Here is a 144,179-nt window from a genome sequence, read left to right as displayed (position 1 = left end):
GACGCGTGGGACCAAGATCCTTGCAGATAGGTTTTATAGAGCTGTTCATGAGGATTTAAACTAATTTGGCAAGGGGTTAGGGCAGAGGATGGGGTATTTGGTTTACAAACAGAGGCAGTGTGTAGTGAGACTGCTAGCAAGGAGAGGATGATGATAGAGCAGAAACTGCAGAGCACCGGATGTTGCAATATAGAATGGGGACAAAATCAAAAAGAGTAATGAATGCAGGACTGAAGCTGTTATATTTGAATGCATACAGTACATGGAATAAGGTAGAAGAATTTGTAGCACTGTTACAGATTGGCATGTATGACATTGTGGACATCACTGAATCATGGCTGAAAGAAGATTATAGCTGGGTGCTTAACATTCAAAGATAAACATTGTATTGAAAGGACAGGTGGGTAGGTAGAGGGGTGACTGTTGATAAAAAATAAAATAAAATCATTAGAAAGAGGTGACATAGGATTGGAAGGTGTAGAAACATTGTGGATATAGCTAAGACACTGAAAGGATAAATAGACCCTAATGGGAGTTATATACAGGTCTCCAAACAGTAGCAAAGATGTGTCCTATGAACTAAAACGGAAAATAGAATAGGTCAACGTTATGATAGTTATGAGTGATTTCAATATGCAAGTAAATTGGGAAAATCAGGTTGGTGCTGAATCCCAAGTGTGGGATTTTGTAGAATGCCTACAGGATGTGTTTTTAGAGCAGCTGATGGTTGAACCCACTATGGGATCATTTATTCTGGATTGTGTGTTGTGCAATAAACCGGAATTGATTAGAGAGTTTAAGGTAAAGGAACCCTTCATGGACAGTTATCATAATATGATAGAATTCACCCTATGATTTGAGAAGGAGAAGCTAAAGTCAGATGTATCATTATTATGGTGGAGTAAAGTAATTACAGAGGCATAAGAGAGATGCTGGCCAAAATTGAATAGAAAGGAATACTAGCAGTGATGATGGCAGAGCAGCAATTGCTGGAGTTTCTGGGATTAATTTTGAAGGAACAGGATACATCCCAAAGAAGAAGTATTCTAAAGGCAGGATGACACAATCATGACTGACAAGCAAAATCACAAATTCAACTGTCGGCACACACTTAACAATTCTGGAACAGCTTCTTCCCCTCTGCCATCTGATTTCTGAATGGATATTAAACCCATGAATACTACCTTACTATTGCTTTTTTTAAATTTTTGCACTACTTATTTAACTATTTTATATATATATATATATAAAATTACTGTAATTTATGATTTTCTCTGTTATTGTGTATTGCATTGGATTGCTGTCACAAAGACAACAAATTTCACAACATACATGGAACACTACAGTGCAGGAAGTCTATTTGGCCCACAATGTTGTGCTGATCTATGATAATATTAAGGGCCCTGCAAAAGCAGCACTCCTGATAATGTACCTAATGGATGGTAGGGAGACCCCTATAATCCTCTCAGCTGTTCTTTGTGGGGACTTATGGTCCAATGCTCAACTGCTCCCATATCAGATGGAAATGCAACTTGTCTGGGCACTCTCAATGGTTCTTCTGTAAAATGTTGTTAAGATGGGGGTGGGAGCCTTGCTTGCCTCAGTCTTTGAGGGAAGTGCAGATGCTGTTGTATCTTCTTGTTCAGGGAGGTGATGTTAAGGGGCAAAAAGATACCGGTCAAGGATCCAGTAACCTTGTCTCTTGCCTCCTTCAATAACCTAGGGTAAATCCCATCAGGCATTGAGGACTTATCCACCCTAATACTCATTAGGCAGCCCACCACTTTGTCCTCCTAGACCTCTAAATGTCCTAAAGTTTTTATACACTCAGCACTGATATCCTGCTGCTCCATATCCTTTTCCTTGGTAAAACGGTCAAAGTACTGATTCAGTACCACTCACATTCCACATGTTCTTCCCCCCTTTATCCTTGAGTGGTTCATTCTCTCCGTAGTTATCCTCTTGCTCTTGATGTATGTATTGAATTCCTTGGGATTCACCTTAATTCTATTTGCCAAGAACTTTTCGTGACCCCTCCTGGCCTTCCTAATTCTCTTCTTTAATTCTTTCCTGGCTTCCTTTACACTCTTCATGTGCTCCATTTGATCCTAACTTCTGAAGGAGTTTTTGATGTCTCTGGGCTTATACTAACTGGAATTCAGAAGAATCAGGAGGGATCTCATTGAAACCCAACGAATGTTGAAAGTCCTCAATAGAGTGGCTGTGGAGAGGATGCGTCCAGTGGTGGGAGAGTCTAAGTCCAGAGGGCACAGCCTCAGAACACAGGGATTTTCGTTTGGAACAAAGGTGAGGAGGAATTTCTATAGCCAGTGAGTGGTGATTCAATGAAATTCTTTGCCACAAGCAGCTGTGGAGGTCAAGTCACTGGGTATATTTAAGGCAGAGATTGATAGGTTCTTGATCAGTCGGGGCATGAAGGGTTATAGGGAGAAGGCAGGAAATTGGGACTGTGAGGGAAATGATGAAATGGCAGAGCAGACTCGATGGGTGAAATGGTCAAATTCTACTCCTTTATATCTTAAGGTCTTATAGTCCTAATTCGGGATACCTGATATGTCAGCTCTGTGGAAATGTATCTTCACCAAGAAGAAGTACACTGCTTTCAAAGCATGTCATCTCACTTTCACAGGGATGATAGCACCTAGTCTTGTCATGTATGCTCTGGTACTACATGAAGGAAAAAATAGTTCTGTTGAATAATCTTGGGAAATATTGCTCACTCTGAAGACTGAAGGCAGCAGAAGTCCATGTCTGTGCCTGGCCACAACTATTGTCCAACATCACTTACCATCAGTTTGTTTTTCCGCCCAGGTGTTGATCTCCTGTCTGACTTTTTCTGCTGCAGTAAGAAAATCAACTGGAGCCAGTTCTGCCTGATAGTATTTCAGTGTATCAGCAAGGTACGTCTGGAGGGTCACAACAGATCAAAATAAACCTCACTTTCATGATTTGTACCAATTGATTATTTATTTCTTACCAAAATGCACAACAATATTGAACTTGAGGGGCAAGGGTTAAATTTTTTCAACTTTGCCGTTCAAATCTTAGTTGAGTGATGTAAAAGCCAGGTGTTAATATTATAATACATGTTCAGCCTAGTTATAGTCTGTAACAACAATTCAATGCTATCTAAAGCCAGGGCATTTAGACCTTACTTTATGGGCCAGAAAATGATAAGATTTAAATACAGAATTCAGCCGATAAAAATCTGCAGAAAGAAAAGATCATGAACTGTTGCAAAATATTTGTAAAGCACAAAGATAGACATTTATAGTACATATTACTTACAATTAAACAAAAGCATGAATTCAATTAATCACTCAAACAATACAGAAATTATATTTTCAAAATAAATTCAGGCTACAACTGATATCCAAATACAAAAGTTTCATATGGTACAAGCTTACATATATAAAAAAAATCACATTACCAAATGTACACCATATTTCAGAACTTGAAAAACTAAACTGATGATGTAATCATGAGTAGTTGCAAAATAATCTTATACAGCAACTGGAATGAGCAGGAAGCAGCAGACTTGTCCATATCTATCACAGGGACATCCCTCTCCACCTTCAGAAGTAGGCACCATCCATCAAAGATTGCCACCATCCAGGCCATGCCATCTTCTCACATTTGCCATTGGGCATGAGAAGCAGAAGCTTGAAGTCTGACACAACCAGATTCAGGAACAGCTACTTCCCTTCAACCAACCAACAGAACCCTGATCATTACAACTTAGCAACACTAAGACCATTTTGAGAACTGCGTACTAAAATGGACTTTGTTTTTCGTTCCAATTGTGTTCCTTCGTGTAAAATATGCATAATTTGTTTAATTTATGTTTTATCTTATCAATTCCTGTTTATTGCATTTGATGCTCTCGGCCTGTGTTGCTGCTGGAAACATGTTTTTCATCACACCTGGACATTTGGCAACAAACTTAACTGAGACTTCCTATGCCCAGTTCAGTAAATATTCCTGTATTAATTTCCCTTACAAACCGCCCTTTAGTTTACAGCTCAACAGTTAATACTTTTTGCTACCAGGATATTGTGATTCCTTTCTGTCTATAATACATCTCTCATGTGGCATCCTTTAGAAGAACACAATTGAAATCCAAATTAAATTCCAAGCTCATTCTCGTTAAGGAAATAATCCACTTTTCCTTCCAAATTCAAAAACCTCTTTCTTACTCATCTCATTTGTCTTTGATCAGTTTATCAAAACCATTTTGGCAATTTAGCCTCTAACATTTAAGCCAGAGAAAATCTTACTGCAAGGAAGTTGTAGGTCTTCTCTCCAAAAGCACGGTTGGCTGTTTTCAGCACGTACTTTGCTTGAGGGTTGTTCAATTCAAGTTGAAGTTTCTGAAACTCAGAGTGGACGTCCTTGACTTCATCAAAAGCAAGCACCTAAGAGATGAGGTTAACATTCATTATTAGAATCCAAGTGCACTTTGTAACCCAGTTCAAAATGAAGGAAACTGTATCAGTGTTTGATGGAACTATAAACCAAATTTCCATTAGTTGTGTTCCTATTTAATCTACTGCAGAACATCAGCAGCATTGTCGATAGTCAACAAACTCATGAATGTTAACAATCAGCTGATGCCTTGAGGTAGATTGGAGCATATTAAAGATGATGACATTATTCTTTTTACAGGAAAATATTGTATCATAAGATCAGCTCAAGAACAAACGATAAGGAGTTTACTTCTGATAAAGATAATAGACAGAGAGATGGAATCAATAATTGGAGAATTTTGCAACAAATTCTACAGAGCATCAGCTTTTGTTTTCAGTTAAATTGCCACAATAGATAAGTATTCCTTCTTCAACAGATCACCACACAAAGTTTACTGTTAAGACAACTCTTGACTTTCAGACTGTTCTTTTGGCATATTGGTCCAGGGTTAGTGGTGTGTTCTTCATGTGAGATGTGGGAACTCTGGGCGACCTCTCTCCCTGATAAATAAATCTCTACAAGGTGTATGCAGCTGCAGCTCCTTTGGACGCTGTTGGGGAGGGTGGAACCTACCAAAGGGAACTCTAGGTCTTTGGCTCTGAGTCTCCCTCAGTGGCTCAGAAGGGAAGTGGGAGGCTGGGAGGAGAGGAGTGCAATAGTTCCAGGATTTTCCAGAGTTAGAGGAGCGGACAAGAGATACTGTGAACATGAAAAAAGTACTTGGATTGTAAAATGCCATATTTTCACCACTTACTGACTAATGGAATTCCTCTTCATCTCCATTCTAAATGAACATCGTTCAGTTCTGAGGCTGTGCCCTCTGCTCCTAGACTCCTCTATTACAGGAAGCATCCTTGCCACATCCATTCTATAAAGGCCTTTCAACATTCAATAGGTTTCAATGTTAAACCCCCTCATTCTTCAGAATTCCAGGGAGTACAGGTCCAAACCATCAATGGATCCTCATATGGAAACTTTTTCATTCCCGGAATCATGCTCGTGAATTTCCTCTGAATCCTCTACAATATCAATATGTCCTTTCTTAGATATGGGGATCAAAACTGCTCACACTTTTCCAAGTGTGGTCTAACCAGTGCCTTATAAAGCCTCAATATTATACCTTTGCTTTTATATTTTAATCCTACTGAAATGAATGCTAACATTGCATTTGTGTTCCTCACCACTGAATCAACCTGCAAATTATCCTTCAGGGAATCTTGCACGAGGACTGCCAAGTCCTTTCGCACCTCAGAGTTTTCAATTTTCTCTCCATTTTGAAAATTGTCTCGGCTTTTATTTCTTCTCACCATTCACTTCTGTCACTTCTTTGCTCATTCTCCTAATCTGTCTAAGTCCTTCTGCAGCCCCTGCCCCCAATTCCTCAACACTACATGTCCCTCCAACTATCTTCATTTTGTCACAGACTTGGCCACAAAACCATCAATTCTGTCCTCCAAATCACTGAGGTATAATATGAAAAGAAGTGGTCCCAGCACAGACCTAGTGGAACACCATGAGACACCGGAAGACAACCAGAGGAGGCTCCATTTATTCACACCTTTTTCCTCCTGTCAATCATCCAATGCTCTATCCATGCCAGTATCTTTCATTTAAAAGCTTGGGCTCTTGACATGATAAGCAGCCTCATGTGCGGCATCCTCTCAAAGGGCTTCTGAAAATGCAGGTACATAACATCCATCGATTCTCCTTTGTTTATCCTGCTTGATATTTCTTCAAAGAATCCCAACAGATTAGACAGGCAAGATTTTCCCTTGAGGAAGACATGCTAACTTCAGCCTTTTTAATCATGTGCCTTCAAGTGCCCTGAAATCACATCCTTAAAAATTGACTCCAACATCATCCCAACTACTGAAATCGGACTAACTGGCCTATAATTTCCTTTCTTCTGCCTCTCTAACTTCTTGAAGGGTGGAGTGACACTTGTAATCTTCCAGTGCTCCAGAACCATTTCAGAATCCAGTGACTCTTGAAATATCATTACTCTTGCCTCCACAATAGCTTCAGCCACCTCTTCCAGAACCCTGGGGTGTAGACCATCTGGTCCAGGGGGTGTATTTACCTTCAGATCTTTCAGTTGCCCAAGCACCTTCTCCCCAGTAATTGTAACTTTTCTCACTTCCGCTCCCTGACCATCTCAAACTTCTGGCATTCTGCTAGTGTCTTCCTTAGTGAAGACTGATGCAAAATACTTATTCAGTAAGTTCACCATTTCCATGTCCCCTATTCCTACCTCTCCAGCAGCACTTTTGTATTGATCCAGTATGTACTCTTGATTCTCTTTGATGCTTTATAGATCCAACTTTTGGTATTCTCTTTAATATTATTGGCTAGCCTACCTTCACATTCCATCTTTTCCCTCTTTATGTATTCTTTAGCTGCCCTCTGTTGGTTTTCAAAAGCTTGCCAATCCTTTAATTCCCACTTTAATTCTAATATATATACCCTCTCCTTGACTTTTATATTGGCTTTGACTTCCCTTGTCAGCTACAGTTCCATCTACCTGCCTTCAAAATACTTCACCTTTGGGACGCACCTATCCTACATCTTACAAATTGCTCCTAGCAATTCAAGTCATAGCTCTCTGTCATTATCCCTGCTAGTGACCTCTTCCAATCAACTTTGGCCAGATCCTCTCTCATGCCTCTGTAATTACCCTTACTCCACCGTAATACTGATACATCTGACTTTAGCTTTTCCTCGTCAAATTGCAGGGTGAATTCTATCATTGCCTCCTAAGGGTTCCTTTACTCCAATTCCCTAACCAATTCCAGTTCATTGCGCAACACCCAATCCAGAACAGCTGATCCCCCAGTGGGCTCAATCACGAGCCGCTCCAACATGTCATCTTGCAGGCATTCTGCAAATTCATCGTCTTGAGATCCAGCACCTACATGATTTTCCCAATCTACCCATCTTTGCCCTTTTGACATGCCTTTTCATGCCCACACCTTTGGTACAGTTCAGAGGCCTGTACGCAAGGGTCTATTTACCCTTGCAGTTTCTTAACTCTACCCACAAGGGCTCTACACCTTCCAGTCCTATATCAACTCTTTTTAAGGATTTGACTTCAGATTTTTACCAACAGAGCCATGCCACACCCTCTGCCTACCTGCCTGTTCTTTCAATACAATGTGTATCCTTGGATGTTAAGCTCCCAGCTATCATCTTCTTTCTGCCATGATTCAATGAAGCCCACAATGTCATACATGCCAATCTCTTTTCTACAAGTTTATCTACATTATTCGAATACTGTGTGCACTCAAGTATAGTACTGTCAGTCATGTATTTATCACTTCTTTCTGATTTTATCCCCTTTTTCCTTTGACTGCAATTTTGTCCTATCATCAGCCTGTCCTTGCTAGCAGTCACACTACACACTGCCTCTGGTTGCAAACCAACTACCCACCCTCAGCCCTATCTCTCTGGTTCCTATCCCCCTGCCAAATTAGCTTCAACCCTCCCGAACAACTCTAGCGATCCTGCCCCCAAAGATATTGGGCGGCTTGTTTACAGGTGTAACCCTTTGCTTTTGGACAGATTTTACATTCCCCTGAAGAGATCCCAATGATCCAGAAATCTGGACCCTTGCCCCTTGCACCAGTTCCTCAACCACATACCTAATGCTCCTGTTCTTACCCTCAATGGCACAGATCACAGGCAGAAACCCAGAGATTACTACCTGGTGGTCCTGTTTTACAGCTTTCTACGTAGCATGCTAAAATCTCTCTTCAGGACCTCCTTGGCATTCCTACCTATGTCATTGATGCCCATATGTACCAAGAGTTCTGGCTGCTCACCCTCTCCTTTGGAATGCCATGGACCTGATCTGAGACATCCCTGACCCTGGCATCTGGGTGTCAGTATGCCATCTGGGTGTTTCTCTCATGCTCACACAATCTTGTCTCTATCTTTAGAACCTCCAATTGCTAGTGCAGTCCTGTTAAACTCTCTTCCCTTCTGAGACACAGTGCTAAAGACCCAACCCCTGCATCTCCCCCTTGTTAGGCCATCCCACTCAACAGTTTCCAAAGTTGTAAACTTATTATTGAGGGGAACAGACATAGGGGTACTCTGCACTGTCTGCTCATTTCACTTCCTTATCCTGACAGTCACCCAATTATCTGCAACCAGCAACCTCGGGGCGACTATCTCCTGTAGTTCCTATCTATCATTCCCCCCAGTCTCCCATTTGAGCTGAATGCCATCGAGGCTCAGCTCCAGTTCCTTAGCACATGCTCTACAGAAATGTAGCACGTGTGGTTATCTGGGAGGCTGTAGGTCTCCCAAAAGTCCCACACCTTATAGAAAGAACATAACACTGTCCCTGGAGACACACCCTAACAGGTGGCGAGTAATGGACAGAGAAGAAGAGGTAGAAGAAACTTACCAAATACTTGCTTTGCCCAAGTCTGATCTTGCATAAGCCTAATAAACTAAAGCCAAAACCTCCCCACTGGCCTACTCACACAATGGCTCCTCTGTTTTCCCCTGCTTCATTTTGATTCACCCTTGCCACCCAATCCCATTTACAGATTGGCCACATTCCCAACTCTGAGAACTGCCTCAAAGCACAATCCCTCGTGCAGGGTTCACTGAAGGCTAGCTTGCATACTGAGCTGGTGGTAAGGAAGGCAAATGCAATGTTAGCATTCACTTTGAGAGGGCTAGAATATAAAAGTGAGGATTGGTTAACTGCACTTGGACTATTATGAGCAGATTTATCTAAAGGAGGACATGCTGGGTTGAGAAGGATCCTGGGAATGTAAGGATTAGTGTCTAAGGAGCGTTTGATGGTTCTGGGTCTGTACTTGCTAGTGTAAGGGAGGGTCTCATTGCACCCTATCAAATATTGAAAGGCATCAATAGAGCATATGTGGAGAGGATGTTGCCTTTAGTGAGGAAGTCTATAACTAGAGAGCCCAGCCTCAGAATAGGACATGCCTTTAGAACAGAGATGAGGAGGAATTTCTTTAGCCAGAGATTGGTGAATGTGCAGAGTTCGATGCTACAGACACCTGTGGAGGCCAAATCACTGGGTACACTTAAAGCAGAGATTAAAAAGTTCTTGATTTGTAAGAGCATCGCAGGTTACATGGAGATGGTAGGAGAATGGGGTTGAGGGGGACAATAAACAGTTATGATGGGTTGGGGGTGCAGACTCGAAGGGCTAAATAGTTTAAATCTGCTCTTCTGTCATATGTACTTATAGAAATGTGTTAAGATGGACTGACTTGTGTAATTTCATGTACATGACCAAATTCTTTCTAACTTATTTGTATTTGTCAGGGGAGTTATCACCAAAATTCCTCAAACTGACTGGTATCTGGGCGTTTTGTTAAGTCGCAGCAAAGTAACAGCAGTTTGTGGAAATTCTCCAAACGCTGTCGGCCTGAATATCAGAGGTCCATTGTTCTGTGGGTGAAAATCAGATCACTCACTGGCACATCAATGAGTCAGAAACAACAAGCGCTGCTGACAATGTGGCATTTTGATTGTGATCGGGATGCATACCATCCAGACAGATCATTCCATAAACAAGCACAATGAGCTGGTACGAAAGGAGAAAGAAGAGAATGCAGAATATGGTGCCACAGTTCCAGAGAAAGTTAAGTGTAGGAAGACAAATTAAGTGTGAAGCCCTAGCAATGTGGATTGAGAGAATGAGAGTTCATCTTTTATCCACTAGAGGTCCATTCCAGAGTCTTACAACAGCAGGATAGAAGCTTTCCTTGAGCTTGGTGGTACGTGTACTCACGTTTAAAGCCTCAGCTTGACATCCACAGCAATGTCCAGCACAAGAGGAGGCCCACCACTCCACACGATGCTTGCTGTTGTACCTCAACATTGACCCACATTCGGTCTGTAACCTTCTCTGCCTTGCTGAATCAGGTGCTTCTCAAATGTCATGAATGTTATCTGCCTCCTTCATCTCTTCATGTAACACATTGCAGTTACCAACCTGCCTCCAAAATAACTCCCATCCCTCTTGTCTCAGACACACCCAACATGGGATTGTTGTCTTTTTAAACTATCGATCCTTCCTGTTTCTTGTAATTATGTCCACATCACTCAAGTCACATAGATCACACCACAGAAACAGGACTAGTCCAGAATCTCAGCTTCTCTGATCTAGGGAAAGTAAATTCAACTTTTTCATTCTCTTCTTACCCCTGAAATTTTAAAATACAGGTAAATTTTCTACGTATACATCCAATATTGTGCGACTGGAATGGCAAACAATACTCCAGGTGTGGCCCAAAAATGATAAAATATTCAACTGTCCCAACTGTATAGGTCCCACCGTCCCTGAAAGAGAACCCAATGATCCAAAAATCTGATTCCCTCCCTCCTGCACTTTCTCCTTATCTACATGCTAAACTCTTTCTGGCCTCGCTAGCACATGGCATGGATAGCAATTCTGAGATCAGAACGCTGAATGTCGTATAAATTAACTTAGCACCTAAGTCCCTGAACTCACGTTGAGGGACCTCACCAACCACCCTATCGATGTCGTTGGTATTGATGTGGACCATGATCTCTGGCTGCTCAGCACTCCTGATCTCACAACCTATTTCATTTTGATCTTGCCCTTTTTGTTCACCTGCACTGCACTTCTGGTTGCTGTTACACTTTATTCTGCATTGTTATTCTTTTAACTTGTTCTGCCTCAAAACACTGTGTGACAATCTGATCTGAATGAACAGTATGCAAGGCAAGCTTTTCAATGTGTTTCAGTGAACCAGTTCCAAACTGCTGGATATATTTTAAAAGCCACACGTCCTAACATTCAAGCCATACCTACCTTTGCCATCTGTGTTGCTGTATTTCCACTGGCACCAAGATACACCATAGCCAGAGCGCTTGATATACTAAATGGGGATACAAAGATGTTGACAATTCTGTCATCTTTATCCAAGTGCTTGAAGAGGTCAACCAGAAACTTGACATTTGCAGCAGTCAGATGATCCATCGTTAATGTCTCTGAAAGAGGAAAGCGGGGAAAATGTTTAATTGAAACCTTAATATTTTATTGTCTTTAATGAACAGTTTCCAAGTCCCATTTCTTGCCAGGTGATCTTTTCCTTTTTTTGAATACTAGGATTGACAAAGGTATTTACATTCAGGCACTGGTATTTAACAGTGCTTTTTGATCCTGTTGTGTTATAATACCTGGATAAATCCAACTACAGAGTATTCTGCATCAGAGAACAGATGTAGGTCTTGTTCATCCTAAGCCTGCCATACAACAGCTCTGCTAGGGACTTCTCCCAAATTGTCCCACAGATCTCCACTTACAGCATCAACCAAGATTTTTGTACCCACGTTTTCAAAATCAAATCTGTTCTTATATTTCAGATTCTAAGATCTTGACCAGTGAATCACAACTGACAGGGGCTTCTGCACTGCTGCCAGTAAAATTTTTGTCCACAGCAGAATTATACTGATCACTCATCCAAAAATATGTTTGTCTATTCTTATTAAAACAACTAACTTTCATTGAAAAATATAGCAATCAAACATCAGATTAACCAGAACTAACATTTCCAAAGTATCAGAAAATTAAACACAGCACAACTAAAGGAAGGAATGCTCCAACATGCCACCATTGTCACTGTGGGAAAATCAAATCCACTTTCTGGTAGCAGCATAACTGCAAGACTTCATCTCCAACATCAACATTGTACAGCGTATGTACAATTTCTACCCCACCCACGACAATTTATCTAAACACTCACCTACATTTCCCATTGTGCTTGCATTCTGAAAAGGGATCTAAATTAATCAGGTTTGAAATTTTGTATGCATTGGGTTTCTAGCCAGTCTATTAACTTTTTGTTTCTGGGCTTAATAGTGGCATGGCAAAACTAAGTACATGAACGGATGTATTGGTTACTTACGGACAATGCAAGAAACCACTGATTCTCATGCAGACTATGCAATTATAGTAAAGGCGAGGGATCAATGCAATAAAACTGTGATCACATCACAGGAAACTTTTTTAAAAAGACACAATTCTTTTAAACACTTAAGCCAGTACTAGGATCAAAGCAGTCAGCGCTAAAGGGATAGAACTCTTTGAATGGGGGAATTCATTTTCTTCCAAAAGCTTAATTTAGAAGATGGTTGTCAAGGCTTTTACTCCCAAACAATACTAGAGAAAAATATGGGGTAATATTGAAAATGAGATGGAGATCAAAACTCATGGTCTTAAAATTTTAAGTTTGATGAAACAGGGAAACTCAATATCTAGTGGCTAACAATAATCTCTCAGATTAAATTACTTTAATTGTTTTAAATTTAATAACATGCAATAACACACTATGCAAGTGCATCCATTAGTTTTACAGCCACCCAGAAGCTGCACACCCTCTGCTCCCCACAGCCCCCCAGACTCCGTGCACTCGCAGTAGATTACTGTAGTTAGCGTGAGTACGCAGGCAGCGAAGTAACAGCTGAGCCTCAGGCAAGCGACAGGCATACTCACTGTGAGAGTGATGGACAACAATAACCGGGAAGCCCGTAGCCGGGTGCTCGCCTTTATTGGGCCCAATTATCTGACAGGGTGAGGCTGCAGGAAGTTTCTGACCAACTAATTGATTACTCCAGAGGAAGTGGTTCGCATTGCAACATCAATATGGCCCATGTTGGGGAGTGGTTTATGTTGATGGACAGATCTAAATTTAATTTGTGTTTACAGTCATAGATCAATACAGCACAGATACAGGCCTTTCCAGCTAACACCTACCAACTTCCTAGTTCCAATTTCCTGCATTTAAACCATATCCTTCAAAACCCGGTCCCTCCGTGTATCCATCCAAAAGCCTCTTAACTGACAGTGTTTCACCTGCCTTAGCTTCTTCTTCTGTGAACATGTTGTCTCTAAAATCCCTTTTAAATCTTTCTCTTCTCATGCTATATCCATGCTCCTTGGTTTGGGTCTGCCCTTATCCTGAGGAAAAGACAGTTATTATCCACCTTATTTATGTTTCTGTAAGTTCATCCCTCATTCCTCGACATTTCAAGGAATAAAAACAAAGCCTGGCCAAAGTCTCACTATAACTCAGGCCCACTTGTTCTGGCAACAGCCTTGTAAATCATTTCTGCACTCCCTCCAGCTTAACAACATCCTTCCTATAACAGGATGAGTCAATCTATATGCATCGTTCCCAAGTGCAGCCTCACCAACGACCTAAATAACTCCAGCATAATGTCCCAACTACTATACCCAATGCCCTTGCTGATGAAGACCCACATGCTAAATGCCTTTTTCACCCCCCTGGCACCTGTGACACCACTTTCAATGAACTATGTTTCCATTCCTTGGGCCTTCTGTACTTGAGGCTCCCTAGTGCCGTACCATTCATAGTATAAGCCCTACACCAGTTTCATGTTCCAAATCGCGTCACATCTAGATGGCACATTTAAGTAGTGGCTGTATGTTTGCAGATCCCATGGGGGTCATCAAATGTTCCTGTTTGGGACTATGACAGATGAAATCCACACAGTCACAGCCAAAGGTACTTCGGTGAGCGGTATCGGTTTAAGGCATTTAAAAAATCTTTTGATATCCAAAATCAAAAACCTCTGATTGGCAGACTTGGGTCGCAGGTGCAGTTAACCATTTCGAAAGCAGAGGCAGGGATGGCGCACCATTCTACAAAGGAGCAAATATGATGGGCAGAAGGGTACAGAATCACCAATGCCCGCCCCCCCCTTTTGAGAATCGCAAGATCACTATTATTTCGGGTCTGATACCCAGGAAATGAGAGAGATACACATCATGTCAGTGATGAGAGACAACGCAGAATACACAAGGTGGAATGTCTCCTATTGACAAAGGGAGAGATTACTGCTATTGTCTCTTGGAGAAGGAATTGTGTATTGAGTACTGTACTATTCATTGAAACCCCTCAGGGGTCAGCCAGAGTGGTCAGGTTGAGGGATTGCATCATCCCAACCTGATTGACATCTGAGACTCTGTGAGGGAGGATAAAAGACGGGTCTGGGGAACACCCCTCAGACACACCAGGAGAAATGTATGAGACCGGTGGGGGGCTTGTGTGTGTGTCCATCCTTGCCTTGGTGGCGAGTCCTCCACGGAACAGTCTCGCTAAAGGACGGACACGGATCAAGATCGTAACAAGGAAGGTCGGCAAGTTACTAGCTGTTCGTTCTCGTTCTCTCTCTCTCTCTCTCTCTCTCTCTCTCTCTCTCTCTCTCTCTCTCTCTCTCTCTCTCTCTCTCTCTCCCCCTCCCCCTCCCCCTCCCCCTCCCCCCCTCCCTCCCTCCCTCCCTCCAGCAATTGCAACACAGCGACAAACAAACAACAAACACTGGAGCCTGTGTGAACTGAAACAAACTTTTTATTTCCATCGGACAATTCATTATCCCCTAGACAATGATAGAGCTTATTTCTGATTGATTATTATTATACCCGCACTTTTAGGTTTAGTATTGTTGATGTATATTATCTGTATATTTGCATTGATATTATTTTTGTGTATTTTTACTAATAAATACTGTTAAAAATAGTATCATCAGACTCCAACGGCTACTCTATCTTTGCTGGTAAGACACCCAGTTACGGGGTTCATAACAACTTGGGGCCTCGTCTCAAGATTTGATACCAAACTGGAGGGCCAGTAAATCGGGCTTTTAAGTCCAAACTTGGATCTAGTTGTGTGGATAGCCAGATGGGAAACCAGCAAAGATGGACGTAGACGAATTTATAAAAAACCCAACTCTGGAGGTGCTGAAGGCTGCCACAAAGACAGAAAGACGGACTTGGTAAATATTGCGAAAGGACTAAATCTCGCAGATATGAGGTCATCAATGAAAAAGTGGGAGGGCTGTAACTCAGCATTATATTGAGAAGAATGTGTTTTCAGCTGAGGTAGTGGAACAGATCCCTGAAAAGGTACCAGCTATTGGGACGGCTCAGTTAGAGTTGGAAAAATTAAGGTTGGAACATGAAATTAAGTTAAAACAGCTGGAAGCAGCTGAAAAGGAGAAGGAAAGAGCTGAAAAGCAGAGGGAGCATGAAATTAGGTTAAAAGAGCTGGAAGCAGCTGAAAAGGAGAAGGAAAGAGATGAAAATCAGAGGGAGAAGGAGAAACAGAGGCAGCATGAGCTGGACATGGAGAAGTTAAGGCAAGAGAAAAGGGTCCAAGGGGCGGACCGAGAGGAGAGGTTTAATGTTAGTCGGGAGTTTAGGTTAGTACCTCCGTTCGAGGAGACGGATGTTGATAGTTATTTCTTGCATTTTGAAAAGGTGGCAGTGAGTCAGAAGTGGTCCAGAGATCAGTGGGTGGCGTTGTTACAAAGTGTGTTAAAAGGGAAGGCACAACAGACATATGCGGCATTGTCTGTGGAGGAGGAGGAGTATAAGGATTATGAGGAAGTAAAGCAGGCCATTCTTTGGGCCTACAAATTGGTACCTGAGGCCTATAGACAAAAGTTCAGAAATTTAAAGCAAGTGTGGAGTTAGACGTATGCAGAGTTTGCCTATGAGAATGGTGTGCTCTTGGATCGTTGGTATGCGGCAGAAAGCGTAGAAGAGGATTTTCGGCATTTAAGGGAGTTAATTCTGATTGAGGAATTTAAAGGTTGCATTTTGGATGATATCTGGATGTATTTGAACGAGAAGCCAAATAAGTCCATATCCGAATTTGCCAGGTTTGCAGATGAATATGCCCTAACCCACAAGACAAAGTTTTCCCCAAATAAGAGTTACCAGAAAGACCGGGGGAACGGTAGAGAAAGCCCGCCGGCTGAGGCAGAGATTCAGCCGGGAGCTAGTGGTAAAAATAAGGAGGAAAGGCAAGATGGCAGGAGGGTTCCTGGCTTGACCTGTTGTAATTGTGGAAAGGTTGGTCATATTGCATCTAAGTGCTTTGCTCCGAGGAAGGAGACAGGAAAAGGGAACGCAGCAGTCCCTACAGGATGTATTGTGTTGATCAGTAAATCGACGAGAAAGCCCCAGGCAGACAGAATACGAGAGGGGCGTGAGAAATTTATTTCAGAAGGGACCGTGTCTGTGAAAGAGGGAGAAACACCAGTTCCAGTGAGGATCTGGAGAGATACTGGGGCTGATCAGTCATTGATTCTCAATAAGGTACTAAATTTTGGTCCTGAGACTGGAGAGGTAGCTTTGAGAGACATAGGAAAAGGGACAGAAGCTGTACCTTTGCATAGGATCATTATAAATTGTGATCTGGTATCTGGACCAGTTGAAATAGGGGTGAGATTAGAATTCCTGAAAGAAGGCATGATTTAGCAGGTGGTGATGTTTGGTCAGCAATGAAGCTGACAAGCAAGCCTGTAAGTGTTGAGGACCCGCCTCTAGGTTCCAATACCTATCCCGCATGCGCGGTCACTCGCAGCATGTCGAGAAAGGCAGCTGAGAAAGGGACCTGTTTAAATGAGTCCCGTGTGGATTTGGCTGAGATGTTTTTACCGACCCTGTACCAAGCGGGGTTAGAGGGTGGTAAAACGGAGAATAGGGAGGTGAAAGAGAGTAAAGGAGAGGAGGTAGACTTGCCCTTAGTCAGGAGGAAATTTATAGAGGCACGGAGTAAAAATGAGAAACAGATAAGGCTGTTAGAAGGTCCAGGGTTGGACATGGATGATCTGTCTGGCTTGACAGAACGACTTGAAGAAGTTGAAGAATTTAAATGTGTTCCCGATAGTGAAATAAGGGCAGTCCTAGATGAAAAGGATGCCATTACCTTGAAGAAGTCTGCTGGGTTGGCAGGTGAGGTTGTTTCAGCCCGCGGGGTTGAGTTTACTCCGGAAGGGAGTTGCCCAGAGAGTAACTGGGAGGATCAGAGGAATTTAGAATTTGAAAAGGGGATGGGTATTGAAAGCCTGGAAGAGGCAGAAGTCCCGTTTGAGTGTGTTCAAGATGTGGATGCACGTGGTACTGAACCTAGTAATGAAACTCGGGAAAAGTCTGAGGTATCTGATTCAGTTAAAAAGGAATGCAGTCCTTGTGGGTCAGATGGACTTGGTTCAGTGAAGAAAGGGTTAACCTTGGTACTAGTGGGAAGTGAGACTTCCCAGTTGTTTGTGTTCGAAGGTGTGTTAAAAGTTAGTGAGGAAATAAAAGATGGTGATGTGGATATTATTATTGAAGGGAAAGGGAAAAGTGTAGCTCCTAAATTGACTGAAGAAAATTTAAAGTCTGGATTGGTGTCAGAAGCAGTAATCAGGCTGAAAGAACAGTGGCTTGTTACCAAGGTGCTTGCAAATCAATTACAGGTTGATTTGGAATGTAAAGGTGCCCCACTCACTAATGTTATTCAAGGGTGTGCTGTGAAGAGGCAGAATTTGAAATGCTGTTTGGACAAAGAGGGATCGCTTGCAGATATTAAACTGAAAACTAATAGAATGAAGCCTGAAGATAAAACTAACAACTTGCTTAAAAATAAAGAATTGTGTGGAAGTTCAGAAGATGGGCTAAGTTTGGAAAACATTGTTGATAAAATAACTCCTATGAAAGGAGTATGCGAAAGCCTATTCCACACTGGCGAGCAAGCTAACCACGTGAGAGTTAAGTGGATAAGGGGCGAAGGTTGACGAAATGCCACTTTAAGTAACAGGATCTGGTTTTAAGGGATTTCGACAAAGCATGAAAATAATAAAGACAACACCATGGAAGATTGACTGTTAAGTTTAAAAAGTAAAATAAAGATTAGTATTTGCATAAACTTTTGTAATGTACTACAGAATAATCACACATGTATTGGTTCACATTTTGTATTATATACTTAAGATCACAACCCTTTTGTTTTGTTTTGCTGAAGAAAAGGAATAAAAAGTGAGTGTTTATTGAATTGGCGTCTGATGCTACAGGAATTTATTAAGGTACAAAATATTAAGATATTAAAGGAAGTGACAATGTAATCGCTAACTGTTTAGATGCTGAATTGAATGTATAACTGTATTACTCTGTAGTGGAAAAAAAACTCTTTTGTATTGTGTTAGATTCTGAAATTCTGGAAGAGTCTGTAGTAGTTAATTTTTCCATGTGGTACAAATCCTTAGAAGGATGGGGGTGTTACAAATGAGGAGCAAATCTGATGGGTAGAAGGGTACAGAATCACCAATGCCGCCCCCCCCCCCACTTTTTGAGAATCACAAGATCACTATTATTTCGGGTCTGATACCCAGGAAATGAGAGAGATACACATCATGTCAGTGATGATAGAGACAACGCAGAATACACAAGGTGGAATGTCTCCTATTGACAAAGAGAGAGATTACTGCTATTGTCTCTTGAAGGAGGAATTGTGTATTGAGTACTGTACTATTCATTGAAACCCCTCAGGGGTCAGCCAGAGTGGTCTGGTTGAGGGATTGCATCATCCCAACCTGATTGACATCTGAGACCCCGTGAGTGAGGATAAAAAAGGGTCTGGGGAAACACCCCTCAGACGCACCAGGAGAAATGCTACGAGATTGGTGAGGGGGCTTGTGTGTGTGTCCACCCTTGCCTGGGTGACAAGTCCTCCAAGGAACGGTCTCGCTAAAGGACGGATACGGATCAAGATCGTAACAAGGAAAATCGGCAAGTTACTAGCTGTTACTGCTTTCTCTCTCTCTCTCTCTCCAGCAATTGCAACACAGTGACATACAAACACTGGAGCCTGTGTGAACTGAAACGAACTTTCTATTTCTATCGGACAATTCATTATCCCCTAGACAATGATAGAGCTTATTTCTTATTGATTATTATTATTATACCCGCACTTTTAGGTTTAGTATTGTTGATGTATATTATCTGTATATTTGCATTGATATTATTTTTGTGTACTTTTACTAATAAATACTGTTAAAATAGTATCATCAGACTCCAATGGCTACTCCTATCTTTGCTGGTAAGACACCCAGTTACGGGGTTCGTAACACAGGTGCAGTTAACCATTTAGAAAGCAGAGGCAGGGATGGCGCACCATTCTACAAGTTCAATTCAAATGCAGGGGCTTCAGATTTCCAATCCAGCCTATCCTTCTGGTGAATGAATAGTCTCTGGAATATAAAGACGAAGAGCCAGGTTGCTGTACCAGAGGGTCATCAGGGACTGCTGTCTACTTTGCCTCACAGAATCATGGCTCACACCTGCCATTTCAGATGCAGCACTGCAGCTCTATTCTCTGCAAAGACAGGACAGTTAAGTATTTTAAAGGCAGAGAATGTAGGGAAGGCCTTATGATTAACTCATCATGGTGCAGTAACATGGCAGTTCTGTCACAGTCTTGCCCACCCAGACTGGAACATGTAGCAGTCAAGTATCGTCCATTTTATCTGCTGAATGTGCTTTCCGCCATCATCCTGGTAGCCGTGTGCACTCCACCTCAGGCTAACGTCAGGCAAGCTCCCGAGAGGATAAACAACATAATCATCAGGCACAAACTGACATCTTCCCTGTCATTACAGGATACTTCAATGAGGCCAGCTTGAAGAAGCCTCTGAACAACTACAACCAACATATCACCTGTGGAACCAGAGGAGCCGACACATTTGATGACTTACCATGCACACACTTGGAAAGTCTGGTCACCTGGCTGTCCTCCTACTCTCAACGTATAGGCAAACATGAAAGACAGCAGCATCAGTGGTGAGGATCAGGTAGTACGGTTAAGGGAGGCAGACGAGCACTTACAGGACTGCTTTGAGTCAGTGGACTGGACAATATTCACGGATTCATCTTCAAGTCGGAATGAATAGACCACAATTGTCACTGATTTCATCAAAGTGTCTGTATGTTAGTGTATGTCTTTGAGAATATGCCAGACATACCCAAATCAAAAACTATGGATGATCCAGGAGATTCATAGCCCACTGAGGGTTAGGTCTGTTGCATTCAAGACCAGTGATCCAGAACTATACACGGTCCAGTTACGACCTACGCGAGACTAATTTAAGGGTGAGAAAACAATTCCAATTGAGGTTAGAGATGGAATGCAGTGCATGCCTGCTCTGCATCTACAAAATGAAACCAAACTTCATGAGTGGCTGTGAAGCTTCACTCCCAGGTGAGCTCAACGCCTTTTCCACATGCTTTGAAAGGGAGAATAAAACTACATCTAGGCGAAGCCCTGCTGCAACTGGCCCTGTCTCAGAAACCGACATCAGAACACCTTTCAAGAGATTGAACTCTGCAGAGCATCAGGTCCCAATGGTGCACAAGGTAGGGCTCTGAAAACCTTTTCTAACCGACTGGTTGGGGCGTTAAAGAGCAACTTCAATCTCTTACTGCTGCATTTTGAGATTCCCACCTATTTTAAAAGCACGACAATCATACCAGTGCCCAAAAAGAGCGCAGTCAGCTACCTCAATGACTATTGCCCAGTGGCACTTGCATCTACTGTGATGAAGTGCATTGAGAGGTTGGTCATGACTAGAATCAACTCCTGCCTAAGCATTTTGCATTTTGCCTATAGGCCCACAGTGAATACAATCTCAATGGCTCTCCACTCACCCTTGGTCATATAGACAATGGTAATACTTAGGTTAGGGTGCTGTTTATTGACTACAGGCCAGCATCCAATACAATCATATCCTCAGTTCTAATCAAAATGGTTCAAAACCTGGGCCTTCATTCCTCCTTCTGTAGATGGATCCTTGACTTTCTCACCAGAAGGTCACAGTCTGTGTGGATCAGAAATAATATCTCCTCCTTGCTGCCCATCAAAACTGGCACACCTCGAGAATGTGCGTTTAGCCCACAGCTCTAGTCTCGCTTCACCTAAGTTTGTCTGCTTAGGCACAGTTCAAATGCCATATATAAACCTGCTGATGAGACAACTATTGTTCGCAGAATGATAATAAAGTTAAATGTTTTTCTTCCTACTAATATCAGTGGCACCTCAGATACCCTCGGTCTCTCTTTGAATATTTCTTATTCATTGGTCCTAACAGGTTTATCTTCCTCATGGATGTACAATCTCTTTACATCTCTGTCCCATACCAGTCTGATCTGTTGGTCTTCCACAATGAGCTCTGTTCTACATTGAGCAGCCAAGAACTTATTGGGGGAAATCACTTTACAGAACATGGGTTCAGTCTGCAGGAAAGGTGAAATACGCCAGTCAAATATTACAAAAATCCCAGAATTTGCATGTTTATTGTAATTAATCTGGGATTTCAGTTCTGTTATGTACCACAGTAAAAAATATTTTTTTCTCTAGTTTTAAAAGTGCGGCTAGCAGAAAGCTGTAAACTAAATATACACACGTGGGTTGATAGATTATCTTAATTTCCTGAATTTTATGGGAAAATTAATATTCTTCATATCCATAATCATTTAGAGATCTGCATTAAATGCAGTCGGTGTTAGTTTCAACAATGCAACAGAAAGCCCCAAAAATTCCACTCACACATTCACAATCATTCATGATGGTCAATGAAAGCATTTTTACTTCAGTAATAGATAATAAATACGAAAAGCATTAGTCACAGTTCCCCTTACAGTCTTGATTGCAACTTATTTTGGCTATTAACTTTAAGCCTTTCCACTGAATAGTGGAAATTTTTTGCAATGAAATCTCACTGACTCTATGCCACTGAACTTCAAAGTATTTCAATGAGACACATGGCAACATTAGGAAATTTGTCCAGAAATAAAGCATCTAATCTGAGAATGGTATGTTAACCCAGAACAATAATATAAATTCAGAATTTAACAACAACCAGGCAAAAAGAAGAAATTAAATCAAAATTAGGAAATTACTGTAACTGTCAAAATTTGATGTGAGTTTTTGATACCAGTGAAAATGGAACATTTAATCTTCCTACAAATGATCTTGTGCTGATACAAGGGAGTGGAGGGGAAGTGTTGTCACTGCTACAAAGAATGTTTCAAACAGATAAAAGATATTTCATTTAACAAAAACATGAGCAGTAAGAGGGTAATTATTTATTTTTGAAAATTCAACATTTGAAAAATCCATAGATACTCCATGTCATGACGATCAGAAAAAAATTATAAGGAGATACTTTTCAAACACATTTTTACTCATTTCCAGCTTTCTAAAAGTCAGTTGGTTACAATAAGGAAAAGTTATATTGTACTTTATTCCATTTCATTTCCTAAGATCATGAAAATCTGGTATAGAGTGGCCACTGCACGGCAAAGAAACAGAAGAAGTTGCCAGCTCAGCCATCTCCATCATGGGCTCACATCTCCCCAACATTGAGGACACCTTCAAAATGTGATTTCTCAAAAAGGCTGCATCCATCATTAATGAACCCCATGACCCAGGATGTGCCCTCTTCTCATTACTACAATCAAGGATGAGGTATAGGTGTGCCTGAACACACACACAGACTCAGCAATCCAGGAACACCTTCCACTCTGCCATCAGATTTCAGAACGGATAATGAACCCATGTTCACTACCTCACTATTTTTTTCTTTTTTTGTTCATGTTTCCACTACTTACATAATTTATATATATTTCTCATTGTAATCTATAGTTTTCCTTATTCCATATTGCGATGCACTGCGGTGGCAAAATAAATTTCACTTAATATACCTGAGATATTAAACCTGATTCTGATTCTGATGCAACCCCTCAACTTGTCGAAATGCTACGTTGCTCCGTTCATTTTGAATCTCAATGGAGTAGACCTTGGGCATCCTGCCTGTGTGGCACTGTGGTGTCAGGTGGGGCAAAGGCAACGGTTGGAAGGAAAGTGAATGATTGAAAAAGCTGCAGCCAAGTGGCACCATGTCTAAGGAGAGGAGAGCCTCCGAAGAATAAAATGCCATGTGATTTGTTGTGCCAGATGAAGAACAAGACTGGATGCTCAGTCACAAGGTCGCATGTTTTCAGCCTGCACTGCAATTCCACAATTACTGCTGTTCAAGCAGCTGCTTTTGTCATTAGTTTCCACAAATGATTTCTGCACTACTTTGGTCAAAACAAGATCATTTCTACTAGTCATCCCAGAGAAGTAAGCATCCACCATTCCCATTTTGGTGAGGACAAACTCAAGATCACGTTCTTCGGAGATGCAACCTGAGTATATAGAAGCGAGGCAAAGCAGCAGCGAGATCACGGACCCTAAAGAGATTACAGAGAAAGAGGCGTTTGCTGTGCTGAGGCAAAGTAGTGTGGATAAATCGCTGTTCCCTCAGTGCCTGTGGGAGACAAATGCAGAAACTGTAGGGTCCTTATCTGAGATATTGATATCATCCTTAGTGACAGGTATTGACAGGTGACAGATGATTGGAGGATAGCTATTATTGATTCGCTGTGTAAGAAAGTCCCTACAGATGAATCAGGAAATTATAGGCTGGTGAGTGTGACACCAGCAATATCAGAGGGTATTCTAAAGGACCAGATATATGAGCAAATGACATATGAACTTAGAAGGAAAGTTGATGCAAGCAAGGCAGTGAGTGTTGTGTACATGGACTTTAGCAAGGCAATTGACAAGTGTGGATAAATCTCCAAGGACCCACGTGAGAGGTTGGTCAAGAAGGTGCAGTCTCTAGGCTTCAAGGTAAAGTAGTAAATCGGATTTGACATTGGCTTTGCGGGAGAAGCCAGAGAGTGATATTAGATGGCTGTCTCTCTGATTGGAGGCCTTGACTAGTTGAGTGCTGCAGGGATCGGTGCTGTGTGTGTTGTTGTTTGTCATCTATATCAATAATCTGGATGATAAAGTCATTAGTAGGATCAGAAAATTTGTGGATGATATAACATTGGGGGTGTAGAGGACAGCAAGGAAGACTATCAGAGCTTGCAGCAGGATCTGGACCAGCTGGAAAAGTGGGCTGAAAAATGGCAGATGGAATTGCGGTTGTGGAGCATTCGGATCCCTTCTTTGTAGAAGTCGGCATCTTGGACCTCCAGAAAGTGGCCCACAGCAGGGGTGATTGATAAGTTTGTGCCACAGGGTAGAAGGAGACGGGTTATACAGCTCTTGTTACATGCACGCGCAGTTCAATTATTTGAGTGATTATGCAGAAAGTTTTAAGTTAATTACTTCTGTGGTATTTCTGTTTCAGATAATTGAAAATTACAAGTAAAGCGCTGTCTGGGAAAATGGCCAACATTGGCCTTTGTGCAGTCATCCACTACCTCGGTCCCAATGACTCATCACCTAAGGAGATGATGGCAACACTAGGGTGAGGGTGAAAATAAATGTGCTAGGATTTCTAAAATCGACTCCTTCTATCTTAGGCCACGAACTTATCAATCACCCCGTATGGTTGAATCACAACAAATTCAAACTTAAATTTGAGCTTTTTTTCCTCCTCCTAATATCTCTGACACCTCAGATGCCCTCTCTTTCTAGGAATACTTCAGGGTCTTGGTCATAACTGGTTTATCTTTTCCATGGATGTACAATCCCTTTACATCTCCATCCCATACCTGGTTGGTCTGTGGGCCATCCAAAATGAGGTCTTCTCTATACTGAAAAAGCCAAGGAGAAATCTGCTTTACAGAACACATGGCCAGTCGGCAGGGAGGAGCAAAAACTCCAGAGAAATATTACAAATATTGAGAAATTGCAGCTTTATTGTAATTAATATGGGATTTCAACTTTGATATGTTTCACAGTAAAAAAGTCTTATTTAGAAAGTACAGCTAGTGGAAACCTGTAAACTAAATGCATACCCATGGGATGATAGATTATTGTATGTTCTTGAACTTTAAGGGATAAATAATGCTCATATATAGGATATGCATTAAATGCTGCCAGTGTTAATTTCAACAATGCAAAGTGGAAAGACCCAAGAATGCCACTCGGACATTCACAATCATTCATGAAGGACCATGAAAGCATTTTTATTTCAGTAATAGACCATTAAAATGAAAAACAATAACCACAGTACACCTCACAGTTTTGATTGCACCTTATTTTGGATATTGACTTTAAGTTTGTCCAATGAATAGTGGATTTTTTTTGCAATGAAACCTCACTGACTCTATGCCACTACACTTCAAAGAATTTCATTGCAACACATGGCAACCTTGGGAAATTCACGCAGAAATAAAGCGTCTAATCTATTAACCCAGAAAAGTTAGAATAAATTCAGAATGTATCAACAACCAGGCAAAAAGAAGAAATTTAAGTCAAAATCAGGAAATTACTGTAACTGTTAAAATTTGACGTGAGTTTTATGGAAGTTGTAAGCATCCTACAAATAATCAAGTGTTGATAAGAGGGATTGGAAGGGGGTGAATTGTCATTGTCACAAAGAATGTTTCAAGCAGATACAAGGTGTCTCATTTAACAAAAATCTGAGCAATAGGAAGGCACAAACTTAGTTTTGAAAATTCAGCATTTGAGAATTGTCCACTTTAACCATGGACTCTTCATCTCATGACAGTTAGAAACAAGTTATAAGGAGAAACGTTTCCAATACATGTTTACTCATTTACAGCTTTCTAAAACTCAATTGGTTACAATAAGGAAAATTTATATTATACGTTATTCCACTTCATCTCTTAATGTTATGAAACTCTGGTTTAGAGGGACCACTACAAGGCACAGGAATGGAAAAAGCTGCAGAAGGTTATCAACTCAGCCAGCTCCATCATGGGCTCTCACCTCCCCCTTCAACCCCTTCAACCTTCTACATTCTAGGGAATAAAGTTCTAACCTGTTCAAATCATTCCATACAACTAAGCTCCTCCAGACCTGGGAAATATTCCTCTGTATTCTTCCAATTTCATTTACATCTTTCCTGTAGCTAGGTGACCAAAACTACAAACAATACTCCAAATTAGGATTCACCAATGTCTTACACAACTTCAACATAACATCCCAACTCCAGTACTCAACACTTTCATTTCTAATGGCCAATATGCAGAAGCTTTTTTTACAACCTTATCTGCTTGTGATACCACTTTCATGAAATATGGACATGTTTTCTCAGATCCCTGTCCTGTTCAGATCTCCCAAAGTGGAACACCTCAAACTGTCTGCATTAAATTTCATCTGCCACTTTCCAGCCCATTTTTCTCGCTGGCCCAGATCCAACTGCAAGTTTGATAGTTTTTCTCGCTGTCCACTACACCTCCAATCTTGGTGCCATCCGCAAATTTGCTAATCCAGTTAACCACGTTATCATCCAGATCATTAATGTAGATGACAAACAATAACAGACCCAGCACTGATCCCTGCGGCACTCCACTAGTCACAGGCTTCCAGTCAGAGAGACAACCATCAATTGCTAATCTCTGGCTTCTCCCAAAAAGCCGATATCTAACTCATTGACGATGGTATCTTGAAAGCCAAATGACTGAATTCACTTTTGAAGGCCCCCAATTTACCAGACACACCTTTCCCAGTAAACAGCCAGTCCCAATCCACACTTACCAGATCCTTTCTGATACCATCAAAACTGGCCTTTCCAGACCTGTCCTTTCCATAATTACCTTGAAACTAATGGCATTGTGAGCACACATCTCCTGATGATTCTTTGGTCTCAGTACCTGAAGATGACATGTGGGCTGCCCTCAAGAGACTGAATCCAAGGAAAACATCCAGTCCAGAGGGAGTACCTGGCTGAGAGCTGAAGATCTGTGTTGATCAGCTGGCTAGTGTATTCATGGATATGTTCATCCTCTCACTCCAGCAATGTGTGATACTCGCCTGTTTCAAGCAGGCTTCAATCATGCTGCTGCCCGAGAAGAGTGTGGTAATCTGTGATACCTGTGTAACCTGTCTAAATGACTATCGCCCAGTGGCACTTACACCCACAGTGATGAAGTGTTTTGAGAGGCTGGTGTTGAAGCATATCAGCTCCTGTGTGAATGGCTTCTCTTCCAATTCTCCTACTGAAGCAGCAGGTCTACAGCAGATGCCATCTCATTGGCTCCTCACACAATCCTGGCCATCTGGACAGTAAAGGGGCATACATCAGTATTGTAGCGGTGTGCTACATGCAGCGCTAAAATTACGACACGGAGTCGGTAACTGCAGTCGAAGGAAAAACTTCATTCGAAATCCTCAGCCTCACTTTTAAGCCTCCCTCAACCTGCCCCCCGTGGCGCAGAGGCTCCAAAGCTCTGTGCTCGCAAACCCCCGTAGGCTATCTCCCTTAGCCGGAAAGCTGGCTAATTGTGAGCCGGTTCAGATGTGCCAGGAAATGGGTCGCCACAGTATGTTCTTTATCGATTAAAGCTCAGCAATTAACACAATCATCCCCTCAAAGCTGATCAGTAAACTCCAAGACCTGGGCCCCAATACCCCCTTGTGCAATTGGATCTTAAAGTTCCTTGCTTGCAGACCCTAGCTAGTTCAGATTGGCAAAAACATCTCCACAATCTCCATCAGCACAGGAGCACCGCAGGGCTGTGTGCTTAGCCTCCTGCTCTACTCACTTTACACTTATGACTGTGTGGCTAAGCACAGCTCCAATGCCATATACGGGTTTGCTGATGACACCACTGTTGAGATGAATCAGCATACGGGAGGGAGACTGAAAACTTGGCTGAGTTTTGATAACAACTTGGTTGATAACAACAACCTCTCACTGATTGTCAATAAGACCAAGGAACTGATGGTAGACTTCAGGAGTGGGAGGTCGGGAATCCAGGAGCCAGTACTCTTTGGAAACACCTATAGATATGTGGTGGAGAATGTTCTGACTGGCTGCATTACAGCCTGGAATGGGTACACCAATGCCTTCCAACAAAAAATCCTACAAAAGGTAATGAATTTGGCCCAGTACATCACGGGTAAAACTCTCCCAACCATCGAGCGCATCTACATGAAACATGCCTACAGAAAAGCAGCTTATTATCAAAGTGTCATGCTCTTGTTATTTATTGCTATTTATTTACATGTGCTCTTGCACTTTGCTTCTCGATCCTGTTTGCATTTCCTGTTCTATAGATTTTAAAATTTTTTTGCATGCAGTGTTCCCCTGGGATCCCCAGGGGATCTGTGTTCCCCAGTGTTCCCACAAACTTCTGCCACCTGCGATCTAATTCCCCAATAGGGGTATCGCACTCCCTCATTGGGACGTCCATAAACTGATTAAGGAAACTTCCCTGAATGCATCTGACAAACTCTACCCCATCTAGTCTTTTATTGTATGGAAATCCCAGACAATATTTGAAAAGTTAAAATCACCCACTATCACAACCTTATCTTTCTTGCAACAGTCTGTGATCTCTCTACAAATCTGTTCCTCTAAATCCCCCGGACTGTTGGGTGGACTATAAAATAGCCCCACTAAAGTGCTCATATCTTTCGTATTCCTCAGTTCCACCCACAGAGTCTCACTGGAAGGGTTCCCCAGTCTATCCTGACTGAGCACTGCTGTGTCTATGTCCATGATCATATAGGAATATTCATTAAAAGCGGCTGATGCTAGATTCAAACAATGTAAAGTGCCTCAAAAAGGCCCAAGAATTCCATTCAGACATTTACAATCATTCACGAAGATCAATCAAAACATTATTTCAGTAATAGATCATAAGCATGAAAAGCATTAACCATAATTCATCTCAGTCTTGATTGTCTCTTATTTTGGATATTATTTTTAAAGCCATTCCATTGAACAGTGGACATTATTGCAAGGAAACCTCAGATTCCATGCCACTGTACTTCAATGTATTTCATTCCATGACATGACAACCTTGCAAAATTTGTCCAGAAATAAATCATGTAATCCAAGGTTTGGATGTTAACCCAGAACATTAACATATTGTATGTGGCCTATCAGTGGAGTCAACAGACCTCTACAAACTAAGTAAAAGTTGAGAAGAGATAAGCAGAGTGGCCCTTGTCAGGAGTAGGCCAGTGGCGAGAGTAGAGGTGACAGGCTTTGGCACAAACCAGGATTCAGCTCCGAAGAGGCATTGGCTCTGTGTAAAGTGTCTGTTAATGTTTCCTTTTTATCTTTTGTTTTCTCTTTTACTGCACCATTTAAACGGCTGTGGTGTGTTCTTCGTGCCGGATGTTGGAGTATTGGAATACCCAGAGTCTCCCGGGGAACAACATCTGGCTGAAATGCCTCAGGCTACAGCTCCTTGAAGACCATGTTGGGGATCTGGAGAAGTAACTGGATGACCTTCAGTTTGTATGGAGAGCAAGTATATCACTGATCAAAGTTAGAAGGAAGCGGTCACCCCGAAGTTGCAGGAGGCGAGTAGCTGGTTAAATGGAAATGGGCAGTTAGAGCAGATCACCCCTGTGGCCATTCCCCTCAAAAACAAGTATACCACTTTGGATACTTCTGTGGGGGATGACCACCTGGGAGAACGCCATGGCGACCAGGTTACAGGCACCAAGCATGGGTCTGTGGTGCAGAAGGGAAAGAGAGAGACCAAGGGAGTGGTAGTGATAGGGGACTCGATAGTGAGAGGAGCAGACAGGTGATTCTGGGGACATGAACGGGACACCTGGATGGTATGTGGACTCCCAGGTGCCAGGGTCAGGGATGTCTGTCCACAGCCAGATGTCTTGGCACATATTGGTACCAATGACATAGGAAGGAAAAGGAACGAGGTCCTGAAGAGAATTTATAGAGAGCTAGGTGGAAAGCTGAGAAGCAGGACCTCCTGGGTAGGAATTTCTGGATTGCTACCCATGCCATGCACCAGTCAGGGTAGAAACAGGATGATTTGGCAGATAAATGCGTGGCTGAGAAGCTGGTGCAGGGGGCAGGGCTTCAGGTTCTTGGATAATTGGGATCTCTTCTGAGGAAGGCATGACCTGTTCAAAAGTGACGGGTTGACTCGACAGCGCAGTAGATAAGGCAATTGTGCTTGTCAATTTGCACGTCAGTTAATCATTTAATCGTGATAGTATTTAACTCCATACTTGTCATCGTAGTGCTTGTCGAGACTTGGACAGAGTACAGCAACGCTTCGCTTTTGTTTTGCAGCAGCCTTGCCTGAGAAATTGGACTGTGGAGTCAACTGACTGAAAACTCATGGTATTCGTTTAATAATTAGATGTTCTTCTCAGCCTCAGTGTAGGCTTTGTTTCCCGTTTCAGTTTTAGTTAACAGCCCTGTTTAGCATAGCGTTTATTGTTTTATTTTACCTTGAACACTGTTCACACTGAAGTTTTGTGAACTATCGACCCACTTCGGTGTCGCTCACTCTGCACTAGGACCATATCAAACCGCGGTGGTAGGGGAGGGTTTAAACTAACTTGGTGGGGGGTGGGAACCGGAGTGAAGGGACTCGGGATAGGACAGATGGTTAAAAAAGTAAAGATAGCGTGCAGTCAGATTGTCAGGAAGGGCAGGGAGGTGATGGGACTTAGTTGCAGCCAACAGGCCGAGTATCAAATCATTAGGGATGCCGAATCAGAAAGGTCAGCAAATACAGTATCCAATGTGTTGTATCTAAATGTGCTAGTATAAGAAATAAGATGGATGATCTCATTGCAATATTACAGATTGCCAGGTATGATGTTGTGACCATCGCTGAATCATGGCTGAAGGATGGTTTTAGTTGGGAGTTGGATGTCCCAGGTTACATGTTATATCGGAGGGATAGGAAGGTAGGCAGAGGGGTTGGTGTGGCTCTGTTGGTAAAGAATGGCATCAAATCAGTAGAAAGATGTGACATAGGATCAGAAGATGTTGAATCCTTGTGGGTTGAATTAATAAACTGCAAAGATAAAAGTATGTTGATGGCAGTTATGTACAGGCCTCCCAATAGTGGCTGGGAGATGAACCACAGGTTACAACAGGAAATAGAAAAGGCAAGTCAGAAGGGCAATATTAAGACCATAAGAGTATAAGATATTCGAGCAGAAATATGCCATTCAGCCTGTCAATTCTGCTCCACCATTCAATCACGGGCTTATCCAATTCTTCCAGTTATCCCCACTCCCCTGCCTTCAGCCCATACCCTTTGATGCCCTGGCTAATCAAGAAGCTATCCATCTCTACCTTAAATACACCCAATGACTTGGCCTCCACAGCCACTTATGGCAACAAATTCCACAGATTTACCACCCTCTGACTAAAGTAATTTCTCCACATTTCAGTTCTAAAAGGATGTCCTTCAATCCTGAAGTCATGCCCTCTTGTCCTAGACCCCCCTACCATGGGAAATAACTTTGCCATATCTAATCTGTTCAGGCCTTTTAACATTCGGAATGCTTCGGTGAGATACCTCCTCCCCCCACCCACCCCCGCCATTCTCCTGAACTTCAGGGAATACAGCCCAAGAGCTGCCAGACATTCCTCATACGGTAACTCTTTCATTTTAGGAGTCATTCTTGTGAATCTTCTCTGAATCCTCTCCAAAGTCAGTATATCTTTTCTAAAATAAGGAGCCCAAAACTGCACACAATACTCCAAGTGTGGTCTCATAAGTGCCTTATAAAGCCTCAACATCACATTCCTGCTCTTGTATTCTATACCTCTAGAAATGAATGCCATCATTACATTTGCCTTCTTCACAACTGACTCAACCTGGAGGTTACTCTTTAGGGTATCTTGCACAAGGACTCCCAAGTCCCTTTGCATCTCTGTATTTCGAATTCTCTCCCCATCTAAGTAATAGTTTCCCATTTATTTCTTCCACCAAGGTGCATGACCACACACCTTCCAACATTCAATTTCATTTGCCACTTCTTTGCCCATTCCCCTAAACTATCTAAGTCTCTCTGCTTCCTCAACACTACCTACTCCTCCACCTATCTTTGTATCATTGGTAAATTTAGCCACAAAACATTAACACCATAGTCCAAATCATCGGCATACATTGTAAAAAGCAGCGGTCCCAACACTGACCCCTCTGGAGCTCCACGGGTAACTGGCAACCAGCCAGAATAGGATCCCTTTATTCCCACTCTCTATTTTCTGCCGACCAGCCAATGTTCCACCTATGCCAGTAACTTCTCTGTAATTCCATGGGCTCTTATCTTGCAAAGCAGCCTCATGTGTGGCACCTTATCAAAGGCCTTCTAAAAATCCAAGAATATGATGTCTACTGCATCTCCTTTGTCTATCCTGCATGTAATTTCCTCAAAGAATTACAGGTTTATCAGGCAGGATTTTCCTTTCAGGAAACCATGCTGGCTCTGGCCTACCTTATCATGTGCCTCTGGATATTCTGTAATCCCATCCCTAACAATCAATTCCAACAACTTCCCAACCACTGATGTCAGGCTAACAATTCTATAGTTTCCTTTCTGCTGCCTCCCACCCTTCTTAAATAGCAGAGTAACATATCCAATTTTTCAGTCATCCAGTACAATGTCAGAGTCTATAGATTATTGAAAGATCATTGTTAATGCCTCCGCAATCTCTCCAGCTACTTCCTTCAGGACCCAAGGGTGCATTCCACCAGGTCCAGGAGATTTATCCACCCTCAGACCATTAAGCTTCCTGAGCACCTTCTCAGTCATAATTTTCAATGCACAGACTTCACTTCCCTGACACTCTTGAATGTCCGGTATACTGCAGATATCTTCCACTGTGAAGACTGATGCAAAATACACATTTCGTTCCTCTGACATTTCTTCACCTCTCATTACAATATCTCCAGTGTCATTTCCTATTGGTCCCATATCTCTCTTTTACCCTTTGTATACTTAAAAAAGCTTTTATTGTCTTCTTTGATATGTCACCAGCTTCCTTTCATAATTCATCTTTTCCTTCCTAATGACCTTCTGCAATTTTTAAAAAACTTCCCAATCCTCTATCTTCCCACTAGCTCTGGCTTCCTTGTATGCCCTCTCTTTTGCTTTTACTTTGGCTCTGACTTCACTAGTCAGCCACGGTAGTGTCCTTCTTCCCTTTGAAAATTTCCATTTGGAATATATCTGTCTTGCACTTCCATCATTTTTCACAGAAACAGCAGCCATTTTTGCTCTGCTGTTCTTCCTGCAAATATCCCTTGCTGGTCAACTTCAGCCAGATCCCCTCTCATTCCATTGTAATTTCCTTTATTCCACTGAAATACCGGCACATTGGATTTTAGTTTTCCCCTCTCGAATTTCAGTCATACTGTGATCACTGTTCCCTAAGGGTTCCTTAACCTAAAGCTCTTTTATCACCCCCAGATCATTGCACAACACCCAATCTAGCACAGTCCATCCCCTAGTGGGCTCAACAACAAGCGCGAGTTCTAAAAAAAAATCCCTTAGCCATTCTACAAATTCTCTCTTGAGATCCATTATTGACCTGGTTTTCCTAATCCACTTTCAAGTTAAAATCCCCAATGATTATCATGAATTTGACCTTCTGACAAGCCTTTTCTCTCTCCTGCTGTAATTTGTAATCCACGTGCTGGCTGCTGCTTGGAGGCCTGTGCACAACTACCATTAGGGTCCTTCTACCCTTGCCATTTCTTAACTGAACCCATAGAGACCCTACACCTTCCAATCCTATGTCACCTCTTTCTAATTTAATGTTATTTCTTATACAGAGCCACACCACCCCCTCTGCCTACTAACCTATCTTTCCAATACACCGTATATCGCTGGACATTCAACTCCAATGGCACCCATTCTTTAGCCAAGTTTCAGAGATGGCCACCATGTCATATTGGCTAATCTGTGGCTGAATTTCAAGATCAACCATTTTATTCCTTATGCTGCGTGCATTCAATTATAACACTTTCAGTCCAGTATTTGTTGCTTTCTGTTTTAACTTCACCACACCTCTATTTCCCTGTAACTCATCCCACTGGCTGTGATTATGCCTCATCTTCTGCCTGTTCTTTTTATAATCTCTGTTGCATGCTATTTTTGACTTTTTTTTCTGCTTTCCCCTTCCTCAACCCTATCACTCTGGTTCCCAACTCCCTGCCAAATTAATTTAAATCCTCCCCAAAAGCTCTATTAAATGTGCCTGCTAGGATAGTGGACCCCTTTGGGTTCAGGTGTAACCCGTCCTGTTTTTTACAGGTCATACCTCCCCCTAGAAGAGGCCCAAATGATCCAGGAATCAGAAGCCCTGTCCCCTACACTAGTCTCTCAGCCACACATTAATATGCCTGGTTATGCTATTCTTGCACTCAGTAGCATGTGATACAGGCAGCAATCCCATGATTACTACCCTAGAAGTCCAGCGTTACAGCTTCCTACCCAACTCCCTGAATTTTATGGAAGTCAAGGATATTTTAACATTCAGGTTGATTGGGAAAATCAGGTTGGTAATGGATCTCAAGAGAGTGAGTTTGTTGAATGCCTAAGAGATAGCTTTTTAGGGCAGTTTGTTGTTGGGCCTACTAGGGGATCAGCTAAACTGGATTGGGTGTTATGTAATGAACTGGAGCCGATTAGGGAGCTTACGGTAAAAGAAACCCTAGGAACTTATGATCACAATATGATTGTGTTCAACTTTAAATTTGATAGGGAGAAAGTCAAATCTGATGTAACAGTATTTCAGTGCAGTAAGGGAAATTACAGTGGTCTGAGAGAGGAGTTGGCCAAAGTAAATTGGAGGGAGCTGCTGGCAGGGATGTCAGCAGAGCAGCAATGGTGTGAGTTTCTGGGGAAAATGAGGAAGGTGCAGGACATATGTATTCCAAAGAAGAAATACTCAAATGGTAAAATAATACAACCATGGCTGACAAGGGAAGTCAAAGCTATTGTAAAAGCAGAAGAAAGGGCATACAAAGGAAACATTAGTAGGAAGATAGAGGATTGTGAAGTTTTTAAAAATCTACAGAGCAACTAAAAATCATTAGAAAGGATGAAATATGAAAGCAAGCTAGTAAATAATATCAAAGTGGATTGTAAAGAAGTTTTTTTCAAGTATGTTAAAGAGAAATGAGAGTGAATCGCTAGAAAGTAAGGCAGAAGAAATAGTAACAGGGGACAAAGAAATGGCTAGTGAACTGAACGAATATTTTGCGTCAGTCTTCACTGTGGAAGACACTAGCAGGGTGCCTGATGTGGTAGTGTGTGAAGGAAGAGAAGTGGGGGCAGTTACTGTTACAAGAGAGAAGGCGCTCAAAAAGCTGAAAGACCTAAAGGTACCTAAGTCACCCGGACCAGAGGAATTGCATCCTAGAGTTCTGAAAGAGGTAGTGTTAGACTGTGCTGTCATTAGAAATGATCTTTCAAAAACCATTGGACTCTCACATAGAGCCAGAGAACTGGAAAAGTGCAACTGTTACTTCACTCTAAGAAAGAGGAAGGCAGCAGAAAGGAAATTAGAGACCAGTTAGCCTGGCCTCAGTCGTTGGGAAGATGATAGTCAATTGTTAAGGATGAGGTGATGGAGTACTTGGTGACAGAGGCCAAGATAGAAAAGTCAACATGGTTTCCTTCAGGGAACAATCCTGCCTGATGAATCATCATGTTAGTATTCTGAGGAGATTACAAGTAGGATAGATAGCAGTAGATGTTGTATATTTGGACTTTCAGAAGGCTTTTGACAAGGTGCCACTCATGAGGCTGCTTACCAAGTTAAGAGCCCATGGTATTACAGCAAAGTTATTAACATGGTTAGAGCATTGGCTGATCGGTAGGGAGCAGCGAGTGGAAATAAAAGGATCCTTTTCTGGTTGGTTGCCAGACAAGTGGTGTTACACAGGACTGGTGTTGGGACAACTTCTTTTTATGTCGTATATAAGTGATTTAGACGTTGGAAGAGATGACTTTGTTGCCAAGTTTGCAGATGATACAAAGATTGGTGGGGGTGGGCAGGTAGTTTTGAGGAAACAGGTAGGATGCAGAAGGACTCAGACAGATTAGAACAATGGGCAAGAAAGTGGTAAATGAAATACAATGCTGGAAAATGCATGGTCATGCACTTTGATAGTAGAAATAAATGTGCAGAGTATTTTCTAAATGGGGGAAAAGATATCCAGGAATCTGAGATGCAGAAGGACATGAGAGTCCTTGTGAAGAACACCCTGAAGGTTAACCTGCAGGTTGAGTTGGTGGTGAGGAAGGCAACTGCCATGTTAGCATTCATTTCAAGAGGTCTAGAATACAAGAGCAAAGAGGTAATGCTGAGACTTTATAAGGCACTGGTGAGGCCTCACCTTGAGTTTTGTGAGCTGTTCTGGGCCCCTCATCTTAAGAGAAACGTTTCGAACATTGAAAGGCCTAGTCAGAGTAGATGTGGAAAGGATGTTTCACATGGTGGGAGAGTCTAAGACAAGACGACACAGCCTCAGGATAGAGGGGCACCTTTTCAAAACAGACATGGACAGCCAAAGGGTGGTGAATTTGTTGCTACATACAGCTGTAGAGGCCAGTTCGTTGGGTGTACTTAAAGCAGAGATTGATAGGTTCTTGATTAGACATGGCATCAAAGGTTACCGGGAGAAGGCTGGGAACAGGGATTGAGGAGATTTTAAGGTATCAGCCATGATTGAATGATAAAGCAGATTCAATGGGCCAGATGGCCTAATCCTGCTCCAATGTCTTATGATCTCATATTCAGAATGTAACTGCAAACAGACCAAATTAGTGATGGGGGCAAACAGGTTAATTGAAGAATTTAAGTGAAAATTAGGAAGTTACTGCAACTGTGAAAAATTGATGTGAGTTTTAGATACCAGTGAACAGCAAACACAGAATCATCTTAGAAATAATCTTGTTTTGACAAGAGGGAATGGAGTGGGAAGTGGCCACTGTAGTAATTTATCAATTGTATGAAAGGCATCTCATTTAACAAAAAGCACGTGTTTATTTTTGAAAGTTCAGCATTTTAGAACTATCCATTCCAATCACAGGCTCTTCATGTCATGATAATTAGCAGCAAAGTATAAGCATTTACTTCTCTAAGGAAAGCTTACATGTTTATAGCATACCAAAGCTCAGTTGGTTAGAGTAAAGAACATTAATACTATACTTCATTCCACGCCTTCGCTTAACTTCATGAAAATCTACCCAACACAGAAATGTTAGGTGAAAAAAAAAGGAATGGATTGAAAACTGCTGCAAGCTAATGGCACCAGGTCTAAGGAGATGAGAATCTTCCAAAGAATAAAATGTTGCGTGTTTTGTTATGCCGGATGAAGAACAGGAACGGATGGTCAGCCACAAAGTCGAATCTTATCGGACTACATCGCAACATCATGATCGCTGCTGTTGCAGCAGCTGCTTCGGTGCCCTCTTCATTAACTTCCACAAAGGATTTATGCACTACTTTGGTCAAAACAAGATCATTTCTACTAGACATTGCGGAGTAGTTAGCTTGCACGGTGTTGAAAGCATCCACCATCCCCATCTGTGTGAGGATAGACTCAAGATCATATTTTTCTTCCAGTTTGAACTTGGGCAGAACCACATTAATCTCTATCTCGTTCATCATATCTGGGTTGGTCCAATTCATCAGATGATCAAACGTGAGCTGACTCTGAAGCTTAAAACAAACAAAAAGAATTCACTCTTAATCCATCCAATATAATAACTTGAATGCAAGAAATGTAAACCACTATTTTAATTTCCAACCAAAACCAAATCAGATGTTTTATTCACATTTCCTTTCTTTCCAATTACCCATGAACTCATGGATCATTAACTACACTAAGGGTCAATTGCACAGTAAAGTTAAAGAAGTGTTGATGGGCTTACAGGAGATTTTTGCAGAGATATATTTGCAGAGATAAAGGGGAACAAGAGGGATAGAGGGTTTCATGAGATCTGCTTCACCCCAGCTCCCAGAAAACCGATGTACCAAAAGGTCAGCTGTTTTTACATTTAAATCCACGACAATTTTAAACGCCAGAGCTAAATGAAGGCATTTGGTGGCCACCTCCTGTTTCCAATCTGCACATCTACCCACCACATTATAACAATGTCAAAAATTAACAAAAGCATTTGAAACAACACATTTCAGCTTTATCAGAGGTCATTCCTATTAGCCAGTGTGACAGTCTCATATTCAAGATACTTTAATGTCATTCACTGTACACCAGAATAAAGGAAAACAAAATAATTGTTACTCCAGATCTGATGCAGCAGACAAAAAAAAACAGAAAAAAGAACACAGTATTAATATAAGACAATAAATATAAATACACTGGATGTCTTATATGCATTGATTGTACATCCAAAAGGTGACGCTATTACAACACACAAGTTGTTCGTTTTCCTTCCTCTTTCTGCCTTTCAGGGTAACGGCTACCCTATCAATTTTCTAGCAGCTTGTGGACACCATGCTGAGCAGCATTGACAGTGTTACTGCTCACCTCGACAACGTCACTGTGACGGGCACAGATCAGATAGACAGATACTGAGAAGGGTCCCAGCCCAAATGTTTACTCTTTTTCATAGATGTCTGACCTGCTAAGTTCCTCCAGCATTTTGTGTGTGTTGGTTTGGATTTCCAGAACTTGCAGGCTGTTTTGTGTTTGAGAACAATACCAATGCCCGGACCATGCTTTGAACAAACTGTAAGACTCTAGATTGTGACTTCAGGGAGTAAAATGCAGTCTCCTGATGTCTTCATCCAAGGGTCTGGAATTCATCATAGATCAGTATGGCTGTCATTCAGACCCTGAAAACGTTACTGCTATCTTAAAAATGTCCCACCATCAGATGTTAGCAATTTACAATCATTTTGGAGCATATTCAGTCACAATTCAGCATTTCTCCCAGGAATGCACCTGAAGGAGCCACAATGCCAGGCTTAACAAGGGTACCACGTGGAAATAGTCTAAACAACAGCACTCAGAGGTTTTAGATCAGACGAAGAATATACTGTCATCCAACCTTCTCTTGACCCACTTCAACCCAAGCAGCCCATCATCTTTGCAACAGATATGCCTATCTACAGGAAGGGAGCTGTCATATCCCACATCTTTTCTGCTGACTCCGAAGAAGCTGTTATACATGCAACCAGATCACTGACCGCAGCAGAAAGGAACCATGGACAAAAGTTGGTCACCTGACAACAAATGCTGACTTTCATTGATTGCGCGTTATTCCTATCAAAGTCTCAAATGTTCTTGATTAAACCCTTTAAACAGTCAGACTTTGGGAAGTACCAATGAATTTTGAGATTATTGTCATTGCATGGTTTTAGTGAATAAAGTATTATTTCGATTCCAGCTTTCTTCTATCTCCTGGCTTCAGGTCTCACCAGTAGTTATAGGCGAGCGAACATGCCAGACTGTCAGTGTTTAAGGGGAGTGACAGGAAATGATAAAATAATGATGGCTGGAGTTGTGGAGGGATAGATTAGTATGTGATGATCAGCCTTACTACTTGGGTAAAGTAACTGTTTTGAGTCTGGTGATCCTGGTGTTGGTGCCAAGTCGTCACCTCCCTGACGGGAGTGGGACAAACAGACCTTGGGCAGGTTCTGTGGAATCCTTCATGATGTTGTTACTACCCGTTGTAGAGCCTTCCTGTTCAATGCAATGTAGTTTCCATTCCATGCTGCCATAGGGTGCCCTCTGCTGTGCATCTGCAGAATGACAGGAGTGTAGAGGTACTTACTCCAGCTCTCTTTAGCCATCTCAGAAAGCAGTGGTGTTGGTGAGCTTTCCTGATTGCGTAGAATCTGTTCTGGGACCATGAGTTTGTGTGAGATGTACACTCCCAGTAGTCAAAAACTGCTCGTAGCGTCCACTGCTGTAAAGAGGGGTGCAAGTGGTCCAAATTCTCCTGAAGTTGACAACCAAGTCCTTTGTCTTGACAGTGATAAAGTGGTTATTTGCCCAACATCTGGCCTTGAGTTCTTCCACCTCCTCTCTGTAGGCTATATCACTGTTGTTGGTGATGAGCCCCACCACTGTCATGCCACTGGCGAACTTGACAATGTGATTAATCGGGTGTTTGACTGTGCAGTCAATGGGCTCAGCACACAGCCCTGGGGAACACCTGTGTAAAGGATGCTGGAGAGGTTATGCATCCTCACTATCTGAGGTCTGTTGGTTAGGAAGTCCAACAAGCAATTGTACACTGGTGTATTAAGACCCAGGAGTAAGAATTTGCATTCATGGCCAGCATTGTGTTTCATGCCTGAAAACATGCATTAAAGTCGTTTACGTCAGGGCGAGATGAGCCTCTGGTACAGGCCACACTGCTTTTCCTTGTGTAAACAGTTTGCCCTTGATGCCCAGCGATCAGTATCGGACAGGGGATCCCTGAATTTTTTTGCATACAGGTGGGTTTAGCCTTCTTGATGTCCAAAATGAGTTTTACCTTGGCCACTCTGAGAGATGTTCTGTCACCAGAATTGAAGGCAGCACCCTAGGGTAGCAGAGTGCACCTCATCATTCGGTAAGTGTCTTCTCCATTTGTTGTGGTCTCCTTGACCGTCTGCCAGTTAGTCTGTTCAACAGAGTGCTGAAGCATAAAGATTGCCTCATTAGGCCATCCTCTTGACTGGTTCCTCCATTTTCAGCAGCGGCCGATGTGCTGGGATTGATATTTTACATCACAAATGAGGAAATTAAGAGGGAATTTCTTTTTTTAATGCTTTTAAAAATCCAATTTCCTGTTTTTCCCCCTGAAAAACAATTCAAATTAATTAGTTATACTAAAGCTGCAGACTTACCTTTTCCATCCCAGTGAAGTCATCATTTACATCTGGCAATAGGATGACCATACTAAGCTCACCATCATCATAGGGGAGCTCAAGTATCTTGGTTGAAACTTCTGCAATATAAGTGAAGGCAAACCTGCTTTTTAGCTTCATCATTTGCACAGGTTTTGTTTCATGCTGCATGCAAAAGAAAAAGGGAATTAGCAAATTTAGACCACCTATTTAGCCTAAAAAAAAACAGAAATTAATGAAAATTTCAAAATTGAAGTTTTCTTCATCCCACAATGACTGGACACTTTTTGTGTGAGCTTAACTATTACTACAGGAAAGATACTGGCATGGCTAGAGCATTGGCTGAGTGGCAGGAGGTAAAGACTGGGCTAAAGGGGAGCTTTTCCTGGTTGGCTGCCAGTGACTAGTGGTGTCTATATTGAGACCATTTCCTTTTCGGTTATATGTTAATGACTTGGCTGGCAGAACTGATGGCTTTGTGGCCAAGTTTGCAGACGATATGAAACTAGGGGGAGGGTTGGTAGTATGAGGAAGCAGAGAGGTTATAGTAGGACTTTGACAGATTAGAAGAATGGGTGAAGAAGCATCAGTCAGAAGACAGGGTTGAGAAGTGTATGGTAATGCACTTTGGTAGAAGAAATAAAACTGTGGAGTATTTTTTTTTAAAATGGAGGGTCTGAGGTGCATAGGGACATGGGTGTCCTCATACAGGATTCCCTAATTAACTTGCAGGTTAAGTGAGTGGCGAGGAAGGCAAATGCAATATTAGCATTCGTTTCGAGAGATCTAGAATATAAAAGCAGGGATGTAAAGTAGAAGGTGCTGAGGCCCCACTTGGAGTATCGTGAGCAGTTTTGCGCCCCTTATCCAAGAAAGGATGTGCTGACATTGTAGAGTTCACAACATTGATACTGGGATTGAAAGGCTTATCATATTAGGAGTGTTTGTGGCTCTGGGCCTGTACTCACTGGATTCAGAAGAATAAGGGGGATCTCATCGAAACCTATCAGATATTAAAAGGCCTCGATACAGTGAATGTGCAGAGGATGTTTCCAATGGTGGGGGAGTGCAAGACCAGAGGTCATCAGCCTCAAATAGAGGGACATCTAATTAGAATGAAGATGAGGAGGAATTTCTTGAGCCAGAGAGATTTGAATCTGTGGAACTGCCACAGGTAGCTGTGGAGGTCAAGTCACTGAGTATAGTCAGGGCATGAACTGCTACAGGGAGAAAGCAGGGGACTGGGGCTGAGAGGGAAAGGATCAGCCATGATGAAATAGCTGAACAGACTAGATGGACCAAATCGCCTTATTTCTGCTCCTGTATCTTAAGGTCTTATTTTTTTTTCTTTATGGCACTGTTGAGATGGCAGATAAGATACAGGTACGGACAGAACTGGGCACAAACCACGCTTCATCAAATGTGTTTAACTAAATTTACGTGGGGGTATTCAGAGGTGTGGCACAAAGGGAGGGCACTGTACCCCTGCATAACGGGATAAAGGATAGGAGCACTACAGAGAGGTGTAGACCCTGATTTGATTTACTGTTAAGTTCTTTAATAGTAGCTACCAAGGTCTAGGTCTCCTTCATGGAATATCTTGTGCATACTGTATAGACAGCATCTTAAACCCCATTTTGCATAAACATCAAACTTCTCTTGGCTACGTTCTCAGGAGTATTAGTTTGGAATGGGGAAGATGTTACATGTATATCTAACATGAGAGGTTGAAAACTTTTGCAAATATTAAGAAAAAAAATTATTTCCAACAGTAATGAACCTCCAATGATACCAAGTTGCACCAGACCTATCCCTAAATCAAGCTGCAAAGCTCGTTCCTTCCAAAGTAAAACAAAACACGTTTGTTGCTGTCATCTTAGTTGTTACCCTCTCATGTGCAAAATCTATTGAAATGGACAGAGGCCAAACCTGTAACCTTTCATTTCATTCGAGTAAACAAGCACACGGTAAGTAGATATGGTGACCAATCTATGAGAGTCAGAGCACCACAGCACAGATACAGGCCCTTTGGTCCATCTAGTCTGTGCCTATTCCATTCAACCTGCCCCTGGACCATACCCCTGCATACCGTTCCAATCCATGTACTTATCCAAACGTCTCTTAAAATATATAAATAGAACCTGCATCCATCACTTCCACTGGTAATTTGTTTCATACCCTCGCCACCCCGTGTGAAGTAGCTCCCCATTAGCATTTCACCTTTAACCTAACAAATATCCAGAGGTGTGGTATAAGTAAAGGAGGGCCAGTGGGTTAAGGGATAGAAAACCCTAGGATGAGGTTTAGGGCAGCATGCTAGTTTAGTGGTTAGAATAAAGCCTTATGGAGCCAGCGATCAGCATTCCAATCCTCCCTCCATCGAAGGAGTTTGCACATTTTCCCTGTGACCACGTGGGTTTCCATCAGGTGTTCTGGTATCTCCCTTCGCTCTGCCTCATCTTGCTGGCTCTCCCCCTCCACTGTCTATTCACATTTCACCCCACTCTCTTTGCTTCACACCGCGTCCAATCACAGTTGTACAATCCTGGATTTGTTCCCCCTCCCCCCCTTACTCGGTACAACCTGGTTCACCCAACATGATCTACTGGGCTGCCAACCTGTCAGTTCCCCTCCATCGCCACCCTGACATCACCCTTTCAAAGGAAGCATTTTGCCAAGGGCAACAGATTCCCAAATTATTATTACAAACACCAAGATTTTGTTTCCCAAGTACACCACACCTTTATTGATTAACTGTAACATAGAGATCAATATTTGTTAATACCTTGATTTCTCCCACTCACACATTACCTGCTTTATTCTGAATTCCCCATCATGTGTCAATTCTTTATTAAATTTTTTCCGCCAGTTTCCCTTAAAATAAATGGCATTTACAAGAACAAGCCTTGTCAGTTCATCAACAGATCCTTCAGCCAGTAGGTTTGTGATCTTGCCTAAAGAGTGGGTTCAGTGAGAGGGAGGGAGGAAAAGACACAATTCTATCAATTAAGTCAAGAAAACAAACAACATGACATACACTGCAAATGTGAAAGACAATATTTAGCACGTTTGCAAGATGTAAAGATTCATGGCTTGCACATATTGTTGAGTCTCCCAAGCCCTGACTTCTAACACTAGACAAGACAAAGAAATCTGGCGCATGGAGACACGTCTCCTTGCAGATTCCAAGTAACGCACCAACTCTAGTTGTATTGTTTCATTGACTGTATTTCTTTTTCAATCTTTTTATTAAGTTTCAAATTAGTAAACATAACAATAACAATAATGATACAAGAATCGGGATTACATTAATAACGGTTAACATGTACAAACACAGATTCCAAGTAACAAATGTAGTTTAGCCTCCCAATCTCTTAGTAACTAAACATGAAAAAGGTATTTTATAAACAGAGGAAAAAACCCAAACTAAAAAAAGACTAAACAAAAAAAAATTAGGCTGCTATATTTCATTGGTTAAAATTATAATTTGTCGTTAACTCCGCTCCTCTATATCTAAGCAAAAAATTACTAAAAAAGGATTCAGAAAGGGTCAACTTGCATCATATGAAAATATTGAATAAATGGCCTCCAAGTTTCTTCAAATTTAACCGAAGGATCCATGGAACCGCTCCTAATTTTTTTCCAAGTTTAAACATGCTATTGTTTGGGAAAACCATTGAAATGTGGTAGGGGGGTTGGAATCTTTCCATTTCTGTAAAATGGATCTTCTGGCTATTAATGTAACAAATGCAATTAAACAACAAGCTGATGGGGATAACTGACTGGAGTCTACCACTGGTAGTCCAAAAATTGCAGTAATAGGATGAGGTTGTAAATCAACAAGCAGAACTACCGAAATAATATCAAAAATATCTTTGCAATATTTTTCTAGGAGAGGGAAAGACCAGAACATATGTGTCAAGGAAGCTACTTCAGAATTACATCCATCACAAACAGGGTTTATATGGCAGTAAAAACAAGCTAACTTATCCTTGGACATATGAACCCAATGAACCACCTTAAATTGTATCAAACCGCATCTGGCACACATTGAAGAATTATTAACTAGTTGAAGAATGTTCTCCCATTTCTCTGTAGATAAAGATATTTGATGTTCTCTTGCCCACCCATTCTTAATTTTATCAGAAGTACCCAAGTATATTTTCATAATTAAATCATAAATAAATGATATTAAACTCTTCTGATATGGATTTAAACTTAAAAATTTTTCTGTAACTTCAATTTGATGTGATATCAGAAAGGTAACTAAAGTAGCGTTCAGAAAGTTTCTAATCTGTAAATATCTGAAAAAGAGTGATCTAGGCAAATTATATTTATTAGACAACTGTTCAAAAGACATAAATCAATCATCCATGAATAAATCACGAAAACATGTTATTCCCTTTGTTTTCCGTAAAAGAAAAGCTTGATCAATTCTAGATGGCTGAAAGAAAAAATTAGATATAATAGAACTTGACAGGATAAATTTATTCAATCCAAAAAATTTACAAAATTGAAACCATATTCATATTCTATGTTTAATTATTGGATTTATCATTTGTTTATTCAATTTAGTAAGCCCAAAGGGAAGCGCAGCTCCTAAAATAGAAGCCAGTGAAAACCCCTGTACAGACTCCAGCTCGAGGTTCATCCATTGTGGACATTGATTTTCATCCAGCTGTTGTGACCAAAACGTTAAATATTGCATTTTGATTGCTCGATAATAAAATCTAAGATTCAGCAAAGCCAAACCGCCTTCCTTTTTGGATTTCTATAAATATTTCTTACTTAACCTGGGATTTTTATTCTGCCATGTATATGAAGAAATTTTATAATCAATAATATCAAAAAAAGATTCAGGGATGAAAATTGATACTGCCTGAAATAGATACAGAAATTTAGGTAAAATAATCATCTAAGTAGACAATGGGAACCATTTAGTAAACAGTTGTTTAACATGATCAATTGAGGGTAAAAAAATTAATTTTAAATAGATTCTTATGTTTCTTAGTAATTTTAAGAAATAAATAAAATAATCAGTAACCAATCTAAATGGTGAATTTGCAAATTTAATGGGAAAAGCACACTCTGATTAAGATTCAATTTATAACCAGAAAAACTACTAAACTGAGCAAGTAGTGTTATTACTGCAGGAACGGATTTCTCTGGGTTAGAGATATAAAATAACAAGTCATCTGCATATAGTGATACCTTATGCGTCCCATTCCCACGAATAATGCCAAATATATTGGGTGAATCATGAACAGCGATTACCAAGGGCTTGTTTCACTGACTGCACCACAGAATTCAGAACAGCTGATCTGACCACTCTATGGAAATATATCTTCACCAAGAACTACAGTGGTTTCAAAACATCTCATCGTCGCCTTCACAGGGATGATAAATCCTGGTCTTACCATTTATGCTCTAGTACGGCATTAAGGAAAAAATAGTTCTGTTGAATAATCTTGGGAAATATTGCTCACTCTGAAAACTGAAGGCAGCAGAAGTCCATGTCTGTGCCTGGCCACAACTATTGTCCAACATCACTTACCATCAGTTTGTTTTTCTGCCCAGGTGTTGATCTCCTGTCTGACTTTTTCTGCTGCAGTAAGAAAATCAACTGGAGCCAGTTCTGCCTGATAGTATTTCAGTGTATCAGCAAGGTATGTCTGGAGGGTCACAACAGATCAAAATAAACCTCACTTTCATGATTTGTACCAATTGATTATTTATTTCTTACCAAAATGGCACAACAATATTGAACTTGAGGGGCAAGGGTTAAATTTGTGACAATTTGCTACCCAAATCTTAGTAGAGTGGCATACAAAACCAAAGTATTAGAAATGTTGATATTATGATACTTGTATAGACTAGTTATAGTCTACAACACTAATAACTGAATGCTCACCGAACCCAGGGCTTTGAGACCTTATGGGTCCAAAGCTTTATGGGCCAGAAAATGATGGGATTTAAATACAGAGTTCAGCCCGTTAACATCTGCAGAAAGGAAGTGAACACATCAATTCATGAACTGTTTGCAGTATACTTACAAAGCACAAAGATATGCATTTATAGTACATAATCTGAGGAACTGAAAGAGTATTTTGCATCAGTCTTCACTGAGGAAGACATCAGCAATATACCAGGCATTCAAGGGTGTCAGGGAAGAGAAGTGTGCGCAGTCACAATTACAACAGAGGAAGTACTCAGGAAGCTGAATAGTCTAAGGGTAGATAAATCTCCCGGACCAGATGGAATGCACCCTCGTGTTCTGAAGGGAGTAGCAGTGGAGATTGCGGAGGCATTAGCAATGATCTTTCAAAAGTCAATAGATTCTGGCATGGTTCTGGAGGACTGGAAGATTGCAAATGTCACTCCTCTAATTAAGAAGGGGGCAAGGAAGCAAAAAGGAAATTATAGACCTGTTAGCTTGACATCGGTGGTTGGGAAGTTGTTGGAATTGATTGTCAAGGATGAGGTTACGGAGTACCTGGAGGCACATGACAAGATAAGCCAAACACAGCATGGTTTCCTTAAAGGAAAATCCTGCCCGACAAACCTATTGCAATTTTTTGAGGAAATTACAAGTAGGCCAGACAAGGGAGATGCAGTGGAAAGTTACATACGTGGATAGAACATTGGTTGATTGGCAGGAAACAGAGAGTGGGAATAAAGGGATCCCATTCTGGTTGGCTGCCAGTTACCAGTGGTGTTCCACAGGGGTCCGTGTTGGGGCCGCTACTTTTTACATTGTATATCAACGATTTGGTTTATGGAATAGGTGGTTTTGTGGCTAAGTTTGCTGATGATACAAAGGTAGGTGGAGGGGCTGGTAGTGCTGAAGAAACAGAGAGTCTGCAGAGAGACTTAGAAAGATTGGGGGAATGGGCAAAGAAGTGGCAAATGAAATAGAATATTGGAAAGTGTATGGTCATGCACTTTGCTGGAAGAAATAAACAGGCAGACTATTATCTAAATGGGGAGAGAATTCAAAGTTCTGAGATGCAACAGGACTTGGGAATCCTCGTACAGGATACCCTTAAGGTTAACCTCCAGGCTGAGTCAGTGGTGAAGGCAGTGAATGCAATGTTGGCATTCATTTCTAGAGGAATAGAGTATAGGAGCAGGGATGTGATGTTGAGGCTCTATAAGGCACTGGTAAGACCTCACTTGGAATACTGTGTGCAGTTTTGGGCTCCTTATTTAAGAAAGGATGTTCTGACGTTGGAGAGGGTTCAGAGAAGATTCACTAGAATGATTCCGGGAATGAGAGGGTTAACATATGAGGAACGTTTGACCGCTCTTGGACTGCACTCCTTGGAGTTTAGAAGAATGACGGGGGACCTCATAGAAACATTTTGAATGTTGAAAGGCATGGACAGAGTGGATGTGGCAAAGTTGTTTCCCATGGTGGGGGAGTCTGGTACGAGAGGGCATGACTTAAGGATTGAAGGATGCCCATTCAGAACAGAGATGAGAAGAAATTTTTTTAGCCAGAGGGTGGTGAATCTGTGGAATTTGTTGCCGCGGGCAGCAGTGGAGGTCAAGTCATTGGGTGTATTTAAGGCAGAGATTGATAGGTATCTGAGTAGCCAGGGCATCAAAGGCTATGGTGAGAAGGCGGGGGAATGGGACTAAATGGGAGAATGGATCAGCTCATGATAAAATAGCGGAGCAGACTCGATGGGCCAATTAGCCGACTTCAGCTCCTTTGTCTTACGGTCTTATAATATTTAAAACTACTCAAGGGCAAGCATTCAATCAAATAGTATAGTAATTGTTTTCAAAATGGATTCAAGTCTACAACTGATATATTCAACCATTGTACAAATGGTACACATGGTCCATTTTCAAGTTAATACATTAAAAAAAAAATCACATAACTAAATGCACACCACGATTCTGACCTCACAAAGCTAAATGATGCGATCATGAGTAGTTGCAACATGATCAACATGATTTCCTGCACCTTTCAACTATCCCTTAGTTTATACCTCAGAACAGATAATAGTTTTTCCTTCCAGGATATTGAGATTCTTTTTTGTCTGTAATACATTTCTTATTTGGCCTTCTTCAAAAGTACACAACTGAATTCGAAATTAAAATCCAAGCCCATTCTCATTATGGAAATAATCCACTTTTCCATCCAAAGCAGAAAAATACCTTTCTCACTCATCTCATTTGTGTTTGATCAGTTTATCAACGAACACATTTGACAGTTTAGTCTCTAACACTTGAAACAGAAAATCTTACTGGAAGGAAGTCGTAGGTCTTCTCTCCAAAAAGGCGGTTGGCCGTTTTCAGCACGTACTTTGCTTGAGGGTTGTTCAATTCAAGTTGAAGTTTCTGAAACTCAGAGTGGACGTCCTTGACTTCATCAAAAGCAAGCACCTAAGAGATGAGGTTAACATTCATTATTAGAATCCAAGTGCACTTTGTAACCCAGTTCAAAGTGAAGTAAACTGTATCGGTGTTTAATGGAACTATAAACCAAATTCCAATTGTTGTTTTCCTATTTAATCTACTGCAGAACATCAGCATCCATGTCAAAAGGCAGGAAACTCATGAATACTATTTATCAGCTGGCTTAAGGTAGATTGGAGCATAAAGACATGTCTGTTTTTGTTATGGGAAAATATTGTGTCAAACTCAACAAGGACAAAAGATAAAAAGTTAATTCTGATAAATAGGCAGAAAGATGGAATAAGGAATTATAGAATTTTGCCACTAATTCCACAGAGCATCTGCTTTCTTTTTCCAGTTAAATTGCCACAATACTTAGACAATCTTCATCAGACCCAACATTTACTGTTGACGCAACAATTCTTCACTTTCAGACTCTTCGCTTGGCATATTGCAATTCCATATCGGAAAATATTTGAATTGAAGTGGAGCCATTGTGAGAGAGGGCCAGTGTTAGAGTGGATAGCCTTTGGCCCAAGAGGCTAAGACAAGTAGCAAATGTAAGATTCTGGTCAGTTTCCTTCCCTCTATTAGTACATAGCTAGTGCATTAAGAATGGGTCCAGTGTCAGTAGTATGTTCTTCATGTCAGATCTGGGGACTCTGGGAAAGATCCAGTCTCCCTGATAACTACATCCACATGGGTGCATCCAGCTGCAGCTCCTTTCAGATATCTTAGGGGACTGGAGCTGCAGATGGATATTCTCTGGCTCATATGGGACAATGAAGACGTGACAGATAGTAGCTACAGGGAGGTAGTCACTCCCAAGTTGCCGGAGGCAGGTAACTGAATGACATCAGGTCAGGAGAAGGAAAGGGAATAAGCCAACAGTGCCGAGAATTCTTGTACGTTCATAAATCACAGGTGCAAACAGACATGGGAGTCCTCGTGCAGGATTCACTAAAAGTTAATTTGCAGGCTGGTAAATGCAATGTTGGCATTCATTATGAGGGGATTAGAATACAAAGGGAGGAATTGGTCAAACTGCATTTGGAGTTACTGAGAGCAGCTTTTGGCCCTTATCCAAGGAAAAATGTGCTGGCATTGGAGAAGGTCCAAGCAGGTTCATGAGAGAAATCCTGGGAATGTAAGGGTTAACATGCAAGGAGCATTTGATGGTTCTGGGATTGTATTCACTAGAGTTTAGAGGAATGGGAGGGGATCTCATTGAAACCTATCAAATATTGAAATGCCTAGACTGAGTGGTCGTGGAGAGGTTGCTTCTCGTCGTGGAGGAGTCTAGAACCAGAGGGCAGAGCCTCAGAATAGAAGAACAAGCCTTTAGAACAGAAATGACAATTAACTTTTTTTAGCCAGAGGGTGGTGAATCTGTGGAATTTATTGCCACAGATGGCTGTGGAGACCAACTCATTGGGTATATTAAAGCAGAGATCGATAGTTTCTTAATTAGTAAGGCTATCTAAGGTTACACGGAGAAGGCAGGAGAATGGGGTTGAGAAGGATAATAAATCAGCCATGATGGAATGGTGGTGCAGATTTATTGAGCGTAATTCTGTTCCTACATCTTAAGTACTTATGGAAATGTGTTATTTTGGCATGGCTTGACTTGTGTAATTCCATGTTCACAACAAGGTTATTCTTAACTTATTTGTATTTTTCAGGGCAGCATTTGTCAAAATGATTTGAACCTGGGCGTTTTGTTAAGTCGCAGCAAAGTAACAGCAGTTTGTGGAAATTCTCCAAACGCTGTCGGCCTGAATATCAGAGGTCCATTGTTCTGTGGGTGAAAATCAGATCACTCACTGGCACATCAATGAGTCAGAAACAACAAGCGCTGCTGACAATGTGGCATTTTGATTGTGATCGGGATGCATACCATCCAGGCAGATCATTCCATAAACAAGCACAATGAGCTGGTACGAAAGGAGAAAGAAGAGAACGCAGAATATGGTGCCACAGTTCCAGAGAAAGTTAAGTGTAGGAAGACAAATTAAGTGTGAAGCCCTAGCAATGTGGATTGAGAGAATGAGAGTTCATCTTTTATCCACTAGAGGTCCATTCCAGAGTCTTACAACAGCAGGATAGAAGCTTTCCTTGAGCTTGGTGGTACGTGTACTCACGTTTAAAGCCTCAGCTTGACATCCACAGCAATGTCCAGAACAAGAGCAGGCCCACCACTCCACACGATGCTTGCTGTTGTACCTCAACATTGACCCACATTCGGTCTGTAACCTTCTCTGCCTTGCTGAATCAGGTGCTTCTCAAATGTCATGAATGTATCTGCCTCCTTCATCTCTTCATGTAACACATTGCAGTTACCAACCAGCCTCCAAAATAACTCCCATCCCTCTTGTCTCAGACACACCCAACATGGGATTGTTGTCTTTTTAAACTATCGATCCTACCTGTTTCTTGTAATTATGTCCACATCACTCAAGTCACATAGATCACACCACAGAAACAGGACTAGTCCAGAATCTCAGCTTCTCTGATCTAGGGAAAGTATATTCAACTTATTCATTCTCTTCTTATACCTGAATTGTTCCAATCCAGGTAACTTCTCTGGTACAATCACATTCTTCATTATTGTATCACCAGAAAGGCAAACAATACTCCAGGTGTGGCACAACTTCTTTTAAAAACATTTAAACTGTAACATGACTGCCCAGATCTTGTATTTAAACTTGTATCTTATGTTCACTACCTACCAAAACAAACTCAATTAACCTAGCCAGTGCAAAGAAAATAGTCAAATAGCCAAAAATTGCTGTTAAACAGGCATGCTCTAGTTAATCAGCAAATGATCGGATCCCCATTGGAGGAATTCAATGCTCTTGCTGAAAACTTCAGTGTTTGCTCACCACTAGGTGGTGTTCCGGCTTTAATCCAATACATCCCCCACCAGAAATTTCAAACGTCCCCATCAAACATTTAAATCGATGCACCATGGAAAGGATCCCATCTGGATGCGTCACTGCCTGGCATGGTAACCTCTCGGCATGTGATCGCAAGAATCTAGCATAGTTATGGACACAGCACAACACATCAGGGAAATCCGTCTCCCCTCGATGGACTGGAAGCTTCTCACTGCCTCAGTAAAGCAGCTGGCCTAATCAAAGACCACTCCCACTTGGATACTCTCTTTCCTCCCCTCTTGTATCACTGGGCAAAGATACAATAGCATGTTCCACAAGGTTCAAGAGTCATAGTGTCATTGGAAATATCAGCACAAAAACAGACCCTTCGGCCAGTCTAGTCTGTGCCAAACTATTAATCTGCCCCAGCCCATTGATCTGCACCTAGATCATAGCCCTCCCATCCATGTACTTATCCAGATTTCTCTTAAATGTTGTAATTGAACCCACATCCACCACTTCCACTAGCAGTTCATTCCACAGACACCATCCTCTGAGTGTAGTTCCCCTCATATTCCCCTTGAACAGTTCACCTTTCACCCTTAACTCATGACCTTCAGTTCAAGTCTCATTCAACCCAAGTGGAAAAACCCTGCTTGCATTTCCCTTAGCTAAACCCCACTATATGTTACTCCCCTCATTCTGCTACACCTGAGAGATTAAAGTCCTAATCTATTTAACTTTTCCCTGTAACTCAGGGCCTCATGCCCCTGGCAAGATCCTTGTAAACTTTCTCTGTACTCTTGCAGTCTATCGGTAGGTTACCAAAAATGCAAGCAATATTCCAACTGGGCCTCACCAACATCAACATCCCACCTTCTGTATTTTATACTTTGATTTATGAAGGCCAATGTGACAAAAGCTTTCTTTACAATCCTATCTACCTGTGACACCACTTTAAAGTACAGATAATGTATTCCACGATCCTTCTGTTCTACAGCACTCCTTAGTGCAGTACCGCTCACTGTGCAAGTCCTACTCTGGTCGGTTGTCCGAAGGGCAACACCACACACTTCTCTGCATTGTTCCATCTGCCATTTTTAAGCACACGTTCCAGCTGCTCCAGATCCTGCTGCAAGCTTTAACAGTCTTTCTCATTGTCCACTGTTCCTCCATCTTGGTGTCTTACACAAATTTGCTGATCCAGTTTATCGTATTATCATCCAGATCATTGATATAGACGACAAACAATAACGGACCCTGCACCAATCCCTGCAGCACTCCACTAGTCATAGATGTCCAGTCAGAGAGGGAACCATTACTACCACTCTCTGGCTTCTCCTATGAAACCAATGTCTGATTCAATACGCTACCTCATCTTGAACGGCGAGTGGACGAACCTTCTTATCCAATCTCCCATACAGCACCTTGTCAAATGCCTTGCTAAAGTCCACGCAGACGATATCCACTGCATTGCCTTCATCAACGTTCCTGGTAACTTCATCGAAAAACTCTACAAGATTGCTCAGACTCTACCTGCCAAGCACAAAGCCATGCTGACTATCCTTAATCAGTCCCTGTCTATCCAAACATTTAAATACCTGGTCTCCTTAGAATATCTTCCAATAACCTAACCACTGATGATGTCAGGCTCACAGGTCTATAATTTCCTGGCTTATTCTCAGAGACTTTCTTTGACAATAAAGATCAACTATCCTCCAGTGCCTCACCTGTGGCTAAAGACATTTAAATCCCTCTGCTACGGCCTCTGAAATTTCTGCACGGCCTCCCACAGGATCCGAGGGAATAGCCTGCAAGGCCCTGGGGTTTTATTTACCCTAATTTGCCTAAAAACAGCAAATAACTCCTTCCCTCTGATCCAAATACAAGTCCTGGAGCTCATTGCTGCTTTGCCTCACTTCAATAGACTCTATGTCCGCCACCCAAGTAAATACAGATGTAAACAATCCATTTAATATCTCCAACATTCCTATTTTGGCTCCAAGCACAGATGACCATTCTGATGTTCCAGAGGAAGAACTCTGCCCCTTACTATGTTTTTGCACTTAATATATCTGTAGAAGCTCTTGGGATTCGCGTTCACCTTGTCTGCTGGAGCAATCTGAAGCCTTCTTCAACCACCCTGATTTCCTTCTTCTGACTGGGAGTCCCAGCCAAAAATCATCCATGATCACAACCTTATGTTTCTTGCAACAGTCTGTGGTCTCTCTATAGATTTGCTCCCCTAAATCCCCTTGAGTTGTCTATAATTATAATCCCATTAACATGACCATCCTTTCTCTATTCTTCAATTCCACCCATTTAGCCTCAGCAGCCATGATCTCCAGTCTGTCAGAGCTGAACACTGCCATGACATTTATCCTAGTTAGTAATACATCCCTCCCACCTTTAACCCCTCCTGCTCAATCACAAGTAAAACAGAACCCTGGACTAGTGAGCTGCCAGTCCTGTACTGCCCCCACCCCCACTCCACAACCACATCTCACTAATGCCTACAATGTCAGAATACTATGTGCTGATCTAAGCCCGAAGTTCAGCTGCCTTTCCTCCAATAGCCTTCGCATTAAAATGTACAGAACTTAGAACACTCGTCACACCATACTCAAGCTTTTGATTCCTGACTTTGGATGTTGTCTTAACATCCTTCCCCACAACTACTCCACTATCTGGTCCCCATCCTCCTGCAACTCCAGCTTAAACCACCACCCCTCTCTCCCCTCCCGAAGCATTAGCAAATCATCCAGCAAGGATACCAGTTCCGGTGCAATCCGCTCCATCTGCAATCGTTCCATCTTCCCTGGAAGACAGCCCAAAAGATCCAAAAATCTGACGCCCTCCCTCCTGAACTACCTCTTCAGCTTGATGTTAAACTGTATGATCTTCATATTTATGGCCTCATTAACACATGGCATGGGCAGCATGTAATCCTGAGATTACAACCCAGGAGGTCCTGTCCTTTAACTAAGCATCTAACTCCCTGAACTCACCTTGCAGGACCTCGTCACCCACTAAACCATGTCATTGGCACCAATGTGGACCATGACTTGAATTGTAAATAAGGTTGAAAGAGTACAGAGAAAATTTACAAGGACGTTGCCGGGTCTGGAGGACCTGAATTATCAGTAAAGATTGAGTAGGTTAGAACTTTATTCCTTTGAATGTAGAAGATTGAGAGGAGACTCGATAGAAGTATACAATATTGAGAGGTAGAGGTAGGGTAAATGCAAGCAGGCTTATTCCACCGAGGTTGGGTGGGACTACCAGAGGGCATGGGTTAAGGGTGAAAGGTTAAAAACTCAAGGGGAACTTGGGGGCAACTTCTGCACTCAGAAGGTTGTGAGAACATGGAACAAGCTGCCAGTACAGGAGGTGCATGCGAGCTCAAAGTTTAGACAGGTACAGAGATTGCATGGGTGTGGTGAACTACATATACCTGTCTGGACACGCCCCCCCCCCCCCCCCCCCCCCCGCTGACTGCTCCTGTGGCTCCTCCCACAGACCCCGGTATAAAGGCGATTGGAAGCACTGCTCCTCCCTCAGTCTCCAGGATGTTGTGTGATGGTCTCTTGCTGCTGACGGTGCTTTCTTCCAGCTAATAAAAGCCTATCTCGACTCACGTCTCCGAGAGTTATTGATGGTGCATCAATGGGTATGGAGGGCTATGGTCCCAGTGCAAGTTGATGGGAGAAGGCAGTTTAAACGGTTTGGCATAGACTAGATGGGCCACAAGGCCTGGTTCAGTGGTGTACTTTTCTATGCATCTGACTGCTCACCCTCGCACTTAAAGTGTTGTGCAGGTTAAGATAGCTTCTACCCTGCAGTTATAAGACTATTAAATAGTTCCTGAGTACAATAAATTGCACTCCTGATCTCACAACCTATTTCATTTTGATCTTGCCCTTTTTGTTAACCTGCACTTTTGGTTGCTGTTACACTTTATTCTGCATTGTGATTGTTTTGTCTTATTCTACCACAATGCACTGTATAATAATCTGGTCAGTATGAACTGCATACAAGACAAGATTTTCACTGTATCTCAGTATAAGGGACAATAATAAACCAATTCCAAACTGCCTGACATATAAAAAGGAGCTGCACATTCTAATATTTACCTTTGCCATCTGCGTTGCTGTATTTCCGCTGGCACCAAGATACACCATAGCCAGGGCGTTGGATATACTAAACGGGGACACAAAGATGTTGCCAGATTTGTCAGCTTTATCCAAATGCTTGAAGAAATCAACCGCAAATTTGACATTTGCAGCAGTCAGATGATCCATTGTTAGCGTCTCTGAAAGAGGAAATGGGGGAAAAAAGTTTAATTTAACTCTTGCTATTTATATTGCCTTTAATGAACACTATGACAGTGCACATCAGAAGTCCTGGTAATGCAACCACAAGTAATAGACATTCTCTGAAATGTACTGATAATGGCTGGGGTCCCCGTCCTGTAAAGACACTGTCCAGATGAAGGCAATGGCAAACCACTTCTGTAGCAAAGTTTACCAAGGACTATCATGGACAAAATCATAATCACCCACGTTTTACAACACAGCACATGATGACAACGCTGGTGAGCAAAGTCCCACCTGTTGCTCACTAATCTTTCCTCGTTTGCTCTCTGCCTCATTATAAACATTTCCATTATCTTTTTTGAATACCAAGGTTGGCATGCATTTACATTGAGACACTGGAATTTAAAAGTCCATTTTGTTTCTGTTGTGTTAAAATAAAACTGGATAAATCCAACTAGAGTAAATAAAACAGCATGCAGCAGCCAAGATTTTTGTGCTTACACCTTCAAAATCAAATCTGTACTTATGACTCAGATTCTAAGATCTTGACCAGTGAATCACAACTGACAGGGGCTTCTGCACTGCTGCCAGTATAATCTTTGTCCACAGCAGAATTACACTGATCACTCATCCAAAAATATGTTTGCGTCTACTTTTTTTTAAAAACAAAAAGCTTTCATAGAAAGATATAGAAATCAAATATAGGATTAACTGGAATTAACATTTCCAAAGTATTAGAAAATTGAACACAACCCAATTAACCAAAGGAATGCTCCAATTTGCCACTATCCCCACTGCAAAGTCCTATTCATTTTACAGTAGTAGAATTACAGAACTTCGCCTCCAACATTACTGGAATACACTAAAAAGTGCTAAAATACTACAGTTTTCCAATTGCCTCTTTGAATAAAAATAACAAATAATAAGGTTACTCTTGCATTACGTGTACAATTTCTATCCCACATTAATATTTATCTATGTGGTGCCTCGCCTGCATTTCCCCGTTGTTTGCATTTCTGAATTGTGCTCTAAATTAATCAGGTTTAAAAACATTGTGTCCAATGGGTTTTTAGCCAGTCTGTTAACATTTTTCCCTAGGTCTGATTGGGACATTGCAAAAACAAGTACCTGAATTTCATCTCTTAAAATACACAGTTATAACGAAAGGATGCAGGGGTTTCTTAGGGACAACACAAAGGACCGCTAAATCCCTCACAGACTGTGCAATTGTGGTAAAGTAGGTGTCGGGGTAGGGAGTTTGTACAGTACAGTACAGTATCAGAATTAGACACATGTCGTGAAAGTTAACTTTGCGGTAGCAGCGCAATTCAATACGTAATAGAGAGGAAAAAATGAATTGAAGTATATGGCACATCTATTCGCGAGTCTTTGGTGACATACCAAATCTCCTCAAACTCCTAATGGAGTTGTAGTGCCTTCTTTATAGCTGCATCGACAAGTTGGGTCGAGGTGAGGTCCGCAGAGATTGTGACACTCCACTAAAAATGTGATTACATCACACGAAACTTTAAAAAGACAATTTCCTTTGAAAAACTAAAGACAGCCCCATGATCAAAGCAGTTAACACTCATGAGATAAAACTCCTGGGGGGGGGGGGATTCATTTTCTTCCAGAAACTTAGCTTAGAGGACACTCTTACACAACACCCAGACTTTCAAAGTTTGATGAAAGAGGCAAACTCAATAACTAAAGGCTAACAATAAACTCTTAGATTTAATTGCATTAAACCCAAGTACTTTAATTGCATTAACTTTGAAGGCACTATGATCCAGAGAATTCACAGAAGTTTGATTTTAACCGAATCATGCATAAAAACAGTGCCTATTGAAATTACTTGTGATTTTAAGAAAGAAAAACACTGAGCAAACCTACTGCGATCAATAACTTTAACCTGAAAGCAGAATGAAGCAAACCTCGCGATGAAAAATGAGAAAAGGTCAACAAGCAATAAGACACTGGGCAAAGTAGTTTTACACCCACCCAGGTAGCTGTGCTCCCGCTGCTGTCCGCAACCCTCCGATTCCCTGCGCTCACAGTACGCTCCTGAAGTTAGCGTGAATAACCAGGCAGTGAGGTAGCGGCGGAGCCTCTGGGCCGTGACAGGCATACTCCCTGTGAAAGTGATTGGCAGCAATAACCGGGAAGCGTGTCGCCGGCCCTCTCGCCCTGATTGGGCTAATAACCTGCCAGGGGGTGGCCACGGGAAGTTTCTGGCCCGCTCCAGAGGCCGTGTTTCGCGTTGCAACGCCAGTGTGACCCACGTTAGGGAGTGGTGGACGTGGGAGGAGAGGTTTAAGATTAAATTGCGTTTACATTGCATTGCACGTGGTACAGTCATAGAGCCCCTCCGCCTAAGGAGTCAACGCCAACACCCCAGCCCGCTGGTCCCAATTTCCTGCCTTTAGGTCATATCCCTCTGAGCCCCGCCCCTCCAGGAACCAAACCGAATGCCTCGTAAGTGTTTTACCTTCCTCGGTAGCTAGTGAACACATCTCTCAAATCTCTTTTAACTCTTTATCTTTTCGCCCTAAATTCATTCCATTCAGCTATGGTCTCTCGTTATCCTGAGAAAAAGATAATTATTATCCACCTTATTTGTGCCTCTATTCATTTTAAACATTTCTGTAAGGTCACCCCCTCATTTGTCAAGGAATAAAAACAAAGCCCGGCCACAGTCTCCCTATAACTCAGGCCCTCTTGTCCTGGCAATGTCCTTCAAGCCCTGGTCGATGAAGGCCAGCGTGCTAAATGCCCTTTTCACCACCCTGGCACCTGTGACACCATTTTCAACAAACTATGCACTTGTATTCCTTGGTCCCCCTGTGTTACATGACCCTCCTTAGGGCCCTACCACTCCTACACTGGTTTCATTTTCCAAAGGGCATCACCTCACACTTGCCCGCGTTGAGACTTCTCAGCCTGCTTCCTTAACAAACTTGTTCCTTTACATCCAGAGCTTATGTATTAGTAACAAAGGTACCAAAACCAACCACAAAGCATATCACTAATAACCAACCTCCAGCGCGATAAACAACCTTCAACCCCACCCTCTCTTGTTTCCTATTTCTGAGCCAGTTTTAAATATAGGAAATTATTCTGCTCCCACTGAGAAAAGCTCTAGACTGATTGCCACTTCCATTCCTCTTACATTGACTTGGCTTGTGTCCAATTGCCCTTGGTAAAATCTCAATTGCCATAACGTTTCTATCTGCACAGCCAGATCAAACAAAAACAGATAAGGAAGAAAAACTGTAAATCAAAAACCACTGACTTGAACAGCCAAATCTATTTCTCTCTGAGTAATTTGTTTCTATTTGGTTTATGCCTCCATATTGTTTTTGAGAGGATTACGGGGTTGAAGTTTCTGAAAAATGCTCCATTGTTGTAACAGGATATCTTTAAGCACCTTGGAGTAACAGAACAGCCAATCAACACCGCACGGACTCAGTACATGTTTGCTTCTGGACACAGAACACATTTGCACCGAATGTGGGCCACTCACAGTCTGCACAGATTCATAGAGTACATTGAGTCAATCCTTCTGAAGGAAGCTGCTGATGTTCACCTATCCCCATGAAATTATTATTGTATCTGTTAATCTGCTCTGCTGCCAGATTCTGTATTGGATGAATCACATGGAAACTTGAGTCTTTAGTCAGCACAGACACACACAAAGGAGACTGGGCAGTAAAATACCGAACTCAAAGTACATCAACTTTTGATAACCTACACATACAGATGGTCAAACACGAATACAAAAGTTGAAATACTTTGGGTGTGAACAAATGTCTCCATAGCGTTATAAGTAACATGATCATCAATGCATCTTTGTTGAGACAAGCAGATCATATTGATACCCTGAAAAAGGAAAAAACCCAAACTTTAAAGTGTCTTTATCACAGCATGATATGCACTGACAAACACCTCAAGCAAAATTCAAAGTAAATTTATTATCAAAAAACATATAAGTCACCTTATACAATCCTGAGATTCATTGTCTTCTGGGCAAACTCAATAAATTGATAAACCATAACAGAATTGATGAAAGACTGCACCGACTTGAGCATTCAACTAGTGTGCAAAAGACTGAAAATACAAAAAGAAATAAGTAACAAGAATAAATAAATAGATAGATAGATAGATATATCAAGATAATATGATGAAGAGTCCTTGAAAGTAAGTCCATAGGTTGTGGGAACATTTCCATGATGGGACAAGTGAAGATGAGTGAAGATTTCCCCTTTAGTTCAAGAACCGGATCATTGAAGGGTAGTAACTGTACTGAATGTGGTGGTGTGAGTTCCAAAGCTCCTGTACCCTTTTCCTGATGGCAGCAGCAAGAAGAGACAACGTCCTGGGTGGTGAGGGTCCCTGATTATGGATACTGCTTTCCTGTGAAAGCATTTCATGCAGATGTGCTCAATGGTGGGGAAACCTTTGCTCATAATGGAGTGGGCTGTATCCAGTACTCTATATAGGATTTTCCGTTTAAGGGCATTGACGTTTCCACAATAGGCTGTCACACAGCCAGTCACTATACTCTCCATGAAAATTCTATAAGAAGCTTGTTAAAAGTTTTAGATGTCATGCCAAAGAGCTGATAGTGGACTTCTGGATGGGTAAGATGAAGGAACACATACCAATCCTCATAAAGGAATCAGAAGTGGAGAGAGTGAGCAGTTTCAACTTCCTGGGTGCCAAAATCTCTGAGGATCTAAACTGGTCCCAACATATTGATGCAGTTATAAAGGCAAGACAGTGGCTATACTTTATTAGGAGCTTGAAGAGATTTGGTATGTCAACAAATATACTCAAAAACTTCTATAGATGTGCTCCACGGCATTCTGACAGGCTGCATCACTGCCTGGTACGGGGTGGGGCGGAGGGGCTACTGCACAGGAACGAAAGAAGATGCAGAGGGTTATAAATTTAGTCAGCTCCATCTTGGTTACTAGCCTACAAAGTACCCAGGACATCTTCAAGGAGCAGTGTCTCAGAAATGCAGCATCCATATTAAGGACCTCCAGCACCCAGGGCATGCCCTTTTCTTACTGTTACCATCAGGTAGGAGGTACAGAAGCCTAAAGTTACACACTCAGTGATTCAGGAACAGATTCTTGTTCTCTGCCATTCGATTTCTAAATGGACATTGAACCCTTGGCTACTACCTCACTTTTTTAAAAATATAGTATTTCTGTTTTTACATGATTTTTAATCTATTCAATATGGGTATACTGTATAGATTTACTTATTTATTTATATTATTTTAATTGTTTTCTTCTTCAATATTATGTATTGCATTGAACTGCTGCTGCTAATTTAACAAACTTCACGTCACATGCCGATGATAATAAACCTGATTCTGATTTTTGCAAACTTCTAAGAAAGTAGAGGTGCTGCCATGCTTTCTTCATAATTGCACTTGTCTACAACTGTTTTAATATGGTCTGTGACAACCATAGTGCATTCATTCAGAATCACCGATGAGTCCTTGAGCATGGCCCAGTCCACTGACTCAATGTAATCTCGTAGCCTCTCCTCTGTCTCCGGCAACCACCTCTTTGTTGCCCTTTGTTGAACTACATCCTATGTCTACAGATTGAGCATCTGCTACATACAAAGCAGTGTTTTTAACTTCAAGCTTGCTATTTACATTTTAAGAACTAAAGACTGGCTTCTGTTTATGACCAGAAGGTAAACAATTGTTTGATCTTACAAATGGCAACGGCTGTGCTTAGAAATCAAACTTGGGAAAACATGAAGCTCACTAGCCCATGATGCGAATAACCATCGCAGAACAAGCTATCAGCAGAAGTGGTAGAAATGGGTCTAATTGTAGCATTTAAGAGATGTACATGAAAGGGAAGGCTATAGGGGACTCTCATCTAGGTACTTTTAGATTGGACTAGGCAGAAGGCCAGACTGGCATGGACTAGAAGACCAGGCTGGGGACCAGCTTTGCCTCCCAGAAGTTAGCTAATCTTCTATCCATGCTGGTATCTTTCCTGTAGTACCACGGCCTCTTATCTTGTTTAGCAGCCTCATGTGTGGCACCTTGTTAAAGGCCTTCTGAAAATCCAAGTAAACAACATGCACATACTGTCCTTTGCCTTTCTGCCCATTGTTTCCTCAATGAATTCCAACAGACAGGATTTCTCCTTAAGGAAACCATGCTGACTTTGGCCTATTTTATCATGTGCCTTTGAGTACCCTGAAGCCTCATCCTTAATAATGGACTGCAACATCTTCACAACCACTTAGGTCAGGCTACAGGCCTATAGTTTAATGTCTTTTGCCCCTCTCCCTTCTTAAAGAGTGGAATGATATTTGCAAAGGGACAAAACTACAGTTTTATGTATAAAGGTAATCTTGGGTGTTCAAGATCATATCTCGCAAAAAGTGTTGCACTGATAAATAGCATAGTCATGGCATCACTGTCTTTATTATCTGAGGCATTAAGTTCAAGAGTCAGGATGTTATGATAAAGCTTTATAAAACATTAGTTCTGCTGCGGCTGAATTATTGTAAGAAAGATGTGAAGGCCTTGGTGAGGGTGCTGATGAGAATAACTAAGATGCTACCTGGATAAGAGGACATGTTCTATGAAGAGAGTATTTTAAAAAAAAGAGTTATTTTCTCTGGAGCAGCGGAGGCTGAGGGAAACCTGTTGGAAGTTTAAGAGGTTATGAGAGGCACAGATGGGCAGCCAGCATCTTTTTCCCAGGGTGAAAAGTTCTAATACTAGAGGGCATGCATTTAAGGTGAGAGGGTGAACATTCAAAGGAGATGTGTGAGGGAAGATTTCCCCCCCCCCCCCCACACACACACACAGACACAGAGTGGGAATGCACTGCCATGGGTGTTAATGGTGTAAATATGGTAGATGCATATGGAGGTATATAAGAAGCTCTTAGATGAGCACATGGGTGTGCAGAGAATGGAGTGAAAGCAGACAGTTGCAAGAAAAATGAGGCTGTGACAGTAGGTGATTTTAACTTTCCACATATTGACTGGGACTCTCATATCGTAAAAGGGTTGATGGGATAGAGTGGGCCAAAGGAGTTCAGAAGTTTCCTTCGTCAATATAGAGGTCCGAACTAGAGAGGATGCAATACTGGATCTCCTAGTATTTAGTTACTTTATTTAGTGATACAACACAGAGTAGGCCCTTCCAGTCCTGATTAACCCTGACCTAATCAAGGGACAAATTACAATGCCCAATTATCCTGGGAGGAAATTGGAGCACTTGGGGAAAACCCATGCATCCCACAGGAAGGATGTACATGACTCCTTGCAGACAGCACCAGAAATGAACTCTGAAATTTGGAAAATCCGGAGGTGTAATAGGATCATACTAGGTGCTACTCTACTGTGGCACCATCTTCCCCGTTGGAGAACGAGGCAAGGCAGGTGACAGAAAGATGTGTAGGGGACACTTCGGGTCTAGTGACCATTATGTTGTTAGTTTCAAGAAAATCATGGAGAAAGATAGGTCTGGTTGAGAGTACAGAGTTGGCATGTTCCTGTCAGAATAAAGAGCAAGGCTGACAAGTTTAGAGAACCTTTGTTTCCAGAGATATTGAGGTCCTGATTAAGAAGAAGAAGCTGTATAGCAGGTATAAGAAGCAAGGAAAAAATGAATTGAATTGAATTGACTTTATTTCTTACAGCCTTCACATACATGATGAGTAAAAATCTTTACGTTACGTCTCCATCTAAATGCGCAATCATAGTAATTTATAATAAATAGAACAGTCAATGTAATATAGAGTACACTTACATCAGCGTGAGTTCTTCAGTCTGATGGCCTGGTGGAAGAAGCTGCCCAGGAGCCTGTTAGTCCTGGCTTTTATGCCGAGGTACCACTTCCTGGATGGTAGCAGCTGGAATAGATTGTGGTTGGGGTGACTTGGGTCCCCAATGATCCTGCGGGCCCTTTTTACATACCTGTCCTTGTAAACGTCCTGAATCATGAGAAGTTTACAACTACAGATGCACTGGGCAGTCCGCACCACTCTCTGCAGAGTCCTGAGATTAAGGGAAGTACAGTTCCCATGACAGGCAATGATGCAGCCAGTCAGGATATTCTCAATTGTGCTTCTGTAGAAAATTCTTAGGAATTGGGGGCCCATACCAAACTTCCTCAACCGTCTGAGGTGAAAGAGGTGCTGCTGTGTCTTTTTCACCCCACAGCTGGTGTGTGCAGACCACGAGAGGCCCTCGGTGATGTGGGTGTTGAACCTGTTTACCCTCTCAAACCCAGCTCCATTGATGTCAATAGGGGTTAGCTTGCCTCCATTCCTCCTGTAATTCTCAGCCAGCTCCTTGGTTTTTTACGACATTGAGGGAGAGGTTGTTTTCTTGACACCACTGTGTCAGGGTGATGACTTCTTCCCGGTAGGCCACCTCGTTATTGTTTGAGGTAAGGCCAATCAATGTAGTGTCGTTGGCAAATTTAATTCGCAGATTGGAGCTGTGGGTGGTGTACTTGAGGAGTACAAGAAATGCAAGAGAATAGTTACAAAGGAAATGAGGACTAGGTTGTTCTATCAGACAAGGTGAAGGACAATCCCAAGGGTGTCAGCATATATATAACGAACAAAAGGACAGCAAGGGACAAAATTGGTCCTCTTGAAGATCAGAGCATTGGTATATGCATGGAGTGGAAATAGATGGAGGAAATCTTAAGTAGACTTTTTACATCTGTATTTATTTGGAAGATGAACACATCCTCTGAAGAAGTGCTGCAAAACAGCAGCATGGACCATATAGGGATTACAGAGGAGGGGGTGCTTGCTGTCTTTATGCAAATCCCTTAGCGTTGACAATGTGTTCACTCAGATCTTGTGGAAGTCCAGTGCAGAAATTCAAGGGTCCTCAGCTGAGTGATTTAAAACACCTTTAGTCACAGGTGAGGTGCAGAAGAACTTGAAGATAAGTAATGTTGTTCTCTTGTTTTAGAGAGGTTCCTTGAAGAAACCAAGAAATTATAGGCCCGGTGAGCCTGACATCCCTGGATAAGTTATTGGAAGGTATTCTTAGGGGGAATGGGAACAGGGGGTAAAGAGGGGGAGAGGGGAAGAAATGGGGAGAGATAGCAGAGAAGTGAGGGGGAGAGGGAAAGGGTGAGATGGGTGAGAAATGGGGTGAGACAGAGGAGAGAAGACGGGCGAGAAGACAAGGGCGAAAGGGGCAAGGGAGAGGGGGGAGGGAAATTGGTGGAAAAGGAGAACACAGTCTGGCACTGTAAAATGTGAAAGGCTGTACTTGAAAGAGAACAAAATGCTCAAAATTCTCAGCTGGTGTGAAGAGAAACACTGAACTAATATGTGCACAAGACATTTAATCAGAACGGGACAATTTAGACAGAAACTGGAAAGGTTTGTTATTTGAAGTTGTTGAATTCAATCTGGAGTCTCAAACTATTACAAACTGTGGTTGTGAATTAAATACAGGTTTCTTAAGATCTGCCATCATCGAAGTAGAACTCACAAATTTCATAAAGTGAGATAAAACTATTGTGAATATTAATGAGCTTTAGATGGCCTATAAATGTAATTTTGGATATGTAATATGCAAAATAAATGTTTACTCCTTTTTAGATAACCTCTTACAAGTACAATTACAAACTAGTTCCACTCCGAGATTTATCTTCAATGGCTTTCTTTTTGGAAAACAAATATTAAGCCTTTACAGTCAGCAAATATTCCCTGACCCATGATATCGGCTTTGCAAGACCCCCTAACCCCTTTCCATCCCATACGTACCCACTTATCGCAACAGTTTTCAGGCCGATGAAAGCCGGCAACTTTAAGGGGAGAAAGAATGTTTTTATTGTTCGCTGGGTATATCATTAAACTTGGGGTGGGGAGGAATTATATGGGGATGCATCCGTTCTTCAAAACAAACATTGTTGGTTTCAGTCTTGAGGAAGTCCTACCGAACGGTTTCGGCCCGAAACGTCGATTGTACTTTTTTGCATAGATTCTGAGTTCTACCAGCATTTTTGTGTGCGTTGCGAAGAGTCGTTTGCTGTTTTATTATAGTTCCTGAAACTAGGCTCAGCTCCAAGGTTCAGGAACCTGATGGACCGGTTGCCCCGCCCGCCCTTTCACCTTGCACTCTAGTTGGTTTCGGTCTTCAGTCTAAAGTCAACGCCGCCGAGCCGAGTTTGGGTAAATATCTTTTCTTGTCCTTGTGCCTATTTAGTGAACAATTTCGACGGAGGTTGGCCGGGCGACGGTGTAGGAAGCCGCGGCACGTCCTTTCCCTTTGTGAGTCTCCGCCAGCGCCGGAGCACCGGCCTCATCCGTATTTTGGATCCAGCTCCTGTCGTTCACCTGTGAAGCAACCTGCGGGCCGGCGGCGCGCTCTAAATCTCCACCTACCACAAATATATCTTCAGTTTTAACTGCAGTTTCTTCCTTTCGACTGAACTACTTTTGGCCGCAGATATACCTGTTTTGTCTTTCCACATTAACATTTACTTTGCGCTGCTTCATACTGCATTACAACCTTCGCGCAATTCTGCTGTCTTGCGGAGTTCGTTGTGTTTATTGTTTCGGTATGCACTGTAAACCTTGTGAGCCTCATTGTACCTTGTATATATGACAAACTAATCTGAATCTGGCCCCTTATGTTGAGGTGGTGACACAAAAAAATGTCATTAGGATATCTCTGCTGGCAAGAAGGACTATCGTCGTCAGGGTTTACAGTGTATCTTCAGTGTGTCATATTGTGTCTTAACTTATTATCAACAGTAGCCTGTTTCTTGCCTCGTCTAGTGACCCACAGAAATTAGCTTCAGTAGTGGACTCTTTGTAAAGCATTAACTTCGCAAAAAAACTCTTGGCTAAATAATTTGTTTTTGTGTTGAGTTTTATCATGCTTCAACTTGTTTTGCAAAAGGGCTTCAATTTGCAAATTGAAATAGAAACCAAGTCATGATGTGCATTAATTATATGGATTGTATAAAGATTGGCACAGCCAATTAGCCCATAGACAATATGCCAACTTCTCGAGGAACAATCGTGTTTTCTTTCAGTGCCTTCCTCCACCACCATGTTCCTGGAAAGTATTTTTCCATCAGTATCTGTCTTCTCCCCTTCTTTAAATCAAAACTATTTCCTCCCCTTATGAGATGCAAAAGTTGTGCTTTTTAACAAAAAAATCCTTAGCCAAAGCCTTAAATCTGTGCATACAATTCTTGAATACTCTTTCCTCTAGTTATGCACTCTATAGCGGTCATAATTTTATCCACTTTTATCAAATCACCTCTCAACCCTTATCAAAAGACCTTTCAATGTTATCAATTTCTCTCTCAACCTTCTAGTGTTTGCATTGTTCACACAACAAACAATGAACTGAAACAAGAAAGTACTACTGTAACGTTTCAGGAATACAGATACTGTTTGACCCACTGAGGAATAATGGCATTTTATTTTCTACTAGATGTTGATTGTGTGATGATTATTAGTCTGTAATAACTTCGCTGTTCTTTGAAATAGTGCCATGGGATTTTTAATGCAATGCTGAGGCTAACTTAGACATTGATTTTTATTATTGTCTGCCTATGAGTGTGGAGGTAATTATTTTGCAACTGACTTGCACATATTAACTTTGTTAACATTCCAGACATAATTCATTGGAAAAAAATATTTTATTGATTATTTTGCAAATAAAATGTTTCTTGTATATGGCTCTACATAATTGCTGACATGGCTCAGTTGCTTTGATATATTGTATGGTGGAAATAATTCGGAAGCTGTATAGCTCGGATGGTTGGTGGTTGGGTTGAGTTGTTCTCCGATCTTGGCAATTCATTTGCAAATTTGCATACGAGGAGACTTCATCAGTGTGTTGTTCATTTTGTGGTGTGTCCTCCGAATGCTTGGCCCTTTATCAGCCAACTGATTGGTCATCAATAAGGAAACTCAATTGTGACGTAGGGAGGGGGTCTCATCACTGATTGGTTGCGTGGTGAACTCTTTGTGTTGTGGTCTAGAATTTTGGCCACATTGGCTTATAAATAGGATCAAGGTCTACATGGCAGTTTGCAATATGTTAAATCATATTAAGTTCACAGTGGAAACAGAAACAGGGAACTGGCATGCTTGGACATTCAGTAGAAACACACGTGACGCTTTGGAAACATCCGTTTATCATAACGAACCCACACAGGTCACACAAGAAGAGCTGTATCAAAACTTTATTCCGAAGAGCAAAGACACACTGCCGCATGACAGAACAGAAGGATAAAGGGAAGAAACATTCCTTCAAAGTATTTGGATGAAACAGATACCCACATAACTTCATAAGAAGATGTCTATGAGGTCGACAATGCATCAACCGAGAAGCGACCAAATGGGTTGTCCTTCCAGACATTTGAAATATCTTAGAAAGGACAGTCTTACTGCTCCAAGAACATAGAATTTCAGTCACACATAAACCAACAGCAACATTGAGGAGAGTTCTCTGCAGAGCAAAAGATCAAACCAAGCTATTGGACAAGACCAGTGAGGTCTACAAAACCCAATGCGGGGACTGCAGCAAATATTATGTCGGCCAGACTAGGAGAAAACTATTCAAAGGATCCAAGAACATCAACTGGTTGTGAAGCAGCATAGCCAACTCTCCCTAGTCTCTACCCACGAAGATCAAGAGGGGCACAAATTTGACTGGGTATTAGTGAAAGTCATGCTGCAAGCAAACACATGGCATGTAAGGGAATTCCTAGAAGCATGGTTTCTTTGCAAGCAATTCTATAAAAAGACATAAATAGGATCAAGGTCTACATAAGCCAATGTGGGCAAAATTCCAGACTACAACAAATGGTGTCCACCACAAACCAATCAGTGACGAGACCCCATCCCTTCGTCACAATTGAGTTTTCGTATTGACGATCAATCAGCTGATTAATTATATAAAGGCCAAGCATTTGGAGGACACCCCACAAATGAACAGCATTCTGATGATGTCTCCTTGTGTGGTGACAAAATATTTGCAAATGGATGACAGCTTTGGTATTTGTAAACAATTGTGGTTTATTTTGTCACTCTTCCAGTAATAGAAGTATTCCTATCATTCTTCGGAATAGGGAATAACTAACCTTTTCTGGGAAACAATTTGACCAGTAATATTTTGTTGTAATCTTTGTATAAAAATGCTAAAACACTTAATGATTTTATAATGAAGTAAGCTTCTCCCTATTGCATAGTTTTTGACACTTATACTTTCAACTATAGATCTCATGAGTAGAGCTGAAGGCAAATGAAGCTACAAAATGTCCTATCCCAGTAAAGTTCCAAGAAATTCTGATGGAAGCCATTCTTCGAATAACCCACATCGAGAGAGAAGACCCAGGGACAGGCCCCATCCTGAAAATAGCCATTCTGGTAGACGTAGCAGGGAAGACCCAAGAGACAATCACCAAAGCAAACCTTCAAGAGAGCCATATCCTTCCAGTAAAAGGTTCTTTTTTTGTTGTTTTTGTTTAATTGTGATAAGCAATTAATTTATATTTTTAGTGTGTGAGAATTCATGCAATTCCATGCAAACGTGTTATCGTATATCTAGCTAGAGATATAGATATTTTTCTATTTTCCCTTTGATATCTAGTTTTAATTTATATATTTTGGAATGAAAGAATAAGCAGAATATAAAGAATTAAGGAGAACAATGTGAAATCTCAGGGGGTCAATGATTACTTGAGAGGGGGTTGTTTAGTTTGAATATTTTCTTTGGAATGGATCAACATTTGATGAATTTGAAATAATTTTTGCTTCTGTAGACATTCACGAGATTCAGTGGAAGAAACGTACTCCAGACCACCAACTACAAGAGGAACACCATCTCAACCAGACAGTATACCGTCTTCTTCAGCACCTCCCTTTTATAGTGCTGTTTCACAAGCTAACTCTCCACCCAAAGAGTCCTTTGGGACAAAGTGCTCATATTTATGCTCCAGAAGAGGTATGTATAATGTCACTGACTTGCATTAATAAGTCTTTTACTATATCATTTTTTGTGTTCGTGTAGGAAAGTGGTAGCTTGCGAAATATGAAGTATAGATTTATGACCAGATTAGTTTGTGGAACACCGTAAACCTAAATCCAAGTCCAAATATATTATGACAATGCAAACACAAGGAATGCTCTGTTATTAATTTTATAATATTTTGCTTTGTAATACTGGTAACCATACTTTGAGGAAAATGCCACCGTTTGGTACAGAGGAAGGACAGTAGTGCTCATTTGTTTCTTGGGCAGTTAATTGTCAGCAACGCTTTTTTCTTAATTGATAATGGAAGCAACTTTAAAACTCTTTTTCCTCTTTCAATTGTTAATAAATCTGCTGTCTCTGACAATGGTGCATGATGATGTTATATTGAACTTTGATACATTAATGAAAGAATATAGAATCTTTCATCTGAAGAATCTGATAGTTTCTCAATTGTTGCAACATTCTACGTATTTCTTCATTGAGAGCTAACTTGTAAGAAGTAACCATGATTAATAGACCTCGGACTCAGTGGATGATGATTGTCTATTTTGATGGGAAGCTTATGAACTATTTTGATCAATGTTGGCCAGAAAGAGTGTGAAAAGTCTACTCTGGTACTTTACCTATCCTCTTTGCAGAGAAACCCACACCTACACTGCCTTTCCCACTCTGTCTTCTAACCATCACCAAAGAAAACAGCTTTCAGAAGCAAATTGTAAATTAGTTTTAGAAAAATGGATACATTTGCAAAATTTATTAGTGGCAAACGTGAGAGATTTTACTAGATCGACAAACAGAATTCTTGATTAAATTTTAGAATTCTGTTGCTTGAGTAGAAAAATACTGGACAACAGCATGAGGAGATCTAACAAGATAACAGTATATATACTATTTTCAAGCTCATAGGGCTTATAGAACAGAAGTTACTGGAAGGTGTCTCACCAGGAAGACATCAGAAGCAGAAAGAAGTTCTGAACTGTTGCTAGTGATTGGGTGATTGGGAGCAATGAGTGAGGAAGAGGAAGGGATGGACATCAAGAAAAAAATTAAGAGGAGCAGAAACGTGAATGAACTGGCTTTGACCTCATCATGGCTTAGTGCCCATGATGAGGTCAGGATTGGAGGAAGGGTGTTGACAAGTCTTACAGTGATACTTTTCAGCAAGAATCAAGAATGTCAAATGTCATTTCCAGTACACAAGTGTAATAGAGAACAAAAGAATTATTACTCTAGATCCAAGGCATTTAAACACACACACACACACACACACACATAAAGAACACAGTAATAAAAATACAATAAATATAAATAATATGATAACTTATATACATAGATTGATTAATGTCCATAAAGTGACTTTAGGCATAGTAATGTCTGCACATAAGGTGACTCTGACAGGAAATTATAAAGTAGTGGAGTCAGTTAGTGAATGGAATTTTTTTTTAAATTGTTACTATTAAAGGAATAGAATGAGGTCACATTTAGCTCCCTGGTTTCTGGGCCTATAGTCATTATATCCTGACGTGCAGAAGGACACTAATTTGCCTATTGCGTCAACAAAAGTTGCTTGAGATACTCTTCGAACTTGTCTCATCTCCTGTACTTTTCCCACAGATTTGTAAAATATTCCTTTTGGCAGTTACTTTTGATACAACTTCAATCATTCTTCCGTGCAGCATATTCCCGCATTTTTAAAAATCATCTGATCCATTGACCATGTTGATTATCTTAAAACTCTGACTTTGGTTAATGAGCCTCCTAAGCAACCAGTTGGAAAAACTCGGGACATGAATGGGGAATAGCCAAATGTCATGGTCCATGTTGGTTTAGTGTTAGATAGGTTCCTAGAGGTTTGTTGGCATGATATTTGAGCACTGGGCAAATGCACATATTTCTGAATTTACATTCAGTAGCCACTTTATTAGGTACCACCTGTATGGTCATGGTCTTCTGCTGCTGTAGACCAACCAGTTCAAGGTTCAATGTTGTGGGTTCAGAGATGCTCTTCTGTACATCACTGTTGTAACATGTGGTTGTTTGAGTCACTGTCGCCTTCCTGTCAGCTTGAACCAGTCTGGCCATTCTCCTCTGACCTCTCTCATTAGCAAGGCATTTTTGCCCACAGAACTACCACTTACTGTATTTTTTTTTATTGCACCATTCTAGAGCAGCCTTTCTCAACCTTTTTGTCCTGGAGGAGCCTTGAAATAATTATCAAGTCTTGGGGAATCCCTGCATAAAAAACATAAGGCAAACATAATAAATTTCTGTTAAATAACTGGCTTAAGCCAAAATGGGATTTAATTTTTCCAAAGGTAGGTTCAGTAGATTTAATTTAAATAAAGTTTGTAAATTGATTTTAATTAATGCAATTTACAACATGAAAATTTATTGACAAAATTTAATAAAAACCATAAGCCAAAGCAATATGAATAAAAATATAGCCCAAGACACAATTTTATGCAAGGTTTTGAAAAAACATTTTCTTACTAAGTGACATAATCAGACTCCAATATAGGCCTAGCATGTGAAACCTGTGCTTGTTTTTTTTTGCTGCACAAATACTCAATACTGGGTTGAACTTGAGATAAACATAAATGGATTTCACCTTCAATTGAACTGAGATGATTTCTATCCTTGCCCTTGATGTTTGTTAAACAAGAAAAAGCTTGCTCACACATGCAAGAAGTTGAAAACTGCAGCAAAATGATCATTGCTTTCCTACAAATGGCAGGATACTTTTCTTTCACAGAAATCCTGAACTTGTCCAGGGGCAGGTCTGTAAATTTCATCTTGCGTGCACGATCAGACTGTGAATCACAAAGTTCTTCCTTATCCCTCAAAGTCAAGTTCTCAGGCTGAGCAGAGAAAGGGTTCCTCTCCTAGTCATACACATGTTGAAAGGGAGGAAAAGTACTGTTCAATTTTGTTCTGCAATTCTTCCAGGTGGTTTTCAATAAAATTTGAGACTTTCGGATATCCTTCCTCATTCTCAAGCAGAAGCAGCTGTGAAAACATTTCAAGATTTCCTTTTGTAAAATGATTTTTCCAAAGATTCAGTTTCATTTTAATTCCAAGAATCTTGTCACTTCAAGTCAAAACATTTTCTCCAGGGCCTTGCAGAGACTTGTTCAACTACCGTAGTTCATATGATGAAAAGTGTCTGCTAAGTAGGCTAGTTTCTACAGCCATTCTTCATCTTCAAAGCTGTCAGCAAAATCTGGCCACCTATTTTCTTGTAAGTACTCCTGCAATTTGCTTTTCAGCTCAAGCACGGTGTTAAGAACTCTTCTTCTGCTAAACTATCAGATTTCTGTATATAACAGGAGATTAGTGTTCTCTTTGTCTAGGTTTTCACAGTTTTTTAAAACATTCTCAAATGAACTGGTCTTTGTTTAATAAAGTTAACCATTTTTGTAGTACCATCCAGAACTTTTTCCATTTCATCTGCAAGAGTTTTGACATCAGCCCCTCTCTGTGAGGAAAGCAGTGTGTTGTGACAATGTCAGGGTTTTCTTTTTCACAAGAGAAACAAAACCATTGCTAGGGCACCATCGGTACAGATGCTAACAAAGTTCTTCCAAGAGAGCCCCTTTATTTCCAGAAATGAAGATAAATATTAAATATATCTTAGGCTTTTCTTGTTTTGGGAAGCTCTTTGCAAAGGAAAAAAGTTTTCTTGAATTTCACCATCATTTACGAATCTTACAAATGCTAAAACATGACATATATTGGTGAAACCTGTCGACTCATCAACCTGGATAGAGAATCTGTTGTTTTTCATTTTATCACACAAAACCTCTTCAGCATCATGCGACATGTCATCAGTATGTCTACTTACCATACTGTCTGAGAGTGAAACCTTTTCAATTTCTTGTACTCTGTCTTAACCTAGTATTTTACCCACTATAATTTTACATGCTGGCAGTATTAGGTTCTCACCAACTGAGTGACTTTTCCTTTTCTGGGTAATAAGTTATGCTACTAGGTAACTTGCTTCCTGAGCCTTTATTAACAAAGGTTTTACTCTGTTTGTTCTGAGATTCCAATAGCCGTTTAAAAATAAACAGCACTTTTACATGTCATGTGACTGTGATTTGTTAAGTGCTGGAGACATTTCTGCATTTGTAAGTTGTATATGCCACAGACTAGACACAATGGAACAGGATCACTAGTCCATGTAAAACCCATTGGTAAGTAGCTTTCACCGTAAAGATGGACTTTTTTGTGTCCATTATGGCTCTCGCACAGTGAAATGACTCGGAACACTGTAATTCTTCATCATTAACCTCACTTTAATTGTCTGTAGGCTGAGGATTGGAATTCTTCTCTTCCATCTCACATCTCCTCTTCAAAAATTGCCACATTGGATTGTCTTCAGAATGAAAATTTACCTCCAATTCCCTACTACACCATTGGAGTTTGTTCGCTCCCATATGTCTGTCAGTGGTGCACAAGGGGAAGTTGGGGGAGGTAATTCAGGAAGCAGAGGCTGCCGTCACAGCCCAAGTTAGGCGAGTCCTTTTAATGCTCGAAAAGCACACTACACACTCATCAGCCTACTGTCCCTCCCGTCTGTGCAATACAGCCTCACCAACTATCTCATGTCAAAAACTGAGAATGGACTCAACCAAATAAACATGGTTCTACTGTGCACTGCCATACTGGGCTGAGAGACCTCTCAGGAGATTGCTAACCGGTTGCTCGGTCACTGCCCACTAGCATCACGTTGCACAATGTCAAAAAAAAGTTTATTTTTTTTAACCATGACCTCTCATAGAACTCCTAGCAACCTCTCACTGAATGCCAATTGAGAAACCCTGCTCTGGAGACAATTGTGTGTGAAAATCCCAAGAGATCAGCAGTTTTCGAGATACTCAGTCCACCCCATCTGGCACCAATAGTTATTCCAGATCAAGATCACTTAAATCACATTTTCCGCATTCTAATATCTACTCTGAATAAGAATCTCTTGGCAATATTTTATTACGGCATTTGTAATTTTTTTGGGTAAACTGAAATTTATCTGAAGATTATGGGGACCTCTAGAGCGTCTGAAAGCAATAATTTTCAATAATTTCTACATTTGCTTTGAGAAGCTTGAGAAAGAACATCAGATACTTCTCAAAACAAATTACAAGCACATTTAATATTTAAATCTTCAGAATGCACACTGAAATAAAACTTGGTCATGTGAGTCAAGCCATTAAGGCTTCTTTCAAACTCAAGTTATCAGTCAAATCTCATGATACAGATTTTAACATTTGGAGTTTATCACTAAGAAACATTGACATGGGTGCTGCTCTTCTCCAAAACTGGACTGCTAAAAATAGGTTGGTGATGATTTGGCAAAGAATCTGCCCCCGGCATATTTGTCTCCCAAAGGCAGAAAGGGAGAGGAATTAATGTGTTTCTTCCAGCAGCTCCTTCAAGAATTGTTTGATGCACGCTGCAGTTTAGGCTGAAGCCGGCATAGAGAGAAAGTGTCAGACAAAAGTTGTGGGCTGCTGTGCTTCCTGAACTCGGTCGTGGTTCAGTTTCCCAGCTGTTTGGCACTTCTGTCGTGAGAAAGACTAAAGTCTAATGGGAGGAAATTTGTTCTTGATCGCTTGCACAGTAGTAGCTGCACATGGCTTTCAAATTTCATTTAAAATTTGGTTGAAGCTGCTAATATAGTACAGAGTTAACAAAATCAATGATGAAATTCAATCTCTAAATCCCTTTACTCATACCATTGCTGCTGCAACTAAAGGGTTTATGATGGAGTGGAATGCATAGGATGACACTTTTGTGTATTAGTGTTGTGGTGCAGTTTGCATTCCAGACTCTTAATGGAATGTGTTTTCATTACTCAACATCATGGGATCCGCCTCCACAATGAAGCTTTCCAAAATATCAATCTCATGTTTCACACTCACAAGATGTCTATTGTACTTGCAAAGTGCCAGAAGAAAAATAATCAATTATATTGCTCTGGCTTTTAAATTGCAGAAGGGAAACATTACCTAGAATAGGTTGTCTATCACTTGTGTGATACTGAATCATAACTTATTTTCCTTCATGTTATCATTTATTCTAGTGCCCCCTCCCCCTTCTAAATCCTTCCCAGATTGTCTAAAAGTAAGAATAAGCAATTTGAAGACCTTTCGATTTGTATTGTTCCCCTTTTTAAATCCCTTCAGCTAAGTAAAGATTACTTTGTAGTTTATCATACTTTAGATGAATTTCCTGATCAAAGTGGAATTCTGAACTTTCAACTTTGTATTTGCTACATTCATTTAGGTTGTAGCTTCTTCTAATCTAAATTAATGCAACATAAATGAAGTTAAAACTTTATTAATGTAGCTTCGTAACTTCTTCCATTCTCTGAATGTATAAATAGAGTAACTGTGCCACAGTGTGTTGTGTGGTGGAGCTTTTGAATTTCTGCTATGACTTTTACAGCTTCTGCTTTATTTAAAATTGTTACTTAATCCCCTGCAGCAACCTAAAACATTTTGCTGATAATGGAGGAAAATGGAATTCACTAAGGGCTTAGAAATTTGATTGTGTAACTTTGTAATACTATCTTATTAAGATGACACCTAATCTATTACACAGTCTGGGGGCAGCACATTCTCACAGTGGTCCACGCAATCGCTTTCCCAATCAGGTTTCGATTCCCACCGTTGCCTGTAAGAAGTTTGCAAGGGCACCATGGCAACTAAGCAGTTAGAATGACCTTATTACAGCTCGGGGCATCAAGAAGTTCGGAGGTTGGAGTTCAATTCTGGCAGTGTCTGCAAGAAGTTTGTACGTTCTGTCCATGAGCACGTGAGTTTCCTCCGGGTGCTCTGTTTTCTGTCCACATTCCAAAAGTACCAGTTAATAGGTCATAGTAAATTGTCTTGTGGTTAGGCTGGTGTTAAGTGGGTGAGTTACTGGCTAGTGTGGCTCATTGGGCCAGAAGAGCCTGTTCTGTGTTGTCTCTCAAAATAAATAAATAACACATAATGATGACCTTCTCTGATTCAGTTCACTTTGCTTGTAAATTTGACTGATCACTTATAAGCACACTCACCTATATCTCATGTGATCTGAGCATGATTTGATGTCTTCTCAATTAGCAGTCCTATTGTAGTATTAAAGAACAAAATTGGATCATGTGGTCCCTGGAGAGCTCATCTTTGATTACTCCCAGGAGTGGATTGGGACCCCTGTATTTCAAGCCCTTTGCTTAATTCTGATCCATTGAGCCACCCAGTTTCTCTGTTAGAGGGGTGGATACAAGGAGAGGTTTGTGTCTGGAAAAGGCGTGACTCGTGCTAAGTAATCTGTCAAGTTTATTGCCTTATAAAATAAGTGGTAGAAGTTAATTCACCAGTAACAAAGTGTGTTTGCCCAGGGGGAAGGTAGTGTTTAAAGTGAATAATCCACACTCATTGCTCTTTCATTTCCGTGCTTCGAGTGTGAGAAAGAGATCTATGGTTGTTCCTGAGAGTACTAGCTCAATCTTAATCACAAGGACTTGTAGCATTTTTGGATTTCAAGCATCTGCAATTTAGTTCTGCTGGTTCACACTCCTGCATTCAATGCCTCACATTAAAGACCGTTAAATAAACTAGTAAATTATGTAAACTATTCCTTTCTAATCGTAATTAAGCAGAAATGCAACCAGTTGCACTAATTAGGTGATCTAAGTGTACAATGTACTGCGTATGTTAATCAAAATGGCTTCTTTGTTTTGTTAAAAGTAGGAATGCTTCTTTGTTATGATAAGTGTTTTATTTTTTGTCTTTGTCTTTTTTTTTATCTTTGTCTCGCAGTTTAGCTTTAGAATTGCTGATAACAGGGATTGTATTCATTTGTTAACCAAAGGGGTTAAATGTTATTTTGTCTGGTGGATCTGGGAGCTGGATAGAGTGGGGTTTTCGCAGTCTTTTCGGGGAGTCGGGAAGAAGACGCTGAGGAAGGTGGACGTGCGCTGCACCACTCGGTTGACCGCCAGAGTGGTCCCGGTGCGAGGACGTGGAGGTCGGAGGAACGCGACGAGGGGTCGAATGGTTCGATGGTTGAGCTCCAACGATGTGCACTAAACTGACTGACCTCTGATAAGCTTGGCGCCTTTTACTTTATTTTCTTTTCCTTCATATATACTGTATTGTTAGTACTCATTTAGTTTTAGTAAAATCTTTATATTGTTACGTGTGAAGCCAAGCAGAGCTGCAGAACGAATGCTGCAAATAAGAGAGAGATAAGAGCAAGCCATCCAAAATGCTAATGAGGGAGAGAGACACACACACATAATTCAGTATTTTGGCGTCTGCACTGATACTGCCACGGACATTTGCTTTGAACATGAACTGTTCGTTAACACTCCTGCTGAGACAACTGGAAGTGGTGAAGTTTGATGGACAGGTGATACCCCCTCAGCGGGGGATAAAATAGCGGGTTTGCTCAGACACAGGCAGACACGCCACGAGACCCTGAAGAGAGCATTGTGCCCCCACAAGTTGGTGGGAGTTTGGAGGACCGATTCATTTGTTACATTTGTGGGGTGCTCGTCCCGGATTGGATTTTCAGGGGCTGTGGAATCGCGCAGGCAGTAGTGCGGAGATGGACAGAGCAAGTGTAACACTTGCCCAACAGGCTGGTAGATGTCTAGGGGAAAAAGTCCAGCCGCTCTCCAACCCCCCCCCCCCCACCCCTGTATACGCAGGTGCTGTGGGAATCAAGTTAATGCCGCATCGCACACACAATATCAAACTCACACTAGATACCGTTATGGAATGTACTTTATAGATTTTACTAAATGAGTACTAACAATACAGTATATATGAAGGAAAAGAAAATAAAGTAAAATGCGTCAAACTTATCAGAGTTCAGTCAGTTTAGTGCACATCATTGGAACTCAACCATCGAACCATTCCACCCCCTGTCGCGTTCCTCTGACCGCCACGTCCTCGCACCTGGGACCACTCATGGGTTAACAAATGAATACAATCCCCATTATCGGCAATTCTAAAGCTAAACAACTGCGAGAGAAAACACTTATAATAACAAAGAAGCATTCCTACTTTTAACAGAACAAAGAAGCCATTTTGATTAACATACGCAGTACATTTGTACATAAGTAACAGATTTATTGAAGTATTGGAAGTACTAATTATGCATGAAAACATACAATTCAGGTACTAAGTGGTGTACTGTTAAACTATACATTTACCTATTAAAATCATATTGAAAATTTGAAATTAAAACAATGTATGCAAAAACCCACCAGGATAGGTGGCATCGATGGAAAGAGAAATTGTTTCTCTTTCTACAGATAATGTATGACTTGAGTTTTTTTCCAGCATTTTCTGTTTTTATTTCAGAATTACGGCATTTACATTTTTCTTTCAACTTTCAATTGAAAGTCTGCTAATATTTACAACTAAGAACTTTAATAGCTCCAATTTAGATTATTAAATGAATCAATCTATAAAAGTCTCACTGGTCCTTTATGATGTCCTCTACTGGTTCTGGAGCAGTGTTAGCTGCATTTCCCATTAACAGCTTCCTTAATCTGGTTGTTGCAGGATTGCTGCAGATGCTTGAAATCATTCTCAACCTGGTGGTACTGATCTGTGCCGCAGCCACCCAAAGTGCTTCTGCAGGCTTCGCTAGTATCGGAGGCTTCGGAAGTGCCTATTATTACAACATGGGTTATGCCAACAGCGGATTTCTAAATCATGAAATACAGCAGATCGGTCAACTAGATGTACAGTACAACACGATGAAGTCAACCACTGTGTACTGTGCAGTAGGTCTTAGCATTCTGCTGCTTGCCTTCTCGGTGGCTTTCCTTGTCGTCGAATGTATATTGCAATACAACAGGTCCTCTGCACTGCACAGCAAATACCCATCCTTCCTGATCATGGAATGTGTGGTAAAGGCTCTCGCAGCAGTGGCTTACCTCATAGGCGTGGCGTTGTATCTTCACTTCATTTTTAAAATTAATGCCACCGACGTGTGCAAACAGAGAGAGTCGCTCTACAATCGACACGGATACAGCTCGGTGAAATGCGCCATACTCGGCACTGAAGTTGCTGTTTCCATCTTTGCTGTGATGTTAATCATCGCTTACATCGCCAGTGTGGTATTCGGAGTTCTGGCTCATCGGGCGATACAAGCTACACGAGCTACAAAATCTCCGGCGACCTCTGTTGCGTGGAGACTCGGTACCCCGTCAGAGATGCAGCCTGTGAAACCTGACGTTCTGTGAACATGACTTCAAAATTAATGTGACATCTTCATAATGCAACAAAACCAGATTTAAAGCTGAATTGGAGGCTTCAGGATTTTGGATCTTTAGCACTAGTTTAAAACTGTTGGACAGCTATCACCATGTGATAAGAGAACTCTGTAAACTAGTATTTTTGTGTAAAAAAAACTCCGTCCTTAAATATGGAAAAGTGTAATCCCTGAGCAGTCAGGGATTGGTTAAATTTGGTTTCTGGGAAATGGCAATTGACAGATTTTAAACAATGTCTTTGCTTAGATTCTTGGATATCACCTACCATTTTGATTTTGTTTAAAAGAAGATATTACACCTGAACTGGTTTGGTATATTAAGTGGCAGAAAGGCAATGCTGAGATGGAAAAATGAGAATCATAAGGAAAAGCGAGGAATGTGTACAGTAATTAAAATTAGATTTTTCTCCCTTGCACTCATGAATACTGGCTACAGGCAATTTTAAGGATGTTCTGTCATCAATTGTTATTTTTCCATGAGCAAAATGGTGGAGGGGCTCAGGCAGCAGCTAGGGAGGAGAATTAACCATTGATGGTTCAGGCCGAGGCCCTTCATCGAAACTGGTGATCAGTCTGGATTTCCAGCATTTGCAGAATCTATTGTGTTTATTATTTTTACATGAAGTTATTTTGTCTTAATTGGTATCAAAACTGGATTTATATGGTAGGCCTAGATTACTTTCTTGGCATTTGGCTGGAGTAACTGGGAAAATATTCCAAATACGAGTTCCTGCATATGGACCTGCAAAATGCACATAAAATTCCTTCTCCTCAGGCATTACTGGTAACCAACTAAATGAGAATTGATTCAAGTTCCCCATAGGGTTCAGCAATGTGTGCATTACCACATTTATGGAGATTGCATAAAGCATGACAACCATGGTAACACACATAGTGTGCAAGCTCAGTCCACTGAGTGGTCCCAAAGATGGTGAAGGAGCTGCAGTTCACCAGCTGGCATTCCCACCCTCAGTCAATGAGTCCAGCTTCTTGAGTTGCCTTCATAGGACTTAGATGGGTAACTCATTGATCATGTATGATGGTCTTCAAAAAGGACACTAAAGAAGTGCGAGGAGATTTTGTTGGTGGACTAGCAAACCAGACTCTTTTTAAATTTATTAAATAAACAGTGTTATAAAATGCTGTTATTACTAATGATGACTAGGAGCTTACCTTTACTGAAATAAAACTACAGTGATCCACTAGTACCTTTAGGAGAGTAAATTTACCACACCACCCCCTGCTCTGTCTACCCCATGTCTGCCTTTCAACTTTTATTGCAGAATGTTTGATTTTTATCTGCCCTGTGACATGGCCACGAAGTCCTTGTATCTCTCCAAAGAATGCGGTTTTAATCAGCACTTTCCTATCTGTGGGACGTGTTACGTTGCAGGAGTGTCCATTATTACTGCCTGCACTGTACTTGGCTTATCTGCAACAATTATCTTGTTGTGTTGAAATAAAGCCTGCAGCTCACCGTGTACAGATACGTTCCTCTATGACACTGTTTCTCATTTTTCACCCTTCCCACCCTAATTCCAAGCCTTAATATTAACAACCATTGGAAATATAGTCAGAGAGGGCTTCTCATTTTCAGTCACCATGACTGGCTGTTCCTCTCAGTGTTGCCGTCTATCTCTACATTGCTTCTGGTCCTTGGCTCTGACAGAAATACTTAGGCATATTGTGATTCTCTTCTCCAATATTTTCTTCTTCTGTACTGCAGTACTAACTTTGAGATTAGAGATTTCTCTCTTCTCCACTACACAAGCTCCAATATTATTTTCCTTCTCCATGATCCCTAATCAAACCAAGTTCTCCCCCCCCCCCAAATTCCCTTGGCCCCCTGGATCACTCTCTAGACTGTTTAATGTCATTTCCAGTCGACAAGTGTAAAGGAGAAAAAAATTATTGTTATTCTGGGTCTGATGCAGTACAAAGAAAAAAAATAAGGTAAAGAACACTAATTAAAAGGTACAATAAATATACACAAGGTCGCTTATGTAATGTACATAGATTGATAGTATGTCCATAAAATGACACTAGACGCAGCAGGAGTGTTTGTTTGTAAAGTGGCTGATAGGAAGAGATAAAGTAGTGATCAGGAAGGGTGTGGAGGATGGGTTAGCGGGTGGGGTTGTTGATCTGCCTTACTGCTTGGGGATGGGAATTGTTCTTGAGTCTGGTGGTCCTGCATGGATGCTATGTCGCCTCCCCTCTGATGGGAGTGAGGCACATCGTCCATGAATATGGTGGGTGGTTTCTTCCTCTCTCAGAAGCAGTGCCCGGAGGCATTTTTCAGTACAGGGTGGGGTGTTTATTTGACACCCAGGTCCAAATCATTGATGACATTGTAAGTCTGGTAAATTTCCACAGATGTATTCATTCATCCTGGGTGCATGTATTGAAATATTTAACATGTGCACCAGTGTCTTTAAATAGTACTATGAGGTGGCAAAGATAATGTTGGAATAAATTCATACTAAGATTCTATTTCTTCATTTCCAAATCTTTTGTGATTACCTGCCCATTTATTAGGAGTGCTCCACCGAAAGTCTGAAGTTCAGTTAAGTTGGTAACAGCCGGAAGTGGCAATTTTCAATGCATTGCTTCATTTCACAGGCAGACAGAACTAGGGTATTCTGTTGATAAAGCCAAGTGTAGTTAATGGTGAGAATTTGGTACATTTTGGTTTTGCCCTCTCTGCTTTTAAACTGCATAGATTGTACAGGGTAGATGACTCCTAAATTTGCTGTACAAATGATTGTTTGATTCATAATTTACAAAATTTACAGGTTAATATGAAGCTGTGTTCAAATGTTATGTGCTTTTAAAAGCTGCTGCTTTATTTAAGCTAAAGAGGTTAAGAATTTTGAAGGAGCTAAGTTACTAAATTAGATGTGAATTATCGATACAATGGCTGTATAATTAGTCAGTGTTTACAATACACGTTGAAGGATAGGCTTGTGAAAGTAGCCTTTGTATCTATCAATCTCATCATCATCTATCAAATGAAGTGACATCATTAAGCTGACTGCCTGTCCTTGTGCTACTAAAATGCAAATTGAGATTTGCATGATCTCCGCAATATTTTAGTATCGTGTGAAGCAGCAGAGGATTCTCCAAGCACTAAGTATCCTTTGAAAGCTCTGGTACATTCAAGATATGCTAGATGCCACAAGATATGCTGGATGCTGCATAAATGAAGCCAAGCTAAATATGAATTAGGATACAATAGACCTACATACAAATACTGTACTAATAAGATCGGTTTATTTTTTTGTCATCCAACATTGGACCAGCACCCCTTTTTAACTGTGATTATATATACATTTTTGAAGCTCAGTTTCCCACAAGGTAAAAAGTATAATTTCAAATTTAATTACATATTGGAACACTTTATAACTAATATTCCTTTCAGAAGTCTGATATTTCTTTTTATGCCCTGAGCATTTGCTCTGATACTTCTGAACTTTAAACAGGAAAGTTTAAAACTGGTGTTGTAGATTTATTTTTTAAATGAAATATGTATAATGGAATTAAAGCTCCTGTATCAATTGAAAAAATTGGAAGAAAAAAGTCCATAGTAAATGTAGATTTAGTAGTGAATTACAGGGAGGCAACTCATGTGTGTTTCTGTTTAGGTTGGCACAAGAATAAAGTAGGATTAGTTTACCAGACTTCTGTGATGGATTACCAACTCAAAGTTGATGCTTAACATTTTGTTTACAATCTTTAATTTTCTTGAAAGCAAATTATGACAATTATACTGAAATACTTTGGGTTCTTTTCTCTCTTTTTAAAGATATTTTATGAAGATTTCATGGTATAGTTTTGTAAAGGAAATATTTTGGAAATTAATGACTTTTCCGGTGGAAATTTTTAACCTATTTGTTTAAAGTTTAGTTACATGAGCCATATGTACTTTGCCTTGTTCATAAATGTTATCTCCGGTTTGTGTGGGAAGAATACAACAAAGATGCTGCTTAGTGCTAATCTAGAGATGTTGAAAGGTATAGGTTTCAGGCGTGAATTCTAAATAAAAATTAGAAAATAAATAAAATTAGAAACTCCTTACATCATGGAACTGTACAATGGATTCATGTTGGAAGGCAAAAGTGATACTGTGAGAGACAGAGGGTGTGGATAGGATTTTGGTTTGCTTCCCTAATTCCAAAAACAACAAAGTTTCAAGTTTAGGGGAAGTCTAGAAGGTTTTTTAAACATTAAATATGATTAAGTATTGGAAAGCACTGCCAGTCAATAACCATCTGTGAGAGATGGTGACCCACCTTAGTCCTTGGGAAATCTTCTCACAGTGTAGTGTGGAGGGAGCTCCAGCATTTAGACCTGGTGACAATGAAGGAGTGGCAAACTATTTCCAAGCCCCGATGGCAGGCCAGTGTATGGACTGCTTTGGCCTGATGGCAAAATTTATATTACAGTCCTAGATTGTTCCTTTGTATCATTACTTTTTTAAAATGGATCATTGATGGACGTTCAAGGCCTTGGATATTTTAAGAAACATGTTACAAAGCTAAAAGAGGAAAAATGAATGATTTAGAGAATAAGGTATGTCTGTGATACTGAACATGTCTTTGAGATTGATGCTGCTATGTTATTGAAAGTAGGGCAGAATTCAAATGTTACAAATTTATCATTTAATATATGATATTATACTTGCTGTTGATTTTTTTAAAGTTCTACCTTTCCATAATGCTTTGAAGGTTTTCCATTAGTGAAGATCATAATGAGTGGAGTGATTCATGGTGGAAATGCTTTTCAGCTGAATGCATTGTTACGTTACCCTGCTTGTGATTTTATTTATCCAAGATGAAAGTGGAGGGCACAACAAAGGGACAAGAACAGCCTAAATTATTCATTAATGGGAAAACAACTTCAGTGCTGACTATTTAAAATTTGTTGTTCAAGTCAGGAGACATCTTGCATGAGCAAATGAATCAGTTTTGAACTAACAGGAACAATCTCTAGATGCTGTTTTACGCTGCAGAGGACACTGATAGAAGTTATATGCCAGCCCCCCCCCCAAACAGAAGCCAGAATGTGGGATATACATTTCAGTGGGAAATCAAAAAGGCATGTAATAACAGCAATGTTACAATAGTCAGGTTGGTGTTGGATCCCAAGTTAGAGGATTTATAGAATGCTTATGAGATGGCTTTTTAGAGCAGCTTACAGTTGAGCCCTACAACAATTAGGCAATTCTGGATTGGGGATTGTGTAATGAATCTGATTTGATTAAGGAGCTTAAGGTGAAGGAATCCTTGGGAGACAGTGATCATGGTATGATAGAATTCACCCTGCAGTTTGACAGGGAGAAGTTAAGTCAAATGTATTAGTACTACAGTGGATTAAAGAGAGTTACAGAGGCATGAGGGAAGAGCTGGCCAAAGTTGATTGGAAGGGGACACTAACAGGGAAGACAGCAAAACAACAATGAGTAGAGTTTTGGTGGGGTATTTGGAAGGTGCTGGATTGATACATTCTAAAAATGAAGAGGAAAGGATGTGCTAGCATTGGAGGAGGTCCAGTGGAAGTTCACAAAAATTATTCCAGAAATGAAAGGGTTAATGTATGAGGAGTATTTGATGGCTCTGGGCCTGTACTCTGTGGTTTAAAAGAATGAGGGAGGAGGTTATTGAATATAAGCTATAGAACCTATTGAATATTGAAAGGTCTCGAGGGAGTAGATGTGGAGAGGTAGTTTCCTATAGTGGGTAAGTCTAGGACCAGAAAGCACAGCCTTAGAATAGAGAGGCATCCACTTAGAACAGAGTTGACGAAGAATTTCTTTAATCAAAGGATGGTAAACCTGTATGGATGGCTGTGGAGGTCAAGAAATGGAGTTTATTTAAAGCAGAGGTTGATTGGTTTCTCAGGGCATCAGAGGTTAAGGGGAGAAGGCAGGAGAATGGGGTTGAGAAGGTAACAAAGCAGTCATGATGGAATGGCGGAGTAGAGCCCAATTCTGCTCCTTTGCCTTTTGATTGTATGAGCTTCCTTGTGTGTTGTTTTTGGACACATTAACAGATGTGGTACTTGAAAGCATCTTTCCATATCTGAGTTCACTTAAATCTACATGTTTCCATCTGGCTATGCTTCTGTCATCATAAATTTGTATTATGGTTCTGAAGGGTCCAAGGGAAAGCAGTTCATGCTTCAAGTTTGTTATTGATAATTGGTTTTCCACTGGCTTTACTAAAGATCATCAAAGCTCCAGTATCTTGTATATTGGTCTACATGTGACTCATTCTGGTGACATTCTGACATTGGAGTGTCCAGTAATACAGAGAAATATGACAAATACAGAGAGAGGCATGAGAAAAGCTGCCGAATGTTTATAAAGTCAGTAAATAAGTTTTAGTATAGATAAAGGGCAGGTTCACAAATACCTCCTGAACGAGGGAATTGTGTCAATGTGCTGGCAAGAACTGTGAAACTCCGGATTACTCAAAACAATGAAGGTTCTTTATGAAATTAAAATATTATGTGTTGTATCTTCATAAATTGTAATTCATGGATTAAGTTACACTATATTTTATAGGACATTTACATCCTTCGAAACTGCAGATTATATTTTGGTATATGTATAACTATAGAATATTGTTAGGTTTTTGAAGCATATTTTTACAATTATTATTCTGCATAAAGAAAGTGTGGCATCTAGGGTTTAGGAGATGTTTTTTATTTTCATGATGATCATATATGTGGGGGGGGGGGAATGACATCCAACGTGTTTTGTAACCATGAAATGTGATAAAATAACATTTGAAAAATGTTTTTCTTTAATATTTTGGGTATGAAAGGAGAAAATGTTTACAAGTTGATATTAGCATAATTTGTGACACTTTTGGGTTATATATGTACTTTGGTATAATGTAAAAATTAAAAAGAAAGGTCTTGGACCAAAATGTTGATGATCTATTCATTTCCATAGACGCTGCCTGACCTGCTGAGTTCCTTCAGCATTTTGTGTGTTGCCCAAGTTATGATGACAGGATTCTGTTCTTGAGAAGTGTTTGTTACCCAACAACATCTGCATGTTACACCGCTGGCATTTAGGGCAGCAATGAAGGTCCTCCATCTCTGGTGGTGTTCAGGGCTTCCTTCATTGTGTCAGTAGCTTCCTCTCAGTTTTCACCACTATCAGTCATGCGAGACCCGGGTGGAGATTCAAGAATACCGTTGCACTCAGCTGTAGAAGGATTCTTCCTTGCCGTTTCGGTAACAATTTTGTGTTTTTTCAGTCAGGGTTGTTGGCCTTGAGCTGACTGCACCCCCTTCTTCCCCCACCCCCCCCCCGAACCCGGAGGACCGCTAAAGCACTCTTAGTCTATCCTCTAACCTTTGACCTGTTTGGCACAGGTAACCTTACTTACCAAAGGCCAAGGCACAAAGCCCCGACTCCAGCCAACATAGCTCCCCAGGTCAAGGTTGGGGTCCTCTTGTAGGTTTGTACCCCAAGCTGTTTGTTAGTTAGAAATGAACAAAAGCAAACAGCGTGCACGAGAGGATCAGAGAAACAGTTGTGACAGGAAAATGAGCAGGTACAGGAAGACTGGCTGCCGGCTCAACCCTGCCTCCGTTGTTGCGATTCTGTGAGGTGGGGAATGAAGCCAGTCAGGAAAGCTCCATTAACTCCGCCATGGGTGGTCCCAAGCCTGGCTGTGAAAGGAGCAGCCCCATCCCGTAAAAGCTCAGTGCCCCAGAGACCTCATTCCTGGGAGAGGAGGGAATCTTCGATGGGCTACGTCTGGGGACAGCTTGAAGGAATGGTCCAGAACAGAGGACTCTGAAAGCTGCTGTCAGTGGCCTAATGCATTAGTAGGGATGATGGGATTAAATAAAGTAAGAAATGCCCCATTTCACCCCAAAACAGCTGGCAAATCCATTCCTATCCATGCAGAGTGTCTCCGAGACACTCATTCATATGTACAGAGTGCCCGCAAGTCTTGCCATAAATGTAACACTAAGTGGGAATGCGCTATATGAATTCCTAGCTCAGTATTGACATGGAGTTGCAAGTAGGATAGTCATCTGACTAGTGCAAGAATGAATATTGTACGATAAAGCAAAATAAAAAATCAAATTAATCAGGAGCAGACTCTTTAAACAGTAGAGGAGGCAGATTTGCAGAGACTTCCACCGAATGATCGACAAGTTCTCCAGAGGTCTACTGTGATCTGAAGAAAAGTGAGTAATTAAAATAACTGCACCTATTTACTTATAGTGATGTGCTGTCCAAGAGTAACTGAATTATCTCCACTCAGACTGAGTTTAATGTTATGCCTTTTATTGGCAAGAGATATCAGTTTTAAATTAGAAGCCAAGAAAGAAAGTAACAATACTAGAGCTGGATTCCAATGAGATTATTAACTTTATTCACCAAACTTTCAGTTTCTCTGTACAAAGTCAATAAACTTTGAAACTGTAGCAGTGGTCAATGGATGTATTTATCAAAGTAAATTGGGAAGCTAACAATATGTGCCTTGATGCTGATAACTAATTATTTCATTTCCTGATTACAATTGCCATTTTTGGAGAATTAATCTGGAAATAGAACAGATTCCAGTTGACTGGGCCATCGGATAATCAGGGCAGCTGCTTTTTGGGACTGTTAAAGAACAATAACTAATCGAGAAAATAGCCAGGATTCCCTTCATTTAGTTGGGACACTGTGCAGCTTAATTTGGACAGGAGACCGTTGCCAGTTACTAATTAGCATCAGTTGTGTCACTTGCATGGCCGTTAGACACAACATTGTGCTTAGAGTGAACAGTTTTTGAAGAGCGTCAGTTACATGTGTTTGTGCACAAAAGCAGTAATCTTTTACTGGGTGTTTTAATGATTTCTTGTTTTACAACATTAAATCCACTGTGATTCAGTTTGGCTTTTTTGACACAGATCAACAGAAAAGACTCATTCTAATCAAAGTGAAAACAAATTTCTACAAATCATTCAAAATTTATTACAATTATTGTACAATAATTGATTGCATAATTACTCACCCCGTTCAAGCCAGTATTTAGTAGGTGCACTTTTGGCAGCGGTAACAGCCTTGAGTCTATGTGGATAGGTCTTTGCACATCTGGACACTGCAATTTTTCCCTACTCTTCTTAACAAAAAACTACGAAGCTCTGTCAGATTGCATGGAGATCATGAGTGAACAGCCCTTTTTAAGACCAACCACAAGTTCTCAATTGGAGTGAGGTCTGGGCTGACTTGGCTATGCTACGACATTACCTTTATTGTTTTTAAGCCATTCCTGTGTAGCTTTGGGTTTATGCTTGGGGTCTTTGTCTTGCTGGAAAACAGATCATCTTCCAAGTTGCAGTTCTCTTGCAGACTGAAACAGGTTTTTCCCTCCAGGGCCTTTTGCAGTGAAGCATCCCAACAACATGATGCAGCCACTACCGTGCTTCACGGTAGGGATTGTGTGTTTTTGATGGTGTTCAGTGTTTGGTTTATACCAAACGTAATGTTTAGTCTGATGGCCAAAACCAGGCTATAGACCTTCTTTCAGCTCAATTCAGAGTCTCGCATATGCTGTCTGGAAAACTCTAGCTGAGATTTTATGTGAGTGGCTTTCTCTTTGCCATTCTCCCATAAAGATGCAACCAGTGAAGCACCCGGGCAACAGTTGTTGTACACTCACATTCTCTCACACCTCAACCACTGAAGCTTGTAACTCCTCCAGAGTTGTCATAGGTCTCTTGTGTGGCCTCCCTCACTAGTCCCCTTCTTCCACAGTTAGTCTTGAGGACAGCCTGTTGTAGGCAGATTTACAGCTGTGCCATATTCTTTCTATTTCTTGATGATTGACTTAACTGTACTCCACGGGATATTCAGCAACTTGGATATTTTCTTGTATCCATCTTCTGTCTTGTGCCTTTCAATAACCTTTTCACAGAGTTGCTTAGAGTGTACTTTTGTCTTCATAGTGTAGTTTTTGCCAGGATACTGACTCACCAGAAATTGGACCTTCCAGATACAGGGTGTATTTTTACTACAATCAGTTCAAGTACCTTGACTGCACACTGGTGATCTCTATTTAAGTAATTATGTGACTTCTAAAACCAATTGGCTGCACCAGTGATGATTTGGTGTGTCAGATAAAAGAGGGCGAATTAATAATTCTGCAATCAATTATTTTGTGTTTTATATCTAATTAATTTAGATCACTTTGAAGAGATCTGTTTTCACTTTGACACAAAATAGACTTTTTCTGTCCATCAGTGTCAAAAAAAATGCCAAATTAAATCCACTGTGATTCAATGTTGTAAAACAATAAAACATGAAAACTTCCAAGCAGGGGGGATGAATACTTTTTATAGGCACTGTATTGTATACATTGATAATAAATGTATGTTGAACTTCAATCTCCAAGGATTTTCAATCACAACAGTTTCTGGAGCTTACAGAGAATGGTGCGAAAAATGGAAAACAAAACCACCCAGTGAGCAGCAGTTCTGTGTGCAAAAACAGCTTCTTAATGAGAGGTCAGAGGAGAATGACCAGACTGGCTCAAGCTGACAGGAAGGCCACAGTACCTCAAATAATGACATATTACAACAGTGGTGTGCAGAGAAGCATGTCTGAATGTCCAACAGTCAAACCTTGAAGTGGATGGCTATAGCAGCAGATGGCCATGAACGTACACTCAGTGAGCTTTTAATTAGATAAAGGAGGTACTTAATAATGTTGGGACTGAGTGTACTTTTCATTGGGTAATTAATCATTATCTGGAGTTGATTGCTGAAAGGGCAGGGGAAGATTTGATTGCTATTTTCCAAAGCAAACTGATAGTTATTAGAGAGTAAAGGTTAACTAGAAGGGCTGTGAGAGAAAGTTTGAATGGGGCTGGATGAACTTTTCTTGCAGAAAGACACTGTGGATTCATATGGCGTTTTCCAGCACCACAGCTTCTTCTTCTTCTTCTTCTTCTTCTATTTCCGGCAGTTTAGCCGCATCTAGGCATATTACTGCCCTCTGTAGGATGTATAATTAATCTCATTAGCTAGCAGTGCCGCAAACTGCTTTTCTTCCCTAATTTTGTCACATGGTTTCCAAGTAATTGCATTCTCAATTACATTGATTACATCTGCATCATTTGTAAGACTGAAATCTTCTTGTTTAAGAGTACTAATTACCACCTGCTTAACTTTTAATAATTGCCATTTTTCTAGTCTGCCATTTCCAAGTTTTCCTTTACTTGAATCATAGCCAGTAGTTGTTTACTGAGATCTTGAAGTTCAATTGTTTCCACGTTTTCATTTTATAATCTGAGTGTAGGCAATTCACTTTGCAACAATTCCTTTTCCTTTTGTAACTTTGTAATACATTCCTCCATTTTCCAATCTCATTTCCAACTCACAGCCATTTTTATTCAGTACATAGAACATAGAATAGTACAGCTCATTACAGGCCCTTCGGCCCACAATGCTGTGCCGACCTTCAAACCCTGCCTCCCATATAACCCCCCACCTTAAATTCCTCCATATACCTGTCTAGTAGTCTCTTACACTTCACTAGTGTATCTGCCTCCACCACTGACTCAGGCAGTGCATTCTACGCACCAACCACTCTCTGAGTGAAAAACCTTCCTCTAATATCCCCCTTGAACTTCCCTCCCCTTACCGTAAAGCCATGTCCTCTTGTACTGAGCAGTGGTGCCCTGAGGAAGAGGCGCTGGCTGTCCACTCTGTCTATTCCTCTTAATATCTTGTACACCTCTATCATGTCTCCTCTCATCCTCCTTCTCTCCAAAGAGTAAAGCCCAAGCTCCCTTAATCTCTGATCATTATTCATACTTTCTAAACCAGGCAGCATCCTGGTAAATATCCTCTGTACCCTTTCCAATTCTTCCACATCCTTCCTTAAGTGAGGTGACCAGAACTGGACACAGTACTCCAAGTGTGGCCTAACTAGAGTTTTCTAGAGCTGCATCATTACATTACATCTCTTAAACTCTATCCCTCGACTTATGAAAGCTAACACCCCATAAGCTTTCTTAACTACCCTATCTACCTGTGAAGCAACTTTCAGGGATCTGTGGACATGTACCCCCAGATCCCTCTGCTCCTCCACACTACCAAGTATCCTGCCATTTACTTTGCACTCTGCCTTGGAGTTTGCCCTTCCAAAGTGTACCACCTCACATTTCTCCAGGTTGAACTCCATCTGCCACTTCTCATCCCACTTCTGCATCCAATCAATGTCTCTCTGCAATCTTCGACAATCCTCTACACTACCTACACCACCACCAACCTTTGTGTCGTCTGCAAACTTGCCAACCCCCACATCCAGGTCGTTAATAAAAATCACAAAAAGTAGAGGTCCCAGAACTGATCCTTGTGGGACACCACTGGTCACAACCCTCCAATCTGAATGTACTCCCTCCTCCACGACCCTCTGCCTTCTGCAGGCAAGCCAATTCTGAATCCACCTGGCCAAACTTCCCTGGATCCTATGCATGCTGACTTTCTGAATAAGCCTACCGTGTGGAACCTTGTCAAATGCCTTACTAAAATCCATGTAGATCACATCCACTGCACTATCCACACTACTTCTATTTGTTGTTGGAGTTCTGCACAGTTACCCTGGGTTTCAACCACATTTCTTGTATACATAAAATCTGAGGTTTTCCTTAAGTTCTGATACACATTTCTTAAATTCTTGACCATTTGTGATAAACCTTATATTCCCATTGTATAATATATACTGCCATTGATATCCCGCCTCCCCTGCCTGTGAACTGTTTGATCCTCCATTTAGTGTTTCTTCGACTACTTCCCACCTAAGCCCTGTAATACCAAGGTATTTTTCTGCAAACTTGACTATACTTTTAATTTTTTCAGTTCTTTTGTTTGTTTGCGCTGAATAGTTAATTGCATCTACCATAAACAGTACAAAATCCTTTCTCATTATAAGTGTATCCTTATTTATCATCTTACAGCCTCACAATTCACCGGTTTGTTATTCCCTGTATTTGTTTGCTTGATAGTCTTCTCTTTTTCCGCAAATCCTTTCACTGCCTCCGCGTAACGGATCCCTTGAGTTACTTTTACATATTGTATCTCAGCTGCCTTCTTGCTATTAAGGCACCCTCGATAAACCCGCGACTGTGTTCCTCGCCACAATTGCAGCACTTCAGCCTAGCACCCGCCTCACATTTTTCGTATTCATGGTCTCCAGTGCACCTCACACATCTTTGTTTCCCTCTGCAGACCGCCGCAATATGTCCAAATTACTGACATTTAAAGCATCTTAAAGGCAGCGGAATATATATTCTGACCTCATAACACATATACCCTAAATAAACTTTAGTCGGCCATTTCTTTTCATCAAAGTTAATCATAATCGATAAACTATCGCATTTTTTCCTGTTTCTTGTAACTTTCAAACGTTTAGCCTCAGTAATTTTTGCCCCTTTTATGTTCTGTTTAATCTCATCCATAGTAACTTCCATTGGTATTCCTGAAATAACTCCTCTAGTCCATTTTCTATTGTTGGTATTGAACATTGTACTTTTCTGCCATCTATTTTATTCAATCTTATCACTTTGCCTTGCTGAGCACTATCCCGACAAACCACTAATATCGATCCATTTCATAAAATCTTTGCACTTTTGTCCTCGCTGATAAGTTTGTTGATTATCTTTGTCAAACAAATCGGGTTCCAATCACAAAAAGACTGCTCAATTTTATAATTGCTTTAATCTCATCTTCTTTCCATTGTTTTGCTGTCCTATTTTGATCATCCACTGGTTCCTCAGAGTTCGACATCTCATACTTGTTTTCTTTTCTCACTCTTTCCACTCCATTCCTCTTTCCTGTTGGCCTCCATCTCTAACTCGCTTCCACCATCCAGTTCATCTCCGACCCACGACCGACTCAGCAGTTCTTTCAAATGGCGCTGCATTGAAGCTGACATCTTGCTCAACCCACTCCGCGGTTCCGTTCCACAACTCAATCCTCCACCTCAGTTCCAGTTCAGCCACCCTTACCTGCAGCTGCTTTTAGACCCATGCTCCTTTTGCTCTCGGCCAGCCCGTTCTGCATTAATCTTAAAGCCAGCTATCTCCATGACTGTTATCACAAAGAAGTCATTTTGTGTTGCGATTTTTTTTAAAAAGTAGCCATTAGCCAGGAATGTTCAAGGAAAATATTTGACATTTGCAGTGTGAAGTTGTGTAATGATTGTGTGGTTTTGCTTTGTTGACAGGTGTCTTGCAGTTTTCTGAAATTACAACCAATCTCATGGTCCTGATCTGCGTGGCTGCGTCCCAGGCGGCGATATCTGGATACACATCAATGGGAGGTCTTGGGATAGGCTCTTTTAGCATCGATTCAGCGTACAGCCCTTTCCAAGGAACAGAGCTGAAGCAAATCCGGGAACTTGATATGCAGTTTAATCAAATGAGAACCCCTGGTGTGTATGGAGGGGTGACGGTCAGCATTGTCCTCGGCTGTCTGACAATTCTTTTTCTGGTCGGTGGGGGTAAACCTCTTCACCGCATTTCTCCGAAACTTCTCATGGCTGAATTTGCATTCAACATCATTGCGTGCATCGGGTATATAGTGGGTGTTGGACTTTACCTCCATCTCATGATTACAGTGAACAGCACTGAGGTTTGTAGATTACGACACCGTTTGTATGCAGGCCGCGGTTACACCTTCATGAATTGTGACATTCAGGGAGGAGATGCCGCAGTTGCATTATTCGGCTTAATTTCTGCTTGCTTGTATTGTGGAAGTGCAGTTCTGAGTTTCCTGACATTGAGATCGTTGAAGAAAATTTTGAGAAATATGCACCTTAACAATTCAGTTCAAAATTACTTGGAGGAAGATGAATATAAAAACCAAGCAGGTCACCAGGAAGTTAAACCTAATCACAACCTGTCAACGCTTGTGTGAGGTAGCTGCCCCACATTAAATACATCTTGATTCCTGAAAGCAAAATGCTGCAGATTCTGGAAATCTAATGTAATACCAGAAATACTAAAAAGTCTTTATTTTATATCCCCATTGTGGTGAATGTGTACGATCTTGATGTATATTTAACCTATCTCCTTTTAAAGTTTACCTTTAAGAGTTTAGGAGATATCTAGCAACATGATTAATCAGTATTTCGATTAAGATAATGAACTAGTAGATTCTGGGCAGAAAATTTTTAGTGTTAGTGAGCAAATACTAACTTCTGCTGCAGTATGTTTTATATATTGGCAATATTCATATGCTGTGGAAGTTACAATGTTCTTCTCAATATATCAGTGAATCTGAATATTACTTATTGGATGGTTATGAATGCTAGCCATCAATCATTGTGTGATGTAACTGAAATTTTTTTAATAATGTCTTTCATTCTCTACAAGGCATAGATATAATAAAATCTTCTATTTAAAGTCAGTGTTTAAATTGCTGCGGTTCCACTCTTTTTGGTCAAAATGCTTTTCATTTTCAGTTTTTCTATCCTAATACACCCTATGATAGCCAAGCTGGATGAATAATAACATTTTGCAACAGCTTTAAATTTACCATAAAATTGAGTTAATCTAGCACTGCAGTCATAAGCATGCTGAAAGCAGTGCACTTTCTGCTGTGAGTGTTTGAGATAAAGTCACTGATGTTTGGTGATGAAAATAATCTGTAGGATTTGTAAATATCTTTGTATCTAATAAGAATTCAGTTTTTTTTTGTATTTGGTCTTGAGTTGATGAATAGAAACAAAACATTTCTTTATTCTTTCTTGCAAATGTATTTTAAATAAACATTTTCTAAAATATGGACTTTCAAGCATGTTTTTAACAGTTGAGTAGATCAGATATTTCTATTAATTTTACAAAAAGTGATTGAAATTATTATTGCACGTAATCACGTGGCTATCTATATGAGCAAAACTAACTTCCTCCATTTCAACAGTTTATATCAGGATTCTGGAGGCCCAATCAGCGTCAAGAGCAGAGCGTTTTCAAGAGGTTACTCGCAGGTCAGTGAGATGTGTAAAAGGAGAGCTTCGCGGGTGTTTGGGCATTCCCGAGGCCCAATCAGCGGTGGGAACAGAGCACCGCAAAGTAAATAAATGTACAGAAGGTGCGGGGGGGGGGGGGGGGGGGGGCGGCCATTATTGGGAGTGGACCAGTGATGAGAGTGGGAGCGTCAGGCTTTGACTCACGAGGCTTTGGCGAGAAGAGGCTGAGGCCAAAGAAACAGGATGGAAGATTTGGTCTTGGCTGCCCATTGTACAGTGCAGGCAGGATGGCAGATATGGCAATGGAATGCTCCTCTTGTAGGATATGGGAATTCATGGAATCCTGATAGATGACTACACCTGTGGGAAGTGCAGCCAAGTGAAAGGCCACATTAAGGAGCTGGAGTACCTCCACTTACACTGGGGTAGCAACAGGTCTAGAAATTGTATTTTATTTACTTATTGCGAGAAAGTGCATGTCACGACCTCAGCTCTCGAGGTAACACAAAGGAGTCAGGACACAACAGGCATTACAAACAAAAGATATTTATTAAATTAAAGTTAAGGGAAAGGAAAAAAGAGTGATGTGTGGTGTGGTAGTGCTGGCTGTTGAATGGGAGATAGGGAGAGTGGGAGTGGGAATGGCCTTGTTTTTCTGCAGTCCCCAGCAGGTGCTGGTAAGGGAAGGGTAATTGCAGGTGTCCCAGGAACTGCAACACAGGTTAAAGAGGAATCACAGGCCAGGAAATGTACAGGACATACACCACCACTCTTAAAAACCTACAGCTACCCCAATAATGCATACAGTATATAAAGGATATAGGATATCCGGTACACTTACAACTTCAAAAGGACATCCGCTAGCACATTGTCCCTTCCACAGATGTGGCAAAGCTTCCGGTCATACCTTGCAGGAATAAACTCCACCACATTAGACGCTGGTTAGAATTCCTCATGCTGTGGAGAAAGTCCAGATGGTTATGGTCTGTATACACAATGAGTGGAAAATTGGAAAAGAAAACAGACATCAAAATGATTCAGGGCAAGAATAATTAACATGACCACTTCCTCTATTGTGGAGTAGAGCTTCTGCTTGACCTCAGATTTCAGAGATGCTCACACCCTGCGAATCATTTCGGAGGAGCACAGCTTCGACACGAACGTCATTAGCATCAACAGCTAGCTTAAAGGGCCCACTGAACTCAGGAGCTGCTCAGACAGGAGCACTGCTCAGCAATGCCTTCAAATTCTCAAAGGCACACTGACAAAATTCCGTCCAAACATAAGGAACCTTGGGACTAAGCAGGAAAGTTAAGGGTGTAGGAACAGTGGAAAATTTTCTGCAAAAATTTCAATAGTGACCTGCCATCCCAAGGAACTGTTTCAGATCTCTCTGGGATGCTGACACAGAGTTCACAATAGCCTCTACTTTAGCCCCAGTAGGGCAGACTTGACCCTAGCCTACAACTTTACCCAGGTCAGTAACTGTAGTTTGCCCAAATTCATGCCTGGCGAGGTTCAGGGTCAAATTTGCAACCACAAGCCAGTTGAACTCCTGCTCTATCTGGGCTTTATGTTGAGACCAGATAAAGCTGTAAATTACCAAATCATCAAGGTAAGCATCACAACCTGCAAATCCCTCCAGCACCTTATTGATCAGACCCTGAAAAGTTGCTGCTGCATTCCTCATTCCAAAAGGCATGACCTAGTACTGGCAAAAAGCATTAGGAGTCACAAAAGCAGAAATATCACGGGCTTGCTGGGTTAATGGCACTTACCAACAGTCCTTTAAGTGATCCCATTTAGTGACAAAGGATGAGGAGCCAACCTGGTCAATGTGATCGTCTACATAACATAAGAACCTATGAACATAAGAAATTGGAGCAGGAGTAGGCCATCCAGTCCATCCAGCCTGCCCCGCAACTTAATAAAATCATGGCTGATCTGTCCGTAAACTCAGCTCCATCTACCTGCCTTTTCCCCATAATCCTTAATTCACCTACTATGTAAAAATCTATCTAACTGTATCTTAAATATATTCAGTGAAGAAGCCTTAACTGCTTCCCTGGGCACGGAATTCCACAGATTCACCACACTCTGGAAAAACAGTTTCTCCTCATCTCCATCCTAAATCTTCTCCCCGAATCTTGAGGCAATGTCCCCTAGTTCTAGTCTCACCTACCAATGGAAACAACTTTCCTACTTCTATCTTATCTATCCCTTTCAAAATTGTGTACGTTTCTATATGATCCCCTCTCATTTTCCTGAATTCCTGAGAGTATAGTCCCAGATGACTCAATCTCTCCTCATAGGTTAAACCCTTCATCCCTGGAATCAATCTGGTGAACCTCCTCTGCACTGCCTCCAAAGCCAGTATATCCTTCCTCAAGTACGGAGACCAGAACTGCACACAGTTCTCCAGGTGCAGCTTCACCAGTACCCTGTATAGTTGCAGCATGACCTCCCTGCACTTGAATTCAATCGCTCTAATAATGAAAGCCAACATTGTTTGCCTTCTTAATAACATGTTGTACCTGCGAGCCAACTTTTTGTGATTCATGAACAAGCACCCCCAAGTCCCTCTGCATGACAGCATGCTGCAATCTTTCACCATTTAAATAATAATCTGTTCTATTATTCCTTCCAAAGCGGATAATCTTCCTTCCAACGTTGTATTCCATCTGCCAGGCCTTGGCCCACTCACTTAACCTATCTATATCCCTCTGCAGACTCTCCACATCCTCTGTATAATTTGCTTTTCCACTCAGTTTAGTGTCACTAGCAAATTTTGCTACGCTACACTCAGTCCCCTCTTCCAAATCATCACTGTAAATGGTAAACAGCTGCGGGCCCAGTACCGACCCCTGCGGCACCCCACTCACCACTGACTGCCAACTGGAGAAACACACATTTATACCAACTCTCTGCCTTCTATTGGTAACCATTTCACTATCCATGCCAATGCACTTCCTCTGACTCCATGCATCTGTATCTTATTTATGAGTCTCTTGTATGGCACACTGTCGAACGCCTTCTGGAAACCCAAGTATACGACATTCACCTGTTCCCCTCTATCCACTGCACTCATTATGTCCTCAAAGAACTCCGGAAGTTTGTCCAACAGGACCTGCCCTTTCTGAATCCATGCTGTGTCTGTCTAATGGAACCCCTCCTTTCTAAATGTTTTTCTGTTTCTTCATTAATGACAGCTTCAAGCATTTTCCCAACTACCTGGCTAACTGGCCTATAATTGCCCATCTTTTGCCTACATCCTTTTTTAAAAAGTGGCATGACAACTGATGTCTTCCAATCTGCTGGACCTGCTCAGAGTTCAGAGAGTTTTTATAAATGCTTACCAACGCATCTACTATAACCACCAATTCCTTCTGCACCCTGGGATGCATCCCATCTGGACCAAGGGACTGAACTACCTTCAGGTCCTCGAGTTTGCTCATCACTATCTCTTCAGTGACAGTGATTTTATCGAGGTTCTCACCTCTTATCTTGTCCATAATATCCTTCTTTGGCATATTAGACATGTCCTCCACCGTGAAGACTGACACAAAATAGTCGTTCAATGTCTCAGCCATTTCCTTATCACCCAATATCAATTTCCCCTTGTCATCTTCCAAGGGACCTACGTTGACTTTACCCACCCTCTTCTGCTTTATATATTTAAAAAAACTTTTGCTATGTTTTTATATTTTGTGTTAATTTTGTTACGAACCCCGTAACTGGGTTACTTACCAGCAAAGATAGAGACGTACGTTGAAGTCTGATGATACTTTTTTTTTACAGTATTTATTAGTAAAAATACACAAAATTAATATCAATGCAAATATACAGATAATATATGCCGTCAATACTAAACCTAAAAGTGTGGGTATAATAATAATCAATAAGGAATAAGCTCTATCGTTGTCTAGGGGATAATGTGTTGTCCGATGGAAATATAAAGTTCGCTGCAGTTCACACAAGCTGCCGTCTTTTGGTTGTCACTGGGTTGCAATTGTTGGAGAGAGAGAGAGAGAGAGAATGGGAACATTTACCGCTACGGGTTTTGCCTACCTTCCTTTATGATTTCGATCCGTCAGGTGTCTCGTAGTCGTGGCCGTTCACTTGTGGCCTCTCCTTTAGCTAAACCGTTCTTCCGTGGTGAGCCCGCCACCCAGGCAAGGGAGGATGCACACGAGCTCCCAACAGCTTTCGCTATAAAACGCTGTCACGGGATTTCTAGCGTTTCTCCTGGTGCGTCTAAAGGGGTGTTCCCCAGACCCCTCTTTTATCCTTACTCACGGGGTCTCAGATGTCATTCAGGTTGGGATGATGCAATCCCTCAACCAGACCACTCTGGTTGTCCCCTGAGGGGTTTCAATGAATAGTACAGTACTCAATACACAATTCCTTCTCCAAGAGACAATGGCAGTAATCAGTGATTCTGTTCTGCTTATGTCAGGAGACATTCCACCTGGTTGTGTATTCTGTGTGTCTCTCTCTCATTTCCTGGGTCTCAGACCCGAAATAATAGCGATCTTGCGATTCTCAAAAAGGAGGGGGCGTCTTTGTACCCTTCGGCCCCTCAGAGTTGCTCCACCTTTGTAACAATTTACTTTCATACTCTATCTTCCCTTTCCTTATTTCTTGTTTAGTTGTTCTCTGTTGCTTTTTAAAGTTTTCCAATCCTCCAGTCTCCCACTATTTGCAACTTTGTACACATGAGCTTTTAATTTGATACTATCTTTTATTTCCTTAGTTATCCAAGGCTGGCTCTCCCCACACTTACTGTCCTTACTTCTGACTGGAATATATTTTTGTTGAGCACTGTGAAAAATCTCTTTGGAAGTATTCCACTGTTCCTCAACTGTCCTACCAATCCACATTAACCACCTCCTCCCTCATCCCGTTGCAGTCTCCCTTGTTCAAGCATAATACACTAGTTTTAGATCTAACTATTTCATCCTCCATTTGAATGTGAAATTCAATCATACTATGATCACTCTTTCCAAGAGGATCCCTGACTACAAGATCGTTAATCTTACCTGTCTCATTGCACAAGACTAGATCTAAGATAACAGTTTCCCTTGTAGATTCACTAACATGCTGCTCAAGAAAGCCATCACGGATGCATTCTGTGAAGTCCTCCTCAAGACTTCCTTGACCAACCCGATTCACCCAATCTATGTGGAAGTTAAAATCCCCCATGAGAACTGCCGTTCTGTTCTTACAAGCCTCAGTTAATTCTTGGTTAATCACCTATAGACAACACAAACCAGCGATTTTTTCACTTTACTATTCTTAATCTCTACCCAGATGGACTCAACATTCTGCTCCGTAGATCTTATACCGTCTCTCACAATCACCCTGATCTCATCCTTAATTAAGAGCACCACCCCACTTCCTCTGCCTTCCTGCCTATCTTTCTGTATGACCTTGGAGATTTAATCCCCAGTCATCTCCCCCTTGCAACCAGGTTTCTGTAATGGCCATGAAATCATACGCCTTGGTACTGATCTGTGGCGCAAGTTCACTAACCTTGTTTCTAATACTATGGGCATTTAGATAAAGTGCCTTTATATTCATTGTCTTTTTAGAATCTTGTGACCTATGTGATTTTTGCTTTCTACCTTTATGCACTCTACTCTTACTTTTTTTCTTCACTAGCTCTAGCTTCGGTCTCTGTACCACTCCCCTCTTCTTTTCTGTGTGGGTTCCCATTCCCCTGCCATATTAGTTTAAAGCCTCCCCAACAGCACTAGGAAACAATCTCCCGAGGACATTGATCCTGGCCCTGCCCAGATGTAGACCGTCTGGATGGTACTGGTCCCACCTCCCCCAGAAGCGGTTCCAATGCCCCCAGAATCTGAAACCCTCCCTCCTGCACCACCGCTCAAGCCACATATTCACTCTAGCTATCCTGCTATTCCAACTCTGGCTAGCACATGGCACTGGTAATAATCCTGAAATTATTACCTTCGAGGTCCCACTCTTTAATTTATCTCCTAGCTCCCTAAACTCAGCTTGTAGGACCTCATCCAACTTTGTTCCTATATCGTTATGTACCATGACAGCTGGCTGCTCACCCTACCCTTTCAGAATGCCCTGCAGCCTCTCCGAGACATCTCTGACCCTTGCACCCGACGAAGAGCATAGGAGTCAGGCTTGGTTATAGATCTGACCTTGCAAAACTCTGTGAAAAACATACCAAACCGTCTGTTCAAAGTGGCGAGTTAAATATGATCACTGCTAAAAACCGGTGACCTCTCCCTCTCTTAAACACGGCCAAGGAGCTACATTATTTACTAACTTGAACCTCATCAGCGCCTATAACCTAATCTGCATTTGTGAAGGAGACAAATGGTAAACGGCATTCTATGAATACCGAGCGGGTCATGCCTTTAGAATTGGCAAACACTCCAGCGGCATTTCAAGCCTTCATCGATGCAGATGCTTTGTCTACTTAGAATATACACATTTTCTCCAGGTCCACTCAGGAACACGTCCAGCAGGTTCTACAATGGCAACTTGAGAATTGATTATTCGTTAAGCTCAAGAAGAGTGGATTCCATGTATTCCAAGTTTACTTCCTTGGGTTTGTTATATCTAAAGGCAGCCTTCAAATAGACCCAAGCAATCTGGATTCGGCCGCAGCCCACCTTCCGTGAAACAACTCCTGCAGTTTTCTTTAGGGGCTGTTCATCCGCAATTCCAGTTCAGTGGTAATGCTGCTCACCAACTCACCAAGACATGTACTGGGACCTTCGCTGGCCCAAGGCGGCTTTCCAGGAGTTAAAACAAAGGTTCACATCGGCACCTCTCCTAGTTCCACCGGACTCGTACTTACCTTTTGTGGAGGAGGTCGTTGTGTTGGACATGGCAGTAGGGGCCATTTTGTCCCAATGATCTGCCCCGGACCCTGGCAGACTATGACACTGGAAATCAGGAATTGTTGGTCGTTAGACTGGCGCTGGAGGAGCGGGGATTGAGGGAGCCCAAACATCTGTTTGTGGTATGGACCGACCACAAACACCTAACTTAAATCCAGGATGCGAGAAGGCTGAATCGAAGGCAGGCCGATTGGTTCCCATTTTAATAGTTTCAAATTCCTTATTTCTCGCCGCGCAGCGCCCTCTTTCGACGATTCAAAACACCTAAAGGGGAAGAGAATGTGTTGCTGACACGGATTATTGTTTGGGTCTTTTGGGACGGATCAAACCGTGCCATTACAGACAACCCTTCCTTCAACTATAATTACCAGCTCTAAAGCTGTGGCACCCATCCGCTGGAAGTAGACTTGATGGTGCGCCGAGGCTCACGCCTGAGAGTTCGTCAAGAGACGTTGCTGGTGGCCAGGCATGACTAAATGTGTCCAGGAATATGCCTTAGCGTGTGATGTCTGCCCACAAGATAAAGAACCAAGAGCACAGCCCCAAGGTCTGCTTCAACCTCTCCCCCATTCCGACTTGCCCTTGAAGGATGACTGCTCTGATCCCTGTACCCAGCAGCCGACCATTTCTGCACATGTATATAGGTTAGTTGCCGGCAACGCTCTGTCAATCCATGTTCCAGGTTCACCCTGCATCATCTTCCAAGACACCATACTTTCAGGTCAGACCCAGGTGACAGATGTCCACCCTGCCGACTTTCGGACAGGTACACTCGTATTCCCTCCTGCAGCCTCGCACATTCCGTGTACGTATGGTATCCGGTCCCTTCCAGTCTGCACACTGGGCGGCCCGTGTCCAAACTAACGGATTTGTTACAGAGCGCAGCTTCCTGTGGCAGCCCTCACTCCAGATCCCCCGGCGTGCATTGGAAGCCCCTCATAAAGGGACTTCCCACTTGCGACGCCTCTCACTCACAAGTGAGGGCTTGGAAGTGGAGGGCGTGGAGCGGTAGTGCGTACACGTACAACCTACCTGCATCTCCGAATGGGGCGATGCGAGATGGCTCAGATTGTGCGGAACCGGCTCTCGGATAAGATGACTGGGGGGGAGGGGGGCGTGACTAACGAGCAGCTCCAGCTGAACGGCTGCGCCGACACCCGATCAGGCAGAGCGGGGGGTGGGCCATCATTGGTTAGTCGCCCCTTTGCCCTGTCTATCCCTGCTCCGGATTCACCCCTCTCTGTCCGCTAGACTAACTACCCTCTCTGGTCCGCTTGCTATTCTTCCTTTCGGGTCCGCCAGACGCTACGCTGCCGGGTGCACATCAGGTCAGCCTGATCCGTTACATTTCATCCTGCCGCCTCTGCATTTCTCTCTCTAGCCCGCTCCCTCTGTGCCCTACACAGGGTTCGCTCTGCTTCTCCCGACCTGTAGTGCTGGTTCATAACTCTTCACATTCTGCCATGTAGCGCCCTGCGGCCAATTGCACTTGTACACTTATGGGTTATTTACCTTTCACTATGTCCATCGCCGCTCCTGGATCACCCTCCACGTCTGCTAGCTCCCTGACAGACTCGCCTGATCTCTATACTGCCGGGCCCGCATCCAGTCTGCGCTGTTTCATCTTGAAGCATCTGCGCTTCTCGTGGTCGCTAACTACCCATGTACCCCTCGCTCTGCCTCGTCGGCCACTTCAAAGTTCAAAGTACATTTATTATCAATGTATGTATACCACGGTCCCTTAAGGTTGTTATGGCCCAGGTGAAAGTGGGCGCGTGTGCCTCAGATATCCTTTGGCAACTAAGACCAGCTGCTCAGCCTGGCTGATCCATTTCTACTGACAGGAGAAGGGGCAAAGGTGATTCCTGGCGCCTTAAAAGTACACGTAGTCGCTTTGAGCAAATGGGGCTAGTCTGCCATGGTTGCCAGCTCATTTGGGAGAAGGAAAACTCCGAACTCAACCTCCGCTGCCTTGTGGTTATATCCACTCTTGGGGGAGACTTCTGGAGTAAACCCCGAGGAAAAATCCGAAGCTGGAGTCCCTGCGGGCGCCAAACAGTCTAGGTCTCTGCTGTTCCTTTGTATTCACCTAGTTCCACGCGCTCCGCGAAACTGTCACACTTTTAGTTCAGCTTGAGTACCACCTTCAATAACATGAACAAAATGCAGAATTTCTCGTTTTTAGATTTTGCAGATGCTGAAGTTCAAAGCAACACGCGCAAGATGCTGGAGGAACTCATCAGGTCAGGCATGGAAATGAATTAACAGTCGACATTTCAGGCTGAGATTCTTCTTCAGGACTGGAAGGGAAGGGGAAGACACCAGAATCAAAATGTGCGTGGGAGGGGGGGGGGGATGAGGATAGCTGGAAGGTGATAGGTGAAGCCAGGGGGTGGGAAAGGGAAAGGGCTGGAAAGGAATGAATCTGAAAGGACAGGAGAGTGAATGGTGAGAGAAAAGGAAGGAAGAGGGGCACCAAGGGGAGGCGCTAGGCAGGTGAGAAGAGGTAAGTGGCCAGAGAGGGAATAGAAGAGGGGAGGGAGAGGGATTTTTTTAACTGGAAGGAGGAATTGATATTCATTCCATTAGGTTGGAAGCTACCCAGGTGGAATATAAAGTGGATATAAACGAAATTACTCGTTTAAAGTGATTTAGATCTAAAGGTGTGTAAGCAACAAAGCCATTGAACATTGAACTGCAACCGCAAGTTGCAAGAACTCCCATTGTCATATGAATGAGCCAAAAAAAAACAGTACTGAATTCCAGCGGCTTATCTTTGTGTATTTTAATGTTATATTGGGTTGTGCCAGTGAACCAAGATTTGCGCTGGGAATAGAAAGCACAATGGAGAGATATGGACCTGGAGATGAGATCTGAACGGGAGACTACCCCGCAGGGGATGGACAGTGTGAACCACGAGCGGAGATGGGCAGAGCGAAGTGGCAATAATTAATAAAGGTGCAAGAACAGGGTGATAGGAGGCGATCCGTGTGCGGCACGGGATAACGCGCGACCGGGAGAAGTGCGGAATGGATGCAGACCCAGCTCGGGCAAAACTGAAAGGGAGAAGGCGGGGAGGAACACAAGCGGACTTCATAGGAACTGAAAACTGACCCGAGTGTTGTCCCAGAAGGTCGTGTAGAATGAACTAGGAGCAGGGATGGCCGGAGCGATGCGGCAAGAGTCATCGGCTGCAGAGGACAACATGGAGCGCAGAGTGATGGGAAATGAACCGGGCAATGTGAAGATGTGCCCGATGACTTACCAGGTCGAGACGGGCGGGCGAACCGTGTGTAGCGCACGGACACAGGTAGCGAGCAACGCTGAGAATTTCAATGGGATGTAAAGATGAACCAACAAAGGGGCCACCTGAGTGCCTGAGGGTGCGGAAATGTAGAGGACACGGCTGTAACGGATTGAATGGTTCATTGTAAATAATTTTATTTTTGAATAAAGTATATTTTGCTTAGAATAAAGATGCTGCCTCACCTGCGGAGTTTTTCCAGCATTTTGCGTCGGTGGGCCAATGCGCGTGCGTCTGCGCTCGTGACTGTTGATTATCTGGGGGGGGGGGGGGTGACCGGGAGAGATCGAAGGAACCGGCTGGAGGATGGCGACATGGAAGGATAAGGGATAGGAAGTGGGGAATAGATAAGATAAGAGATGGGAGTGGGCAGTTAAATAAAAAGGGGGGGGGGTGGGAGTTGAAAGGAGAGAGGATATTGTTGGCAGCTGAGGGGAAGAGGTGGAGAATGGGGCAGATTTGGAATCCGGATAGCAGATGGGTCGCAGAGTGTAAAGATAGACTGCAGGAAGAGGACAGGATGGAGCAGGGAAGAAGAGGAGAAAGGAGGACTTTTCAATTCATAGCCAGAGTTTTGTCTCTTACACTCTGAACTCTCACAGTCGGTTTTTATTTTCAGGCTAAGCACTCAATGTTTAGAAAATGACGCTTTCAATATGTGTGAGCTCTAAGTAGTTGTTGGCCTGTTCACTAAAATATCGAAGAAAACGGATCTCAGTGTCTGGGGAAGAAAGGTACTCTGACAACCTGTCCCTGGTGATTACCACCTTCCCACAGTGAAGGGCCAGAAAGCTTGTACTGCTTACAGCTTCCCATATCATGGAAGCTGCCTCTCAACAAAGGCAGGCATTGAAGAAGTTCACCATGGCCTTCCGTTGGCAAAGCCTTTGGTTGTGTGATGGGAAAAAAAATGATGACCAAGACCTGACATGTAGCTCTTGGTTCTGGGACAGCCATGATCCCTCTTTTCCTGCTTGTTTCCGACATATAGCAGGCACTTTGAAACAGTGGAGAAGTGTGGCTAAAACGAACTATAAAATCCTCAAAATCCACCTGTCAGGAAAATCAAATCAATGTCAATGTTGTCTCCCAAGTCAACTCCCCCATCAATAAGGCCCTAACAAGACTCATTTGTCTCTGTAAAGCATGCCAAATCATGGGTAATGCCCAGTATCAGAAAAGAAATAGTCAAACCATTCTTGAGTTTGGCCACAGTGAGAGGTCATTAGCCTGATGTTCTCAAACCTCCTTGAAGAAGAGTGTATCATCTGTCTGGGAATGCCTAACCCATGACCAATGTTCAGATGCCCACTTGGGTTGCCTTGAGAACCATCAATCTATTCATTAAGATCATGCAGCAGACGTTGACAACAATAGAAAGAGTGTGCCATTCCCAAACTACCACCACATCAACCATTTCATCCTGCCATATATGTGCCAATGACAGTAGGTCCCAGACCAGTTTTACCAATCATCTCAGAAGCCACCAAACTGGAGTGGAAACAAATCATCCTGGGGCACCAGCAAACCCTTAAGAAGACGTAGCACAATGAATATGATTATATAATGGCCCCACAGCACTACAGAGCCTTTTTTAAATTCTACATAGCGATTGAGAAAGAGAATAGTGAGGAAAGTGAGGGGCAGCGGAAGGGGAGAGAATGGGGGGGGGGGGAAGGGGGAATGTGGGAACTACAATACCCAGAATGCATAACGGAGGAGCGGCCCACGTGCCGGGGTTTGAAGGTAACGGTCCCTCTCGCCACGCGATATTTCCGGCGGCTGCCTGACGTCACATCCAGGCGGAAAGGTTCCCTGAGGCAGCGATGGGGGCGAGGGACCGGGCGGCAGGTCGCTGATCATCGTCGGTGCGGCTCGGAGCTCCGGTCCGCTCTGTGTGGCTGTGCCGCTGTAATATGGTGTAGCAGTCGCTGTCGATCTGAGCTGCGGCGGTATGTTCGGGTTCAGGGCGAGCTCCTTCACCACCTTAATCGTGGTGGTTTTCGTCGCCTACGTGTTGCACACATGCTGGGTGATGTATGGCATAATTTACACGAAACCCTGCACCAGTCCCAAGGCACAGAAGTGCATTAAGCCATATCTAGCTGGGAACCCTAGAATACAGGTCAGTGCCGTTCCTTTCCCATCCGCATTAATTTTCTTGCTGTTTGACCGGAAGCCTTTATTATGAGTTGTACAGGTTGGTTAGGGTTGTGGTTTAAAAAAATCGGATTGTGGTTTAAAAAAATCAAAGTAGTTTTGTTTGCAGCATACGGTTGGAAAATTAGCCATTAAGTTGACTGAAATAGCTAGAGATGGCATCAACTCCCGTTTGGTGTCAACTGTTTTTCCATGGGGAGCTTAATCTGATTGCTATACTTAGCAATCTCTTGTTGCTATGTTTACTGTTCCGTCATTTGTGAGGAAGGAAATCAGGCAGGATCACTTTTCCAATCTAATAAAATACTGTCTCAGCCCTCTAGTTTAATTTTTGATTATTTTTCTACTGCTGGGTGGCTTCAAATGTTATGACAACAGCTGCAGCTTTATGATGGGAATTGCTGGCCAGTTTTGGCAAAACAGGAGACTTCAAACTTTCCAAACAGCAAGTTTCTTTTTTCAAAGAATCAAGCGTTTCAAATCAAATATCAAAAAACATCAGAACTGCAAGATGTAACAATTACAAACAAAAGTAGGAAAAATTTGATTGGGCCGTAAGAACATGACACAATAATAGAAGCACTGTAGTTGGTTGAGCTATAAATGTCCTTTCAATCATGGTCTTTTTGTCTCATCCCCATATTCCTTTTTATTTCAATGTCAAAGCACATTATCCTCTCTCATCTCAACCCCTAAAAGGCAAACTATCAACCTTGTATATTACAATAAGATTACTTCACCTGAATTCCAGTTCTCACAGGACATACCCTCGTCATCTGGATCACTCTACTGAATTTATGTTGTACTGCCTCCGGACATATCTTTCTTTAGCTAGAAAGCCAAAATTGCACACAGCACTCTTGAGTGGTCTCACTAAAGCCCTGTGTTTGTAGAAAGATTTTAGTTTTTATCCAGTGTCTCTACAGTAAAGACTATCATTCTATTCCTCTGCTGAATTCCTTGCTGTATCTTTGGATCAATGTTATTTTGTGAGGCCATGTTTTCCTCACAGGATGATTTAGTTTTTAATGCCAAGAAAGTGTTCTTTTAGTTTTTAATTTTCCTTAATAGTGAATGATCTCACACATGCCCCATGTTTTACTACATCTGCTGCCGCTTTGCCCTCTCACGTAATCCGTCCCAATTCCTTTATTGTGAGCATTCACTCTTCCCACCTAGCTTTCTTACTGTTAGAAAGTAACACACACAAAGTGCTAGAGGAACTCAGCAGTTGATCCTGCCTGGCCTGCTGAGTTCCTCTAGCATTTTGTGTGTGTTGCTTAGGTTTCCAGCATCTGCAGATTTTCTCTTGTTACTGCCAGCAAACTTGGTCACAGTTCTTTTTTTTTAAACGTCCGAAGCATTAGTACATATTATAAATGGTAGAGCACGTAGAGCCGATCTTTGTTACACCCAGTAATATAGCCTGACACTTAAAAAGAGCCTGATTTATCCCCCTTTTTAACCGGTTCTTGTGATCACTTGGTTTGTGTATGTTATCTTGCCAAATTCGTTTTAAAAATCCAGTTATATACTTTGCTCATCCATTATAGACAGATCTTCCTTAAAGGATGCTAAGAGATCAGATGCTTCAGTTTTTCTTCATAATTAACTATGGTATTAGATTTACTTCATTCACAATTTAATTTCCTCTGCTGCCCTTACATTCATATCCTGAGATTGACAGGCTGCCGGATAGCTAGTTTAATCCAAAACTCAATAGGCGGTACGTTTATAATTGATGGTATCCAATATTTCATAATTAGGGGTAGAATTATATTGTATGGTTCTGTTATCCGAGGTGATGGCAGGGATTAAAACAGTTTTAATTTTTCTGTCACTGGGAGTTATGTTATTCTATGTCTGCACTGTGTATAAAATGTAGCATTGCTTCTAAAACTTAATTGAAATTCTGTTAAAATTAGAGTTTTTTTTTGGAGCATACACAACTTTGAAGTCTTTAAGGAATAATAGTATACTTGTTTTTGTAAGATTTGCTAATGGTCTTGAAATTATATTTTAGCTGAGCATTTATACTTCAACAAAAAGCAGTGTTAATGATGGAGCCAATCTAAACCTTATGTTGAATATCGAACACTTTGATGTCAACTCTAAATTCGAGAGGTAACTCCTTGCTTAGTTTTATTATGTGTTTTAAGATATTTAGTATATATTTGAAACCTGTAAAGTGCACCTTCATTGCTGTGAGGTCTTCAGACATGGCGTTGGCTAGCAAAACATGTGAAAGGTAGTGCTCTAACTCACTCCATTGGTCTTTTCTGTAAGTTGCTGCAAATCAGAAAGTGAAATTGAGTCTTTTTCCCTAGTTATTTCACTGAACTCTGATGCATATCTACTGATGTGCTGTTTGGTTATGAGGAACAGAGCCTATGTAATTAGTACGGAGTGTTTCTTTGTTGTTAACAGCAAGTTACAGCTTATGTACAGATGTTTACTGTGATCAGTCATCAATTACGCACTATGTTCAAGCATGGCTTCTTCTGAATCTCCCTTGCATTTGATTGTTCTTTTTGACTCAACTAACAAAATTTGTCCTGACGATGGGTCTCAGCTTGAAGTGCTTCTCCTTATAGATGCTGCCTGGCCTGCTGTGTTCCACCAGCATTTTGTGTGTATTGTAACAAAATTTGTGGGTTTTTTTTGAGATCCTAATCCTTTGTGCCTAACACAATCGATGCATTTTGTCAAAAAAATCTAATTATTTCTGTTCTTTGGCTTTCCCTTTCATCCCCCTTCAATGGTAGCTTGACAGTTGTTTAAATTAAGTAGCGGAAGTCCAGTAGATTTGAAAATGAGGATGATTGAAGCTGTAGCATTTGATGGAGTTGGGGACTTTGTTTTTTCAAAGTTCAAAGTAAATTTATTATGAAAGTACATATATGTCACCATAGACAAACCGGAGATTCATTTTCATGCCACCATACTTAATACATCCATAATAAAATGACAACCATAACAAAATCAAGGAAAGACCGCACCAACTTGGGTGTTCAACCAGTGTGCAAAAGACAACAAACTGTGCAAATACAAAAGAGACAGAAGTGTTAGTTATTAAATAAGCAACAAATATCGAGTACATGAGGCGGAGTCCATGGGGCAAGTGAAGATGAGTGAAGTTACCCTACTGGTTCAAGAGCCTGATGTTGAGAGGTATTAACTGTTTCTGAACCTGGTGGTGTGGTGTGAGTCCTGAGGCTCCCCTACCCATTTTTCTCTGATGTCAACCGTGAGAAGAGATCGTGTCCTGGGTGTTGGTGGTACCTGGTGATGGAAGCTATTTTCTTGTGACAGCATTTCATGTAGGTGATTTTCCTTTCAAGGGCATTGCTGTTTCCATACCAGGCTGCAGTGATTCTCCACTACACATCTATAAAAGTTTGTCAATGTTGTAGATGTCATGCTGAATCTTTGCATAAGCCAAAGGAAGTAGAAGCACTGCCGTGCTTTCTTTGTAATTACACGTGTGCTGGGCCCAGGACAGGTTCTCTGAAATAACAATAACAGGTCCTGTGAATTTAAAGTTGCTAAATTTCTCCACCTCTGAACCACCAGTAAGGACTGGCTCATGGATCTCTGGTTTCCTTCTCCTGAAGTCAATAATCAGCTGCTTGGTCTTGCTGACATTGAGTAAGAGGTTGTTATGGCACCACTCAGCCAGGTTTTCAATCTCCCTCTTGTACACTGATTCATCACCACCTTTGATTTGGCCTATGATTATGGTGGTGTCAGCAGATTAAATGCGGTATTGGAGCTGTGTTTAGCCACACAGTCGTAAGTGTAGAGTAAGTAGATCAGGGGACTAAGCACATGACCTTGTGATGCACCTGTGCTGATGGAGATCATGGAGGAGATATTGTTGCCAATTCAAACTGACTGGGGTCTGTAAGTGAGGAAATCAAGGATCCAATTGCATAAGGAGGCATTAAGGTCAAGGTCTTGGAGCTTATTGATTAGTTTTGAGGGGATGATGGTATTGAATGCTGAGCTGTAGTCTATAAAGAGCATCCTGATGTATGAACTTTTGCTGTCCAGATGTTCCAGGGTTGTGAAGAACCAATGAGATGGCATCTGCTGTGGATCTATTGCTCTGGCAGACAAATTGGAACAGGTCCAAGTTGCCACTTACACAGGAGTTGACATATTTAATTCCCAGCCTTTCAAAACACTTTGTCACTGTGGATGTACTGTAAGTACTACTGGACGATAGCTGTTAGGGCAGGTTACACGTTCTGAGGCACCGGTTTGAAGCAGGTGGCTACCTCAGAATGCCAAAATGAGAGTTAAAGATCTCAGGAACACTCCAAACAGTCCAACAACACAGGTGTTTCGTGCTTTTTGTGGATTCACCCTCTTGAACATTGCTTGCACCTTGGCTTCAGAGACATAAATCATAGATAGATTGGGGGATGTGGGAGTTTGTGATGGTTCAAATTCAGTCCAGAATTGCCACTTTGCCTGTGAGATGGCTTTCTGGAATTTGTACCTGGACATCTTGTAACTTTCTTGGTCACCAGACTTGAATGTCTTTGATCTGTCCCTCAGCAGATTGCAGATCTCATAGTTCATCGGATTGGGTAAGACTCTGAATGATTTTGTTGGAACGCATCTTTTTACAATTGTTTTAATAAAGTCAGGGCCACCGTGGTGTATTCATTCAGATCATAGATGAGTTCTTGAACATGACGATGCAATCCTGTTGCTGCTCCTCTGCCTCCCTCTTGTTGTCCTACTCTCTGGAGCTTTGCTCTGTAGCCTCTGCCTGTATGCAGGTAGGAGAAAGACAGCCAAGTGATCCAATTGAACAAAATGTGGTCTAGGCATGGAACAGTAGGCATTCCTTATCTTGGTATAAAAGTGATCTAGTATATTGTAACCTCTGGTGCTACAGATTTTATGCTGAAGGAAATTGGGCAGGGGTTTCTTCAAACAAGCCTGGTTGAAGACTCCGACTAAGATTTGAAATGTGTCAGGATGGATTGTTTCTTGTTTGGAGACGGCATGATGCATTTTCTCAAGCTCTTGATCTTAGTCAGCTACTAGTGGTATGTAAACTGCAGTTAGGGTTATGGAGCTCTCCCAAGGTAAGTAGAATGGATGATATTTGATCACGAGGTGCTCAAGGTCGGAAACACGTGTTTTGACAAAATGTCCACATTGGAGCACTGAGAATTTTCAAATCACCTCCTTTTCCAAATCAGCAGTTTGGTAAATCGAGAAGCCTTCCAGTTTGATTGCTGTATCTAGTTTGCTAGAAGAAAGCCATGTCTCACTCAGACATAGGACACAACAATCTCTCGTTTCTCTCTGATACAGCATCTTGCCCTTAGGTTCTCAATTTTGTTTTCCAGCAACTGCACATTTGCTAGCAAGAGGCTGGGTAGAGGGGGGCCTCATCCCTCTGTTTCAGCCTGGCTTGGAGTCTCCCCCCTCCCTGCCTCACTTGTAGCCGTGGCGATAAACCTTCATCGGCTTGGTACTCCAGATTCTTCAGAACATATAGATCACTGTACTTTAGAAAAGTACTTTGTTAAAGGGCAAATTACATGCTGTAGATTACAGTGAGAGTAATTCAGAAGAGGTACATTTGCAAATGTTGTACATGGCCTGCAGAACGTTGCCATGGTTCACTGGGGCCACCATGCATCTTTATTTATGTCTAAAAGTTCTGGGCTAACTGAAACTGCGGTAATCAGAAAAAAATATTTTTCTCTTTGAGAAGTAAATGGAACCCAATCAAAGAACACAGCAGCTGCTTGTATTCTCTTTCAGTATTTGTATTTGCACAGAGAATTATGTCTGTGTATGACGGTGCAAGACGGTACTTTTAACAATAGCTGTCAATATCATTTGAGTTAATAAGGGGGAATTAATATTCATTCAGATTTAATTTCATTTTATACCAAAATCTTGGGTTAATTTTGAATTCTATATTGAAACTCAACCGTGGTTTATTATGGATGTAATCACCTTGTGTTCTTGCAGTATGCTTGGATTATGTGCATGAAAATATGCATACCTTGGAAGTAGTTATGATAATATTTAAGAGGTATATAAAAATGTGGCAGATTGAGGGAAGTAGACAACAAGCAGGCAGATGTGTAGTTTAAATTGGTACATGGGCTAAAGGGCCTGTTCCTATGCTGTACTTTTCATTGTTCTATATGCTGTTTCTTTGAATTGTTCAATTTAACTTCTGTTATGTATCTTCTTATAAGGGATGTCAATGTTTCATTACCAAAGAAAACCCGTAGCAATGGGACACTGTACACTCATTTGTTTCTGCACCACGTTGGGATGCCACCTTGGCACGACAGCAAGCATGTGTATGCCGTTGGGCACCTGACAACATACATGATTCCTAAGCCTGAGGAAATCAACTTAATCACTGGAGAGACCAATAGCCAAGTATGTGTTGCTTTAAATATGATAGAAAAGAATTAGTATGATTATGTTTTATAAAGATAAATTCAAGTTGGCAACTATTGATTGATCTGAAATAGCAAACTGACTGAAATTACTGAAGTTTATGAATTTGGAACTGGTGCATATTGAGAAAGAAATGAGATTATTTTTATAATTAATAGGCTGAGAAGTCAAAATAGTTAAAGACGCAGTATCATTCATTGCAGGTAATTGTAATCCCTTGTTTCCAATTATTGGTGATGGTAACATCCCTGTCATTGGCAGTGAGTGCAGTTCCTGACTTCACAGTGTCCCGAATCATTCTGCAGCATAATTAAGTATATCTAGTAATTTGCATGGAAATTGGGATAAGGCTCAGATGCACAATGTAGCATTAAGTGTAGTCTATGGAATAAAATTTTCAGAACAGGCTGTACTGTATTACATGCTTGGCCTGATGATTCCAAGAATGTGTATTTCGTAACTGCTGATGCAAATGGTTTTCTTTTGTTCTAATTTTTTAAGATTTTAACATCTCATAGTGCTGAAAGATAATCAGAGCAATGCAGCATCTTCTGTTATATAAAAAAATAAAATGCGGTCTATTTTTAGTTTTTAGTTTTTGCAGTTATCATCCTGAGTGCTCAGAAGATTTATTACTTCTGCTCAGTATTATGGGCGACACATTACAAAATGCTGGAGAAACTCAGCAGGTTAGGCGACATCTATGGAGGGAAGTGAACAGTTCAGGTTTCGGGTTACGACCTTTCATCAGGGCGCCCTGTTCCCTTCAGCATTTTGTGTATATGCTCAAAATTCTCAGCATCTGCAAAATTCCTTGTGTCTCAGTTTAAAAGGGATGGATAAAGCATTTTCTTGGCAGATTGAGGGTGAAATAGAAATTTTTGCTTTTTTCAAACCAAGCAAGACTTATCCTGTTTTGCCAGCACTGGAAACGCCAATTTAAATCCTTGCTCCCATTAAGTTTTTTTTGGATGCCTGCTCAAATTCAACATAGAGGTGGTGCTGCCTTATTCAACCTCAGCTAAAGTTTAAATCTCAGTTTCTGTCCATCACTAGTACTGCCCTCTCGAATTCAAAGTTCCCACCTTGAGTCTACACTAGCTGTCAATTTCTAAACTTTTTTTCATGTTGAAACTCTTCTGGTTTTCCAGTTCTCCAATCTTGGTTTCACAATTTTTCTTTATAAGTAAGTAATAATGCTCCCAGAACACTTCTGCTACCTTCCTGCTATCTTTGTTGTTTTACTAAACATTAGCAAACATTTTATACCAATTTAAGTTTAACATTCTTATTCTTGCCATTAAATTTCTCTGCATTTCTACAGTAATCTCAGTTGTTGGCTTTAGTCTTCTACTGCCTTTCCCCCATCTGTTCTCATGTACTTTACAAGATCCCGCCGACTTTTCCATTCTCAACTCTGTTTGCCTTTTGGATCTTGATATTAATAGCTATCGTGCGCTCCGTCTAACACTTGGTTTATCAAGCCATATGATATGTTTCTAAAAGCCTCTTGATTTTGCTGTGCTTTTGGTCATGATGGGGAGCTTTGTTACGTTACAGTATATACATGCTACAATAAGCAATCTTGGTTTAAATGCTGGAAGTATTTACCAGGTTGATGAACTTCTGTGGAGAATTCTATTTCTCTTAGCACTCTTGCTGCTTGACCTTGTTAGTTTTAGCATTTAAAAAAAAAAATTTGCATTTCAGCATCTGCAGCGATTTCCTTTTGGTTCAGTGGATGACTATTTGTCCCTATTCCAATGTTTGTGTGAGGAGTGATTTAATTTTGGGCTAAAACATTATTTTTGAAATAATGAAATTATATTTCCTGATATGTATTTAAGTGTCCACTAAAAATCCACAATTATATAAATCTGCAAGTCTGGCATAAGAACTGTTGGGATATTGCTATAGTTATTAGTTTGTGTGAACAAGAAATACCAGCTATATTTTGGTTATCTTAAGAAAGAGCTATAATAAGGGGGAGTGAAAAGTAGTCTATGTTCTTTTGCACAAATAATAAAGTATAATAATTCTGTGGTAGTTCATCCTTGTTACCACTAATAAGTTACAGAATTATTATAGTTATTGATATTGTGTACTAAGAGTCTCATCATAATGTTTGTTGTAACTAATGTTAAGGGTTTCAACCATAGAATTTTTTTGTAGTCTACAGTATGTTACAGCTGAGGTATTGAATGAGCAAGACCAACAATATTTTGTAGATTCAGTTCTGACCTTTTCATTGAATCAGGAAACAGAGACTCCTGCTGGTACTAAAGTTCCAGACCGACCTGTTGCACACTGGAGATCAAGACTCACCATCAATATCATGGCTGACAACTTTACTTTTGATAGCTCAGCTCTTCCTGCTGATGTACACAGATATTTAAAGCTGTAAGTGTAAACCTGAAAAACATCCATCTTGCTATCAAAAGCTAAGTCTTGTTAAGTGCATTTATACGTGCCCATTTAGTCAGTCAAACAAAATTTGACAAAATTAAAGTTATTGCATGTTGTAAACTTGATTTCTTTTCAAGTTTTTGTTTTAAAATAATAGCTTTTTAATATAAAGGAGAATGAGGCTGAATATAAAAAAAGTACAAACAAGCAATGAAAAAAGTCATTTGGCAAAAATGCAGTATAAAACGCTATCAATAATAAAAAGGAATAAAATCAGGCATTTTAATGGTAAAGCAATTGTCAGATTGTAACAGATGGGTGAAGCCACACTCAGATTGGAGGAACAACACCTTATATACCAGCTGGGTAGCCTCCAACCTGATGGCATGAACATTGACTTCTTTAACTTCCGTTAATGCCCCTCCTCCCCTTCTTACCCCATCCCTGATATATTTAGTATTTTTCCCCCTCCTTTTTTTCCTCTTGTTCTGCCCATCACTCTGCCTGTTCTCCATCTCCCTCTGGTGCGCCCCTCCCTCATTCTTTCTCCCTGGGCCTCCCGTCCCATGATCCTTTCCCTTCTCCAGCTCTGTATCACCTTTCCAGCTCTTAGCTTCATCCCACCCTTCTCCTATCATTTTGCATTTTCCCCTCCCCCTCCTACTTTCAAATCTCTTAGTATCTTTCCTTTCAGTTAGTCCTGACGAAGGGTCTCGGCCCGAAACGTTGACAGTTTCGTTGACAACTTCTCCCTATAGATGCTGCCTGGCCTGCTGTGTTCCACCAGCATTTTCTGTGTGTTGTTTGAATTTCCAGCATCTGCAGATTTCCTCGTGTTTGCACAGTGAGAAGATCACTTGTTAGAAGTAGAAGGCATGGCTGAGATGCTAAATGAGTAATCAGCAGTAGTTTTCACCAAGGATAATAATGTTACCAAAGCATCTTGAAGGTAACTAGATGATGAAACAAAAGTAGATGTATTGCAGATGCTGGCATTTAGCATGGTGGACGTTGCCAGGAGCTCATTCTGGATTATGAAGGAAAATGAAGATAGAAATTGTTGAGTTGTAGGTCACTATTTTCCAGTGCTCTGCAGCTTTATCAATTTTCTTTTTAAATTAACAAGTCATCTGTTATGAAGCTTTCCAGCTCTTCCTGGCTATGAATTTTGGTAGCTTCTCCCACTAAGAACACATTTCATGCCATGCTGTTCTAGCATATGGTTCTGCTACATCAGCTGAGGAAGGTTGGCAGGTGGTAAATCTTTGCCTGATCTAATGCCCTGAGTTATCGTGTAGACAGTACTCAAAGTTGAGTACTTAAGGGCCTTTTCTCCTTGTCTCTAAATTGATATGTTATTGCTATGTGGGTCTGTTCTGCTGGTTTGACAGTATACTAACAACGACAGTGATTCAGAAGTTAATAGAAGAGTAAGATTTCTTTACGTATGGGTATGTTTGTGCACAAGTTCTTTCAGTTTTGGCACTGTCCCTAGATGCCAGTTTGCAATTTAGACCATGCTGGACAACTTGAAGGCAGATTAAATACAATGCATAAAATTGTTGGTGGTGCGTTATGGAGGGAAGAATTAGGAGCGACAACATGTGCTGAATAATACAGATTTAAAATTGGTTAAGATCTATATCGTCAATGTACAACTTCTAAATGCTTCATTTGTGGTTGATATTTCAGGATGCATCATGGAAAGAAGATGCAGTACCTTCCTATACTGTTTGTTGATGAGCTAAGTAACCGAGTGAGAGATTTGAAAGTGAGTTGCTTTTTTTATTGTCAGCGAGAAGGCTCAAGTTATGGCACAACTTTATATCTAAGCTTGACTTCATACTCATTTACAGTTTTGACAATATTCTAAAAGCTTCATACAGTTTGTCTTCCTGTGCCCCATTCTTCCATTCTCCACAATGTTGGCTGAAAGTAGAAGATAGCTTGCACACTGCTCCCTAACTGTCTACTGAGATAGAAACATAGAAAACCTACAGCACAATACAGGCCCTTTGTCCCACAATACTATTCTGAACATGTACTTATTTTAGAAATTTACCTAGGGTTAGCCATAGCCTATTTTTCTAGGCTCCATGTACCTACCCAGGAGTCTCTTAAAAGACCCTTTTGTATCCTCCTCCACCACCATTCCACGCACTCACCACTCTCTGCATTTCAGAAGAAACTTACCCTGGACATCTCCTCTGTACCTACTTCCAGGCACCTTAAAACTGTGCCCTCTTGTGTTAGCCATTTCAGCCCTGGGAAAACGCCTCTGACTATCCACACGATCAACGCCTCTCATCATCTTACACACCTCTATGAGGTCACCTCTCATCCTTCTTCACTTCAAAGAGAAGAGGCCAAGTTCACTCAACCTATTCTCATAAGGCTTGCTCACCAAGACAGGTAACATCCTTGTAAGTCTCCTGCACCCTTTCAAAAATTTCCGCATCCTTCCTGTAGTGAGGTGACCAGAACTGAGCACAGTACTCCAAATGGGGTCTGTTCAGGGTCCTATATAGCTGCAACATTACCTCTCGGCTCCTAAGCTCAATCCCACAGTTGATGGAGGCCAATGCACCGTATGCCTTCTTAACCACAGAGTCAACATGCGCAGCAGTGTCCTATGGACTCGGACCCCAGGATCCCTCTGATCCTCCACACTGCCAAGAGACTTGCCATTATTACTATATTCTGCCATCGTATTTGACCTATGAATGAGATATGCCCAAGAATTCCTCATGCTTTTCTAACCAAACATGAAAGCACTAGCTTTCACTTTGTATGCAAATTATGTAATTTTGAAGTTGAGAAATCATAAGCATAAATTCTGTTTGCAAATTTTTGATGCAAACACTTGTCCTATATACCACCCAAAATAGTGTATTCACAAAGGTTAACCCTTTTTTTTTGCATACTTGTAAATGAGTCACTCTTTGTATACATGACAAACCTCAGGGTAAGGGAGTTATAATCACTTAAATAGTGCCGTTGTATAGAAGCCCATAAATTATAACCAATAATAATTAGTAATGAAAAGAGTGAAATGGTGATGGGATTCATCTGGATTCTGCTGAATTTTGTGCAATTGCATTGTGTGATTTTTTTTTCTGAATTTTAAATTTTTGTTGGGCGATAGAAGTGAGGAGCTAAAGGTTATTGTTGGGGTTGGGGATGGAGGTGAACAGCTAAAGGAGAGAGAGGTGTGGAGGTTAGGGATGGGGGTCCAAGAATGAAGGTGAGGTGCTGGAGAGGAGGGGGTTTGTGGAGTTAAGGGTTGTGGTAGAGTCTGGGGATGGAGGTGAGGGGCTAGAAGTGGAGAATGGTGTGGAGGTTAGGGCTAAAGTTGGGATAGAAGTGAGGGGCTAGAAGAGAGGAATGTGGAAGTGAGGTGTAGGATCTGCAGGTAGAGGTGAGAAGGGTGTAGATGTTAGGGTTATGAATAGGGTTGGGATGTAATTATGTGGGCAGAGGGAAAACTTTTACCCTTGTGATCATTGATCTTGTTATTGGAGATTCAGTGCCTCTAGATCCCGCCACTTTGGAATGGCACATGTTTTCATTAACCTAGTTCCACACTGCTTGCTTTTCTTGGAATCCATCTCTCTCACGAGCAGGAGAGGGTGTGTAAAGTATTGTCAATAATGTGGGAATGGAGTGGCTTGTGAGTCTGGGGTGGCGCATCTGGTCAGGGCATCCTTGGATGCTCATTGTTAGTGTGGGCTTTTCCTATGGCAGCTGGCAGTGCTTTCCATTGTCATTAGCGTTAGGGAACGGGCAGCAAATTTTAATGCAAAATTACAGCTCTCTTGATAAATTCAACATCTTTGCAATAATGTTGAATATTCTTTCTAAAATCTAATATTTAGAAACTTTTTCCTTGCAGATAATAAATACCACGTCTGTTACGCTACCACTTACAATTAGTTATAACGCTATATCACTCGGGAGGCTTCGGTTTTGGACACACATGCAAGAGGCCGTCTATTCACTGCAACAGTTTGGTATGCTTGTGCACTCTAAATTTATCCCCTGATATTTCCATCATAGTCCCTCATGTCATTTCATTGAGGGATGCAAGTCCTTCAGAATGGAACTCTTCCATTTTGGTTGATTGTGTAAATATTCAGTATTTTGCCCAAGTATTTCACAAAGTGAACTTGAAGTGTAGTCTTAAGGTACATTGTTGCAGAAGTCCCAGAAGGGCATCCTGTACTGTATCAAGCTTACATTTCCACATCACACTGCAAAACTGTTTTATTCTGTCAGTCCTACCAATTAGAAGCTGGGAAGTGAACGGATTTCTCTACTTGTACAGAGGTTTCCTCTTGACAAAAAGGGGTTTAATACTGTACTTAATCCAATATGAATGACAACAAAATGTAAATATGGAATAAAATGCTGGAAGCAGTAAGTCAGACAGCATTACAGGAAAGAGAAACAGATGATATTTCTAGCTTTTTTAATGTGAATATGGAGAATTGCAGATAGCAGATTCACTTCTGGTTTTGTTTTTCTGAAATAGCAGAATTATTATTTACTGCTTCCTGCTAGGAGCACTTCTTTCTCTAATACATAAATCCCAGTGCACAGCTATGCAAAGGAGACCTAGCTGTTGTATTGTTTTATTTGCATTGTATGGGTGCTAATTACTTTGAATTTTGTATTAGTTGCAGGTATTGTTTTTACTCCTTAGTGTCAGAAGTGTCATTATAGGAAATAATATCACCCAAAATTAATGTCTAGCTCATGTTCTCTCATGTTTTCTACTTTTGTACATTTTAGGGTTCACTGAAAAAGATGTTGATGAAGTAAAAGGTATCTTCGTAGATACTAATCTCTACTTCCTGGCTTTAACATTCTTTGTTGCGGCATTCCATGTAAGTTTTAAATTAGATACAGATTTTATTCTATTGGTACCATTTTGTATATAGTTTTGTATGTATGTAATTTTGCTGGAGAGGTGCAGAAGGGATTCATCATAATGTTGCCTGGATTTCTTAAGATGTTGTTGAAACTGTGTCTGACCAGGAATTTCCCTTTAACTTATGATATCCAAAAACAGTTGTAAAAGATTTTGCAACACTGTACTAAATATGCTCCTCTGATTAGTATTCTGTGACCAACACCAGGATCACAGGTTTGGTACTGGAGCCCTTGTTGTTTGTGATATGTATTTACCACCTTGGACACAAGAGATATGGTTGTATGTTTGCAGATGTTTGTGCTTGTTGGTAATATGAGTAACAAGAAGATTGCCAAAGACTACAGAATATAGATCAGGAGTAAAATTGGGTGGCAACAGGCAGATTAATCCTGACAAATGAGAGGTGGCACACTTTGGGAAGTTGATTAGGGCAGGACATAGTCAGTAAATGGTAGTGTGTTAATGGAGGACCTTGGTATTCTTATCCAAATGATCCCTCAAAATAGTAACAAGTGTAGAAGAGATGGCAGACTAGCCTTTATTGATCAGTGCATAGAATATAAAAGGTGAGACTTTACAGAATCTTATTACACTGCACTTGGGGAATTGTGTGCACTTCTGGTCTTGTGCTGTAGAAAATAAGAACATAGATTTAGAAGCAGAATTAAGGCCATTTGGCCCATGATCTGCCATTCTATCATGGCTGATTCATTGTCCCTCTCAATCCGATTTTCCTGATTTATTTCTGTAACTTTTGATACACTGACTAATGAAGAACCTATCTTCCTCCATTTTCCCTCCATTTTAAGTATACTCAGTGACTGCTTCCACAGCCATCTGTGGCAATGAATTCTACAGACTTACTTTTCCCTGGCTAAAGAAATTTCTTCTCACCTCTGTTTTAAATGGATGTCCCTCTAATGAGGCTGTCCCCTCTGGTCCTCGTTTCATCCTCTATAGGAAGCATCCTCCCACATCCACTCTATTCAGACCTTTCAATGTTCGATAGGGATCCTCCTCATTTGTCTAAACTTTACCGCGTACAGGCCAGAACCATCAAACACTCCTCGTACATTAACTCTTTCATTCTCAGAATCATTTTTGTGAACCTCCTCTGGATCTTCTCCGATGCCAGCACATCTTTCTTAGATAAGGGTCACAAAACTGCTCACAAAACTCCCAAGTGCAGTCTGACAAATGCCTTATAGAGCCAGAGCCTCAGCCTTACATCCTTGCTCTTGTATTCTTTTAAATCTTTTAATTATTATTATTAATATCAACAAAATAAAATTGATACATAGATAATGGGATTACAAACATACACATTTCAACTGAACATGAAACAATACATAAGCAATGGTTACAGTATAAATGAGTATTCCTAAATCATGGACGATACAAGTAACAAATAAACAAGGCAAACCTAGGTATATCATAATATATATAAAAAAAAACAAAAAAAGAAAAAATGGAAAAAAAGGGCTGTTTATAATATCTCACAAAAATACAAAATCATCAGTGTCATCAACTCCGATCCTCTCAACGTATATAAAGTTGAAACTGGAAAAACAAATAGGTTTGGAACAGGGTCATATTACATCATATGAAAATATTGAATAAATGGTCTCCATATCTTTTCAAATTTAATAGAAGTATCAAATACAACACTTCTAATTTTTTCTAAATTTATACATAACATAGTTTGAGAAAACCAGTGAAATACGGTAGGAGGATTAATTTCTTTCCAATTCAGCAAAATAGATCTTCTAGCCATTAATGTAAGAAATGCAATCATTCGACAAGCAGAAGAGGATAAATGGAGTGAGTCCATCATTGGTAAACCAAAAATTGCAGTAATAGGATGAGGTTGTAAATCAATGTGCAATACCGAAGAAATAATATCAAAAATGTCTTTCCAATATTTTTTCAAAAGCGGACACGACCAGAACATATGAGTTAAAGACGCTGTCTCAGAATGACATCTGTCACAAATAGGATTTATATAGGAATAAAAATGAGCCAATTTATCCTTGGACATATGAGCCCTATGCACAACCTTAAACTGTATTAATGAATGTTTAGATGATGTATTAACTAATTGAAGAATTTTACCCCAATTCTCAATAGGGATAGTAAGGTTAAGTTCTCTTTCCCAATCATTTTTAATCTTTTAGAAGGGCTCTGAACGTATCTTCATAATTATATTGTAAAGTTTTGATACTAGCCCTTTCTGAGAAGGATTTAGTTCAAACAAATTCTCCAAAATACCTGAAGACACAAAATTTGGAAAAGTAGGAAGTACAGTATTTAAGAAATTCCTAATCTGTAAATATCTTAAAAAAAAATGAAATCTAGGCAAATTATATTTATTAGATAATTGTTCAAAAGACATAAAACAATTATCCAAAAATAAATCGGAATATCGTTGTAATCATTTAGTCTTCCAAGCTAAATAAGCTTGGTCTATAATAGAAGGATTAAAAAAAGCAATTGGATACAATAGGAATATTTAAAACAAACTGAGTCAACCCAAAAAATTTCCGAAATTGAAACCATATACGTAAAGTATGCTTAACTATCGGGTTGTCAATTCGTTTTGGCAATTTAGAAAGAGCAAAGGGAAGAGAAGTCCCTAAAATAGAACCCAATAAAAATCCTTGTACAGATTTAATTTGCAGGTTCACCCAATGAGGGCTAAAAGCTATATCCCAATCCTTTAACCAACATATCAAATATCGGATATTAACTGCCCAATAATAAACTCTAAAATTAGGCAATGCCAATCCACCTTCCTTCCTTGCCTTCTGTAAATATTTTTTACCTAATCTAGGATTTTTATTCTGCCATATATATAGGAAATTTTTGAATCAACATAGTTTTTTGTGATTTTAATCCCTAAGTAAATAAAAGAGTCATTAACTAATTTAAAAGGTAAATTTCCATAAATTGGAACTTGTCTATTTAAAGGAAACAATTCACTCTTATTAAGATTTAATTTCTACCCGGAAAAATTACTAAATTGAGCCAACAATGTTATAACTGCAGGAATGGATTTCTCAGGATCAGAAATAAATAATAATAAATCATCTGCATATAATGATAGATTATGTATATCTGTCCCACGATTAATGCCAAAAATGTTCTGTGATTTTCTGATAGCAATTGCCAAGGGTTCTAAAGCAATATCAAATAATAATGGACTAAGAGGACAGCCTTGTCTAGTACCCCGAAATAAACGATAAAAGGGAGATCTTTGATTGTTAGTAAGCACCGAGGCTACTGGAGTATGATATATCAGTTTAATCCAGGAAATGAATGTCGGACTAAAATTAAACTTCTCAAGCACATTAAATAAGTATGGCCATTCAACTCTATCAAATGCTTTTTCCACATCTAATGAAATGACACATTCTGAAGTGCTATGTGAAGGAGTATAAACAATATTCAATAATCTCCCAACATTGAAAAAAGAATAGCGATTTTTAATAAAACCATTTTGATCTTCCGAAATAATTTGGGGTAATACCTTCTCCAGCTTGGGTGCTAGTAACTTGGAAAAGATCTTGGAATCTACATTCAATAAAGATATTGGTCTATAGGATGCACAGTCAGTAGGGTCTTCATCTTTCTTCAATATTAAAGAAATGGAAGCTCTATAAAAAGATTGTGGCAGATTGCCCAATCTAATTGCTTCTTCAAAAACCCTGCATAACCAAGGAGAAAGAGTAGTGGAAAAACATTTAAAAGATTCTACTGTATACCCATCTGGACCTGGTGCTTTCCCAGAATTCATAGAGGAAATAATCCCCTTTAATTTCTGCATCCGTAATAGGAGTTTCTAATATTGAAAGACCATCTGATGATAATTTTGGAAAATTCAATTTCCCAAGAAAATCACACATGGTATTATGATCATGAGGGAATTCGGAATGATACAGGGAGGTATAAAAATCTTGAAATTATTTGTTTATCTCATCATCGTTAACTGTCAGATCCCCATTCTGCTGACGAATCTTAGTAATTTGACGTTTAACCAAAGCATTCTTCAGTTGACTAGCTAACAGTTTACCCGATTTATCACTATGTATATAAAAATCAGATCTGGTTTTCATTAATTGTTTTTCAATTGAAGATGTAGTTAATAAACTATGTTCCGTTTGAAGTTCAACCCTTTGTTTGTAAAACTCCTTACTTGGAGTAGTTGAATATTTCTTGTCAATCTCTTTAATTTTATCAACCAATAAAAGAGTTTCCTTCTTAATGTGTTTTCTCAGACCAACAGAGTAGGAGATAATGTGTCCACGTATATATGCTTTAAAAGTGTCTCAAAGTGTTCCGCAAGAAATATCATCCGTGGAATTAGTTGAAAAGAAGAAATCGATCTATTCCTTCATAAATTTAATAAAATCCAGATCTTGCAGTAAGGTAGAATCAAATCACCATTGTCTAGCACTAGAAGCTGTATCCGTAAATTTAACAGAAAGTTTTAATGGAGTATGGTCAGAGATGGCTATAATATCATAATTACAACCAATTACCGATGGAATAAAACAAGAGTCAATAAAAAAAATAATCAATTCTCGAGTAGGAATGATAAACATGTGAGAAAAATGTGTCCTTAGAATGCCGAAATCTCCAAATATCAAAAATTCCATTATCAGTCAAAAAAGAGTTAATATAAGTGGCCGACTTATTAGGTAAAGTCTGAGTAGATATAGATTTGTCCAACAAAGGATTTAAACAACAATTAAAGTCACCACCCATTATTAACTTATATTCATTTAGATTAGAAGGAGAAGTAAATAAGGACTTTAAAAAATCGGGACCATCCACATTTGGAGCATAAATATTAACCATAGCAACCTTTTTGTTAAAAAGTAAGCCAGTAATTAACAAGAATCTACCATTCGGATCCGAAAAGATAGCGTGTTGGACAAATGCAATAGAGGAGTCAATAAAAATTGAAACTCCCTTTACTTAAGCATTCGAATTCGAATGGTATTGTTGACCCCTCCAAAACCTAAAAAAGTGATAATTGTCCTCTTTCCTCACATGAGTTTCGTGTACAAAAATAATATGAGCATTAAGTCTTTGGAATACTTTGAAAATCTTTTTCCGTTTAATCGGATGGTTTAAGCCATTAGTATTCCAAGAGACAAAATTAATGGTCTGAGCCATATTTCTGAAATCAACCCTTTGGTTATAAAGGGTTAACCAAATTATGAACAAAAATAAGGGGCGGACCCGGAAGTGATGACATTGTGGACATTTTAGTAGTTTAAAATCAGCCCAAATGAAGAAACTAAAAAAAAACTGATGTAAGGAACATAAGATCTAGAAAAAAAACCCCACCCCCCACCCAAGAAGAGTAAAGGCCACCCCAGCCAGGAAAAGGCTGGGAAAAAGGAGAAATTAAACTAAATCTACCCCCATATCAGCAGAAGACAACTCCGTATATAAAGGATAAAAAAGATCCATCCAAACTCTAAAGAAATAATAATCACTATACTAAAACCAAACTTCTTAATATAATTGGTAGTAAAAAAAAAACAAAAAGAGTATAATCACTAGTAACTTATAAATCGGATTAAAACCCAAACAAACCAAAAAAAAAAAATTAAACTGCGATAAGAGATGCATTATAGGAAGAAGACGAGAGAAAAAAAATGGCGAAATCAAAAAAAAGCCAAAAATATTTTAGAGAAGAAACCGCCATATTAATAGAAAAAAATTTGCCTTCGAAGGATTAATAATAATGACCAAAGATAAAGTACAGTGGTTGAAGTAAGTAAAATAAAAAGATTAGTATGTCAAAAAAAAACTTTAATTAGAGTATAAAATATAGAGTAAACCTACACCAATAGCCAGAAACAAAATCTGGTTTTGGAAACAAAAATCATCTTGCACAATCAAAATCACTCATTTATTAGAGTTGAGAATCCGTAGCAGTAGTGAAGTTCTCATTCAAAAAGCTACTCGCTTCAGATGTAGAAAGGAAAACACGCCATGGTGCATTCGGAGGCGAGATTCTGAGCTTCGCAGGGTATAAGAGCGCAGGTTTTAGATTTTTCTCATAACATTCGGACATCAGAGGTTTAAAAAGAAGCCTTGCCTTCATTACGCCTGGACTAAAATCTTCCACTAATCGAAAATTGTGTTCTTGAAATTTGGCCATCCCTGCACGCCGAGCCACACGAATAAGTTGCTCTTTAACATGCACATAATGAAATCGGACAATTACAACCGGTGGTTTAGCTGAAGCACTTGTGATCGACGCATAATTCTGTGAGCGCGATCGAGTAACGGAGGACTGTTTGGGAATACAGAAGGGAATGCATCCTTTAAAAGTTGAGCAAAGTACTTCGAGGGGTCCCCTTGTTCAGTACCTTCCGGGAGACCAAGTATGCGTAAGTTCTGTTCTGGATCGATTCTCAAAGTCGACACTCTTGGCTTTAAGTGTTTCCACCTGTTTAATCGTCGAAAGTAATTTCTGCTCCAGTTTTTCAATGATCAAGTCTCGCTTCCGAGCGTCCTCTTGCAAAGTTGCGATTAGAACTTGCTGCTGGTTAACTACTGAATCCGTCTTATCCATATAATCTTGAAAAGCCTTTATATCTTGTTTGAAAATTTGTCGTTGTTCTTCAAATTTTTTATTTAAAACCTCCAATAATATTTCATAAGTCAATACAGTGCGCTTAGGATCGGTCTTTTTCTTCTTCCTGTTCCCGTTAGGATCTTTCCCAGGTTCTCGCCCTTTAGATCTAAGAGCCATTTCTGTATTCATTTCTTCAAAAATTCACAATAAACTCTTAAAGGTAAGTCCAAAAAAGTAGCAAGAATCTTTTGGTGTAGGTAAAAGTAAGTTAAATAAGGCTGATCATAGGTTAAAAAAAGTAAAGGTTATGGAGCGAATCTGAAACAGTGCTCTCTCCATGAGCGTCTCCTGCTGACCTCCCTTGCTCTTGCATTCTAGTCCTCTCAAAATGAATGCTAAGATTGTATTCGCCTTCCTTACCACTGATTCAACCTGCAAATTAATCTTTAGGGAGTCCTGCACAAGAACTCCCATGTCCCATTGAACCCCTGAATATTGAAACTTCCTCCCTTTATTTTCCATGCCTTTATTTCTTCCACTTCTTCTGTGTCCATTCTCCTAATCTGTCCAAGTCCGACTGCTGACTTCTGCTTCCTCAACACTACCTGCCCCTTCATCTGTCTGTATACTGTCCACAAGCTTGGCCACAAAGTCATCAATTCCTTCATCCGTATCATTTAGATATGATGTGAAAAAAAGTGGTTGCAACACTGAACCCTGCAGAACACCACTAGTCACCAGCAGCCAGTCTGAAAAGGCCACCTTTATTCATATTCCTTGCCTCTTGCTATTCATGCTAGGATCTTTCCTTTAATACCATGGGCTCTTATCTGGTTAAGCAGCCTCTTGTGCGGCACATTGTCAAAGGCCTTCTGAACATCCAAATAAATAACATACTCTGACTCTCCTTTGTCTATCTTGCCTGTTACTTCCTCAAAGAATTCCAACAGATTTGTTAGGCAAGATTTTCCCTTAAGAAAACCATGCTGACTTTGGCCTATTTTACCATGTACCTCAAAATACCCTGAAACCTCATCATTAGTAATAGACTCCAATATCTTCTCAAATCACTGAAGTCAGACTAACTAGCCTATAATTTCCTTTCTTCTGCCTCCCTCCCTTCTTGAAATGTGGAGTGACATTTGCAATTTTACAGTTCTCCAGACTATTCCAGAGTTGAGTCATTTTTGAAAGATCATTACTAATACCTCCACAATCTCTTCAGCTACCTCTTTTAGAATGTGATGTAGTCCATTTGGTCCACATGTCTTATCTACCTTCAGATCTTTCAGCTGGATAAGCACCACCTTATTAATAGCAACAACATTCACTTCTGCCCCATAACACTCTCAAATTTCAGGCATTCTGCTTGTGTCTTCCACTGGAAAGACTGATGCTTAATACTTATTAAGTTTGCCCCCCATTACTACCTCTCCAGTGCCATTTTCCAATGGTCTGTTAACCACTCTCTCCTCTCTTTTACTCTTTATATATCTGAAAAGAGCTTTTTGTATCCTTTTCGTTGTACAATTGGCTAGCTTCATATTTCATCTTTTCTCTTCCTTTGGTCTTTTTAGTTGCTTTCTCTTGGTTTTTAAAAGCTTCCCAATTCGCTACCTTCCCACTAACTCTTGCCTTATTATATGCCCTCTCTTTTCATTTTATATTGTCTTTGACTTCCCTTTATCAGCCACGGTTGCCTCATCCTCCCTTTAGAATACTACATCATCTTTGGGATGTATCTATCCTACACCTTCTGAATTGCCTCCAGAAACTCCAGCCATTGCTGTTCTGCTGTCATCCCTGCTACTGTTCTCTTCTAATCAGTTTTGGCCAGCTCCTTTTGCATGCTTCTGTAATTCCCTTTACTCCACTACACTCCTGATACATCTGATTTTTTTCTTCGTGTCAAACCGCAGGGTGAATTCTATCACTGCCTCCTAAGGATTCCTTTACCTTAAGCTCCCTATTCAAATCTGCTTTGATCTGGTTTGAAAATAAGTGGTTGCACTGAAAATTGAAGTGGAGATTCACCAAGATGTGGCATGGATTGGACAACTTAATTTATGGGGAGAGATAAATTAGGGTGTGTTTGTTTTCAGTGGAGTGAGGAGATCAAGAGGTGAACTGATAGAAATATGTAAGAGTATTAGAGGCATTGAAAGTGTAGATAGCCCAAATCTTTTTTCCCCATGGTAGGTGTATCAAGAACAAGAGGGCATCGGTTTAAAGTGAGAGGAAGAAGTTTGAAAAGGGATTTGAGGGGCAAGTTTTTCATATATAGATAGTAGTTGATATCTGAAACCAGCTGCCTGAGGATGCGGTAGAGTCAAATACAGACTCTACACTTAAAACATATTTAGACAGGTACTTGTAGCTATGGCACAGAATGACATGGAATTAATGCATGTGTAGATGGGTAAATGGGTTGATATGGTCATAGTCTGCCAAAAGACCCATTTCTATGTTGTACAATTCTGACTGTCTCAATTATTGTATAGTTACATTAAGATATAATTATTTTACAGCTTCTTTTTGATTTCTTGGCTTTTAAAAATGACATTACCTTTTGGAGGCGAAAGAAAAACATGGTTGGCATGTCAACAAAAGCAGGTAGGTATTAAATGCACTTCACTGAACAATAGTACATATTACACGAATAATGTGCCGATATCGCTGAAATGTTGCAACCTCAGCAAAAGCTCTCAGCTGTTTTCCAAAGTACCCAGCTCTATTTCAAGCCAAACTTTCTTTAATACCTCTCACCCATAGGAGCTGTAATGAATGCATCTTGCATGCAGCCCAAGATGATCAGAGGTTCAAAAAGTTAACAAGCCTGAGATTAAACAGAAATAGCCTTTTTTGTTCCCTAGACTAGGACGGAAAAGACTGTCTAATTGCTCCAGTACGTAGTTATCAGCATGGGCTTGTATGTATTGGACTTGCCACTTATGTATGCTGATAAATGTAATGCCTTTGAAAGACAAACATTGCAGAAAAATTATTTTCACCATCAAAGTCTTTGCCTTGGTCTTCTTAATATCTTGTAACATTTGTTCAAAAGATGTGAGCTTTGCAGGCTGAGCCAGCATTTAATTGCCGATCCCGAGTTGTACTTCAGAAGGTGGCGAACCTTAATGAACTACAGTCATTGACATACCCACAGTACTGTTAGTGAGGGAGTTCCGGCACTTTGACCCAGAGTTGCTAAAACACCATTGATATTTCCAGGTCAGTTTGGTGTGTGGTTTGGAGGGCAACTTCCAGGTGGTGATGTTCTCATGCTTTTGCTGCCTTTGCCCTTCTCGCACCTTAAATTTAGTTGTGCAACAGTGACCTTCTGATAGTGGCAGATAATTCAATTTGAAGCCAAAATGTAGAATAGTAAGTACTGTAGATTAAGTAATTTTTTTTCTCTCTGTTTACAGTCCTTTGGCGGTGCTTTAGTACGATTGTGGTATTTCTTTTCCTTTTCGATGAGCAGACCAGTTTATTAGTACTCATTCCAGCTGGCATTGGTGCAGTTATAGAGGTAATGTAAAAATATACAATCACATGCAAGATTCATACCAACCTTAAAACAACTTAAAATATTTAAATTTGTTTTTCATTACTACTTTTCTCTTTGTCTTTAGTTTGCATATAAATGTAAATTAACCTGTTTGCGTCACAGGCGTGGAAAGTTAAGAAAGCCTTTAAAATGACTGTGAAGTGGCATGGATTGAAGCCAGTATTTCAGGTGAAGTATGACAAAAACAGCCTGGAATGTATATTTAATTAAGTAGTGGATAATTCTTTATTTATAGTAATTAGTATTGTAGAAGCATACCGGAGAAATATGATCCAAGCAGGGTAGAGATGAGAGTTAAGAAGGGGAATGGTGGTAGTGGGTCAAAAAACTGTTTACTTAAATTTTAAATGCTAATCTAATTTAACTGAACCAATTCTCCATGGAAAACTGAATTAGCTGTACTGTATACTAGTAATCTCCACTGTTGTTTCTCTTGGGCCTCGGGCACCATTGTTTAGCTCTCATTGCACACCATACAATATGAATTTGGTCTCATGGATGCATTCCTTTTAATATGTTTTGAGATGCCTCAATAAATATAATTTTATATGATTGAAGTGGTTTACTGTGGGTTTTTTTTGCAGTTTGGAACATTTGATGAATCTGAAAAAAAGACTGAAGAATATGATACTCAGGTATTTAGCTTGTTTTATATGCTGTTTTACCCATTCTTCACATGATTGTTCAAGGAAAGAAATATATACATATACCCCTTATTCGTGATGCTTGGGGCTGGAAGTGTTTTGAATTTTGTGTATACACTTGCTCACCACACATGTATTTAACAGTAAAAAATTTTTACATACCATTAATGAAATGAAAATACAATGTGTGCAGGGTAACAAAAACAGCACAACAGCACTGGGAGAGTACTTGAATTAGCTGTTGAACAACAAGCTATATCAAGCTTTCAGTCTCCACCTACAATGCTGTTTTGTTTAAAAAATTTATAGTACATTTTGTTTGTATTTTACTTTCAGATTTTATGTAAGGTATTAAAAACGATCAGCATCATAAACTTGTTCTGGTTTTAGAATTTCATCAGTGATAATCTCAGCAAAGAATTTCTCTGCTGCTTCATGATCAGCAGGCACTTTAAAAGTTTTTAAATTTTAAAAATTTAATGCTGTGCATTTTCTTAGCTTTCTCAACCAGCCTGCTGAATATTCAGTTTCCTTCAGTTTTCAGTTTGTCATGTTAGATCTTTGCATATTTCACGATCAGCAACCATTAAGCGGCATATGTTTACATTGCTGACAAATCCATTCTTTCAATATGCAATCAAGATCTTCATTTCTTACTTTATGTAGTGTTTATCTTTTTTTTAATTAACTTCTCTTCATTACATATGTGAGGTCACTTCTTAGAAGTGTCTGTGGTGAGCAGAGACCTGCATGTTGCTTGGGAATCTGCCCAGCACCTTGTGGAGTTTTCCATTTTGTGATGTCATGTTAGCGCTCAAAAAATGTCAAATTTTAGAATTTCAGATGAGGGTTACTTAACCTGTATTAACCATTGAACTTGGGCCCCACAGGCTATTTGGTCACATTTAAGATACAGTATTAGCATGAGATTACAATTCATTGAAAAGAATTGAAGCAAAACAAAAACTGAATTTTTTATTAGGTGTATACCATTTTTAACAAATGTGTGTTCATTTCAATATATATTTTACAGATAAATTATTTCTGTTATACACCTGTTCATCAAACATATTTTGTCTTCTCTAGGCAATGAAATATTTGTCTTATATACTTTATCCTCTTTGTTTTGGTGGAGCTGTATATTCCTTATTAAATATGAAGTACAAAAGGTAATTATTATTTTTCCATAAATTGAATTTAATTTACTTTGTATCATGGGAGATTTATTTCTCATGCATTAGATTCACAATGTGTGTATTTTCAGCTGGTACTCATGGTTGATCAACAGTTTAGTTAATGGTAAGTACTAACGTAATCCAGTGATTAATAACTCGGGTTTTTTTGTTGTTGCAAAGTCATTAAAATGCCTGTGTGGTTGTTGCAGGTGTCTATGCGTTTGGATTCTTATTTATGCTGCCTCAACTGTTTGTTAATTATAAGGTTAGTGAATAGATAATTATTCAGTTTGTGCTGTAGCTATTTTAGGAGAAATTGACAAGTCTTAATTGAAAACTTAATTATCCAGATGCCTTTTTGTGGGCTATTCTCTAGTAATCCCAGTTTTACCAGTCCATCTGTGTTGATTATTATATATTTGTTATGTACTCTGTCGTGATGGATTGAAATTTGTGCTGTTTCTTTCATGAGCTGACAAGCTGGCAGCCTGAGGTGTGAACTGTAACCTTGAGCCCCTCTTTAATTACCCCAATTTTTGGTTTTCATATTGCAGCATATAGAACTGTAAATAGTCCATTGATGCCAATAATTAATTCACATCAGAAAAATATGTGAATATTGTGTATATTCCAAGATGTAATTTCCTGTTAACAAAATAATGGGATCATAATGAACAAAAGAATTATGATATATTTTGTAAGATATTAGTGTGAAGAAATAATTGTAAATAAGAGATGCTAAAAGATATAAATTTCAAAGTTTCATAAGGTCTTTAAGCTTTGTGCTTTTATGATGTATTATTACTTCCACAGCCATAAGCAACACACTTGATAAAATGAGTACTTCAAGGTTCTGGATACAACAACTGCTTTTATCATAAGAAAATCTTGCCTCTTAATTTTTTAAATAGAATCTACATGCACTAGGCTGCATTGGTAATGTTAGATGAAAATTGAATTTGGGTGACCTATTTGGTAGGTTCATCCATAACATGCTACTGAGCTTGATAGCCTTTCCAGTCTCTGTGGAGTTTTCTTTTAACACATTAAACAAGCTTGTTAAGTACAATGGCTTCACAGTGTTTGTTATTTGTACAAACTTGCATAATAACTTTTCTGCAGAATATATTAGTTTAGAATTATGTGGATTTGGGAGAGAATAAATCAGCATAATGGAATGTCAGAGAAGACTCAATGGGCTAAATGTCCTTAATTCTACTCTTGTTAATTAGTAAACCAGGTGACAAATACTCCAACCTTCATTTAATGAGTTTTTAAGAATTTAATGATTTGCAGTAATGCAATTACTGACGGCCACCTTGTTGCACACTCAATATACGTTATGTGTGAAAGTTTGAAAACTGTGATTTTAATAATGAGCATATTTGGAAATAATTATTTTCATTTGTTTGCAGTTGAAGTCTGTGGCACACTTACCATGGAAGGCTTTTATGTATAAAGTAAGCTATTTTTAATTGTATTTGCATGTTTTATTTGCTATTCACCATATTGTAAAACATTTTAGCTACTTTTATATAAATTGAGCATAACTGATTGCAGTTAGTAACTGATAAACCAAGTGGTGTGACAGCCGATAGCTTACATAAATATACTTCTGTCAAAGGTTACAGTACTGTGCAAAAGTCTCAGGCATATACGTATCTAGGGTGTCTATGAATTTTGCACAGTACCGGAGAATGAGTTTATAAATCTGGTGGGAGCAAAGGATGTTGGGAATGGCAAGGGTGGAGCACCATTGGAGGGGTGTGGGACAGGTAGCAGAGCCTGAGTGCCAGGGTGGGGTTGACACGGCATACACACCCAGCCCTGAGACACCATTGATCATTACAAAATGTTTTTCTAGTGCTTCCCACTCCTTCCCTCTCCCTTCCCCTTTTCCTAGCCATGATTCCACTCTCCTTCACCCCTTCCCACTTACAGTCCACAATAGAGACCCATATGAAAATCAGGTTTATCATCACTCTCATATGTCATCAAATTTTTTTTTTATATAGTGGCACCAGTATAGTGCAATACATAAAATTACTGCAGTACTGTGCAAAAGTCTTGGGCATTCTCACGATATATATGTATTATATGTTCCAATCTAAGTTCAGAATTTTTTTGTACCTTCAAAGCAAGGGCACATAATGTAATTAGTGAGATTTTACTGAATTAACTTGGATAAGTTAATTACAAAACACCTTTTAAAAAGAATATGTATGTGTGGTTATATTCAGTTTCCTATTTGAGCATCTGGCCTCCTGGACCTTTGCTGATGCCACCCTGGTGATCAAGTTTGCCTCTTCCTTGGTGAGAGAAGCAAGAAGGAAAATAGCAGAGGCTCTGAGTACAATTTTGCAATGGTTCTGACTCATTAGAGTCTTCCCAGAGAAGATTTGAAAGTGTTACAACCTTGCTTGAGAAAGTTGGAAAGGGATAAATGGGTTAACTTGCACCTGTCAGTGTAACACAATTTCTGGACCCTGTTATCATAAACAAAATTAGTTTTCACTTTGAGATACAAGGGTTAAAAATGGACAGCAAGCATGTAGTTGTTAATTGGCTAATTGTGATACAATAAACGGTTTGAGTTGTTTGAGATAGCAAAGGGGGTTAATGAAGGTAGTAATGGTGTGTATGCATGGATGTTGAAAAAAATTGTGAAGTACTAGATAATAGGTACGGTATGGAACTATAAGAAAGGTTTAAAAGAATTGGCTAAAAATAAGTTTTACATTTGTTTACGAAGAGAAACCGTTTTGCCTGGGGCCAACGAAGGCCAATGGGGCCTTGACTTGGGCTGTGTAAGGTGATAAGCAAGAGAGCCTATCATGATATTGTAATTTTTTTTACACAATTTGCCAAGTGCAGGTTTGAAAAGTAGAGGTTACAAATTCATGAATAGTTGGAGAAATGAACTGCAAGGGGTTAGGGAAATTGTGGATTGTTGGACTGTGTGGATTGCTGTTTAAAAGGGCCAACAGTAACTCAGTTGGCCTCTTCCTGTGTTGTAATAGGATTCTGGATGCTAATCAGCTATCTTCAAATGCAAACTTGATGAGGAATTGATTGTTTTCGTGAATGGGGGGGGGGGGGGGTTAGTGACTGGCATGAATTTGGTATCCTACAACTTGTCAATGTAATGACTTGCATAAACTTCGCCCTTTGTAATTGGGTGTTTTGTTTATTTACAAACACAAATAAACAGATTTGGGAGATCAAAATGGACATTGGAAAGCTTTGCACAGTCCTGCAAGACATCAGTGGAAAAAAAAACATGTACAAATGAATTATTGGTTTGTTAATGTAATGGTTGAGAGATGTTTACTAACTACACATTAGACACAACCTTTAAGGAGACAGCATCTGGGTTTAAGAAACACACACAAAATGCTGGAGGAACTCAGCAGACCAGGCAACATCTATGGAAAACAGTACAGGTGGCGTTTCGGGCTGAAACGCTTCGTCAGGAGTTAATTTTCCACATGGACAATGAAGGGTCTCAGCCCAAAACTTAGACTGTACTCTTTTCCATGGATGTTGGCTGGCCTGCTGAGTTCCACTAGCATTTTGTGCGTGTTGCTTAGATTTCCAGCATCTGCATATTTCTCTTGTTAGCATCAAGGTTTAGACTGTTGGCCATCTTTGAAATACTGCATTTATAAAAACAATTTTTAAAAATCTATTTACTTTAAAAGCCCACTACTTAAATCCAGTTTTGGCTTTTTCTCTCTAGAGTTCTTATATTAAAAAAAAACAATCACACTGGCAAAAATATCTGTAGTGTTACTGAATTAATTTTTTGTTTTCTCTTCTCAGTGATTAGTTTTATATTGCTCATTAATTTAATTGTTAATTAATGTGCTGCCAAAGGACAAGTTCCCAATTTAAAATTAAATTTAATTTGTATTTCCATTGAATATCATGGAAATTCCTTGGGGAATGTTATATGTATAAATGGTTAAAGGATTAAAATGCTGTTGTTGGAAATATTGTAAAGCAAAAATTGCATTAGTATATTAGGTGCTGCATGAGTGTAATAAAATCATTTCTTGAAAATCCACAGATATCTAAAGTAAAAGTTCACATCCCTTTTCCAACTGCTCCTATTTGTGAATGAAGCCACAAACTTAATCACACATTAATTCCTTTGTTACAGTGTAAATATGGAAAATTATAAACATTGATTTCATTGTATCATTAACATATCTATTCTGTTGATTTTATATATACTATATTTAATATTTTATCAGAATATTGGAAAATGTTTCTTTTACTATCACAATCTATTTTCGATTGTAGGCATTCAATACCTTTATAGATGATGTTTTTGCCTTCATCATCACCATGCCAACGTCACATAGACTAGCTTGCTTCAGAGACGATGTAGTATTCCTTGTTTACCTGTACCAGAGATGGTAAGGGTTTTCAATATATATGTATTTGAATAAAATTTGAACTTCTCGTTATATCAAGCAGAATTTTTATTAAAAGCTAAAACACTGTTTTGCTAAATTGAGATATAGTCCAAAATAATTTATTTCATTGGCGAGGAATGTCTCAGCTTAATAAAAAAAAAAAATGAGAGTTCTGTTCATTCTGCAAAACATATATTTGTCTTTAAGTTGGCCATTTGCTTCAGGCACAAAATCGGCTGGTACAAGTGTAGTGGTTAGAATGCATTTCAGATCAGGGTTCAGAGTTCAATTCCAATGCTATCTCTAAAGAGTTTATATGTTCTCCCTGTGACGATGCAGGTTTCCTCAGAGTTCTGTGGTTTTCTTCCACAGTCCAGAGTCGTACCATTTAGTAGGTTAATTGATGATTGTGAATTGTCCTGTGATTAGACTTCTGTAAAATAGGTGGGTTGCTGTGTAGCGCAGCTTATTAGGACGGAAGGGTCTGTTCCTCACTGTATTTCTAAATAAATAAATGCTGGAAATGCTACACTCTCCAGCTTTTTCCCCCCCAGATGAATTGGGGAATTAGTCATATAGAAAATAGGAAAACTGATAATAATAACAAAAGCTGAGATGCAGAGAAAAGTTATTCAATAATGTTTAAAAGCAGTGGGATCCTAATCCTCCTTTTGCAAATATATTTGTCTTTTCATTGTTATATAACAAACAGAACTGTGACTTGATTCTGAAATTCTGTACGATTTTTCTTGCAGGCTTTACCCGGTGGATAAATCCAGGATAAATGAGTTTGGTGAATCATATGATGAAAAAGACACTAAAGGAAAGCTGCATAAAAACTGACTTCAGAAGGAACTTCCTCTGCAACTAGCCTCTGCTCATTTGCAAGCAACTTCTTTTGCACTGCTGTCTGCAGCACAGTTATGTCATTGATATTTTCTGCCTGTGACTGCAGTATTCTACAGTAGTGCCAACCATTTTGGATGCATAATTCTGGGAGTTGTAACAGTATTACTCTTAATGAAGAAGATAGAAAATATAGACTATAACATTGCTGTTTAACAGCAGAATTCAGATTTGTAATTTGCTGTTTGTTCCAAGGGTCAGTCGAACTGAGAAGGAGGTTTTGGGGTGTTAGCCTATCAGAATGCCAGCCACTGTTGTTCAGCTTCACCTGGGACTGAATTAATCAGGCATCCACTTGCTGTACTTTTCCCAGCTTGGTTTCAGTTTACTTGTCTGCAATTATTATTGAGTACAAAATCCAAAATGTGAATGGCTTATCTAGCAACTTTAGTCAGTGTCTTTGGTTTTGTGCAACAGTGGTTATTACAGGAACATTAGTTCCACACTCCATGTTAATTCTGGTAAGTTTCAAGTATTCTTCAAAAAAACTCATTTTCAAATCCGATATTAAACATACATTATTAATTTGTAGAAGCCAAGAATTTTTTTTAGATTGATTAAAAGGGGATATGATTTGCTTGAATCAGTTTGACTGGAAGCAAACTGATTTTTCTCTCATATCATTTAAATTCAAAGTTTCTTTTAAAGAATATTTTAAGCCAAATAACATAAAATTTATATAACAGGAAGAAAATTTCACAGCCAAATATATTAAAATCCAACAAAATAAATTAAATTCCTCAAGGTTACTAACATGGCTGAAGGATTGTGAATTTGGGTTGCTTCTCAGTTCATAGTGACTCTGAATCTTGACTCTTAAAAAGTTTTTTTTTGTCTAATCGGCTCTGCTCAAAATGGAACATTTTTTTCCCTGAAGTAAAATTTGATTTACTGAACAGATGTAATGATCTCACAACTGTGGTTGCATTCCTTTTTTTATGAATGGTTATAAAATTATTTTCCACTCCCATCATATGTATCTCTTGCATTTGTTTAGTTTGTATAGCATTGGAAAATTAGGGATACAAGCAAAATCAGGCCCATTGGGTCTGCACTGACCATCAAAACATTTTGAGTATTCCTGCATTTATCCTTTTTTGATTCACCCTAAATTCTCTTCAACACCTTTTAGATTTCACCACTCACCAATGCACTAGGGCCACTTCAAAAGGACATATTACCCTGCATCAATCTGCACAACCTAGGGAACTAGGAACAGCCAGAGGCAATCCATACATCAACATGGTGCAACCCAGCACACTTGTAAAAGATGAAAATAAACATTTGCAATGAACATTATTCATGGGGCCTCAGGATCTTTTTATCAGTTCCCTTTTACCAATGTGGAGTCTTCAGCCAATTCACTATATTCCTCATGATAAATACAAGTGACTAGTACTTAAGAGTGGCCACAGTATTTTGGTTATAGTGCTCAGGATCTATGGTGACAATGCTGTCATAAAGGTATAACATCAGCATGTACCTAGCAGATTTTGCATTTGTAAAATGTTGCATTTCAAGACAGTTCTTGTACGTTAGAGAAAATTAAAACAAAAATGCAGATGCTGAGAATACAGTTCGACCACTGTGAATCCAGCTATCCAGTTCTACTGCTGGTTTCCCCCAGTCTAATTTAAAATTTCCCACATCGCCACATCAGACTGTCATCACTATTCTGGTGGTGCCATTAGTGGCCGCAGCCGTTGCCATGGTCTTTAAAGGAGCAAGTTGTTCCTCTGTGTTATTGTATATTTGATTTCATAACCTGACTAGTCCCAGTCATGTCTTCACTGAATGAAGGAAGTGCTTCTCATCATGTAAAGCACAAACACCATACATTATAGAAGGTAAGGTGGAAGTTTTGATAAAACTCGACAGTGGTGTGTCTGTGAAAAGTATATGTGACTTGTATAATATTGTCTCATCCACGGTTTATGATATAAAGAAACAAAAAAGAGAAAAGCTCCATTTCTTTGTTGACAGTGGATCAAAAATAAAACATGTGCATTAGGAAAACAATGAAAGATGGAAGATGTTCACAACTTGATACAGTTCTCATAAACTGGTTTAAACTCCCTGTCAGCGAACATGTAGAACTCTTAGATGAGATGGTGAAAGAAAAAAGCAAAATTATTTCATAAAGAATTAGGACTGTATCATTCAGTCCTGATCAAAAAGCTACAGAACATAGGCCTCTGTACCTCCCCCTGCAATTAACACCTTCCTGACAATTAACACTGGTACTCCACGGGGATGTGTGCTTAGCCCACTGCTCTACTCTCTATATACCCATGATTATGTGGTTAGGCATATCTCAAACAGTATCTATAAATTTGCAGATGATACAACCATTGTTGGCAGAATTTCAGATTGTGATGAAAGGGCGTACAGGAGCGAGATATACCAGCTAGTTGAGTGGTGATGCAGCAACAACCTTGCACTCAATATCGGCAAGCCCAAAGAGTTGATTGTGGACTTCAGGAAGAGTAAGATGAGGGAAGATGTGTCATCCTTTTTTACTTACCACGGGAATTCTCTGGGGTCATACTGGTAGCAGTTTGCATTCCACCTCAGGTCAATGTCAATCAGGCTTTGGATGATCTGTGCAATGGGATCAATATGCACGAAACAGGATCTCTAAGGATCCAACCTGGTCCCAGCATATTAATGTAGTTATAAAGAAGGCAAGACAGCAGCTATACTTTATTAGGAGTTTGAAGCAATTTGGCATGCCAACAAATACGCTGAACAACTTCTATAGTTGTACCATGGAGAGCATTCTGACAGGCTGCATCACTATATGGTATGGAGGGGCTACTGAACAGGACCAAAATAAGCTGCAGAAGGTTGTAAATCTCATCAGCTCCATCTTGGGTATTAGCCTACAAAGTACCCAGGACATCTTTAGGAAGCGATGTCTCAGAAAGGCAGTGTCCATTATTAAGGACCTCCAGCACCCAGGGCATGCCCTTTTCTCACTGTTATCATCAGGTAGGAGGTACAGAAGCCTGAAGGCACACACTCAGAGCGATTCAGGAACAGCTTCTTTCCCTCTGCCATCAGATTCCTAAATGGACATTGAAGCTTTGGACACTACCTCACTTTTTTTAATATGCAGTATTTCTGTTTTTGCACATTTTTTAGTAATCTATTCAATATATGTAATTTATTGTTTATTATGTTTTATTTTATTTTTTTTCTCTGTCTCTATTATGTATTGCATTGAACTGCTGCAGCTAACAAATTTCACGTCACATGCCGGTGATAATAAACCTGATACTGATTCTGAAGATGCAGAATTACCAACAGCTTATAAAGCATCAAAAGATCATCTCACAGTGTTGGGCCGCTCTAATGCTGCAGGAACCACAGCTGTAAGTTGTTAGTGATTGGTGAAAGTTTATGTCCCGGAGCTATCAAAGGTATGAAGCAGTTTCCAGTAATTTATCGAGTCGAGAAAAATGGATGGATTACAAATGACATTACATCGCAATGGTCTGAACATTACTTTGTTCCAGAAGTGAGAGTCACTGTGACTGTTGGTCTGGACAAAAATAGTAAGAATATGCTGAATTTAGATAACTGTTTAGATAACCAAAAGCAGAACTCTTGGAAAAGAATCATGTTTATGATATCTAACTGCCACTTAATTGTACGTCATTAATTCAAACCCTGGACAATGGTATATTTCGCTCTTTGAAGGCTAAAATCACTCCCTGTTTATGAAGCGGCTACTGGGTGCAGTTGATTGGCAGACCAGCCCAGGAATTTGTGAAAGAATTGCTTTTCATTTGTTGCTTCTTTATTATTCAAGGGTGAGGTGATCATTGAGTGGGTTAGAAGTGTTTGTTTATTTAATCCCAAACTAAGCATCTGCGATTTGACAAAATCACTAATCCAGACAGTTTGGATTTGTGGTGGTCAACC

At 40.5% G+C, this 144,179-nt stretch overlaps 4 protein-coding genes and 1 long non-coding RNA gene across 9 annotated transcripts in view; 2 read left to right on the top strand and 3 right to left on the bottom strand.

Moving 5' to 3' along the window:
- LOC132378676 (leukocyte elastase inhibitor-like) overlaps window positions 1–13,007 on the bottom strand; it is a 22,662-nt gene extending 9,655 nt beyond the window's left edge. The window contains exons 1-4 of the mRNA XM_059945781.1: window positions 12,995–13,007; window positions 11,312–11,490; window positions 4,299–4,436; window positions 2,810–2,927 (exon numbers count right to left, since the gene is read on the bottom strand). Coding sequence (XP_059801764.1) covers window positions 2,810–2,927; window positions 4,299–4,436; window positions 11,312–11,479 — 424 coding nt within the window. The 5' untranslated portion in view covers window positions 11,480–11,490; window positions 12,995–13,007. The remainder of the gene's footprint in view (window positions 1–2,809; window positions 2,928–4,298; window positions 4,437–11,311; window positions 11,491–12,994) is intronic.
- A 24,071-nt stretch (window positions 13,008–37,078) lies between these two features.
- LOC132378403 (leukocyte elastase inhibitor-like) lies at window positions 37,079–66,447 on the bottom strand. 2 transcript variants are annotated; one of them, XM_059945297.1, is made up of 7 exons: window positions 66,307–66,447; window positions 56,336–56,514; window positions 49,177–49,314; window positions 46,475–46,592; window positions 43,732–43,874; window positions 40,921–41,085; window positions 37,079–37,776 (listed from the first exon to the last, which is right to left on the bottom strand). In XM_059945297.1, exons 2-7 carry the CDS (start codon window positions 56,501–56,503, stop codon window positions 37,372–37,374), a joined length of 1,137 nt encoding a protein of 378 aa, XP_059801280.1. In that variant the 5' UTR covers window positions 56,504–56,514; window positions 66,307–66,447; the 3' UTR covers window positions 37,079–37,371. The 2 variants fall into 2 exon arrangements, with proteins under 2 accessions (XP_059801280.1, XP_059801279.1); XM_059945296.1 differs by lacking the exon at window positions 66,307–66,447 and adding an exon at window positions 58,520–58,878.
- LOC132378404 (MARVEL domain-containing protein 3-like) lies at window positions 58,880–96,315 on the top strand. Of its 4 annotated transcripts, none has more exons than XM_059945301.1 (4): window positions 58,880–58,993; window positions 69,784–70,009; window positions 70,329–70,510; window positions 95,061–96,315. In XM_059945301.1, exons 2-4 carry the CDS (start codon window positions 69,822–69,824, stop codon window positions 95,750–95,752), a joined length of 1,062 nt encoding a protein of 353 aa, XP_059801284.1. In that variant the 5' UTR covers window positions 58,880–58,993; window positions 69,784–69,821; the 3' UTR covers window positions 95,753–96,315. The 4 variants fall into 4 exon arrangements, with proteins under 4 accessions (XP_059801284.1, XP_059801282.1, XP_059801285.1 ...); XM_059945299.1 differs by lacking the exon at window positions 58,880–58,993 and adding an exon at window positions 66,571–66,714; XM_059945302.1 differs by lacking the exons at window positions 58,880–58,993; window positions 95,061–96,315 and adding exons at window positions 66,584–66,714; window positions 80,101–80,918.
- Window positions 91,696–104,173, bottom strand: LOC132378405 (uncharacterized). The gene is made up of 3 exons (XR_009507027.1): window positions 104,059–104,173; window positions 97,648–103,954; window positions 91,696–91,826 (listed from the first exon to the last, which is right to left on the bottom strand). It is a non-coding gene; the product is annotated as an uncharacterized LOC132378405 (long non-coding RNA).
- A 4,614-nt stretch (window positions 104,174–108,787) lies between these two features.
- clptm1l (CLPTM1 like) lies at window positions 108,788–142,186 on the top strand. Its single transcript, XM_059945295.1, has 17 exons — window positions 108,788–109,119; window positions 111,178–111,278; window positions 115,391–115,580; window positions 117,859–118,001; window positions 119,700–119,778; window positions 121,900–122,017; window positions 122,799–122,893; window positions 132,064–132,148; window positions 132,964–133,067; window positions 133,209–133,274; window positions 133,691–133,741; window positions 134,837–134,919; window positions 135,015–135,049; window positions 135,135–135,190; window positions 136,341–136,385; window positions 139,231–139,346; window positions 140,102–142,186. Exons 1-17 carry the CDS (start codon window positions 108,949–108,951, stop codon window positions 140,187–140,189), a joined length of 1,626 nt encoding a protein of 541 aa, XP_059801278.1. The 5' UTR covers window positions 108,788–108,948; the 3' UTR covers window positions 140,190–142,186.
- Window positions 142,187–144,179: the final 1,993 nt, after the last annotated feature.

This window comes from Hypanus sabinus, chromosome 20 (assembly GCF_030144855.1).
Source record: "Hypanus sabinus isolate sHypSab1 chromosome 20, sHypSab1.hap1, whole genome shotgun sequence".
Lineage (NCBI taxonomy): Eukaryota > Metazoa > Chordata > Chondrichthyes > Myliobatiformes > Dasyatidae > Hypanus > Hypanus sabinus.
The sequence above is the reverse complement of the archived record's forward strand: the minus strand, read 5'-3'. Positions and strand labels throughout refer to the sequence as shown.

Bases quoted from the DNA above. Each gene is read 5' to 3' on its own strand.
- LOC132378404 (XM_059945301.1), top strand. From the start codon at position 69,822: ATGTCCTATCCCAGTAAAGTTCCAAGAAATTCTGATGGAAGCCATTCT. The intron at 70,010-70,328 runs GTTCTTTTTTTG...TTGCTTCTGTAG, and splicing joins CCATATCCTTCCAGTAAAAG to ACATTCACGAGATTCAGTGG. The intron at 70,511-95,060 runs GTATGTATAATG...CTTTGTTGACAG, and splicing joins ATATTTATGCTCCAGAAGAG to GTGTCTTGCAGTTTTCTGAA.
- clptm1l (XM_059945295.1), top strand. From the start codon at position 108,949: ATGTTCGGGTTCAGGGCGAGCTCCTTCACCACCTTAATCGTGGTGGTT. The intron at 132,149-132,963 runs GTAGGTATTAAA...CTCTGTTTACAG, and splicing joins TGGCATGTCAACAAAAGCAG to TCCTTTGGCGGTGCTTTAGT. The intron at 136,386-139,230 runs GTAAGCTATTTT...TTTCGATTGTAG, and splicing joins GGAAGGCTTTTATGTATAAA to GCATTCAATACCTTTATAGA.
- LOC132378403 (XM_059945296.1), bottom strand. From the start codon at position 58,877: ATGACTGTACCACGTGCAATGCAATGTAAACGCAATTTAATCTTAAAC. The intron at 49,315-56,335 runs GTAAATATTAGA...CTCATCTCTTAG, and splicing joins CAGCAACGCAGATGGCAAAG to GTGCTTGCTTTTGATGAAGT. The intron at 43,875-46,474 runs GTAAGTGATGTT...CCCACTCTTTAG, and splicing joins GGCAGAAAAACAAACTGATG to GCAAGATCACAAACCTACTG.